General features: G+C 42.6%; 1 protein-coding gene across 1 annotated transcript; it reads left to right on the top strand.

Annotated features, from left to right (window-relative positions):
* The first annotated feature begins 36,090 nt into the window (after positions 1–36,090).
* Positions 36,091–112,670, top strand: LOC146812083 (vomeronasal type-2 receptor 26-like). Its single transcript, XM_085615127.1, has 3 exons — positions 36,091–36,357; positions 38,885–39,008; positions 111,772–112,670. The coding sequence occupies exons 1-3, from the start codon at positions 36,091–36,093 to the stop codon at positions 112,668–112,670; spliced, it is 1,290 nt and encodes a 429-aa protein (XP_085471253.1).
* Positions 112,671–144,179: the final 31,509 nt, after the last annotated feature.

Here is a 144,179-nt window from a genome sequence, read left to right as displayed (position 1 = left end):
TGACCAGATAGGCAATGCCTGTAAGCATGCCACAGCAACCTTGATCATTCAGCATCAAGTAACTCCCATTCGAAAGTAACTCAAACACTTCTCGATCCCCACTCCAGCACTGAAATTTATATGGTAAATCCTAGGATTTCTTAATGTATTCTTTACCCAATTTTTCATATCTGCCTGCCTTCCTTTGCTCAAGATAATAGTGAAACTGTAATGTAGTGACCGGGTAGAGTGATTTGGCCGTGGATTAGCCACTAAGTTGATGGAGATTCAGCTACTGTAAATGGTAGTCCCTCCAGTTTTTCAATTTGCAGCATTGTATATTTAGCTCCCCTTTGTGCCATTTCAATCTGTGTATCAGTTAGATTGTATTCTGAAAACAGGGACATACTGTTTATAAAACGCCAAGGCATACGGCCTGCACGCAAAGATTGTAGCGTCCATCTCAATAACATGATACAACTTAACTGTGATTGGCCTTGTTGTAATATGGCTAAGTCTTGTTCCATTATGTCAATAGCAGAAGATACAATGTTGCCCAATAAATATACTCTGGAGTTCAAAGTTGTTAACCCATTATCTACCACAGCAAAAGCTTTTTCTAAGTTTATACGGTCTATTTCCCGTATTCTTTCTGCGGCTTCTTGTTGGGAAATCTTCCACATTTCATTATGGGCAGCATAAATGCCTGCATATATGAAACGTTTTTGACGTTTCCTAGGACCTAGTACAAATTCCCTAAGATCCATGTCTTGTGAGAGTAAAGATAAGTGTTGTTTCACTTCTGCAAGTGTTGAGGTTTCTAGCCATTGTAGGCACAACTTCCCAACACTATAGGATGTCACTACCCCTGGATGCTCTCTCTGTACATAACGTGGGTCTGGCCTATTCATATCGAGTGATATGCAGGCACCGTTTATGACAAGTGTTGGTGTCTAAGGGTCAAACCGCCCAATCCTTCCAATTGGGATCTGTTCTATTGTACTTTAGTATGTCATCAAGTGTTGCTCCTTCATTTGCAGAAGAATTCTGCCACCCATGGTTTGGTGTTGGAAACTTTGGAGTGTTCAACTCTTTTATCTTGGTTGTTCCAAGACAGGATGTCTGTTGCACAGTATCCTTTGAAACAATCATCTGCTGTGGAATGAGGCATGCTCTAAATAGTGCCTCTATACCCTGGACTTGCCAGTCTCTTAAACCCCATATTGATTTTGTGTCAATTTTGTCTTGTCATAGGTCAAAACCCAGTTCATACAATTGGGCTAAAAAGGAAGCAGAGTAAATCTGTTTAGTGTTTGTCAACATAATTTTCAGTGCTGATGTTGGTGCAGCCTTATAATAGAATGAGGCTGGATCTGTGATGTTAAACCCTGAAAAGTATGCACGTTTTTGTGCAAATGTTTGTGAACTACTTTTTTGTGGTGTTGGGCAATGTTCCCACAGATTCCTGGGTGAAGTGGATTTGTGCAGAAAGTGATGACCAAAATGGTGGTAACTGTACAATTTGTCATTAGTCTGATGACACCACTAACATTTCATTATTAGAAAATGCAGCAGTTTTTTCTAGATCAGACTACATGTTATTAACTGTTTCAGTGACCCAATCATCAGAAAATATACTGGAGCTAATGAAATCACTTAAAGAGATTTTAAATACATGATTAATTTTTAAAAGTTAGGTCAGTCCGAATATGTCAAAATCAACCTTGTCCCATACTATACCATCTGGTATAGGAACAGCTGTAATGTTCACTGATGACAAGTCCCTATGTTCACGATGTGACGATCTGTGTGGCTTCAGGAGGATGTTGACCTTTTGGGCTTTGAAATCTTGTTGAAGATAATGTCCATTAATAAGCATACTAAAAGTCAGTGCTTAACCTAGCCATAAAAGAAAAAACGTTATCCCAGAAATTACCCAGAGTTCAATCCAAGGTGATACCAGGTATGTCTTTTGAACAGAGATAATAAAGTTCTTTGCTTGTTGCTTGAACGGTGTTTTGGCTGGCGTTGTTTCCGGCTCGCTTGGGTCCAGAGAAAACGTATCAAAGTTAATGAAATAGCCAGAAGCGGTTCGATCAATTGTTTGAATTGCATCAGGATTGGTTGAAATGTCCTTTTCCTCTCTACGAGGCATGTTGATGTAGACATCATTGTTTGGTCTAATTGCAATTTGTGAATTAGTTTGATTTTCATTTTGAATTTGAATGTTTTGTTCAAGTGGAACAAGTTCCATAGCATTTTTGCTTAGTCCTTCATCCCTTACAGGTGGCTCTTCAAACGTGATGAGTCTTTCTGTTTGAACTTCTTGAATTGTAGCTAGAGCAGGGCATCTGCTACAGCGGAGTCCAGTAGGCCTACTATTTAGTATCGGCCACATAGTGTGGTTTGATCAGGTCAATTGAGACAAATCTTTTCTCCTTTTTGCAGCAAGAGGTGGGAGTAACACAGTTCGTGTTCCCTGTACTGCAAGGACTGGTACAGGTTTTCTGTAAGAAGGTACAAATTCCTTTTTGTCCGCAATTTTCTCTCTGATCTGATCCCCGACTTTTGGGATCCAGACAGGTCTTGCCGTAACTACCTTGACTTCCTCAGTGGTGGTCTGCTTTATACAGATATTGCTTTGTTCTGTCCTAGATTCATTCAGATCCTGTAAAACAGCCAAACGATCAGGGATATCAAATGTTTTATCTTCTGCCACTGCTCCTTCACAATCAAGATCAGGTACCCACATTTGTGTCCTAAAGAGGAGCTCATATGGAGTGACTCCTCCTAGAGAGCTTCTTGGCTGGTTATTTAATGCCCGTTGAACCCCACACAGGTTTGTGACCCAACTACCGCTCTTGCCTAATACCCTAGCTGATAAAGATTGCTTTAAGTCATGTTTTTTTTCTCTCCACAACAGAATTTCAATCAGGATGATACGGAGATGAGAATCGCAATGCTACGCCCATTCCTTCCATGGACTCTTTGTAAGCCCGAGAGCTAAACGCAGGGCCGCAGTCAGAGTGTAACGTGCTAACTGCGTATATACCGATAAAGACTCGCAAATCTTTTATAACAGTTTGAGCGTCAAAACCCATAGGAATCATGAGCACGAACCCACTGCCACCATTATATACCTGTAAGCCCCGTCCGTTTGTAAGGGGCCGCAGTGGTCCAAGTATACACATTCAAGAGGTTTGTCTGATTTTAGTAATGGTGTCTGTGCCGGGTGTGCGACGGTGGAGCCTTTCATCTGCTGGCATATGTTGCATTTCAAGATGTTTTCTTTAGTTTGCTTGGACAACCCTGGCCACCAATAGCACTGTTTCAGTAAAGAAATAGTTGCAGCAACGCCTCTGTGCACAGAGCCCAAACCCTCGTGTGTGGCTAGTATTAACCCTTGCCTACGATCCATATTTGGTATTACTCTATCCCCCACTCCAGGAATCTTAACATATGGAATGTTTTGTGCATCTAATTTGTAAGAGTATTTGCGTGGAAAATGTTTAGGTACTGCTGTGCTGTCTTTACGGATGAAATGACAGCTACCATTATATCTCCATCTATTCTCGTTTTTGAACGAGTCAGCACAGATACGGAAGCTGTGCGGACAGCCCCTTTTACGGCTTCATCAGCCCACGAATTCCCATCAACGTGCACGCCATCACGTTGATGACTCAGTGTATGGATCACTTGAGTCCTTGGTAGTTCGGATTTGAATTCCCCTACCTGTTCCCATAGCTTTCTGTGCTTTATCGTGCCACCTTTTGCATCTTTAAAGCTGTTCTGCTCCCAATGTTGTAGGTACTCATTGTGCGACTGTACGCAATAAAAAGAATCACACACGATTAATGTGGGGAATTCGTGATTCGTATTTTTTAGTGCAATTATTAGTACTTATAATTCTGCCAACTGAGCCGTGCAGTCTCCTAGAGATTGCGTTTTTGTGCAACTAGGATGGAAATTGCCATCATGCATGCGACCTTTTACGATTGCACACGCCGAAAAATATTGTTGCTTACTCCCTATTGCCGGTTGTGCAGATCCGTCAGTGTATATAATATATTCATATTGCAATATTTCATTTGGTAGAGGATATTCTTGTTCATATTGCAGGAATGCATGAGTTTTTTAATCTGTATTCAACGTCTGTTGCAGCTAGAGAATTTGCCGATTGTATCCAACTGGGATCTAACGCTTTCGCATTTTGGACACAGGACTTTGTAACTGCTTCTAAAGCTGGTACTGGAGTTACGAAAATAATGCGTTTCCCCTGAGCCAGTGCTCTTTCTCTTTTTTCTGTTGAAGTGAAACGCATTTCTGCATTTGTGTACAGGTGTGATTTGTAAGCGATTAGTACAGTTTCTCCCTCATTTAAGGTCAAATATGTGTACCTGCGTTGACCCCCAATTATTCGGATCACTAAATGGCGTACGTTTACGCCTGTTTGTAAGTGTTTTGAAGTAATCATGTCTTCCTGGATTAAACAAAGAATATTAGTAATTTCTTGTGTCCAATCTCTTGCTGAAAAGTCAGGTTTAATTAATTCATAGCAAGGTTTTACCCTTTGAGCGTAATCTAAAATGTATGTTCTGCCGAAATTTAGGAACCCCAGTATTGATTGTAAATTTTTTAATGATTTTGGAGGCTGGAGCAGCACACACTTTTCTGACAAGTTAGCTGCAAGACTTTTACCTTCACTTGACAGCTCATATCCCAAAAAGAGGATATTGAGGTGGGTTATTTTCGACTTTTTATAGTTGAACTTAGAGCCTTCTGCGGCAAATCCCATAATAATGGTGCTTACCCTGGTCAAGTGCCTCATTAAGTCGCCGTCAGGTCAGATAAATATCATCCACATATGACAACGCTTCTTCATCAAATTTGTGAAGTAACTCTGTTACTCTTGTTGAAAATACACCTGGGCTGTTTTTATACCCTTGTGCCAAATGACAAAATTATCGCTGGGACCCTAACGCGCTGAAGGCGGTCAGATACCTGCTTTCAGGCTCTATATTTTGGCAGAAAAATCCATTTGAGATATCAAGTGTGGTTTTGTATTTTTTGCGCACAAGGTTATTCATTAATGCGGCACTGTGTGCATTTTGGACAGCAAATGTCTTTGTGCATGAGTTAGATGTCTGTTATCTAAAACTAGACGATATGTATTGTCGGGTTTAGAGACGGGAAACAAAGGATTGTTCATAGGAGAGGTACATTTTTTCAATGACCCCCTGGTATTCAAGTTGATTTAAGATCTCCCTGACCTGTTTTTTAGCAACTTGCTTTATTGGGTATTGTCTCTGAGCAGTAGGTGAAACTTTTAACAGGATCACGTTCTCAAGCCACCGTGCGTGATTTTTGTATAGTGGTGGAGCTTGGCCTACTACCCACTCCTGTGCATAAGCATGTTTTAAGTGAATGGGAACGTAGTTGGAAAATGCAGGAAAAATTACACTTTCTCCCCTGGGGCACTCCTTAACAAATGCAGGCGGACATTCTTGTTCTGCTAACAGGATGTCATAACCACTTTCCCCAGGCTTGTCCCCCTCCAGCCGAGTGTTACTTCTTATAACCTATGTGGGACGCTCACCCTGGTGTCTGGTGTTTCCACCGTGATGTGATCATTCAACTCTGCTGCTGTCACCAGAAATTTCTTCAGGTTCAGGCGAGCTATTGTTACTTCTGCCACGCTGTCTAGCATCGTCAGAGTCCATTCCTCGTTCAGAAGTTGTGTCCTCAGAATTCTGGGCATGTCTGATTTTCATACCAGCAACTTTCTTTTTCTTGAATTGAGGTTTTGAATCTAGCTTCTCTTCTTTTTTAGAAGTAAAGTCTTCAGCGCGCTGCTTGTCTCTGGACTGTGTGCGCCCCTCTCTGTGTTCTGACCGTCCTTCTCTTTTGGAGCCTTTCTTCGAGCCCTGAAAGGAACGAGAGGATCGTGAATCAGTATCCTGATACCTGTCAGGTTTTCTAATATTATCTCTGTTCCTAAGGTTGTACCTCTTTTCAGAGGGCTCCTGTTGAGGAGACCTACCTCAGGACTGAGAGCTTTTCTCTTTAGAGTTGTCTTTTTTGCTATCCCAATTCTTTTTAGAAGAAGTAGGTGTCTGTTTAAAAGTGTCCTTTTCAGGACTGCCCTGTAGTTGAGGTTTTAAAGCTTTTCCCCCCAAACTATCCTTGCCAATTCTGCATATGCAATTTCAATTATTTTGGTAGTTCATTTTCCTGTTCTAATGGAGAGAACTCCTTTAGGTTTTGGTGGATTGCCACCGATGCTGCTTCCCCTTTAATGTTAACTAGTATTATGGCTGATACCGGGTCATAGTTGTTTAACAACTTCATCCCTAAGTTCAGGGCAGGTTCTGCTCCATAGTCATTTTGTATTTGTCTTAATCATTCTGGCACTACTGATCTTGAAGGAATACCATGAGTTCTGGTATATATGGCAGCAGCAAAGACTGTACCCCAAGAGGTGCAATCCTCTAACTCTGGTGTAATACCCATGGGCAAACAGATTGTTAGCATTCTGTGTTTTTCAAAGGGTGTTGTATTTGGAAAAACTGCTTCTAACTGGGTTAATTTTTGAGCTACCCAGAAAGGAATTTGTTCACGTTTTGTAGGCACTTTGCTCATTACCGCGTGTAATGTTTTTGGAGTAATTTTAGTACCTAAGCTCTGTGTAGGAGCTGCAGTCGGTGTAATTACTGTAGGTTGGACCGCGAGTGTCCTCAAGACGAAATGTGTCATGCTTCTGTAGAGTTTTATCAGCTCTTTGTGTTGAACAAGTAGTTCATCACCTGGCATTGTGTCAATGTCTGGATGTGGTGCATAGGTCGCTAATATCAACCATGTTGCTCCTGGAATCCCTAAAGGACCAAGCCTTGCTCTTGTTCATATGTGGGGTAGGGCGCCATTAAACCAGAAAATATGTTCCTGGTAGGTAAGCGGAATCTCAGTCTCCTCAAAAGGAGTGTAGACTGCTGGAATGTCATCATGTAAGTAATAATGAAGAGTTTTTGTTACAACATCTGCTGCTGGGAATATATCCCATGAGTAGAATACCTCTGTTTTGAAATCTTCGTGTGCCTTTAACACGAATATTACTACACCTCCTCTGGGTGGTAACCCATGTTTGAGTGGTTTAACTGTTAAAGTTTGTCTCACTTCGGCTGCAATTTGGATTGCATTTGTATCTTCCTCACTAGACTGATTAAGTCCCTTATTTAGATTGTCTATTGGGTATAAGTTTCTCTCCTCGTCTGCCATCGTGTTTAAGACACAGAATTATTGTCCAAGGAAATAATGAGAAAGTTTTATGTAAAGTTTTTATGCACAATTTTGGGAAATTTTCCTTTCAAGCTTGATTTAACCTACAGTCAATACATAGGATATCTCGCCTACTCAACTGTGGTGGAGTTTTTCCTACTTACTCCAGATGTCTCTGGGTTTTGTAAGTAGGGTCTCTGAGAATAAGAAGAAGCACAACTCTATTGTTGAGTAAGTGCACCTTCAATATACCACATTGGGCGCCATGTAGTGTAGTCCCAATAGTACCCTGTCATGCAGGACCTACGACGTTTACATGTAAAATATACTGTGGGTCTAGTGGCAGACTCTGTACACCCCAACTGCATACATTAGCCTATGGTTTGCATTAGCTTGCTCGCAGTGCCACTAGAATCTCCTGCTATCGGAGAGATTGGTTTTTGGCAACCTTAGAACGCAATAACCTCAGACTCGTGGAAACTATATATAACTTTTTACCTAGTCACTCGTACTTGCTTGTTTTTGCTCTCAGTGAAATACAAAGAAGAAACAGTTGAACATGTTTCCAATAAGAATTTATTGTACAGAAGTTCTTCTCATGTAGAATATGTGCACTGTTACAACTGTAAAACAGTAGCAGAGATATAGAACCAGCAGTACAGTGAATAAAAAGAAATAGTATTATTCTACCATTTTTCAATAGTCATAAACATATACATGAATAAGAAAATGCATTTATAAAATGAAATGCGTACTCCTAAGATGCCTGACTAGATGTACCTAAGTGTGCCTAGCATGTGAGTATGTGCTATATAGCCTAAGCCTAAGAGCCTAAGAGTCTAGGAGCCAAGAATCCCACTAGGCTTTAGTCAAACCTCCATACCTGAAAATTGAGAGTGTGGGACTTCGTCCTGGACTTGAGCTGGACACCCCGCAAGGGATCATCAGACCACTTTCAGCTGGAGCGATGGCATGCCGGAGCTGCAGCGCCTCTGGTCAGTGTGTCTGCCATGAAGTCTCGGGTCCCTCCTGCTTTCTGATAGCAAGAGGTGCTATATTTAAACAGTCTATGTGCATGTTTTACCCAGTGTTCAGTATGAGGATGACATTGGGGATTAAACCTTGTGCGTCAATGGGAGAGGTGAAGTATACCTCCTGGAGAGTGTACTCATCAATTATTCATATGCGCTAAGGATGATGTCTTAGCAATATCGATTGGGAAAAACCCACCCTCGGCATTGAACTAGGTGAAAGGTTTAGTCCATAAAAGGCTGTAGTCCTTATAAGGCGTGATGTCCCTTTAAGGCATTCTATCCTTATTTTCAGCTTTGTCCTTATAAGGATCGTTCATATGAAATAACGGGAGCTGATGTAGGGAAAGTGTACGATGTTCCCTGGACCTACATTAGGGTATTGATATGAAATATAATACCGCTAACTAGCAATTTCCCTGCTGTTGCACTCACTGGAGTGGGAATAGTAATGTTTACACCTCTGTTATCCAACACTTTCCCTACTGTTGCAGTAATTGTAGAGGAAAAAGTAATTTTTACCCCTCCGCTAGCCAACACTTTCCCTACTGTTGCGCTAAGTGAAGTGGTAATAGTCATTTTTACCCCTCCGCTATCCACACTTTCCCTACTGTTGCAGTATTTGGAGTGGGAATAGCAATTTTTACCCCTCCGCTATCCAACACTTTCCCTACTGTTGCACTCACGGGAGTGGAAAAAGTCATTTTTACCCCTCCGCTATCCAACACTTTCCCTACTGTTTCACTCATTGGAGTGGGAATAGTAATGTTTACCTCTCCGGTCTCCCACAATTTCCCTACTGTTGCATTCACTGGAGCGGGAATAGTAATTTTTTCCCCTTCGCTATCCAACAGGTTCCCTACTGTTGCAGTAATTGGAGTGGGAATAGTCATTTTTACCCCTCCGCTATTCAGCACTTTCCCTACTGTTGCACTCACAGGAGTGGGAACAGTAATTTTTACCCCTCCGCTATCCACACTTTCCCTACTGTTGCAGTAATTGGAGTGGTAATAGTCATTTTTGCCCCTGCGCTATCAAAACCTTCCCTACTTTTGCACTAACTGAAGAGGGAATAGTAATTTTTACCCCTACGCTATCCAACACTTTACCTACTGTTGCACTCAATGGAGTGCAAAATGTAGGGTTTAAAATTATTAAATATTTCAATGTTTTAATTTATAATATAATTTGTTTTATTACATTTTATGTTATAGGTGTATGTATATGTATTACCTACTGGCGGTTGCCAGTAGGTAGTTATAGTTAGGACCCCTTTTCCATAGGAAATCCTCAACATTCTATTTTGAATAACTTTGGCGCCGGTCGACGAATCCTCGCGAATTTCTCAAAATAGGTGGGGCGCAACGCTCCGCTCCTACCCTGAAAGTCTCGGGGGGATTCGTCAAGCGGGGGCTGAGATAAAAGGGGGGTCCCAAAACGCGTTTTTCCCATGCATTTTTCCATAGGACCTTTAGACAGGGCTACAGCCCGAACGGCTGAACAGAATTACTAGAAATTTGGTAGAGAGGTAGTCCCTAGGTCAAGGAAGTGCCTTTTGTAGGTTTGGTGTAAATCTGTTCAGTAGATTCTGAGAAAAAAGCCTTTAAATCAATATATATATCTGAGCCAGCTTACGGTACGCGTACCGTAAGCTTACCGTACGCGTACGGTGGCGTGCGCGAGCGCGATTCTGATTGGCTGTTAGATCTTAGTAAACATTCGAATCGGTCGAAACCAGGAAGCGGCGGCCGCCATTTCGTGTGTTTCACTCAGAAAAAAAAGAGTGATAACAAGAAAAGGGGGCAAGGAGGAGAGTTACAGACCCCCTTACATTTGTGAGGGGGTCAAAGAAGGACTGTAAAGTACAAAGAAAACATTTATTGATTTTTAAAAAAATCACGGGGTACGCGTACGGTAAGCTTACGGTAAGCGTACGGAAGAAAAAATAAATTGAAAAAGAAATGAAATGCAGATTTAAGAGTTTAGATATTAGGGAGCTCTAAAAAGAGCCGTTGTGTTTATGAAGCCATTTTTTAAGTGGTACCTACAAGTAAGTACCGATGCAGAGTCTAAGGTTCAAGAGGAAGACTCTGTTCCCTTCATCATTGAAGTGCACACCATCTCCTCTATAAATGTCTTGCATGTCATAACGCAAGTTGTTGTGGTAAATGGCACCCATACCATAGTCACGGAGGAAAGCAGAAACAGATTTGTTGACGTGCTTTCTTGCTTTGTCAATTTGCGGACAGAAATGATTGGACCAGTTCCATTTTTGCCTTTGGCATATGTTGGAAAACACAAAGGCAGTTTTAGGGAAAAGTGAAAACAGTTGTGCAAAGGTGTCCTTCATAAGCATTTCCAGACCTACCCCAGTCAAAGTGCCTAGGTCATTGCCACCACAGTGCACTATTATGAGGTCAGGGTGTTGGATTTGCATGAAGGATTTCACCAATGGCATCAATTGGTGCCACTTTAACCCTCTCTGACCAATCCATTTAATGTCTACATTTGGCAAAGCAAGGTCTCTCACCATACCTGTTTTCTCTGCAAACTTTTCACTCCAGAAGACATAGCTGTGCCCTACAATCCACACTGTGAACATCTTCAAAGGAGAACTGGATGCACTCAGGAGGTGTCTTTCAGTAGAATGGCAATATGAAAAGAAAGACAGTTTGGAAATGGAGGCATACATATTTTTTTCAAAACAAAAAGAACTGATTGGCTGTTTCATACCATTCTAGAATAAAAACTAGGCTGTATGTGTAAATTAATAGAAGCATGTTTTGTATTGGAACAAAAAAATGTGTTACCAAAGAACAGTACTATGGATTTGCTGTTAGGTTTGAAAAGTCAAGCACTCTTGCTCTGTGGAATTGAAACATTGTTTGGCGAACTTCTGACCTAACTCCACACAGCAGTGTTCCATGAGCTGTTGCTATGGTAGCAGGCAGAAGTCAAGTTGGGGGAAGGGTACTAGGCAGAAGTTAAGTTGGGGGCAGGGTACTTTTGGAAAAGGGTTGGTTTTCAACCAATAGAAATGTGTGATTACATTTGAAAAAAAGGGGGAAGCACTGAGATTTGAAACTTACATGTATATGTGTGGAAAAATAGAGGGAAAGTTTGCCATTATCTGGTTCTGCTGAGAGGAGAGAGGTGTAGAGAACAGAGATCCTGGCTCTGATAATCTGCTGTTTGAGTGCCACATTTCTTTCACAACTAACTAATTTTAAAGGTGAGTTTAGAGTTAGAGAGGGGATGTATATGGTAAATTAAGAAATGAATAATAGAATTGGAATTCCTTTTGTTGAAGTTGTGTTTATCATTTTCTGTTTTGGGAGAAATATAAATGTGAGGAACATGTAAAATAATATGGACTATGTTTTCACGATAAATTAAGGTGTACTGGAAAAAAAAAGAATAGTTTAAGGGTTTGAGGTTGGACTCAGTAATGCAAATACATTCAGCATCACTAAGGCTGGTTGCCCTTGCTGGAATGTAGGCAGCCACCCAGGTTACACATGGTGGTGGTCTGAAAAAGCAGTTTGGACATGTGCATTTAAAAAAATCTAAAAAGTGGATTCATAATGTGTCAGTCTGTAAAAGTGATTTTCACTTGCCAAAAAAAATGAGCAGTAAGTGTGCTTTGAAATTGGCAAAGAAATTTCGTTTTGGGACTAATGTGAAAACATGACTCTGTGTGGAAATAGGAATTACAGGCAGAGATTTATTGCGTATTGCTCTGGTGATTTCACAGTTGCATTAGTAGGAAAAAGGGGGAGCGATTTTTTGGTGCAGAAGCAGACTCTTAGCACACACCCAGCTGCTTGCCATGTATAATCATGCACAGTATTTACAAGCGAGTGGGGTTTTCAGGTTTCAGTCTGTAATGCAAATACATTCAGCATCACTAAGGCTGGTTGCCCTTGCTGGAATGTAGGCAGTCACCGAGGATACACATGGTGGTGGTCTGAAAAAGCAGTCTGGACATGGGCTTTTTTAAAAATCTAAAAAGTGGATTCATAATGTGTCAGTCTGTAAAAGTGATTTTAACTTGCCAAAAAAAAAGAGCAGTAAGTGTGCTTTCAAATTGGCAAAGAAATTTCGTTTTGGGACTAATGTGAAAACATGACTCTGTGTGGAAATAGGAATTACATGCAGAGATTTATTGCGTATTGCTCTGGTGATTTCACAGTTGCATTAGTAGGAAAAAGGGGGAGCGATTTTTTGGTGCAGAAGCAGACTCTTAGCACACACCCAGCTGCTTGCCATGTATAATCATGCACAGTATTTACAAGCGAGTGGGGTTTTCAGGTTTCAGTCTGTAATGCAAATACATTCAGCATCACTAAGGCTGGTTGCCCTTGCTGGAATGTAGGCAGTCACCGAGGATACACATGGTGGTGGTCTGAAAAAGCAGTCTGGACATGGGCTTTTTTAAAAATCTAAAAAGTGGATTCATAATGTGTCAGTCTGTAAAAGTGATTTTAACTTGCCAAAAAAAAAGAGCAGTAAGTGTGCTTTCAAATTGGCAAAGAAATTTCGTTTTGGGACTAATGTGAAAACATGACTCTGTGTGGAAATAGGAATTACATGCAGAGATTTATTGCGTATTGCTCTGGTGATTTCACAGTTGCATTAGTAGGAAAAAGGGGGAGCGATTTTTTGGTGCAGAAGCAGACTCTTAGCACACACCCAGCTGCTTGCCATGTGGAATCATGCACAGTATTTACAAGCGAGTGGGGTTTTCAGGTTTCAGTCTGTAATGCAAATACATTCAGCATCACTAAGGCTGGTTGCCCTTGCTGGAATGTAGGCAGCCACCCAGGTTACACATGGTGGTGGTGTGAAAAAGCAGTTTGGACATGTGCATTTAAAAAAATCTAAAAAGTGGATTCATAATGTGTCAGTCTGTAAAAGTGATTTTAACTTGCCAAAAAAAAAGAGCAGTAAGTGTGCATTCAAATTGGCAAAGAAATTTCATTTTGAGACTAATGTGAAAACATGACTCTGTGTGGAAATAGGAATTACAGGCAGAGATTTATTGCGTATTGCTCTGGTGATTTCACAGTTGCATTAGTAGGAAAAAGGGGGAGCGATTTTTTGGTGCAGAAGCAGACTCTTAGCACACACCCAGCTGCTTGCCATGTATAATCATGCACAGTATTTACAAGCGAGTGGGGTTTTCAGGTTTCAGTCTGTAATGCAAATACATTCAGCATCACTAAGGCTGGTTGCCCTTGCTGGAATGTAGGCAGTCACTGAGGATACACATGGTGGTGGTCTGAAAAAGCAGTTTGGACATGTGCATTTAAAAAAATCTAAAAAGTGGATTCATAATGTGTCAGTCTGTAAAAGTGATTTTAACTTGCCAAAAAAAAAGAGCAGTAAGTGTGCTTTCAAATTGGCAAAGAAATTTCGTTTTGGGACTAATGTGAAAACATGACTCTGTGTGGAAATAGGAATTACAGGCAGAGATTTATTGCGTATTGCTCTGGTGATTTCACAGTTGCATTAGTAGGAAAAAGGGGGAGCGATTTTTTGGTGCAGAAGCAGACTCTTAGCACACACCCAGCTGCTTGCCATGTATAATCATGCACAGTATTTACAAGCGAGTGGGGTTTTCAGGTTTCAGTCTGTAATGCAAATACATTCAGCATCACTAAGGCTGGTTGCCCTTGCTGGAGTGTAGGCAGTCACTGAGGATACACATGGTGGTGGTCTGAAAAAGCAGTCTGGACATGGGCTTTTTAAAAAAACTGAAAAGTGGTTTCATAATGTGTCAGTCTGTAAAAGTGATTTTCACTTGCCAAAAAAAAAGAGCAGTAAGTGTGCATTCAAATTGGCAAAGAAATTTCGTTTTGGGACTAATGTGAAAACATGACTCTGTGTGGAAATAGGAATTACAGGCAGAGATTTATTGCGTTTTGCTCTGGTGATTTCACAGTTGCATTAGTAGGAAAAAGGGGGAGCGATTTTTTGGTGCAGAAGCAGACTCTTAGCACACACCCAGCTTCTTTCCATGTATAATCATGCACAGTATTTAGAAGCGAGTGGGGTTTTCAGGTTTCAGTCTGTAATGCAAATACATTCAGCATCACTAAGGCTGGTTGCCCTTGCTGGAGTGTAGGTAGTCACCGAGGATACACATGGTGGTGGTCTGAAAAAGCAGTCTGGACATGGGCTTTTTAAAAAAACTGAAAAGTGGTTTCATAATGTGTCAGTCTGTAAAAGTGATTTTCACTTGCCAAAAAAAAAGAGCAGTAAGTGTGCAATCAAATTGGCAAAGAAATTTCGTTTTGGGACTAATGTGAAAACATGACTCTGTGTGCAAATAGGAATTACAGGCAGAGATTTATTGCGTTTTGCTCTGGTGATTTCACAGTTGCATTAGTAGGAAAAAGGGGGAGCGATTTTTTGGGGGAAGAAGCAGACTCTTAGCACACACCCAGCTGCTTGCCATGTGGAATCATGCACAGTATTTACAAGCGAGTGGGGTTTTCAGGTTTCAGTCTGTAATGCAAATACATGCAGCATCACTAAGGCTGGTTGCCCTTGCTGGAGGGTAGGCAGTCACCCAGGATACACATGGTGGTGGTCTGAAAAAGCAGTCTGGTCATGAGCTTTTTAAAAAAACTGAAAAGTGGTTTCATAATGTGTCAGTCTGTAAAAGTGATTTTAACTTGCCAAAAAAAAAGAGCAGTAAGTGTGCATTCAAATTGGCAAAGAAATTACGTTTTGTGACTATTGTGAAAAGAAATGTAGTAATATATTTAAATAAAATAAAGGAATTTTTTTTTAGTTTTTTTCAGGTATTGCTGAAGAGCAGTGGACAAAATTTAAGATGCCTACAAAATCCAGAGTTCAAAAAACGCACAAAAAAAACCTTTATTTGAAGACAACTAGAGAACCAAAGTTAGTAGAAGATGCTCATGTTGGGAAAAAGAAAAAATCTTCTGGTAAGCAGAAAAAACAATATATAAAAAATATATTCAAAAGAATGAAAAATGTACAAAATGTCTGTAATAGAAAGGATGTTTTGAACAAAAAAGGAGAGGAAAAAATTGACAATTTAGTTAATGCAAATATACCTTCACCAACTGAAAAGATTTATATACATAGAAAAACTGTGTTTAAAGAGATACGTAGAAAAATGTTTCAGAGAAGAGTTATGTCCAATTTGATGAAGGATGTGAAGAAATATAAGAAAAAGACAAAGTTTTATAAAAGAAAAAAAGAAATAGAAGCCATTGCAGCAAAGGCATTAGAATTAAAAAGGAAACTATTCATTTTAATTTTGAATAGGATGCGTACATTAGACAAAATGGTTAATGTACTGAAATCACATAGCAAAAGGAAAAGAGTAGTGAACAGAACAAACTTTTGTAAAGTGTTTTTAGGAAAGTGGATGCATAGTTCAAGTAGTGAACCTTTTTTTAATGAAGAGAGCTATTTTCAAAGTAATAGTTTGCTGCATGCATTTGACACCAGAGGTCGTTCTTACGAAGTAAAAAATGGTTGCATAATGGAGAAGGAGATAATGGTTCCAAGAGATGAGGTACAAGTGATGGCAGATGAGGCTATGGGGAGACGTCCTAAAGCCCCAGTGTACACTTGGAATTGTAGTAGTATTTGCACTGTGCGTCAGGAATCTATTGACAAATTTCGAGAGTTTCTAAGAGAATATAGTAAAAAAAGTATAAAACAGAAGATTAAGGTGCTTCAAAGTCTGGATCCATGCAGAGTGAGAGAGAATACTGGTTTGCAGGGTCATTCTCTGGCTTGTCTATCTAGAAAAGTGTGCAATAGTGTTTTCCATCATTTTAGGATGCTGGCTGTTCATCATACTGAAATGAGAAAGTTTGTGAGACGGTTGTATTTTGCCAAAAGTCCAGCAATAAAGTTAAATGAATTGAATAGGGCTCTGTTCCGAGGAACGGTATCAGATGTAGAGAAGGTTGTTGATGAAATTCAGTTTTGTTACTTTGGTCCTGAACAAAACAGTGCAGAGAAGGACACAGTAAATGAGGAAGAAGTGGAAGAGAATGTAGAACCCTCTGTAAGTAACACATTTAATGATCACATAACAAAATTTGCAATAGTCTCTAATGAAAGACCAAATTTTACTTGTATTTGTTGCCGCAGAACTCATTATAGAAAACAAACTAGGAATGTTGATCTCTACAGAAAGAGTGAAAATGAAGATAATTATAAGTGGAAGGATTTTGCCACATATATATTTCTAGAAAATTGTTTTGATTTGGGTGAAGATCAGCGTATTTGTAAATACTGTTACAACAAGTTAGAGGAAAATAGAATGCCGACCAGAGCTGTACATAATAATTTAGAATTGGATGCTATTCCTGCTGAACTTTCTGAATTAAATACATATGAGTCTATACTCATTCAATGTGTTCATCCGTTCCAGACCATAGTACGTATGGAGCCCAAAACTGGTAAATTACCTCCTTCAGATTTACTGAGAGGTTTAAAAGGAAGAGTGGTGTATTTGCCCTTGGATTTGAAAAAAAATATGGAAACTATTGATGCGGATACTTTGGAAACTGAACCATTAGTTATTCTGGTTAATGGTGTACCTACAAAGAATAAGAAGATTTGGCAGGAGCTGGTAGATGTGCGGAAAGTACAAAGAGCAAATTTGTATTTGAAAAGGAATAACAAATGGTATGAATCAATTTATATAGAAGAAGAAGAAGAAGAAGATTTACAAGAAGACACAGAAACACCAACTGGACAAATTGAAAAAGTGGACAAGTCAAAGGAAGAAGAAATTTATGAACATTTTAGCATACATCCTCTTCATTCAAAAGAAGTTATGGGAGATAATATTGATCTCTTTCAGATGAAGAAAGCAAAAGGAACTCCCGTGAGTGTATGGGAGGAGAGCTTGGAAGCTCGATGTTTTCCCCAGCTGTTTCCTAAAGGAAAAGGAGGACGATACGATGAACGTCCAGAACAGATTCCAGCTTCTGAGTATCGGACTACAAGACTATATGCTGAAGATCCCAGATTTCGACAAAGTATTCCTTATTTGTTCCATCTTTTATTTGAAAGCGACTTGTCTGCACTGTCTTATGCAGTAAATCACATTTTAAAAAGTGGAGTACATTTACAAAATGTGTCTGCTAAGGATTTTATGGAGAAAGTGCAGCACCGAGATGATCATTTGGAAACACAACTGATCAATCTGATGGCTTGTCAGCGTGGGACAAATGAATATTGGTACCGACGCCATGGTGAACTAAAATGCATGTTACGCAATTTAGGAACACCAACATGGTTCGTTACCCTAAGCTGTGCGGAGTACGCTTGGGATGATTTACTGGATTTTTTACGAGAGGCCAATTCAAACATTAAAAACATCGAATACAAGACAGCAGGAGAACGGTGCTCATTGGATCCGGTTAATGTTTGCAGATATTTCAATCATAGATTTGAGGCTATGATGTCCTTCATCTGCAATAAAAAAAAATCCACCTCTTGGAGAAGTAGTAGATTTCTTTTGGAGAAAAGAGTACCAGGCAAGAGGTGCTCCTCATATTCATATGCTGTTGTGGATCAAGGATGCCCCAAAGTTTGGAACAGATACTGATGAAGCAGTGTTATCTTTCATTGAAGAATATGCAACATGTGCTATACCAAAAAGCACAGAAGAGAAAAAGTTAAAGGAGCAAGTTTTACGTTTCCAAAGTCATCGGTGTGGAAAATACTGTCGACGGAAATACAAGAGCAAAGATAAATACTACACTAAATGTCGATTTGGATTTCCTAGACCTGTTCTTTCAAATGGAAGAGTCAACAGTTTTATGTCAGCTGTGAGACATACTATCACAAGAAAATCACCTAAGAATACCTACAACCTAAAAAGAAAAGAAGAGTCAAAAAATATAAATTACTACAACCCAGTGATTTTATCCATGTGGAACGCTAACATGGATATACAGTATGTAGCTGACCTTCCATTGCTGTTGCTCGATATGTAACGTCTTACATTACGAAATCAGAAAAAACAGAATTGAAGGAAATGTGGGAAGAGATTTCTCACGAGAAGACTGTCAGTAAGAAGCTGTACAGTTTCAGTTTGAAGATGTTATCGCATCGAGAAATTGGATCCTACGAATGTTCAGATAGGTTATCTTCTGCAAGTCTCTACTCGAAGTCAAGAAGAATAATTTGGGCAAGTTTAGGCCTTGCAGCAATGAGAAATCGGGTACTGAAATCTGTAGGAGAAATTGAATATTTGGCCGAGAATGACCCAGAAAGTACAGATATTTTGAAATCAAACATGTTGGACACTTATTATCCCAAGAGAAGTCAACATCTGGAGAACATGTGTCTCTATGAAGTGCTGCAGAACTACATTTATTCACGGAAAGCCGCAGAAGACATCAACAATGGAAAATATAAAGTCGTTGGTGAGGAAGGATGTTTGGTGAAGCAAACAAAAGGAAGTTTGATAAATCACAGGAAGCTGAGTTGCGACACTACTGACAAGAAGGAATTTTACTACTTGGCTCTTTTACAGTTGTTTAAACCATGGCGTACAGAGGATGAACTACTGGGAGAATTTCAAAGCTATGAAGATTCTTTTAATGCTTGCAAAGACAGCATACAATGCAGTACATTCTCAAGTTATCTGCAAATGTTAAATGAAGAAATTGAACAGGAAACTACAATTGCAGCAGAAATAGCTAGAGACAGTTCTCAGGACAGCCAAAGTTCAGGAACACTCAGTCAAGATCCCCTAGGACAACCAATCGTTGAAAATGAAGCATCAATAGCCATGAATGAAGTGGAAACGGCTACGAATCAAGCTCAAGAAGAATTTATAGACTTAGAAAATTTGGAAAGACAACTGAATCAAGAGCAGCAACAAATTTATGAAGAGATCAGAAACAAAATTGATCACGGATTTCTACATGAAAAAAAAGAGTGCTCATGCACATCATTTCATCCAATCAGGATGTATGTAAGCGGACAAGCTGGAACTGGAAAAAGTTTCCTTATAAAAGTCATCAGAAGCTACCTACAGCAAAAAACAGATTCTACTTTATCTTGTGTGGTTACTGCTCCAACTGGGTTAGCAGCATATAACATAAAAGGAATCACTTTACATTGTTTGCTAATGTTACCAGTGGAGCATGAGAACAAAATACAATACAACAAGCTAACTGGAGAAGCATCCTTGGAAGTTTCAAGAGTTTTGAAGAAGATGCAAGTTCTCATTATTGATGAGGTGAGCATGGTATCAAACTTAATGCTTGCCTTTGTGCATTTAAGAATGCAGCAAATTTTGAAGACAGACTATGACATGTTATTTGGTGGAAAACACGTCATAGTTTTTGGAGATCTTTTGCAACTTACTCCAGTTAAAGGACAACCAGTGTTTAATACTGTCACACATGAAGACACGAAGAAGTCATTGGGAAGCATCGGAAATACAAATATTTGGTCCTTCTTTGAGTACAAGGAACTTACTACTAATATGAGGCAAGCAAGCGATGAAGAATATGGAAGTATTCTGAAAGATATCAGAATTGGACTACTCACAGAAGTTGGCAAAAAAGCATTACAGAGTCGGCTGCTACATAATTTATTTCCAAAGGAAGAAATAGTTGCAGAGAAGATATACAAGAACATTGCAGAAAACAAAAGTGTCATCTGCTTAATGCCAACTCTACGTGAATGCTCAATATTCAATGAGGAGCTTTTGAAATTGGAAAAGGAAGAGATCAGGAAATTGGAAGCAGTGGACAAAATTGAGGATGGAAGAATTACTGTCACAGTAACAGGCAAACTGAAAAATAAATTGGACTCACTAGAGAAGAACATCTCCAAAACAGCTGGATTAGAAACAAATCTATATGTTTGCATGAACTGTAGAGTATTTTTAAGGAGAAATTTGGATGTTGAAAAAGGTTTAGTTAATGGAGCTATGGGAAGAGTTGTGGGTTTTATTAATTATCAGAAAAAAGATGGAATTGAATGTTTAAAAATAAAATTTGATCAGATAGAAGAAGTTAAAGATATTTGTCGTTGTACAGTTCGTTTCATGCTTGTGAAAGACTTATATGTACGTAGGAAGCAGTTTCCGTTTTCTCTAGCATATGCTGTAACTATTCACAAGTCTCAAGGATTGACTGTAGATTGTGCATTTGTGAACATTGGTTCAACTGTGTTCAAAGAAGGTATGGCATATGTTGCTTTGTCACGAGTGAAAACATTATCAGGTTTATTCATGATAGACCTTGATGATTCAAAAGTTAGTGCTGATACAAACTGTGTAAAGGAGTATAATAGATTAAGAAGAAGCTATGCTCCTCATTTAGGTCAGTATCCTGTGTTGGAGAAACGTGTAGTTTCTCGTAAAAGAAAAAATGAGAATATCTGTAATGAAGATGTAGAGAAGAGGAAAAAAAAGAGGAGTGATGTAATTGCAAGCAAAAAGAAAAAGGAAAATGAAGAACAGGTTGTAGGATGTCATTTTGAAAATAGCTCTGGTGTCAACTGCTACGCAAATGTAGTGCTGAATGTTGCATTTTATCTGGAAAGTTTGCAAGAGCAGATAATAGTAAATCAGGGAAAAAGATTCTGTTCTGAGCTGAGTCTCCTTTTTCAAAAGCTGAGTAAAGATAAAACTCAAATAGAAAGTGCTACTGAAATTAGAAAACTTTTAGATATATGTTCAGGACGAACACAGTTTTCTCAAAATGAACAGCAAGATGCACACGATTTTTTGATGTATTTTCTTCAAGTACTGGAAGTAGAAGAAGTTGCAATTGATATTTTATTTGGTCTCTCTTATAAATGGGAACATAGTTGTGAAAACTGTTATAATATATGTGGCTCTAATGTTGATAATGAAAGGTTTATTTATTTGACATTGCCAGAGAGTAAAACAGTCACTTTTGCAAAATTAGTTAAAGATGCTAATCATAGCATGAAATGCGGTGAGTGTAAATCTGACATGTTTTCAACATTAATTTTAAAGGAATACGGACAGTATGTAATTTCAATGATGCAACGATGTAGAGCTGATGGTTCAAAATTGGATACTTTAATAAAGAAGTTTACAGGACAGCAATTATCAATTTCAGGAAAAACTTTTGTAACTGTTGCAATAATTTTCCATGATGGACCTACTGTTACTTCTGGACATTACACAGTTCATCTTAAATGTGAAAAAGGCTGGACACTGTGTAATGATTCCCAATTAATTTTCAAACAACGTTTGCCTTTTGATTTAGCAAATTCCTATCTAATCTTCCTGAAACCTAAATTTTAGAGAGACTTGGCAAGATCTGGACAAAATAATTTTACCATTTTACTGGATTACCATTGGAATTTTCTAAAAAAAAGATTTTTTAAATTATCATTTGGCCTAATGGAAAGATAACCAATTGTAATGTGGACTTTTTTAATTTTTAATGAAACTTTCAAAAACCAATAATTTAGAGATAATCGGTAACATCTGCACAATGTAAATTTTGGAATGTTATTGGAGTGCCATTGGAAATTTTTTCAAAAATGATTTTAAAAATTACTATTTGGCCATGCGGAAAAGTAACCAATTCTATTGTGGACTTAATAAATTATTCAAAAATTTTTCGTGAACCAAAATGTTACAGAGAATCGGTGAGATCTGGACAAATTAAACTTTAGAATTTTATTGGATTACCGTTGGAAATTTAATCCCAAAAAAATTTTTAAATTACTATTTGGCCTAAAGGAAATGGAATCAGATGTATTGTGGAGTTATTTGAGATATAATATTGTGATTATACTTCTGAAACAAACATATCAGACGGTATTTTAAAGAAATAAGTATTGGTATTAGATGATATTTTTTTAGAATATTATGCATTTCTATAATGTTAAGTTTAAGTAAAAAGAGATTCTGGGCTTTTTTAATACAATCTTTGAGATTGTTATTTTTTTTTGCCCGCTGTAAAATGATGAATGCAATTGCTTTCACAATTTATAGTGAAATGCAATATATTCTGAAAACAGCAAAAATAAGGCAAAAATATTTTTTGAAAAATATGTAAATATGTGTACTGTATTATAAAATGTTTTAAAAATATTAATACTTTTTTCTTTTTTTTCAGATTGATATAGAAAATTTTCGAAAACTAGAACCATTTTTAAAGCAATTTTTTTTTAAAACAAATGAATAAATATTTTTTGGAGTGGGTATGGTAAGTCAATAATAATAATTGTAGTCTCTCAAGGACCTTGTAATGTGATAATTGATTTTTACTGTTTTTAGAAAAAAAAAAAAAAAAGTTTTTAAAAACATATATAAAAAATAGATGAAAGGTAAGGTTGGCTCTTAAAAGAGCCGTTGTGTTCATGCAGGGACAGAGGAAAGAAAGATTGGGAAAATTAGTCTCTGCGACAAGTGTGCTGATCTATTTTGTTGTTCACTAGGGAAACACTGGTCTCCCTATGACAAATTAGATCATGACAAGAGGCGCATCGAATATCAACCCTCCGAAACCGAGGGTTAATTTCCAGAGGGCCAGCAAAAGGAGATGCTCCCCCCACAGATGAAGGGCTCACCTGACCTGCAGAAGAAGGAGTCAGCCCTGCAGATGATGGTGCAGGCTGAGCTGCTGTGGATGTGCTTGGTTGACTTTCTGAAGAGTTACCTCCAAAAAGTCGAGCATGTGTCCTTCTGTGTACATCCTTGAGGTGTCTCTTCATGGTATGATTCCCAAAGGAATACTTCCTGTCAGGATTACCTCTTGAAAGTACACGCTTACACAGCCTACAAGTTACTAAGGGTGCATTTACCTTTTGCTGGCCTTCAGGAAAAGTAAAATAATCCCATACATAAGAGGTCTTTTGTTTCCTCGCTCTCTGCCTCAAGGTAGTGCTGCTAGTGCTAGCCTCACTCTCAGAAGAGCTCTGCTGTTCTGCCATCGTATCACAAAGACAACCCAGCTCCTTCTCCTAAGGGATCACAAGCAGAAATGAGGGGAATGGGTGTGGTGTAGGAGAGTTCTAGAACTGAAAGTAGTTTCAACCAATCAAAAGTTGTGTTTCATGATCACATGACCTACCGTACGCTTACGGTACGCTTACGGTACGCTTACGGCAAAAGTGCGCATGCGTGTAAAAAAGACACGCGCTTGCGCGCATGCGCATAACAGTCACTACCCGACACTTCCGCGTAACGTGCGCGTGTAGCGTACGCGCGTACGCGTCCCACGCGGAGTACGCGCGGCTACGCAAATTGCGTAACTATACGCAAACAGCGTAGATTAATTACGGGCGTTGCGTAAACCGTACGCTTACCGTAAGCTTACGGTACGCGTACTAAAAAAAAGGAAAAAATGAACTGCAAAAAATTATAACATGTTTATTTTATGAAATATATTTAAAAAAACATATTAAAGAATTTTAATAGTTTAACCATAGTGTTTATAAAAGGCAAGAACATTAAATTAAAAATATGTTTAAAAAAATAGAAGAAAAAAAAAAATTAGCATTTAAAAAACCTTGCTAATTCAATGAAAAAACCATAGGTTTCACACACGTTATAGTTAGGAATTAGCATTTAAAAAACCTTAGAAATTCAATGAAAAAACCAAAGGTTTCACACACGTTATAGTTAGCTGGACATTTTACTCGTAAAAAACCATTGAAATTCCCCCGTTATAGTTAGTTAAGCTAACTATAACTCGCGCGCCCGCAATGCACTGCTGATGACGTCACATATTACATCACTCATGACATGGTCAGTGACATCACTCATGACATCACTGATGACATCTCAAATGACATCACTGATGACATCACTGATGACATCATCCAGTGAATGTGTGTTTTTCTGAAAATTAAATATGTTTTATATACGTATATCTCAAGGTCGATGGAAGAATAAATGGGTATATAAGTGTCTAAATGGATGATATGTTTTTGAAAAATTGATTGTGTAACTGACTGATTAGGTGTATCATAGTGAAAACATGGCTTAGTGAGTAATGTTTAAATATGTATATATCTGTATCAGTCTCTCAGTTTGTGTATAAGTGGCTGCATGGGTTGGTGAGCAGCTACATGGGTGTCTATATAGGTTATTAGTTGTTTTTTTGAGTATGAGTCTGAGTATCTGTATGGTTCGGTGGGGGTATTACGTAGTGCATAGGTGCATGAATGAGTGACTCACTGTTTGTATGTGTTGAAGATAGTATGTATGCAGGACTGCATGGGTGGATGAGGGTGTGTATGGGTGTGTTAGTGAGTGAATGACTGTCTCTACAGTGTCTTTATGAGTAACTACATATGTTTTAAACTAGTATATGTGACTATTGGTGTATATAAGTGAGTATATGTGAGAGTGAGAGATTGAAAGAGTTCCTGTGTGAATAAGTATGTGTTTCTATAAGTGATTGTTTAAAAGACTAAGTATGTGCAAGTTTCCGTAGAAGTAAGTGTGGTGGTGTGTGTATAACTGTATATGCAAGTAAATGGATGTTTGATTCTTTATTAGCATGAGTGACTATGTGTGTGAGTAACTCTACGGATGAGTAGCATTGTGTAACAGGATGAATAGGTGTATGAGTACATATGATGAGTGAGTACATGTATGAGTGACTGTATAGGACTGTTGGTGAATGAGTGGATGTGAATGTGGATCTTAGAATTACTGAAGAGGTTGTTGTAACTGGTATTGGTATGTCCTTTGTTTTGTAAATTGTAGTCTCTATTTATAAATGTGTGTATCAAAGGTTATATTAGGGTGAGAGGAGGTCTGCCACTCTATCACAAGGATGATGTCATCAGTGATGTCATCAGTGATGTCATTTGAGATGTCATCAGTGATGTCATGAGTGATGTCACTGACCATGTCATGAGTGATGTAATATGTGACGTCATCAGCAGTGCATTGCGGGCGCGCGAGTTATAGTTAGCTTAACTAACTATAACGGGGGAATTTCAATGGTTTTTTACGAGTAAAATGTCCAGCTAACTATAACGTGTGTGAAACCTTTGGTTTTTTCATTGAATATATATATATTTATGTGTACATTTTTATATATTTATAACATTTTAAAATAAATTTAAAATATCAGTTTATTAATTGTATCAAAGTAAATATACATATATTACATTTTATATATGTATGTTTCAATCTTTTAAATTACATTTATTTTATTATATTTGTTAAAATGTACATTACATCTAAATAATGTCTTTAAAGTTAATTTTATTATTTAATTTATTTAACATTATTTTTTATATATAAAAAAGCAATAGTTTGTACATCGATATTTTTTACATCAATGGTATTTTTTCCATATTTTTATACTTTACATTATAAAAATATTATGTTGATATCTTTGACATCGATATTTATATGTCGATATTTGTGTATGGGGACACTTTGGTAATCGATATTATGTCAGTGATCCTCGCCTCTCTCCCACCCTGGTCCATTAATCTTGGAGGCCATTCAGAATACATTAAATTTCATCCCCTACACCAGAGTCTGACACATAGGGCCCCATTAGAATGGTGGGCGGACTTCTGTCCGCCCGCCACCCTAGCGGTGCAGGGACCGGCCGCCAGTGGTGCGGCGGTCCCGCACCGTCAATTAGGATGCCACCGCCACCATGGCGGTCGCATCCCGCATTCACAACATTGCGGTGGCCCTCCAAAATGATGTGAATGGACGTTGTGCATTGGCATGCACAACGTGACAGGCACTTCGCGGTGCCCGCCACCTTGTCCATGCTAATGTTGGGAAGTACGTATGGTACCCCCCACCCCCCAGGGGGCCCGCAACAGGCCGCCGTAGCAAATTCCACATGCCTTTCCATGCCGGAGTCACCTCCATGGAAAGGCATGAAATATGCCACTTTCTAATATGGATGGCGGTGCCTGCAAGGCACTGCCACCATATTCAGGCCCTTTTCCGCCCGGTCGGGACTCCGACTGGTGGAAAAACGGCGGAAGATCTTTCCGTCGGCCGCGGTGCCCCTTGCCATAGTAATATGGTGGGGGTGATACGGGGCAATCCGGCAGGTGAATCGACATCCTCGGGCACGGCGGTGGCAATCCACCCGCCATCCTAATGGGGCCCATAGTTGCCAATTTCTTTCCCCATAGGGTATTAAAAAAAGCTGGGTCATCAGTGATTGGGTGATAGCAGTCAGCTTCTGTGAGTAGAGTGCTCCCTAACCTGCGTCCTTGAGTTACGTATCTACCTTGATGATTCAGCTGGGTACTATTAAGTGTAAATGGTATCCCTTTCTTAATAAGAATAACAACCCCCTGTACATATAAAGAGAGAGTTTCAATTTCTTGGTGAGGTGTATCTCTTGTAGATGTGCCAAGCTAGCATGATGTCTATCCAGATAGGATAATTCTTGTCTGATCTTGCGAGGATTATTCAGTCCCCTGACATTTCAGGTAAGTAGGGATATCGAGTGTATATTCATGATAACTATACTCGAGAGGGTTAACCTATGTTATTGTGATCTCTTCAGATCAAGAGATCAGTTGGGTGGTCCTTAGTATGTCCCTAGAGAATTGCACTAATTTGTAGTGTTGCTGAGGGTTGCACCTCGCATAGCTTCTCACTTCCCTTTCTGGTTAAATATGTGTGTATTCATGAGTCATGCCTACTGATGAATTAGGTGATGTGTGAGCCTACCCTCTGCATATGAGACAGAATTTCACATATTAGTAAACTGCTATTGGCAAGAAGAAAATCAAGTGTTACGATGGGGACATCGTGGTTTAGCTGTGCAATATGTGCAAACCAAAGAAAACGAAGAACAAACAATTTCCCTCACTACAACTCACACACACTGGCAGCCCACTAGGACATTTATCCCAGCAAACAGTACCTATAAGTACAGCACAAAGAGAGCGTCTGTAGAACTGTAGCCATTAAACCCATTTAGGAGAGTAACGGAATAAGAAAAACAGGCACCTGTCCTTGATGTGTGATCAATATGCAAGCTAGGTAGAGCATGGCATATTGGATGCCTACTTTGAGAAGCAGTTTTTTCCCAGAGACAAATATCCTACTTGTCTCTTGAATTGATATTGTGAATGAGGAAAGAGGGAATTCTGACAGAGTTCAAATGACAGGGACCACTTCTCACATGCAAGTCTTAAAGCAGTGTTTCTATCATGAAAGTTCATGAGTCTAGCAATGATTGAGCATGCTGGAGCACCCGGAGGCAGCTTCAGCGCAAGAGTCTGATGGGTCTTTTCCACCATAACTTTCTTAAAGAAGGCATCCAAGCCACACATAGACAGGAGCATGGTCTCCACATATTTCTCAACTCTATCGATGTAAGTCACCATGGGTAAGCTCTGAATAAGGATGCGCTGTAGTCTCCAGGTCATTGTTTTTGGCTGCAATTATGTTGAGGCCTTTTTCCATAATGAAGAGGGTGTCTTCCTTGCCAGATATTTGCTGCTACCCTGCTCTCAGTCTACTCTCATACTTTTCTAGCTTATGCGAAATGGTGTCCATTCTGAGGGTACGGGAGACACTATTGACAGGAGACTTCCCTCCATCACTCACAGCAAAGATGTCATGCTCTAGTCTTGTGCCTCTTGATGAGAGGGAAGTCTTAGAGTCAGCATTTGCCCCCACCAATCGTGATCCTTGTTAAAGGCTCAATGTGAAGTTTGGGCTTCTTAGTGTCAGTCTTGCCCATTTTGAATGTGCCTAATTAATTGCACTGGTGTAATTTGACAACCACAAATAGAGACCGCAAAATGAGAAATAGTAGAATTCACCTTTAGGTAGGCCAGGCATCTCTACCATGTCTCAGTTTGGGTCTTGGAAGGCTACATGTGGTGAACTACCTCAAATATGAGCTCAAACTGTCCATGGCTGAGACGTTAGATCTGCATGGCTTGGAATTCTACAGTGGGTATCAAACCAACTTGTCAGTGAAATAAACATCTGATGGCATTTGGGCCAGCAGTGCGGTTCTACTTTCACCTTGTGAAAGTAGGAACAGGTGGCATGAGCAGACTGTTTCTCAATCCAAGGAAAAGTAGTCACTCAGGGCTAAGCAATGGAGAATACCAGGTCAATTTAATACAAACAATGTTTGTTCTTCAAAAGCAAAAAATCAAAGGCCCTGATGTAGAGGAAGTTTCTCTCTGCACAGTGGCCACTAACCGATTTACTAGCTAAGGACCACCATGCCTCACATGGTTATCCTCATAGGGAAATGTAGTTATGGTTGTTCTGTCCAAAATAGGTCAGGATGGTCATACCTGTTACCTGATAGCTCTTTGGTGGATAGGCCATGAAGTGGAAAGTCTCTGTCAGTAGAGTCACTTGAGGCTTCCCCGAGGAAAAGTTAGAGCTTCCCCCGATTTAAAAAGAGCAAGAGGACTGAGATTTTAGCAGAAGATCTGACAATTTTCAGTAGGGTTCATATTCTGACAAACTAAATGAGTGCCATCGTAATCAGGAATCTTCAACCATTCTGCTTTGTATACAAACAATACACCACTCTAAGCATCAACTTGATATGTAATGCTGTCCTATTCTTCACTTTATATGCAAACTACCTTGTGGGTTCATAGCACAATACTTCCATAATTAATGCCAATCCAGTCTCAGTATGAATTTGAATACAAAGGTAAATTAACTGTGTGCTGTCCAGATAGGTGAGTTACATATAGAGCCAAACATCACATAGTACATCTGCATGATACTTTGTAGGATCTTTTTGTATGGGCACACCCCCACTATTTGCTCCAATGCTGATGGTTATTAGGCCTGGGTGGTGAACTTCGCTCCGTTCGCTCAGTTTGCGGAGTTTTCTGCACTCCGCGAAGCACGCAGAGTATAGAAAACTCCGCTTCGCGATGTGCAGCAGAGGTTTTCCCCGCATGCGATCGCGAACAGTAAGTTCACGATCGCAAAACGTAAGTTCGCGAGCGCGAGCTGCCGCTCTGGTAGAATTTCTACCCGAGCAGCAGGAATACTAGCACAAACTGCATTTCGCACTGCACTCCGCCACTCGCGGAACTTCACAGAGTTTTTTTGTAACTTCATAGAGTTCTGTGTGGCAAAACTACGCCCAGGGCTGATGGTTATGACTCTGAAGTGCACTGGAGTCTGCTGCCCAGGCCTCAGGCCACTGCTCTCTGATGTGTGTGAATTGGTATCCCCAATTGGCAAGGACTTTGAGCCCCTTATAACTCCCTAGTAAATGGTGCCAGTGGCTCCCGGGAAATTGGTGTTAAAGTGGTCCTCAGGGCCTGAAGCACTGTTTGTGACACCCTGCATGACTCAATTAAATTACTGACAGCAGACCTGCAATTCCAGACTGCAGTAGTTGTGCAAACAATGGCCTGGACGGGATGGAGGTCACACTTCCCTCCCTGACAGGATGGCTAGTGAAGTGCCACTCTACCAGGACTGAGCTAGGGATTTATTATTGTGAAACCAAGGACCATCTTTGGGGTATTTTGAGGATATTGCAAGGTAAAGCCTAACCAGTATCACCACATACTACTTCACCTTCCCATCTAGTCCAAAACCCTATCAACCCTATGGAAGCCCCATTGGTGACATACACCCTACAAAAAGCTTGGCTAAGACACCCTACCACAGCCTGACAAACAAAACACCGAACAATCAACAACCCACATAATTATGATGTTGTTATCTGTATGTTTTAGAAATTCTAAAATTTTCCTCCTCCTACTAGATACCTTAAGACCATTTATGTTCCATGTCAGAACCTTCAAGCTGTGTTTTTTTATCTAATTATGTCATTATATTCCTGGTACCTTTGTCTTAGTGTTCTCCCTGTTCTTCCTATCATAATTCTGCAAGAAACACACTTCCTTCAAGAGGACTGGGAAAACATTCTAAATGGTAAAAAATGGACTGAACAATTTGCCTGCACAAATCATAGGTATAATGTGAAAGGGGTGGCTATACGTCTGACAAATGTAGCCCAAGTAGGTCTGGAAAAACGACATTGCTAACCTTAGGGGTGGTTGATAGCTAACATTAAAATTTATGGTATAGGATATTCATGAGTGGGCTATTATGGACCAAACATTGATGATCCAACGCCACTCAGGGAGTTCTATAATCAATTACTTGAGACAGGGAACTATATATTGATTGGTGGGTCCCCTATTGGTTGAATTCACACCTAGACCAATGGTTAACTTGCCCAAAATAAGGGAATGTATTAGTCGATTGATGAGGAATTTGGGCTTAGTACATGCAAGGAGGGAGACAGCAGGACAGAACAAGGGTTTTAGTTATCACAACAAAAAATATGGCCATGCCTCCTGATTAGACTTCTTCTTGACAGAGGCTAAGTTGGGGAATAAACTAAAGGGAATAACATACCAACTGGAGCATCTCTAAGATCGCTCCGCGGTGAGGTTAGAACTCTTCCTTGGTAGAAGACCAACCCCTTCCAGATGGATCCTCCATAGATCGTTTTGAGGAGATCAGTGGATTATTCAGCATTTGAAAAGGAACATTGCAGATTTTTTTAAATTAAATAGAGACTCTGCCCCCTTACATGTTATATGGAATACTTAGAAAGCTTTTATTCGGGGGGTGAATGATTAGCTATGTGACATATAAAAGTAAGGAAAATAACCACAAAGGTGAAGGAGTTAGAACTGAAAATCAGAGCAATCTATGCGTTGATTAACTGTAATGACACCTGAATGCAAATAGCCTTCTTAAACAATAAGATTAAAAAATCCAAGGGGGAGTTAGTAGACTACTTGGAAGAAGTGATGCAGAAAAAGTAGAATGCAAGTAAACTGGCACACTATGAATATGGAGAGGTGTGCCTGAAGTTACTGGCCTGGAAAAGGAGGGTGGATAGCTCTAGAAATCTAATCAAAGAAATAGAAATTAATGAGACTAAAGAGTGTTGTCTAGAAGACTCTGACATCAGGTGGGGCTTGTTAATTTCTTCTAAGATCTATATACTAATGCTTCAACAGCCACAGAGGAACATATAGATAACTTCCAAAAGTGGATACTATTTCCCACATAGGATAAGGAATTTCAGCAGTACCAACATCAATAAATTTGTATGGAAGAAGTAGAAAAAACATGTAGATGGTTAAAATAGGAGAAAGCACCAGGCCCTGACGACCTACCAAGTGAGCTATACAGGGCTCTAACACACAAAGTTATTCACGTTTTGACTGAACTATTGAACACAATATATGTGAAAGCCTATCCCCCAACATATTCATGGCATGAGGCAACAATAACCATAAATAAAAAACAGAAAATGAGTGACTCATACAGACGAATATCTTTGCCTAATAACGATTACAAGATCGATGCAAAGATATTGGCAAATAGGCTAGATAAAGTGATGGGAGGGCTTGGCCACAAAAATCAAAATGATTTCATGAAAAACAGTCAGCTGTATTTACCCACAACTTGGTGAGTGAGATAAAAATTTCAAAAGAAACAAACTCTCCTCTGACTAATGACAGTTGACCCTGCTAAGGCCTTTTACAGAGTGAGCACCCAGTTATCAAGCAAAGTGGCTTAAGAGCTAACTTTCCCCTCTCAATACTAAGCAGAACTAATTTAATTAAAACGACGATCCTCCCGAAATGTACTTTTATTTTTAATGTGTTACCTTTACACTTCAGGGCAGAGCGGTTCAAAAAACCACAGGGGGAGCTGGGTAGCTTTATATGGGCCAACAACAGTGAAAGAATCGCCAGAAAGAAACTATGCAAAAAGAAAACAAATGAAGGCATAGTCTTTGCAGACTTTCAGTTATACTGATGGACCTTCCAAATGAAAAATGCCAGGCTACCATTAACAAACGCCTATCAAAGAGTTTCTCCATCACAATATGCCTTAACAAAATATCTCCCTGAAGAAGGAAACTGCTTTCTCTTTTAATATAAAAAAAAAGAACATTCAACAACCCACACATCTAGACACAGTGCATGAAAAACATGGTGATGGATGGAATGCTTGAATTAATCTCAGCCAATGGCAATTGCTGTGGGCCATATCCCAATCAATCTTTTATTACCCACCATGCCACCTCATTATTAACATACTTCATAAACTTTTTTCTGTTGTACACACCTGCCCATGATAAAACACTGACTGTGCAAAACCATAATAGTGCACGTTTCCAATGCAATAGATATTGGTATATATTTGTACAATGAAACAGTATTTTTTATTGTTGATTTTAAGGATTATTTGTGGCACAAACGCTTTCCATAAAACACAGGGCTATGAAAGGAGATTAGAGACTAAAAGGCAATGGATACTCATAAATTGGCTAAATAAATGATCGAATTGTAATTTACACATTTTAAAACAATGATAGAATACAATAAATGTATTATGCTGTTTTGAAGTGACTTGGAAACTGCTGTTAGCACCCAGATACTGAGAATGACCCATAACTGCATGTCGGGACGCTGCTTGTTGCTTCTGGCTGGCGCTGCATCGGTGCGAGGGCTGTTCACACCCACGACTTGCGGAACCCGCTTCGCGGGTCCCGCTGCGGAACCCCCTCACCTCCACTTGCCGCTGCTGGTCTCCTGCCTGTCTGGCTGCTTCGTGGGGGCTTGTGAGGCTACAGGGCTGCGAGCGTGAACCGGGACTCATCTTCCCAGGAGTCCCGGACCCGGAGGCTGAGTCACCTGGCCCCGCTCTCCCTGAACGCCCCGCCCACACCTTGTCACAACACACCTCATTGGTCCTTGGGATATAAATACTGGAGAGTGACGCTGCGCGGGAGCGCGCGGGAGCGTCCGGGGCGAAGACCGGGCAAAGAGCGGGCCGTTTGAGGCCGTTCGAGTACGTGAGAGTCCGGTCCGGGCCCCCCCTCCTTCGCCTGGATCCAAAGGTATTTGAACTGTCAGTAAAATGTGCACACGGGAAACCAGGAGCAAAACTTCCTCACAAACTGCATCTGGGGACGTTAAAGGACCTATTGACACTTACTTTGCCAAAGCTGGCTCCCTTTTGTTTGAGGAAATAGAGGTTCTCGAGCGCAGAATCTCACAAGAAATAGACTGGGTAAGAAGGTCCTCATTGGGCCCCATGGCCCATGTTAGAACCCCAGAAAATAGACCTGGTCTTCCAAATAACCATAGTATAGACCCGGCAACATGTCCTATCCCAGCCATTAATTTCACCAATCCCGAGTTTACTACTGAGGCCCCGAGTTACCTTGAGGACATGAGCCTTATGGCCCTACCCAACACGCAAATCCCCCAGCTTACACCCATAGAGAACACTGAGACAGCTAAAGTTGCAGGAACTAACCTAGACAGCAACAGGGGTACCAGGGAAGGGGCTGTTTCTAAAAAGAAGCAGGGCCTCCAAAATAAAGTAGATCATAGGACTAAAACTTCGAAATCTAAGCAAGCCAGAGGCAAAAGGGAGATAGGTGCTTCCTCCGAGTCCACTGGGAATACATTAGGACCGCCATCTCCCCTTAGAACGAGTAAGTTAACTTCATTACCACAACCTATTAGCAACGCACCATCAGACACTATTTCAGATGACATAACTTTAGAAGATATAGGCACCTTAGTTAGGTCTCTGTTGAGCCCTCTTGAGGCAAGACTGATTAAGATGGAAGCCAGATTAGTTAGTATTGAAAAGGCTACCGTGCAACTCGTAGACTCAAGGAAAACTGTCAACAGTGGGACCAAAATATTTAGAGAGGGATCAGGTTCAAAACTTACCAAAGGCAACTTCCCTCCCACACCAACTACTAATAAATCCCCGCAAATTAATCCCAAACCCCCACAACCTGTACCAATTAACGCTCCGGCACCATTGGTTGTAAATAAGGCCCCCACTCCCATTCAACAATCAGCTATTGCTATCCCAAAATTAACCCTCCCGCCGAAAGACAATAATACCCAGCCTCCGGCCAAAGCTAAGAGTGACCCTCCTACTACTGGAGAGAAACCTGACATTACTTCTAAATCTAAATTCATAAACCTCCCCCCAGAAGTAGCACCTTACACTCTGGTTCTGGTGGGGGTCCCTGAATTAAATTCTACTACATCTGAATCCACCATCTCACTTATGAATAAAGTAATCAATTGGCTCTCCGTAAACAGACCCTTACCGAGAGGTACTACTAGCGATATAACCATGGCTAGGAGGGCAACGTGGGTGGGCTACACTAAGAAATCCATCGGTGGCGACTGCATTCTGGTCACCTTCAGAGATCCGAATGCAGCCGCATATATCTGCACCCGTGCTGCTGATGGGGATTTTGCGAGCGCCATCCAACCATTACCCCTCTCATTCTTTTACCCCTCAAATTTTTACAATCTGGAGGATCACATGTGGAGGCATCACCAGGAGCTGTTGGAGGGTTGGGAAAATAGTCGGAGGAAGAACAACAACTATCCGTCATACAGGGAAAGACCAACAGAGCAGTTCCCTACTTATGGGGGTGAGGCCGGCTGGGAAACTGTTGCAAGAAGGAGGGGGGGAGGCGGTGGACAGAGGAGGGGAATTCCAGGGCCACATAGAATACACTACCCCGCCCATCTATCTACCCATAACCGCTTTAGTAGCCTTGAGATGGTAGACTGACATGCGGTTGATGAGGGGAGCGCAATTCAAACATCTCACATAAATGGGCTCAAATTTGACCTGGGTGCTGATATTCATCCTTCAGCATTTGGCACAGTTGATCCTGCACATGTCCCAAGTGTCGCGCCCTCCTCTCCCCTCCATGATAATAACCCCAAGGGCACGTCCGTCGTCCCCACAAACCTTCGGCGGCCCCACGAGTGCACCACCACCCCTTTGGCTCATATGGGCACGGCCTCCACCCAACCACTAGAATTAATAGTGATTTCATGGAATGTGGCTGGCCTTGCTAGCAAGATAGATTGCACAGAATGGGGTACATATATCAGTTCGAAGGATATAATTCTATTACAAGAAACTTGGGCGCGTGAAGAAATAGCATTTCCGGGTTTTGCCTCCTTCTTCAAAGCAGCTAAATGGGGGGGTAGGGGCAGGCCATCTGGGGGACTAACCACATGGGTAGCCACGGATTTAGGATGCCAAGCTACTTATCTAGAGACCGCTTCTGATGATTTACTGGCTGTCTCACTCGAGTGGCCAGACTCATCGAAGTTGATAGTAATTAATATCTATTCAAGGCCGGTTCCAATGCATAAAGAATCTGGCACAGTGGATGAGCTAGCCAAGCTCCTAGAAGGTATCCCAAGCGAACTGGCTTGCCTGGTAGGAGGCGATTTTAATGCTCAATATGAACCACTGCCGGGGCTACGTGATGGTCCTTCTCTGGAAGAAGACTCATATTGGCTCATACCTGAGACGGTGGCACCTTCCCCACGCGCTTGGACTCCACTTGCCCTACAGATAACCGCCCTCACTCTCAACCTTGGTCTAAGGGCATGCAACGGTCGCACTAAATCAGACACGCCAAGTATCCATACTTTTAATAAACCCGGCAGCGAATCCAGATTGGATTACATAATGGTTAAACTGTTCATGTGGTCAGCAATAGTGGACTTTAAAGTTACCCCAAGACTAGACAGTGACCACAACTTTCTGGAATTGACCTACTGTCTACCTGGGAGAGACCCAAGAATCAATGGGTTGGTTAAAGATAAAACGGGCCTCCTACTTGAAAATAATCGTAGGAAGGTCAAGTGGGAGAAACTGGCCAGCAACCCAGAACGAATATCCCGCCTATATGAAAGGATAATTCCATTACTGGAGGATGCCTTCCAGCTAGGATCTAGGGTTTTAGACGACGTTATGCGAGGAGAGCTTGCACAAATACATGCAGGCATCCTCATTACCCTAGAGCAGGATCTATTTTCATCTTCAAAGCAAAGGAATGGCCTTAAACCAAAGACATCTTGGTACAATGCTGCTTGCAGGGAAGCCAAGGCCAACTTGCTACTTGCCATAAAGGAACATCACAACAAAGATGAAATTCGCGCCAGGAGAAGATCCTATAAAATCCTCCTAGAGAATGCAAGGGCAGAATGGGACCACGATTACTGGGAAAATCTCACTAATGTATTAACAACCAGAGATTCCCGTAAATTTTGGCGTGTAGTGGCGAATGGCACGGAGGATTTATCTTCCGCAATAGAGCCCAATATAGCCCCCACGGTATGGCAGACCCATTTTGAAGCCCTGTACGCAGAGGGTGGGGGTGAACAGAACAGAGATGGTCCCACAATTTCATTCTGCCCGATCGGGGTGGCTTTCACTGAAAAAGAAGTGAGGGAAGCCATTAAAGGGTTAGCTGATGGAAAAGCCCCTGGTCTCGATGGGGTGCCCGGTGACCTGTTTAAGCAGGAACCCGGGATATGGGCACCCTATCTCACACTAATATTTAATGCCATTGCCGGGGGACTGGAGGTGCCTGATACTTGGAGGGGAGCAGAGGTGGTCCCAATTTTCAAAAAGGGATCCCCCTTGCTCCCCTCCAACTATCGTCCTATCAGTTTAATCGATATATCCCAAAAATTGTTCGGTAGACTGATTTTGAATCGATTGCAGGCCTGGATCGAAGAAATGGAAATCTTGTCCCCTTACCAGGCAGGATTCAGGGAGGGCGTGTCAACCATAGACCAAATCTTCAGGTTAAATCTCCTCTACTGGAGAACAGCCATAATCGAGGGCGGCAGTCTATACACCATCTTTGTAGACTTACGTGCCGCCTTTGATTTGGTTCCCAGAGCGAGGCTATGGAGAGTTATGGAAGAGTTGGACGTACCTACTGACATCCTGACAATCCTGATGAGACTTCACCACAATAACTACGCTCGCGTAAGGTGTGGCAAAGGTGGCAAACTAACCGAAAGGTTCCCCGTTCGCAGAGACGTGAGACAGGGTTGTGTGCTCGCACCGACCCTGTTCTGCATCTTTGTGAACGGGGTAGTTGCCCACCTAAACAGGATTCACAACTCGGATGCTCCAAAATTAACCGGCAGCAGGGTGCCTGCAATTATGTTTGCAGATGACACCCTGCTGCTGTCTAAATCCCCTATGGGGATCCAGCGCATCTTGGATGGTTTTCTAGATTTTTGTAACGATCGGGGACTGGAAATCAACCCTCAAAAAACTAAGTTCATGATTCTGAACCCCAAGCCCCAGAATCGTGCCCCACCCAGGCTCGGCACAACACAATTGGAACGTGTGCACAATATTGAATATTTGGGGATCACGTTAAACGAACATCTATCGTGGACGTCTCATCAGGCCAAAGCGACCATCAAACTGGCACAGTTGGCGGGTGGCACTTTGCGCTTGGCGAACAAATCTTTCTACCGTCCACTGACCCCAATTATTCACATATATAAAACCCAAGCAAGGGCGGGTGTTACATATGGGGGTGAAATCTGGGGTCACACTCATGTCCCAAAGTTACAGTCCACCGAAAACAAATTCCTGAGACAGGTAACTGCCCTTCCTCAAAGCACTCCATTACTCCCCCTTAGATTAGACCTGGGAGTAAGACCAATATCAGAGGAGCTAGGTCTTAAACCCCTAACCTTTTGGAGGCGTTTGTGGTGTAGCTCCGATCTCTTAATTTACAGAGAGGAACTTCAGGAATTCTTACAGCTGCGGAACGCCTCGAGGATTCCGTGGCTGACCTATGTCAAGGGTAGGTTTGAGGATCTGGGTTATCCGGAACTATGGACCGATCCTTCCAAATCCTGTGTAAAGATTTCAAAGAAGGCACTCGCAAGAGCATACTACAATTTGATGCTCACAAGAGCCATCAACGAGAGCCGTGAAGGATCCTTGACCCACTTATTCCTGAAAGCAAAAGACTCCTACTGCCTTGAAAGCACTCTTGATGCGATCTCCCCTCTGCTAACGAGGAAATTATTCTTTCAATGGAGATATGGATGCCTTCCTCTAGCTTTTTTCACAGCGTCTTGGTTTCCATGCTCCACCACAGCAACCTGCCCTGTTTGTGCTCATCCGAAAGAAGACGAAGTTCATGCCGTTTTTTTCTGTAAGGGCTACAAGAGGAGCAGGAAACGCTGGTTAGTCCCGTTACTTAGGAACTTGGGCTTCAGATCCTTCCAACCAGCCTATAGGGTTTTAAAGTCAGACCTTTCTCCCATTGTCGTTTTTGCAGTTGCGAAATTCTTAACTTCCATGTGGTTTACCCGTAGCAGCGTCCTGAAAAGACTTGTATGAATTGACTTATGGTTAGATTTTAGCACAGTACACTATACTTCCTTTTTTCCCTTAATGCATTTTAATGTCTTAATTCATTGGATCACATCATGTTTAATACTTTTTTAATTGTCCATATTTTGCTATGTATCTTTTATGATCTGTGATCGAAATAAAGATTTCTGAAACGAAGCATGTCGGGACAAAAAAGTAAACACATAGACACCCACAGTGAAGCAGACTCACACATGTACCCACACTGTCACACATGCATGTCTACACACACAAGCACTGGGGCAAGTGACTGGTTTTAAATTAACCCAATGTTATTTCATTAAACAACTTGGTCTATTAACATGTCATATGACATTTTGGAAACCCTTTCTTTAAAACATTGCACCCTCAGGTTCCTCGGTCTGTGTGCAGTGAGAGCTGCTCGCCTGGATACAGGAAGGTTCCACGACAAGGGCAGCCATATTGCTGCTTTGACTGCATTCCATGCACTGAAGGAGAGATTTCAACTCAGAAAGGTAAGAAGAGAACATCCTGTGATGTTGCAGTAGAGTGCAAAACAGTTTATATATCACTTTTAATTTGAAAATAAAATGTGGAATTTCCTGTCATCATCTACAGCAATAGGCCTCAGAAGAATGTTCTTGAATACATTTAATCTAACCCTTGAGTAGAATCCCATCATGGACAGCACAGTAAAATCATACTTTGAAGCCCTAGACAAAAGAGCTCAGTTTTCCAAAATGGTGCTAAAGCCCAAGACGCCCCACACTGCGGTGGGATTGCATGTACTTGAAAAGAAGTTAACATCAGATCTGCCTAAGTCTGAATACCTGTACACATACTGAGAAGGTGTAGCAGCACTACTTCTATCAATAGCACTTGGTTTGGAGCATTCCTTAAAACTATTGAAAGTAAATAACACTATATTCAGGTGGGACCTTCTTCCACTCCAGAACTGCCACCAAAAGTAACACTAGCAGTACCATGACCACTAACATCTTACTGCCATCTGCTACCATCACCACATATCCAGTGGCACCAGTGCTTAATTTGAGCCAGTGGTTGCAGGTGGGGCCCACCAGCACTCAGTTTTGATGACCTGGACTTATTTTTTGATCATTAGACTTTGACCTAGGACAAGAAAGAGAAAGGCAGAGAAGGGGAAGCAGAAAGAGAAAAATGGGTCAAATGGAGAAAGCAGGGATGAAAAAGAGCCTGCAAGAGTGAGATAAAGGTAAAGGGAGAGTATGGTGTTGGATGGAAGAGACATGAGGTGGAAGCAATGCTAGGCAGCCTTGGTATATTGCAATAACAATATCTGTGAATGCAAGAGGAGGGATTCCCAAAAAAACTTTGGGCCCAATCATTTATTGTTTTACAATTGAGTGGCACTAACACAGTCACCAACAACATCAGAGCCATTAACTGATCAAGTGAAAGTATCCCACAACCAGCAACACACAATTTTTATGATTAGGCCTGTGTGTGAAATTCTGCTCTGCTTGCAGTATTTGCTGAGTTTTGCTCACTCCGCACAGCTTGCGGGGTTCTGAAAAACTTTGCAGAGCAGAGTTTTTTCCTTGCTCACGCTCGCCAACATTAAGTTGTCAAGCACGAGCAAGGAAAATCTTACTCCAGACCACCTCCCAGCCAGATTTCTCAATGCAGGTGAAATGGTCGCTACCACTCCTGTTGAGAAACCTTCAGTTTGCGTTGAGTAAGCTGCCGCTCGAGTAGAACATCTATACAAATTTCAAAAAGAAGCAGCGCCCTCTTGAGCTGCGCTTGGTGCCATTTGCACTAAATGTACTCCATGGGACAAACACCTGGAGCTAAAAATCAGCAAGAATGGTACGACCCAACGCACTCCGCTGCTTGCAGAACTCTGCTTGGCGCAGCACAGTTTTTTGTCACTTCGCAGAGTTCCACGTAGCCTCTTCCCTGATAGTATGCTTGCAAATTTTAATTGCAATCTAATCTACATTGGACAATTGTAGCATGATCTTTAGATTTGCCTTTCAGTGCCTTCTTTATTTTTGGATGTCCCTTCCTACATGTGGCATCAAACCCAAACCCAACCCTTAGTGTAATTTCCCTTTAGGGTTGCAATTTTAGTCAGTTTTACATTAGCAGCAGAACAAATAGCTTTAAATGACTTTACTACATCTGCTAAATAAATATTAACGCTTCCCTTATTCGCTGAGATTAAATCAGAGAGATATTACTTAATATCAATCCCAGCCCATTTAATATGAACCCCGTTTCATCTAGTTGTGCTTAAATTGCTTACTACAGGGAGATGGGTTTTCCAAGGGATCCCCAAATTGAGCTGAACTTCAACTAATTTATGGACGCTCATACATACTGGGGTGACCTAAAAGTCTCTTAAGAGTGTTATTAAATTCCCTGAAATTAATATATCGTTGATAACGCTTGTAGCTCTCTTTCCTGTACAAATAGGTAGGATCATTTTGGAGTTAGGGCCAAAATGACTACGAAACCTCAGAATAATTTTACATAATTGGGCATTTAAAGCATCTCCATAAGGTTAAAGAAAGGAATGAGGGAAACCTCTTTTAAATCGAACTCTGCTGAAATCAGGACGGACGCCCTCATTCCTGCTTTCTCTCAACCCACACCTTCTGCAACTTACCGCAGCAGCTTGCACGACCCGCTGCGCGGGTCCCGCTTCGCGGGTGAAGTCAGCGGGTGTTACCAGCGGGTGTCATCAGCGCCTCGGGACCTGTTGGGGCCAGGACCGTGAGGGGGGGCCTTTGGAGTTGAGCAGGGCTGCGAGCTGTGTCGCAGGGACTCCATCACCCAGGAGTCCCTGCTTGACTGACCCACAACACCTGGGCCGCTCTCCCTGCTTGACACGCCCCCTGGCAGCAAACTTCAAAAAGCACCACTGAAGGCATAGCTTTGGGAAACCTTTTTTAAATCGAACTCTGCTGAAATCAGGACGGACGCCCTCATTCCTGCTTTCTCTCAACCCACACCTTCTGCAACTTACCACAGCAGCTTGCAGGACCCGCTGCGCGGGTCCCGCTTCGCGGGTGAAGTCAGCGGGTGTTACCAGCGGGTGTCATCAGCGCCTCGGGACCTGTTGGGGCCAGGACCATGAGGGGGGGCCTTTGGAGTTGAGCAGGGCTGCGAGCTGTGTCGCAGGGACTCCATCACCCTGGAGTCCCTGCTTGACTGACCCACAACACCTGGGCCGCTCTCCCTGCTTGACACGCCCCCTAACCTTCTTTCCTCAGTATTTAGTTGGCCCGCTGAACCGCTGCGTGGGAGCACGCGGGTGCGCCCGGGGCGAAGCCCGGGCAAAGGTCGGCCCGTCTGAGGCCGTCCTAGGATGAACGAGGACGGGCCGGTCTCACTCTCTTTCTTCTTGAGCCTTGAAGTATTTATTTTTTTGTTTCATCCTTTTATAAAGTAGTCCCATGATGGCCTCATGCTCTGGAAAAGGTAGGCAGGTTACCATGAAAACGAGTAATGTTAAAGTAACCGGAACCCTGGATGATTTTATAATTCGGGCAACTGGGATCTTGGAAAAAGAAATCGCACTTACTGAAAAGCGATTATCATTAGACCTGGTATCTGGGAAACGTTCCTCATTAGGACGTATTGGCTCTATAACCACGCCTGAACAAAGCATTGTAACTGACCTTGTAGTCAGCCTAAATCCCCCCATTAATCCTGTTTCTGTTTCTCAACTAACATGCTCTAACGACCTGGTTGATGATTTAGTACCCATATCAGCACATCCTCAGGTTTTAGAGTCCGATACTGTAGTAACTGAAACTATAAAAACTAGTAAACGGAAAAGAGGAGGGGGTCATAATAGGGGTAGTAGAGCGAAAATAGCTAAAATCAATCCTCTCCAAGTTGTGGCCAAACCTGCGAAACAAAGGGGAACTTCATCCGGGGATGTTATACCCATAAACCATTCTTGTTCAAATGATGATTTGCTTTTTAACATTGAAAAGCTGGTTAAAACTCTTTTGATGCCTTTATTGGCAAAAACCCAAATAATAAATTTGAAATTGGACCAATTAGAACACCTTATATCAGTTAACAAGCACTCCCTTGACACATTGGCTAAGAATAGTAAGGCCATTGAGATTTCGGGGGATAAATTTACTACTACAAAGAAAGTGGGTCCAAAAAAGCCAATAGGGGTGTTACAAATGGCTACAATTGCTGATCCTGCTAAAGCAGTTTCACAAACAGCCTCAAAGAATACCACTTTGATAGATGGTGTAGGTGGTCAGCAAAAGCCTGCAGCGGTTGCTGCACCTGCACCAAGGCCATCCGTACCTAAGCAGGTGGTTACTACCAGGCCTAAGGTAACATTACAACAGGGTCCTACAAATCAGGGGGAAAAAGCTCCATTAAAGCGGACAGTCTGTGTAAACCTACCTCCTGACTCCGCCCCTTTTACATCAATTTTGACGGGAGTCCCAGGGGTCAGACCTAATCAAATGGAATCAACTAGGGATCTTAGAAATAAAGTAATTTTTTGGCTCAATAAAAACAGACCACTTCCCCCTGCCTCTAGGACAGAAATATTAAATGTTAGAAGGGTCCCTTGGGTGGGTCCAAGTGATAAAGACCTGGAGGGGGATTGCATTCTTATAAATTTTAGGGATAATTGGGTTAAGGACTTTATTTGTCGTGAACCTAGGTTTGGTAGATTGGGGGATATACAATGTATAGGTTTAGAATATTTTTACTCCAATCTAAAGCATGTTGCTTTCCATCCACCCCAGAAGTATCCTAGAATGCGACTCCAGGGTGAGGAATATCTTGGGTGGATACCAAATAATATTCCTCTGAGAAACCGTTTTGACCCATTGATGGGGATGGAGGGGATAGACTGACTACCAACTAGCCAAAAGCCTGTTAAGCCATGTGGTGGAATGGGTAGTCCCCTAGTGGAACATAACAGTGAAAGATTGAGGGGTAATGCCAATAAGGTGGCATCAATTTGTATTGCACCGAGTGAAAATTTTGTTGAGCCAGAGGTTTGTGATATTGTAAACAGTGTGTCAGATTTGCCTGCCCCTAGGTTGGATGTGGCCACGTATATAGATCAACCAGGTGATTCACTAGGGAAAACAGGGTTTCGGTTGATTTCGTGGAACATCGCAGGTTTCTCTAGAAGGTTACAGGATGAGGCTTGGCTGGATTATGTTGTAAGCCATGATATCATGTGCCTCCAAGAGACATGGAGTAGAACTGACCAGGATTTTGACGGATTCCAATCATTTAACGTATTAGCTGTGCCATCACAGGCAGGCAGAGCTAAAGGTGGGATAATGACCGCTATTACTCTCAAATGGAATAATTTAATAACATCTAAGATAGTAGATACTCCCTGGTATCAATTACTTTTGATAGAATCTCTGTTTCCCGTGCCCCTGCCGCTGATTAATTGGTATTATAATGTTTTTGATAACCATGACACAGCTGTAATTGTGAGTTTGCAGGAGGCTATATCCAAGGTGCGTAGTGATCTACCCTTGTTATTCACTATATGGGTTGGCGATTTTAATTGTACCCTGTGTAAATTTGGTGGGTCAAATGTGTGTGGTTTGGTGGACCTAAATGAGCACCCTATCCAGCATTTCAAGCATACACCTCAGGGTGATGCGTTAAATAATATTATTGTAATTAATGACTTATGTATAATTGAATCATGTGTTGCCCCAAATTTACTTCCCATACCAACCTTTCAGGGTGCCAGTGGTTCTATGAGTGTTATTGACTTTATTATTGCGTCCAGTAGCTATTTACATTTTATTGATAAATTTGAGACGCATGCAAATCCGGCAAGCGATCATAATCCTTTGATCTTAACTTTGTGCCCCCCCGTTGCAACAAAGTAGGTGCAATTGGGCTGGAGACGGAGATTTTAAGTGACAATAGTTCTGTAATTAAGTCTTGTCTGTCACTAACCACAGATCCTGAAAATGTAATTATGAATTTTGATTTTCTGTGTGGGAATGAGGCAGAGCATCTTAAAAAACCAATGGTCAATAGACAGTCCAATGGCTTTAAATGGTTTGATACTGTGTGTTCGGCAACCCAAAAATCACTAAATAGGGCTTTGCAACAAAAACCAAGGAATAAGGAGCTGGTAAGAACTGCGAGAAGCGCATATAGAGAGGCAATTAGAAAACGGAAGCTGGATTTAAAAACCTTAGCTTGGGATGACCTAGAAAAAGCCTCAGTGTTAAAAGACAGTAGGCTCTTTTGGGAAGTGGTAAATCGTCCCTTATTTTCTAGTGATGGCAAGGAAATATGGTGATGCAGATAACGGGTCAGACATGGGAAGCCCACTTTGGGAACATTTTTAATCCTAAGTCAGTATCCCTCTTAGGCTTGCAGGATGATACAAAGGATGTGGACTTCCCGCTTACAGCTTCCTTGCTTAGCTCGTCGCTTACTCTTCGGGAAGTTGAAGATGCCCTGAGGAAAGGCGTACCACTAAAAGCCCCTGGCCCTGATGCGGTGCCGTTGGATCTTTTCAAACATAATACTGTTGTATGGGCCCCTTTGTTATTAAACGTATTCAAAGCAGTTATTGTCGGTCGCATTCCCTTATCCTGGAAGGAGGCAGTGGTGGTGCCTATTTTCAAAAAGGGTGACAAGTGCGACCCACGATGCTATCGCCCAATATCATTAATTGATGCATCATGCAAACTATTGGGAAGGATAATTTTGGCCAGCTTGGAGACGTGGGCAGACTCCGTGGGCCTAATTGTGAACTCTCAATTTGGGTTCAGGAGAGGAAAGGGAACAACCGAACAGTGTCTAAATTTGGCATTAATTATGGGTAAGTACATGAAGGCCAGGGGTTTTTCTATCCACCTGGCCTTCATGGATTTATCCAGTGCCTTTGACACTGTTTGTAGGAATAAACTATGGCGGATGATGGAGGACATGGGTTTTGAAGAACCTTTGGTTACCCTGCTCCGCAGACTACATGCGGCTACAACTGTGACAATAAGATTTGGGCCAGGGGGGGGAAACAAAATCTATCCCCTCAACTGAGGGTGTACGACAAGGCTGTATATTAGCGCCTTTTCTGTTTTTAGTTTATACTAATGGCCTGGAAAAGTTCTTGTTGGAACATTGTTCGGATTTCCCGAAGGTGAACGGCAAGAAGATACCTATGTTATGTTATGCCGATGATACGGTTTTCAAAATCTTTTGCAATGGCCTGTGGTCCTAAAGGGACAAAAACCCGTAAGTTCATGGTAACTAATTTTACCATTGACAAAGTTGATAATTTCAATTATTTGGGAAATCTATTTAACAACAGACTGAGCTGGGTCCCTTTGATGAAGGCGCGTGTACAATGTACCAGTAGATCTATAGATGGTTTATTTCGTTTTTGTAGTAAATTGGGACAAAAATCAGTCCCACATTTAAAAACCTTGTATAGAGCAAAATGCCTTTCTGTGGCCACCTACCGGGCAGGGGTCTGGGGGATAGAAAGCCCAGCCATGATCCAGGTCATGGAAAATAAATTTTTAAACCGTTTATTGTCAATTCCATCAGGTTCATCTAACAGTTTTTGCCACACTGAGATGGGAATGGAATATGTGACTGACATCATCCGTGTTTCCCCTTTATTATTATGGGCTAAAATATGGTTATCGGAAGACCTTCAGCTCTCCAAAGATATCCTGCAGGACTGCAAAAACCTTGAACATGCAATGCAGATCCCATGGCTTTCATACGTTAGTAATACTTTGCATAGAATTGGTTTGGGTCACTTTTATGATAACCCCGAAGAAATGCAGGGGGACATAAAAACTCTGATTAAAACAAGTTATCGTAAAAGTTTAAGTATGTTACACTCAGACCAGTCAACAAATTGTTTGGGTAAATTGCAGTATCAATTTTATTTAACATTTACTACTAATGTGCAATGGCGCTTTTACCTGACAAGGTTTAGATCAAACACTCTTAATTTTCTTCTTGCCTTTCCAAAACAAGGGGGTTGGTGTGAGAGGCTGCCCCCTTGTTTTTGCGATAACAAAACTAGTCAAAGTACTATTCACGTTGTCCTTTTTTGTTCTCTTTATAAGGAACCATGAATTAGGTTTATTAAGCTTATTCTAAAAGGGCGACAACCATGTAACTATAAAGAGGGTTATGACTATTTGTTATCGCTCTCATCTTCTGGAATATGTTGTGCTATGTTAAGCTTTATACGACTGTCACTCCAGATTAGGAAACGGTATTGTTAGTTTGGTTAAAGACTCTTTTGCTGCCAGTGCAATAAGCACTAATAAATTAATGTCATATGTTGGTCCAATTGGTTATATAGTATGCTAATAGTCTCTGTTATAGGGCGACTAATATGGTTTCGCATTGTAGGTTTCCATTTTTCCTGATAAATGATATGCTAAACTTGTATAAACTATGTTTTAGTAACAATATGTTTCTAAATTAAGGTCTGTATACTTTTAGGATTCTATCTTTTTGAATCGAATAAAGTTTATGAATCGAATCGAGTTTGGCCATCTCCCACATCGTCCAAAGAGCCACACACTGCCTTTGAATCATAAGTGCACAGATGAGCATTAAAATCCCCAGCCCAAACAATGAACATGTTATGCTTAATTGGAGCAATATGGTTCACAAAAGCTGAATCTAAGGCATCCAATACATTCATATTATTTTTATCAAAACAGTTATTATAATAATTAATTAATGCTAAATCCGCTTCTGGGGTGATTCCTAAACAAAGCAAATGAAAATAAATGTCATTAATAAACCGCCTTAGTTTTACTGCTTAGAGACTAAGATAACTAGTCCTCTTTTGGCTGGTCTAGCTCTAGAAGATTCAGCAGGTGTAAAATACACAGTTTACCCAGGTTTCTATGTCTCCTTAAGACAAACAACATTGAGATAGCAGCCAGACAAACAGGATCAGTTTGGTTTGATAGATATTCCTGCCACATTCCAAATAACTAATTAATAATGCCATTCGGATTGCAGAAATAATTCTTTATACATCAGTCAAGATCTGTGCTTTAGCAAGTGGAGGCAAAATGGTTGAACGTAGGAATCCGAGCTATTGGGCCGGCTGTCACTGATAGTCCTCCTAATGTAGGAAAGCATACCAGAGGATGAAAGCTCTTAGGCCTTTGATTCAAATGGCGATAGAAGAACCCCAATGGAAGAAGCTGGATAGAAGACAGAGACAAAGGGCTAGTACTGGCCGAATCTAATAAACAGGTCATCACCTGAGGGCACCTACAGATGACCATCGCACAGTCTCCAGGATATTCCTTATATTATTGGCCAACCCAAACAGATCTCCTGACCATTAGAATATCACTATAGTTATAGATATTAAAATCAACTGAGCATTTTAACCAATGGAAGACTTTGTACTTTTATTACTTAGTCGATTCCAAAGTCGAGGGGTATATAGACGCAGGCTTTTGTGCAGGATTACTCCCCAAATTTCCATTTGGACTATTAGTGCTAATGTTCTGACTCGTTAAAAAAGTTATGTTTAATTGGCTACATCCAATCTGCAAAGGACTGACTTACTTATAAGTCCCTAGTATATAGTAACTCGGGTACCAAGGGCATGTAAGGCAGAGTGCTTGTCCAGGGTTGCAGCAATGTTTGTGCCACCCTGCATGTGACAGAGACAAAAGAGACCCAAGCCGGCTACTGCAGACTAGCCAGGCACTCTGTGACACTGCTACCTCGACTTTGCATTACCCCTAATGGCAAGCCAAGCACTTCCCCATAAGTTATATGTTAGTCTCCTCTAAGGAATGCCAATGAAGCCCTATCGCAGGGAGCTATATAAACTTAAGTAAGACATATAATTTTTAGTATGTCTTAGCAGCAACACTTCTAAAGTGTCATTTTGCTGTGAAAAGATTAGGAGCTCCATTGGATATCACAGAGTTAAACCGTTGGCACCCCAATCCATCTAACTCCTGAATGGAACCACCAAACAGGGTCAAGTAAGGCATCAAATTGATTGGGACTTTAAATCCAAACTGATGCCCAGGCCAGATTTAAAGTCACTATTAAAGTCAAGCAACGTTTAGAAAGTTGTCAATCCTCACTCCAACTAGTACAGGAGGCTCACAAAGACACTAACACACATATGGGTTTCTGACCGCCTGGAGGGACGTCTGAACGAGTCCCAGGGCCACGATAAAAAAGGCAGTTGCCCAGAGCGAGGTGTCAACTCCTCTTTTAAGCCAGGATGGCCACTCAGGGTGTTAGCACAAAAGGCAGATTTTAAAGGTGAAGCCACATTTGTAACAACATCCCTGAGCAGGATGCCTTTTTTCCCTACAGACAATTAGAAGAGAGAGCTAAGGAAGGAAACCCTGTGTCCAAACTGGTCTACCCATGGACGTGAAGCCCACTGGCAGCCACACCTCTCGAGTGGGCTACCCAGCTCCTAACGACCGAGGAAGGGTCGGGCCATCTTGAAGAGGGCAAAAATGCTCTGGTGGCCAGGTAGCTGACCAAAGTATCCAAATTACACTCCCAAGCCTCTTCCCAATCCAAATTGACTGCCCAACTTGGGTCGGAGTCACCAAACTAACTGTTTCAAACTTTTTAAAAGTTTGCAAAGATTTGTTGACCAATGCTTGTTTACGGTTGCATTTAAAAGTATTTATTGCTGTCAAAATCTGTATCTCCAGAACCCTCCAGTGGATTTTAATGATTGAGGTCTCTAAAAATTCGTGAAAATATGCTATATTCTCACACATTGTTGTTGTTTCTTTATATTGGTGTGTGATTTTCCTATTCTGTTGTTTGGTGATGTTAATTTCTTTACACCAAGGTTCTCTACCAAACCTTACTGCTCGCAGCCACAGCTGCCCAGGGTTGAGCTAAGGTTAAGTAAATGATACTGACTAGACCCAAGATGGTATCTGTGAGTGTCTTCCCGGATAAGGCTCCACAGCCATATCATATAGTACACCCAGATCCTCACAAAGGAGATAAGGTGGGAACATCTGTTAAAAATATTACATAGGGGCATACATAGGGGGGAAGATTAACAGTCAGAACGTATGCAGATAATAGGCTTGCCTCCATGTTAGTGCTCCTCAAGTAGCAATAATCTGCATAAGGCATTGAGCCTCTCTGTTTTGGGAATGAGGTATGGCACTCCCTGACAAGACATTATTTTGATCGCTTTCAACATGAAGGGGGCTACCTGGCAGACGGAGCAGTGGGTATAACGTTAGATGTCGACAGATAAACTCCTCGTGGAGTTGTGTTGGGAAGTTCAGTGTAATATTCCAGCATTTTAGTACCTAGGCTTCTGGGCACCACATCAACGGCCCCTATGCGTTCATATAACAGCAGTAGAGTCTCCACCAAAGACATTAAATTCTCCACATAGTAAGTCTGTTAAAGCATTTATATCGAAGGAGGACAACAGTGGCACATCCTCTGGTTGTTGGGATAAAGGTGCTTGGGTCTCTCGAGGCAGTAGATTCCCTGACTTTTTCTTCCCATTTGGAGCACACCCAGAAGTTAAGGTAGAGGACCAAAGTGGAGAATGTGGGATAATGGGTGCAATGGGTAGAATGCCAAAGTTCATGGATCTGTGCTTCAGTAGTTAAGACATGGAGAGCAGCTGAGGTGGTAAACACAGTCAAACTGATTAGAAGGGTCTCTGTTGACAAAGACAGATGACTTTCAGCGATGTGCATTTCTTTTTAAATCACCCCAACAGCACGATATAGAAATCCCTAAATCACTGTAGATCTTACCTCATCTAGACGCACCTCAGAAAGCTTCCTTTTTACAATTGAAACTATGGTTAATTTTGAGACCAGGGATCAAAGAAGAGGGTGGGCAACCCTGCATTATCTGGCCGTGGACTGGCTCAGATGGGGCCACTCTTGGCCGAGTCTTCACCTGGTCTGCATCCAGGTGCATCCCACACCACGGGAGACATCAGAGCTCTCTAAGCACCTGTGCCATGTTGCACTTCTCCCTGTACCCACCACCAACAGCAGTGAGTTATGGGCCTTGTTATCCTTGGCTGTGCACATCTTGTGGGAGAAGTCAGAGGTCTTTAAGTCCTTGGCCCGAGTTGCTCCTCCTCCTGCCCCCACCACCAGCAGCTGTGAGTTGGGGGCCTTGTCATCCTTGGTCGCGTGCATCCGTCATGATGATAAAAGTCAGAGTGCTATAAGCACTGGGACCGTGTTGCTCCTCAAACTGCCCCCTCCATCTGCAGCAATTAGTTGTGGGCCTTGTGGTCCTTTAAAATCTGCTTAAAAAACCATTCTAGCAGATAAGAGATCACTGGGGTCTGGCAACTTATCCAAAGCGATAGTTCTAATCAAGACAGGCAGATGCTGTAATGTACACCACCAAAGTTATTGTTCATGAAAAGGATATTTTACATTTACTCTGTATCCATCTTTGCCCAGCAAGGACATCTTGACAGGCATGTTGATGCTGGTGTGCTCTGGTAACAAAGTCATCACCACTTTTGATGAGTTAATTGTCCAGCAAATGCATTCCACAGAAGCGTCTTTGCACACACACCCATTACACATTCTGAAAGCCCATAGGGGGGCATGTATAACAGACTGGAATAAAAATTAAATAAGGCACAATGGCAAGTACAGGGATAAAATAAATGGACAATAGAAGCAGAAAGGACCATCTTCAGGACCAATGTTTGTCATCACCAGTGATAAAAGTGACAGAGAGTACAAGACCAAAAAAATAACATGATGGCACCAAACATGAAGTTAATGGGACAAAAACAAGGCATCGCCATCATAAATGTATTCAGTACACTTTATCCTAAACGAAACTAAAAATGATCATTTATGAATATGAGTTGAGCAGTGGTCACCCTAAGCCACCCTGTCTCTGCATTACCAGTTAGTGTACTTATACTGCTTTGCATTACATAAAATTCATACTTTAGCTTAGATATATTATTACCTTTTTTGAGTCTCTGAGTGCCACAACAGATCTGGTCTCAAGTGATGATGAGCAAAAGTTAGATAACAGATAAGCTGCTCTTTATTGTCTCTCTTTCCTCATTTGTAATTATAGAATTATGTGGGCCTACCCCAAAATGTTCCCGTAGGATAAATATGGGATGAGAAGGTTTATACAAGACATTGCTTTTATTTATCTGGTTTTCTACCTATGATGAGTTCAAGTACGTACCCCACATAAGTATAAACGTATCGTACTGATCATTTTGAATTCAAGTCATTCTTTAATGAGAGGATATTTTAAATAATTCAGATGTACATTCCACTAAAATTGTTCCTGCCCTCTAATGTCTCAGAATGCATAACTCATTTGCTACCAATGCTGTCACTCTCCACCTAGGTATTTGACTGTTTAAGCCTATTGTCTGTCTAATCTTGCAGTATGGCCACATGTTCCAATGGTGGTATTTCAGAGTCAAATGTTAAAGTCATATTGTTCCCTGTATTTGCCCAGTACTTCTATAAATCTGGACATTCCAATGCATATGGAAGTTGTCACATCCTTCTTGGTTGCTTTACCAACATTTATCATGCCGGAGGACACCTACACTTTTCAGTCTTGTGGAGACCAGTGCCAGTAATGGAGGCAGGGCACCACACCAACTTCTCACAAGAAACTATGGCCAAACAAAAACGATTTTTGCAGGGTTGCCCTCTCCTGAAACACCTAGGCATTAGTCAGTGGCAGCTCCTCGAGGGAGTGCGGCGAGCCTATGGGAAGGGGAGGGCCAGTGTGGGGGGGTAGTAAACTCCGGTATACGACCGAACGGAGTTATGTAAATAAATTAATAAAACAATTTACATTGCGTGCGTTGCATCGCCGAGTTGGCGTTGCAGCGCGCGCAATGTAATTTTTGTATTTCTTTACATAACTCCGTTCGGCTGTATGCCCGAGTTTACTACCCCCCACCCTGTCCCTCTGCTGCCCCGCCCCACTGCCCCGCAGCACTCCCTCGGGGAGCCGCCACTGGCATTAGATATGATTTCCATGACCCAGCTACCATGCTTATTACACTCGACAATAGTACAAAGGATTTACAGATGCAGTCTTCCACTAAGGCAGAGGAGTCTCGCCCCACTGCTTAGAAGCAGTGAAAGAAAGGAAAAATAAAATATTAAAAACTTGATGTAAATATCATTTGATTTTGTCCTGCTACTGCAGCTTGGCTGGGTGGGTAGGGTAGGGCTGGTTTGCTCACAGAGCAGGGCAGGGGGGGGGGGTGGTAAGCACACTGAAGTTCAAATGATGCTTTGTACGGCCCGAAAGGGTCAGCCAAACAGTCATGCGCACTTAGCCTGGGTGGAGAGCATGCTAAGGACCCTAGTCCCCATCTGAGTGTCGATCATGATGCTCAGACCAATCACGATGCTGCATTACAGTTTTGTGATTGGCTCAGGGAAGCCTGGATGTGGTTCTTGTTTGGCGATTTCAGCCCGACGTGGAGGAGAGACGACGTGGGAGAGAGAAGTGTATTTTTCGTGCTGATCTTTTTTAGACCGTCCTACCCACCTCCCCTCCCTCCATCCCGCCACCCCAGATCTGTGCCAGATGCCACTGCAAAGGAATTTGATGACCTGGGACAATTGGAGGAATTATTGGACACATTCAAGGACACAGACATAGATGTCACAATGAGCACTGAAGGTACTGAACAACGGACCCCACAATATAACAATGTCACGCCGTCCACCATAGCAGAGGAACGTGTAGAACTGGAAAAAGTCACTAGACAGTGTTCCAAGGGAGCCGAACACAAAATGCTGTGCAAGCACTGTCAGCTCCGAGACAAATCCAGTTAACTACTGAATTTTCCCAGGTGCCTTAGACCCAGATCCATGAGGCTTGTGACCCCGCCAGTGGCCATAGGTCACATCATGGTATGTCAGACACACCATAAAGTTTAACATCCACTCTGAGTTCATTGTCTCCCTCTTCCTGCACATAACATGACTGGGTGTCCTTTTTCCCCAAAATTTTCCACCAATGGTGCAGTCGTGTCTTGGCAACATATCCTGCTCTTGTGCTGACGGATTCTTACTTTCACTTTTTGGGTGGTCTGACCCACATATATGAGGTTGCAGGGACATTTAATACAATAGATCACGTTAGTGGAATTACAGTTTGAAAAAAACTTCAGTTTGTGTGTACTGGTGCCATATTCAAAGTGTTTGTGTTGCTGGTGAGTGGGCATGCAACACAGTTTCCACACTTAAAATGGCCTGTGACGGGGGTAGACCCAGGCATGATTGAATTGTATTGTCACTCCTAGATGGCACTCAAACTAAGTGGTCCCTAATGTTGCGCCCACGTTTGAAGGAGAACAGTGGAGCTTTGTTGGAGATATTGAGGGACGTAATGAGGGACCAATGTTTTTTGATTATTTTCATTATCTTGTTACTAGCAGGGCAGAATGTGGTGACACAGAGAATGCATGACATGGTCTTTTTGGGTCTAGGTTCCAGCAAAAATCTCTATGTGAATACCCTACGCGCTTCATTGATCTTTGGACCAGACGTCTAGGGTAACCCCTCTTCATGAGTTTGTCGCAAAGGAGACCTGCTTCCCTGAGGTAGTCGTCTTTCGTTTGGCAACTTCTGCATATCCTTAAGAAATGGCCGTATGGTAGGCCATCCCTGAGTGCTCTGGGGTGGGCACTCCTGTAGTGTAGAAGGGTATTGCGTTCTGTGGGTTTTCTGTACAGTGTGGTTCTTCAGTAAGTTTCCTTGTTTCCCCTCCTTAATCACCTGTGCCTTGCACTACGCCTTGTGAGTAACACTGCGATTCTCTACTCTTAGACTCGTCTGCACGACTAGCCCACTTGCCCTTAACAGACGCACCCGCCAACGGGCTCAAGTTACACCCATTGCCTGGGCCTTCCGAGCGTGTCATTGCTCTACCTACCAAATAAGCAGAATTACCTATGCTCCCCCTTTTCCCCAATTTAGCACCCAGCCCTGCTACTACTTCTTGCTCTCTCTTTCCCAGCAACTGGCGCGTTCCTTCCTTCATGAATCTGAGTTAATACCTCTCCTTTATGGGTCAGCTCTACCCTGATTCCTATGTATGCCCATGTTATCTCTCACGTATGCTCTGCAGCATTCTACTCACCTGACAACCCTTCCTCTTACACGCTTCTCCTTTTTCCCTCGATGCTGTTAGCACTTACCGCAGTCTCCACGTACTTCCCACGCGTGTTCTTTCTTGCCAATTAATTTTGTAATTTGATCTACGCCTGGCCCCACCTTAGACACCGGCCACAAAAATAGTCAGTATCGCCTTGCGCACAACTGCTGTACGTACATAGCTCCTAGGACCAAGGTTTCGAATCTCTTTTCTCCCTCCCATAGATTCTATCTGCTCACACTTTCTCATCCTGATGAAGATCTCACACGAAACGCCGTCGACCTCTCCAACCAAAACTCAATTATTGTGTTCAAATTATTTAGGAGATTTGATGACTACTGTTGTTAGTTTTCAATGCGATGTAATTATTAAATGTCACCAGCACTTCCCCACTTCACGCGCTTTGACTTTTTGTGTGAGCACTAGAACTATTACTTAAGTATATGATATTCCATTTATGCAGAGAATAAATGTGTTTTCATTCCAAAAAACCTTGTGTCCCAACATATATTGAGTATCCAAGTCCCACCTGGACTTCTTTGTATTACTTCATCTGACTAAATAATGCTCTTAAATCTTAGTCGCCCAGGCTACCTGAGGACCCTTTGGCCTCCACTAGACCTTTGTTCTATACACCATCCCCATCATTAGTCATCCCGCATTCACAGAGACACACTGAGGTGGTCACACAGTCTTTTCCATCCTCACCAACCATCTTGCGTAGACGGGTGGAAACTGCATTCCCTACCCTCCCACAAAATATTAGCACTGTTGACTCTGATACCATCCTACCGTGATACTCACTAGCATCAAAGACTTTGCTTCTTAGGGTACCACCATTGCACCAGCCCTCTCTATGCTACAATTCCTCATTCAAATTGGGACTTTGTGCATTGCCGTAACATCGCACTTTTCTATAATCTCCCTCAATCAATCAATCAATCAGGGAATTGTAAGAGCGCTACTCACCCGTGAGGTTCTCAAGGCGCTGAGGGGGGTCCTCAGATCTGTTTAGCCAAAGAGCCATATCTTGAGGGTCTTTCTGAAGGTATTCAGGGAGGGGGCGCGTCTGACGTCTGCTGGTAGCTCGTTCCAGGTCTTGGCTGCAATGTGAGAGAAGGATCTTCCACCTGCTCTGGCTCTGTGGATGTGGGGGGGGGTTTCGGACAGTGCGAGGAAGTTTCTTTTGGGTCCCTAAATGTAAATGGCCTCTCTCACTACATGAAAAGGAAGAAAATATAGGACTATACTCACTCCCTCCACCAAGACATTGCATTACTTCAGAAAAATTAACTTTCTTATTTGGAGAGCAAGAATCATAAGAGAGAATGGGCAGGCAGAGAATATCACACCAGTAAAATTATCCCAGTAGAAAACGATCACCCCACATCTAAGCCTCACCATAAAAAGGGAGTGTCCATCCGAATTGCAAAACATCTCCCTCTCAGAATTCACAAAATATAGAAGGACCCACAAGGCTACTAAGTATTTATTAGAGCCTCATTTTACAAGCAGACACTTCTGATAGGCTCCATTTATGCATTGACCCAAATCAAGAGTATGATTGGCATCTCTAAAATGTTATACCAAACACTCCCAGTTCTGAGATGCTTCTAAGGAGTGGCTGGAATTTAGTTAATGACCCCTACATTAGTAAATCTGGTAACCCATTGCTCCACGTTGACGCAGACACAGGGCTTTTAAAAGACTTGATCACTGACTTCTCTCTAGTAGACTGGTGGAGGCTGCAACATCCCACAGAGAGGTACTACACATTGACTTCTTGTGTCCATGGGAAGAGAGCATGCATAGACTACTTCCGAAACCCCAGCCACGAGTGCCGCAGGTGAACTAGGTCAGAGTATCAAACGTGTATTATAGTGTGTAGTGCCACATGGGCGACGAGGGTGGTGACCCCCCTCCCCATGGCACCACCACTCCGCACCATCTGTGCGGGACCAACCAGCACGGGCCTACCTTTGACGCAGGGGCTGCTGCGCGGTGGGTTCGCTGGAGTCCAGTGACTCACGGAGGCAGCATTTTCTGCCCAGCCTCGGCTTCCACTAGCCAGGGATCTGCCTCGCATCTCTGGGTGGATCAGCTCGGTGGAATTGGTTCTAGAGCCCGCTAGGCTGCCACAGCTTCTTCCCCGTTGATGCGCTGATGCGCTAATGCGCTGTCGCGTCACAATGAGCACGGTCAACTGCCTCCTCCCCAGGGGATATCGAACTGCCAGTGCCCGCGACCTGCAAAGAACTAGAAAAGGAGATCAGTGAGTACAGGTAAAGGGGAAACATAAGAATAAATAAATTGGGGGGGACACAAAAATACCAAGGAAGAGAGGAAAAGACAAGAGAGAAAGGAAAAACCAAGGAACAAGCACATAAAAAAGCACTTACCAGCTCCCAGCCACAAAGCTCCTTGGATAACTGCGCCCTCTTCCTACTGCAGACCTCAACAGCAGGTCAGGCCTGGCAGTACAGTACAAAAGAAAGGGATCCCGCACTGTCTGCACTGACAGCCTGCCACAGCCTGCCACAGGTCCTGGGGGACTTTAGCCCCCAGAAATCAATGCACCAGGAGGCGCCAATGAGTCTTTTCATGCGACCGGAGGCGCATATAGCACATCAGCGGCAGGAGGAGGCACCGCTGACCCCCCCCCCTTTGATGCATGTTCTGGCAAAGATTTTAATTCTTCCATCTTCTGTCCTGCGTTGACTCCTGCGGCTATGGTACTGTAATCTTTGCGCACTTCATTTGTTGTTACTTTACCGATTGCAAGTGTAGTTCTGGATTTATTTTGTGGCGTTATTTTTTGGTCATGCGGAAAAAGGACCCAATCGAGTTCTGCCCTAGTAAAATCACCTCCAAAATTGCGGCAGTCCATCATGAACTTTATAACAGGGGCAATGGGGGCTATCGAGAAGCAAATCTTAGGTGTGGAGGAAACCCTAACTACTTGTACTGAGAGTGGCATTGAACCTCCTAACATGCATACATCTTCCTCAAATGCAGACCAGCTGACAGAGTTGCGAGGTGCCCCTTCAACCACTCCAACTCCCTCACCAAGTGTTATCCACAGTGCCCCAGACACAACACGCTACTGTTGCGATGCAGCAATGGCTCACAATAGGGGAATATCCTCAGTCGCCAATTAAAATACTTATGTGGGCAGAAAAGCCTTTACACACCCCATGTCTGATATGGATCGATTAGATTCTCCTCCTGATGTTACCTGTTATGTGGTCATTCTGGCAAATGTTCCGCCGATCGAGTCTCTGCACCATGAATCATGGGACTCACTGAGAAATAAATCTCTCAACTGGATGAATTCTAAAGTGGGGATGGGGAGTGTTTTGGGTGGGTCAGAAGGGGTACTAAAGTTTTCCAGGGTGACTCTGTGGTGCTCTCTTTCAAATCCCCTAAGCTGGTAAATGATATACTGGATCGGGCAAACTTAATTCCCCAACTCAAAACCAAATTATAGTTCTTCCGCTTTGTTTCTTCTATAAGCCCCCTAGTCAACTGTTTAGCCAGCCAAATGTTTTGACACAACAAGTCCCCCACACCCAATGTACACTGCAACAACCACCCATAAACACAAACTATGTAAATCCCCTTCTGTATTCCATCGCAACCTCTAATAGGTTTGACAGCCTCTCCAGCCTTACTGGGGTAGATTGACTAAGGGACAAACCTTTGGTGGGAACCATACTGCAAAATCCCGCTCCTACTGTTCCGACTCCTGTCATTAATATACAGTTAGAGACGGATTCTAAATGACCGTGGAACAATCCCTGATAAGTAAGGAGATAATTGTGGACACTATGACCCCAGATTTAAATGACATCACAGTTATATTCAAGAACATAGCGGGGGTGCGTAGTAAGATTAATTCTCCAGATTGGCTTGGATTTACAGCTAATTTTACTATTGTTTGTGTACAAGAAACTTGGGTTGTTGAACCATGTCACCTTACTGGGTATAAAACTTTTAATTCACCTGCTACTCCAGGAACACACGCAGATCCAAGGGTGGTCTTTGCATCTATGTGTCAAATTACCCTCTTCTTCCTATCATTTTAAGTCATCTAGCACTTTTTACCAAATCATCATTATTGCTTTTTCTGTACCCTCTAAGATGATCTTAGTTAATTTTTACAATTTTGACTGTGACTCAAACATACTGGGCGTATTAGTCTCACATGTTACCGATTTGGAATCTATTTTTTCAAAGGGGAATGGGGATACAATTCTAATTTGGGTGGGGGACTTTAACATCCAACTTTGAAAAACTGCCCTCTAAAAGTATTTGTGGCATGATCTCACCATCAAATGAAGACGCCACTTATTTCTTACACACAGACTGTGGGAAGAAACTCAACGAGCTCATTTTTAAATATGATTTAGGCTTCAGTAATGAATGTGGGGACAGCCCAACTGAGGTATCTTGCACCTTTTATGGCATTATGGATAAAAGCGTTATAGATTTTCTGCTTTTTCCCAATTGGTATTCGGCACTAGTGACCAATTTTACATTACACAACTATGCAATGACTGACCCTTATCTCTAGCCTTGGATAACTTAAAGCTCTCTCGAACTAATGGCTACACGTTACGCTGGTCTATGATTGACCCACCTATCTCCTTAGAGCAACTAATCCAGCAGCAAAAGAGTGCTTTTGATGTTTGCCTGAACACTTCAGAGGAAGCCTCTGCTATCATGCAGTCTTTTAGCCAAATTACCAGAGCTATTAAAATGGGGTTAACATCTAAGCAAAAGACAGGAACGGTAAAGAGGAAGGGTTGGTTTGACCATGCATGCAGAGAGTACCACAAAAAACTTATAAGAGCTTTGAAAAACAATCCTAGGAACAATGAGGAGGTTCAGCATAGGAGACAGGCATATAGGCTTACCTTAAAAAAACATTAAAAAGTCCTAACAGTGGAGACCTGGGAGAAACTGCATGAGGCCAGCCATAGTAATGCATTTTGGAGTGTTATTAGCTCCCCTTTTTTTAGTGAGGGTGATAAGCCAAAAATAGAGGTTGCAGTGACTGAAGAGGACTGGGTAGCACATTTTTCCAGTTTATATTCGGCTACTACAGATTGTGTTATTGATCATCCTGTCTCAGCTCTTACAGTAGATCCTACAACATTCCCTCCCGCCCCTGACTGGTCTGCTCTAAACTTTACCCTGGAAGAGGTTGCCCTCACAATCAGTTCAAGTAAGGGAAATAGAGCTCCAGGACCTGATTGGGTCCTGATTGACCTATTTAGAACCAATATTGATCTTTGGGGCCCCCTTCTGATCTGTGTTTTTAGATCTTACCAGAGTGTGGGGTTCCCTACGTCATGGGTAGAGTCTCAGATTGTACCTATATTTAAGAAAGGTGATCGCAACAGCCCAGAGCAATATAGACCAATCTCCCTACTAGATTCGATGGTTAACCCCTTCCATGCGCACGACGGCCGGGAGCCGTCGTGCGCAACGGAGCTCGTGTGTGAACGACAGCTCCTGGCCCTCATGACACATGGCCCCGGAAATACCTCTGGTGCAGGCACCAGAGGGATTTCTATTTCTCCCCAGTAGCCTCGGGAGCTTGGTAAGAGCTTCCCCAGCTCCCGATGCCCCCACCCCGTTTCACATAGAAAGACGGGAGAGGTATCATTGGAAATGGGAGAATCTCCCCTTTCCGATGGAACCCCTCCTGTATGGATCACTGCTTGGGATTGCCCCAGGAGGGCGTTCCCCAAGCAGGGATCCACCCCTAGACACCAGGGAGGGGGGAGCGGCCCCTTGGGCAAGGGCCTTTGCTCCCCCCAAAAATAATTCGCCATATTCAGTCTTTTTGCTCCCTCTGGGGGACAGACGGCAGTAGCCCCCAATCTGCCCTCCGGGGGGGGGGGGCGAGCAGAAAGCCCACTGGACGCCAGGGATTTCTTTGCCTGCAATTTCCATGAGGGTGGGGGCTGCCCAAACCGGGCACGCCAATGCCCCTACCCCCGCTACAACTACAGCCTTTCTGCTCCCCCCAGGGGGCTAGAAAGCCCACTAGACACCAGGGATTTTTTGGGGGTAATTTTAATTGGGTGGAGGCTGCCCAAAATGGGCAAGCCAATGCCCCCACACCCTCCATAATTACAGCCTTTCTGCCCCTCCTGGGAGGCAGATGGGGCAGAAAGACCACTAGGCGCCAGCGATTACGCTGGCTTTTGTAATGCGTGGGGGTGGGGGCTGCCAAGAATGGGCATACCAATGCCCCCACCCCCCAAAACATAGCCACAGTCTTTCTGCCCCCCTTGGGGACATATCAGGGCAACCCCCCCATGCCCCCCAGGGCAGCAGAAAGCCCACTAGGCACAGACTTTTTTTAGTAATGTGAGAAGTGTGGCTCAATGGTTAGAGCGGTTAGAGCGGCAGACCCTGATGCAGAGGTCTGACCCGGGACCAGGGTTCAATTCCCGCCTCGGCGGGTCTTGGAGGGTCTTGGGCTCATATTTCCTCGGACCTGATTTCTCGCCTCGGTGCCTATTCTAATCATGGGTCCCACGCTGCAACTCTGGGCAATAGCTTGCTTAATCTCCACAACAGCCCCAACAGCTCTGGGATGCCTGGCTTCACCCTGGGGATGCCCAGGAGTGGACATTTCACAGGGAAAAACCAGGAAGGGTTCCCTAGCGGTATGAGTACAGCGCCGGGAAACCCCGAAATGGGGTAGCTGTGCGCTATATAAGTACAAACACATTTACACATTTACATTTACCTGTGGATTCTGGGCCCTAGCGCAGCTGGCACATAGGGTAACCTATCAAACCTACACCAAAGGGAATCCAGGATGGGGTGACTTGTCTGGCTCTCACCAAGTTCTGTTACCCAAAATCCCTTGCAACCCCCAAACTTTGTAAAAAAATGAAATTTTCTCCAGATTTATGTGGTGGAAAGTTCTGGAATCTGCGTGGACCCACAAAATTCCACCCAGCACGCGTTCCCCCAAAGTCTTCTGAGAAAAATGGTACCTCACTTGTGTGGGTAGGCCTAGTGCCTGTGACAGGAAACAGTCTAAAACGCAACATGGACACAACACATTTTCACAGTGAAAACTGACCCTTTCTTTGCTGAGTGCCTAGCTGTAGATTTTGAACCCTAGCTCTGCTGGCACCTAGAGAAACCTAGCAAACCTATACATTTTTGAAAACTAGACACCCAGGGGAATCTAGGATGGGGTGACCTGTGTGGCTCTCACCAGCTTCTGTTACCCAGAATCCCTTACAAACCTCAAAATGTGTCCATAAAACCAACTTTTCCTCACATTTCTGTGGTGGAAAGTTCTGGAATCTGCGTGGATCCACAAAATTCCAACCAGCCCGCATTTCCCAAAGTCTTCCAAGAAAAATGGTGCCTTACTTGTGTGGGTGGGTCATGTACCCGTGACAGGCAAGGGCCCAAAACGTATTGAGGCGTCATGAAAATTGCCTATCACAAAACGACCTGGTTTTGCAAGAGGGTCACCTGGGTTTTTGGCCCCGTGCTCGGCTGCCAAATAGGGAAAGTTTTCAGAAATGTGTGGGTTTGGTAGGTTTCCCTAAGTGGCGGCCGAGTACGGGGCAAAAAACTCAGGTGACCTCCTTTGCAATAACTAGGTCGTTTTGTGATAAGCAATTTTGATGTTGCCGCTTGAGTGGATCACTGCTTGGGATTGCCCCAGGAGGGCGATCCCCAAGCAGGGATCCACCACTAGGCACCAGGGAGGGGGGAGCGGCCCCTTGGGCAAGGGCCTTTGCTCCCCCTCAAAACAATTGGCCATATATAGTCTTTCTGCCCCCTCTCTGGGGCAGATGGGGGCAGTAGCCACCAATCAGCCCTCGGGGGGGCAGAAAGCCCACTGGACACCAGGAATTGTTTTGCCTGTAATTTCCATGAGGTGGGGTCTGCCCAAAACGGGCATGCCAATGCCCCTACCCCTGCCACAACTACAGCCTTTCTGCTCCCTCCCAGGGGGCTAGAAAAAAAACTAGACACCAGTGATTTTTTGGGGTAATTTTAATTGGGTGGGGGCTGCCCAAAATGGGCAGGCCAATGCCCCCACCCCCTCCATAATTACAGCCTTTCTGCCCCTCAGTAAAAACGGACCCTTTTTTTGCAAAGTGCTTAGCTGTAGATTTTGAACCCTAGCTCTGCCGGCACATAGAGAAACCTAGCAAACCTATACATTTTTGAAAACTAGACACCCAGGGGAATCTAGGATGGGGTGAATTGTGTGGCTGTCACCAGCTTCTGTTACCCAGAATCCCATGCAAACCTCAAAATGTGTCCATAAAACCAACTTTTCCTCACATTTCTGTGGTGGAAAGTTCTGGAATCTGCGTGGATCCACAAATTTCCAACCAGCCCGCATTTCCCAAAGTCTTCCGAGAAAAATGGTACCTCACTTGTGTGGGTGGGTCATGTACCCGCGACAGGCAAGGGCCCAAAACGCATTGAGGCTACATGAAAATTGCCTATCACAAAACGACCTGGTTTTGCAAGGGGGTCACCTGGGATTTTGGCCCCGTTCTCGGTGGCCAGGTAGGGAAACCTACCAAACCAACACATTTCTGAAACATTACCTCACTTCTTGGCCACCTATCGGACACATCCATCAAATCCAGTGGGATATGTGACCATAATGCAATACAAATATGATTAGAACTGAGACTGCTAATACCCACCCCCCCACACAAGCCAATAGTGACTGAACATGTATAGATGTAGGCTCCCAGATGACAAAAAAAGACTAGAATCCTTCATTAACGTCTGTAGGCTCTGGGCACACTTTGGGCTCTGGGTAAAGCCACCATACAGGTGGAAATCACGAGGGTTGGTGTACAAAAGATTCTTCTAGAACAACAAATCAAAACTGACCAGTACTCCTCTCTGCATTTCTAAGAGCCATCAAAAGCTCTCCTAGGAGCAAAACACCAGCTAACATGCTATATATCTTGGGAGCGGAAACATCCCAATTTTCGCTTTTAAAAGATGTGTAGACCTTAATACTTTTGTCTTCCTCTCCTGCTCTGCAGTTCCCAAGGTCTCCTCTGAATAGAGACAGTTCCTGGAGGCAGACATAACAGAGAATGGGGTAAAAGGGGTGATTGATAGCCTTCCATGCTGCAAAGTCCCAGATATGGATAGACACTCTGCAGAATATTACATGCTGAATAAGGATTTTATCGCCCCATTGTTGTGCAAGGTATTTGGGAAGCCCGTCCCCACCACTTTAAGAGAAAATAATAGGGCTGAGATTCTGCTCATTCTAAAACACAGGAAGGATTGGTAAATTACATATCACAACAGAAAGGTTAGGCCTACATCTACTCCACATGCCCTCTAACTGGTTGGCTTCTCGGCTCACCCACATCAGCTATACACTACACACCTTGTTAGATACATCCAGCTGGTTTATAATGGAAGCAGCTCTATTGGACAAGGACTGTGGCATCAGGATGCTCTATACGGGTGACCTCAACAGATGCATCTCGTCACCTTCAGTGCTACAACCAACTGTATATATCTGGAAGGGAGAGTATAGGCTTCTAGGTGTAAATTTGAGGATATACGACAATGCCCCAATTATGGAGTTAATATTGAGAACGTCAATGTAAATATGAATAACAATACGCTCATTTACAAGAACGAAATAGCAGCTCTTTTGACAAATTCACCTGTTATGAACTTCATGTCAACCCTGACTCAGAAATACATGGTCAGGCAGGCCTGAGACTCAGGACAGAGGTCACTGATTTATAGATCACAGGTGGGGTAGCATCTAGCCGGCAGACGAACGTGAAAACAGGAAACCCCAGATCTAATCCACAGATAGGCACAGCGACATCACAATGGTCCAGAGAGATTGGCCCCATCAAAGGACTCATGACCAGAGGGGTATGCGTATTCCCAAAACACAATAAAGTCAGATAGCACATGAGGATAGGAACACATAGCCAATCAGGACACAGCAAAGATGGTACATGCAGTGATCAGGTGCTCCCCTTGCCAGACACCCAGCCACATTTCCTACTTGCCGCATTGTGTCCATGCAAGGTCGAGGCTCACCTGGATTCCTCATAAATACAATAATTTAAGGCACCTAAGACAGTGGTTTACATTCTTTACCAAAAACTGTTTCATTGCATTCAACAAACTGTATAAAATCCATAGTGGATCGATTGCACGTTTAGACAGTCCTCATACCCTATCTCCATGATTGTGCTCAACGGCTGCAATGTTCAGGTTCGAACAACATTGTGGCGAGCCAACATCGAAGTTAGTTGGTAACTCAAACCCGACTGCAGCCTAATGAAGGGGACCCCGCCTAGGTGGGTTTACATCTGCACAACAAGGAAGGTGAGCAGACACTGCAATTGATTGGATGCTAAGATGAATCTGAGGGGTGTAGGTCTATCTGGTAGCAGCCATCACAGTGGGTAAGAGACTACATCAGAACCTTAGTAAAGCATTTGGTGTATGGTAAACTATGGAGAAGCGTAAAACGATAACCTGAACTCCCAGCCACTGACAGATATCTGGCAGATTACTTATTTTATATATCCTAACTGAGTAGTCACATGGTGGCCTCGGAGGCGATCCCATGGAAGTCACCTTTTTCGAGTTAGCATGCTAGGAAAGGTGAATGTATATTTATTTATATAGCCCTTTATGGCTTCCAGGATGCTATTTTTGTGTTAGGCTATCCTGATTGGGCAGATTTGGCACCTCAATCTTATTTTGTAGTCGAAAAAGTTTTTCTTTGTGCCACTGGTTCCTTTACGCTGATGGTATCTAAAAAAAGCTGGGGTGGGCAGAGTTGGCAGGGTGCCACTACACAGAATTCCACGGAGTTGCCTCAAAACTCAGTGGAATTCTGCTCCGCCCTAGCGTGCATGCAGCATGATGCAGGCAGCAGACCTGGAGTTTTCCTAATGCAAGGACAGCCACCTGCTTGGCGTCCCTGGTGCGATCTCTGCCGTGCCCGGCTTGTCCTCCTCCCCAACTGTATGTCTTGGGAGGACTGTGTATGCTAGCAACACCCCAGGGGGAGGGCAGTATGATGAGGAGGCAGGGCGGCTCCCAGACAAAGGGCCATATGTATGAAAATACATTTTTGCGATTCTTAAACAGCGATGTTTGAGAATCGCTAAATGCTATGTATGTAGGATGTGCAAATAATTTTGCGAATCCTACATATTCCTTAATTGCAAATTGCAAATTACTATTCATAGTTAAGGAATACCTCCACAGTAATCCCTATGGGCCTAGAGGCCCATAGGAATGAATGGGAAGACAGTCTCAATTTGCGATTCTCACTTAGAGATTCGTAAATTGAGAATGCAATTTCAAGGGTGCCAGGGTGTCAAAAGGACACCCTGTTGCACCCCTGAAATGTGCATGTGTGCACATGTGGCACACATACTTGCCCTAAAGGCATGTATGTGGCACTGTGCTTCTTACATTGCATTTAAGGAACAGCTAATTGCAATTCCTTAAATGCAATCACAAAATAAGGAATCCCTAATTTTTCGATTCCTTATTTTGCAAGGCAGTTTTTCTTTAATACATTCGCAGAATTTCAGCGTTTGCGATCGCAATTTGGAATGATACATATGGCCCAAAGTACTTTAAAAGCAGGCACCCAGGTCTCAGCATCCAAAGTCTATAGTAACGGGTTCCTATCACCAGGTCTAAAGGTCCTCATTCTCAAGCTTCCAATCCGGTACCTGTGTTTCATTCATGGGTGAAGTCACAACAGCACCCCAAAAAAACAGAAGCCTTGGGTAAAATGCAGGCCCCCTCTCAGTTCTAAAACAAAGCTGTCCTCAAGGGATAGCAACCAACATTCCTATAACCTCCACAGCGGCTGCACGCAAACCAATAAATTGTGAAGCATCTGCATGGCATTGAGTTAGTCAGGAGGTTCGCCAGTAGTCCCAGAATTGAGGGGTAGTCTTGGTCCAGTCATCATCCCTAGGCAAAGTTTGGCAAGAGCTCTTGGCCTTGGTTCCGTGCTCCCACGTTCCTATGACCCCAGTAATGCTCTCTTTCCTATTCCCCTTGAGTTTTTCAAATTTCCAAAGTCTAGTTGCCATGCCACACCTTACCAAATTTGCGACCAAAGCATGCCCACTGGTCTAACGTCCCAAGCTACAAGCCAGGAATCGCAGATCCAAATGCACTGAAAATTCTTGGTCCGAGGGAGAGGGGGGTGGCTGGGAGAGGATAATCCACAAGATCCATCACAGATCCAGGCGCCAAATGTGCTCATCCCCGTTGCAGGCCAAGCAATCAACCAACACACCAGGCCATACATACAGCATCCAGAAAAAGTGCAGTAAGTTCGACCTCGGACAAAACAAGACAGCAGATCAGGGATACATGGGGGACACGGAACAGCTTTCTAACCCCCTCCCCCTCATAATAATGAGATAGCAGATTATGCAAGACCTAGGAAAGCACCCAAAACCCAACAAAAAGGAGCCCAAATGTAGCCCAAAAAGAAGTATCAAGGATAAGGGCGGGTTGAGATACCTAGCGCCACAAGGAAGGGTCACGTTGACGGGAACTGAGAAAGACACACACGTGATCTCGGGGAACGTTGTATCCACCAACCATACAATAGCATTATGCCCCCTCCACACAAAGTCCCCCGCACCTGTATGTTGAAATATAGACTGCACCGATGGCACCTCCATACACACATCAGGAAAAATCACATCTTGGGAAAACTGACAGCGCCCATAAAGACCCTAGATAACAAACTGATACGAACCATCCACATGATCAAGACCTTAAACATTTTCACACTAATATAAGCACCCGGTTAGATCAAAAAATAGATTAATTCTCCTGACTACTAATAAGCACCTTTAGGTTTAGTCTTAGCTATCAAAAGATGTCATGATTGGGGCCACCTTCTGGTACCTCACTAAAACAACAGCATAAATGGGGTGTGGAAAACACGCCCCTAAAGCGAAGTACAGAAACCCCCAAAAGGAAACTCATTAATAATGCTATATGTATTGTTTTCTAATTAACTCAATTAACCTAGATCTTGTCCAATAGGTCCACAATCGAATCTCCAAGTGCACCACCTTTCAGCTGCCACATCAACACCTCAATGCGGACTCAAAGTGTGCAAATCAAAATTACGAACTGCACCGTGACCTTTTATTGAGTGAACTGTAAATCACCAGAGGACTACATACCCCTCGTCCAGACCTGCAAGGTTCAAAAATAAGTTATGTACTGTTGCACTTCTATGTACCCTCTGTCTATTTTTGGGTGCTGCCCACCTATTCTCTGTTAAAGAACTGTCTGGTTGAATAGAGTCTATCCAAATACTATCACAGCACTTGCGTAAGTATCTCTCCCATGTCACTTACAATTACACCAACCCAAACACTAGCATTCCACATGCACTACACAGTGCCCTTTTACACAACACATGTTATTAGCACATGACTGGCGAGGGCTGTAGGACATCAGCCAGGTTGTGTTATGTCTGTTCGCTGATGTTTCATACAGAAGGCACCAATAGACTGCTTATCCCAAGAGGTTGCCCACGACAAAGCAAAATGCCTTATCCAGCTGTAGCTATGCAGAATCAGGGCCAAAATCCGTCCCAACAAGGTAGAACCCCAGGGAGTAGCAGTGAATTGTTTCCGATACGAGACCAACCCAACGGCTCTAAACATTTTACCGAGCCTAGCAATGTCCAAACTGAGCAAGACAGAATGCATATAAATGGCACCATAGGGGAGGATACTGCTTGGCCCCGGGACTTCTCAGAGAAGATATTCTTGGAGGTAGTAAAACGCCCAACCTAATGCACAAACACATCGCTCCTACCTCCATTCGCAGTCCAAGGGGGGCCCTTAGGTGTCTGGGGCACTCTTCGTTAACAACAAGTGGACCCCAGACATGGCATTCCTGTGTATAGATATCCAGATCAATGATACAAAGGGAAATGAGTCACATAAAGGAGGGTTGAATGGAAGCATAGACACCCCATGTCAGGGAATCTGGGACACCGAGGTGGGTGGATAAACTTGGCTCGAAGGGCAACTCCTAATTGTACGGAAACTTATGGTGTATTCCTTATGTTTCAGAGGAAAATGAATGCTTACACTGAGCACGAATGAAAACTGTGGCATGATTGTGCACATTCTGGATATCCAATGTGGCATCTCCACGCTGTTGGATAAATATTGGCAGTGCGGCGAGCTTGCATACACTCAGCTCGTCCCTGGATGGTGCAGACTTTGCACCCTTGTGACCATACACCCGACCCTGGTCATTTCCGAAGAAGAACTAATGGACTTGTACCAGCAGCCACTAAGTAGGAAGACAACCTTGCTGCACCAGGGTCTTGAAAAAAGAACTGCAGATTATTTTGGCTGGACTCAGTACAAGAACATTCCAGAACAATTCAGACTGTTCACAGATGCACAAGTATCATCAGGAGGGTCCATAACCTTCTTTACCTTGCAGACAAAAGCTAATTCTCATTCGCTTCTTATCACCAGATGGAAATGCTTAAAATTATCAACAGCAATGAGCTCGACCTTAATTCAATCTGCCTCACAGTGATGCAGCTTCGGTATGTGTTGGACTTAATGACCACGATGGATGGGTGTGTGCCAAAATTGGGGCATCCTGCTGTATGTTTATTGCAGGAAATGGCCTGGATAACAGGTCATTTACTCTTGCCATCCAAGCAGTGCACCGTATACAAAGAGACATGTGTGAGTAGGGAGGTGCCCCTTATCAGGCGTGGTTAACAAACTGGTTTTCCTGGCTTCCTCGCTGGCTTTCCGATCTGTGCTCATCGTTGCTACCTGTTTTCCATGTGCTCTTGTTTGGTTCCGTGCAATTGTGGATTTCCCGCTGTAAAAACACAATCCTCAAATTGGGTACAATGGAAGTATCTAGAAAAGTAGTAATTGTCAAAATTGAAGAACAGGTCCCCTATAAAGTAAGTGTCATGTAGTATGGTTTAGATAGTATCACTGAAAATTCAGCTGGGGGGATGTTAATATAGAGAAAGTCGATGTAAATATAAATAACAATACGTCATTATTCAATAAGGAATTTTTGCATCTCATTTGATGAATTCACCCGTTATGAACTCCACGCCAACTCAGACTCAGAAATACATGGTCAGGCATGCCCTGAGATCCAGGCCCGAGGTCACTGATTGACAGATCACAGATGGGGTGGCACCTAGCCAACAGACAAATCCTTGAATAGGGAATCCCAAACCTATCTCACAGATAAGCACAGTGACACCACCATGGTCCAGGGTGATTGACCCCAATAAAGCATACATGGCAGGAGGGGTAAGCCTGTTCCCAAAATACCATAAAGTCAGATGCCACATGAAGTTAGGAACACATTGCCAATCAGGACACAGCATATGCAGTGATCATATGCTTCCCATGCCAGACATCTGGATACATTACCTACTGGCCTCATTGTGCCCACACAAGGTCAAGGCCCACCTGGATTCCTCATTGAATACATTAATTTATGGCTCCTAAGACAGTGGTTCACATTCCTTTACAAAAAAGGATCACTGGAACTGTTTTATTGCATCCAAAAAAACTGCATAAAATCCATGGACGATCAATTGTACATTGAGAGAGTCCTCAGAGCCTATCTCTGTGACAGTGCTTTAATTAAACAGACTTCCTGTTTTGCCAAAAGCCTCTTGTTTTTTCAAGGTGTTTCATGTTCAAGCAACAGAGTAATTTGTCACTGACAATAGAAGGTCAAGAACCCCTTTGAAAATAGCTAGAGATTACAGGCATTTTCGCTATTTTGGACCTCTTCATTGACGGAGAGTATAAAACCTTTGTGGAAGCTCAGCTACAATCAAAATTGCTACCTCACCACTTCTGGTTCAATCAGTGTTTCTCTAGATGTATGATGAAAGCCCTGGGTCCTCCTCCAATGGATATACAACCATTACCAATCCCCTACTACCTGCTGAAATGGGGAGTATCTAAAGGTGTAGTCTTGGGGCTTTATAGAATCCTGATTAACAATCAATACTCCAATCACATCTCTCTACATAATCCCAATGGCCTGTGCTGGCAATGAAGATTACCGGAAGGAGATATTGTCCACCTTCTGCAGGAGTGTCCTCCACTGACCACATTCTGGGCCTGTATAGAGACCAAAATCTGTGACTTGCGGAAGTTAAGAAGACCACTGAAGGCACCCCAGCCCTTCTTCTTGATATCTATCAATATACAGACAACACCAGTCAGCAAACGTGATGGCTCACCACAACATTGACCACAGACAAGATGTGGATCCTAAGACTCTGAAGATCAAAGGATAAACTCACAACAGACTCAAGGCTACAGGACATGTATAAAATAGTCTCCTATGGGTGTATAATAACCAGCCTGAATGACCAACTAGACACATTTCAAGATACGTAGAGAGACTTTATTAGAGACATGTGAGTCCCCCACAGCAAGCCTGTAACTGTATCAATTCGGAAGGACTGGTCCCAATAAGTAAATGTTCAAGGCCACTTCCAGCTGATATAATTACTATCCCTAGGAAGAGGCTGGAGGACCCCGGTTCACTGCTGTCACGGCAGGGCATCAGAATGGTGGAATGTTATGTTTGTATCCTTTTCTGATTTCATAGCACTAGTAATAATGTGTAATGAAATGGATTCACATGTGGGTCATTATCACATGCATGTATAAAGTTGCGAAAGCTTAATAAAGAATGTTAATGCAAAAAAAGAATACACCGTACACAATTAATGAGTTGTCTGTAGTGCCAATGACATTTGTTATCTAATCTATATAGCCCTCAGATAGTATGAAAGGTCCAATTTGTTCCCAAAAGCTGATCTAAGTACAGTGAGCTCTTATCTACTCAATGTTTCCAATAGATCCCCCTCTCCTTCAAATATGAATGTAATTGTTATTGTATAAATTAGCTTCAGAGTTGACCAACAACTTGTGAGCAGGAGACCAATTAATGAACACAGCAGATATGTCTGGGTCTTTTTCGTCATTGGGTGTCCTTTTATGTTTATACAGTAGATCCAGACTGGTGACGGAGCCTAGTATAGCCCTTTCCCATCACACCCAGGCAGTGCAGTTTCTTGATGCAACAGAGAATTTCTCATTTTGGGACAGCTGATGTGCTGCATAATAGCTTTTCATGTGTCGTAGCCTCAGACTAGCCCCCGCTTCTGTATGTGAGGCAACTTAGTTGATTTTAGCATCAATTTCAAACCCCCTTTTTATGTCTTTGTCTCTGTGGTCCAAAATACTCCTGTGGACCAGGAGAGGTGTCATTCCCAAAACGTTAGTTATAAGACAGCATTATAGTAATTTTAATCATTTGTATTCTCCCCGATAAGGAAGAAAATGTTCAGAATGGGATATGTAAATGTGTGTTTTGAACATAAGGGGTTCTAGATTGGCTGACACCATATATTCCAATCCATAATTTAATTACATTCTCAAATAGTTTAGACCTTTTGGCCTCCATTTCATATTATAAACACACAGGCTTGCTTTGGCAGTCATGCAGGAGATTGGTAAAGCCTTGCACTAGCTCAGTTATATTTTATACCCGGGAATCAGGAAAAACCCACAATTTCACCTTATAAACTTAAAATAAATACACAGGGTATATCTCACCATTACACCCGTTCCCAGCTCAAAATAAGAAAGGGCCATTAAAGAAAGGTTCACGTTTAGAACAACGCACAGACGGCTCAACTCAATCACAGCCTTGCCAGAAACCCTTGCATGAGATAATGAATCTGGAGAAATTAAAACAGTCTGCATTAGAGACAGAAGCGGCTCTTTCACTAAGGCGGATGAGCGTAGCCCCAGTGATGTCAAAGGAAAAATAAAATGATAATAACACAACATTAATAACATCACGTTATTATTATTTTATTTTTGGTATGGAGCCCGAGCCAGGTTAGGGTGGAGCGGGTCTTGGCTGTCCTCACATGAGGAGGAGTGGTTCCTGCACCATAATTGCGCATGACTGTTTGACCGGACAAACTGTCAAGCACACTGAGCATGTGCTCCACCTGGCTGTTTTGCAAAGCCAGATGGATGACATACACAGACTCCCACTCCCTATCTGAGCACTGAAGCAGGGTGCTCAGACCAATCATGACCCTGCTGTCATGCTGGTGACAGCAGCTTCGTGATTGGCTAGGGAAGTCTAGGAGCCTCTGTGGTTCCTGCTTCCTGGAGAGTGTAGAAGGGGACAAATGAGAGGTGGTGACTGGCAGGTATGTGAGCTTTTTTTGTAATTTCCCCAACCCCCGCCCCACAAGTACGGCCGCTTCTGGGTAAATGGCATCATGAGAAGATTAGATAACTTAGAAAATGGGATGCCAAAAGTTTTGAAACTATTGCAAAAACAGCTACATCCTACTTCTTCTCTCTTGTCACCCAATGAAGAAACATCTACAGGCAGTAGCAAGAATGGGAGAACAACACAATTTCTGAAGGGTGACGCTATCCATCTTCCCCCGGAGTCTACACCGTGGGGCATATTTACAAGAAATGATGCATTGCTGCATTGCGGCAGTGATGGATAAAAAAAAATAACAATGCGCAGAAATCTGTTACAAATCTCATTGCATCAGTTGCAAGGGTGTTTTTCCGATGGAATGCTCACTCAGCATGCGTTAATTGACAAAGCTAGATCCTGCGCAGGTTTTTTTGACGCAGGCCCCAATAACTGACGCATTTGGCAAAATGCATTGCATTGTAATTATGGAGCTATCCGAGCACTTTTGCTGCATAAAAGACAATGACACAACAATGGCGCAAGCTCCATGTAAATATCCCCCTTATGTATTGATCTTAGCAGTAGTACCCACTTTGAGCTTGCTACAAAGGGAATCTGGAGAAGAGCTAAAAAACAAAGTGGTACATTGGATTGCACAAAGGACTTGCACAGTAAATCTACTATCCCAAGGACATAATAATGGTTAGAAGAGTCAGCCGGATAAGCCATCGGGGGAAGTCACAGGATGGGGACTGACAAATAGTAAATTTTAGATATCCTCACTTGGTGTAAGGTATATTGTCCATGCTCCAATTTGTGAATCATGGGAGTAACAGTAGAGTAGTCCCTTTGGACAATTTTTACAGACCAACTCATCCTTCCTTCTCACAACGGAAATGCAACCCTCATACTGAAAGTAGCACAAGACAGCCAACAATTCCAGGTAGCGTGGAGAAAACAGACATACTTGCAATCAGGCGTGGCTTGTGCAGGTAAGAGCGATTCAAGGGGCGAGCCGACAGACAACAAACGAGGAAGACTTAAATTTAAAAAAGAAAACCACTTACCTTGCACTCGCCGTATCACCGAGTCAGCGATGTGGTGAGCTCAAGGTAAGTAGTTTTCTTGTTTTTTAATTTAAGTTTCCCTCTTCGCTGTCTGCTGACTCTTCCCCCACCCCATCGGCCCACTGGCCCACCGGCCCACCGGCCCATGACTCTTACCTGCATGGGCCACACCTCTTGCATTTTCCACAAATGTTAATTCCTTACTTGAAGAATGCATAAGCCATTATAATTACTGACATGGAGGCAGAGAGAAACCTTAATTGCAGTAACATAGACATTGGATCAGTCACCACCAGGAGAATGGAGAACTAGTTTCTTGGAATATAGCTGGTTTGGCAAATAAACCAAAAACAGACGACTGGGCAAAAAAGTCAAGGGGGCCCAGATACACTGTTTACAGGAGACATAGTTTACAGAAACTTTTAATATAAAAGCTTCACCTCATTATGTACATCTGTGACAGTATCTAGGACGCGAGGAGCAAAGGGTGGTTTGATAGCTCTGATCTCTGCTGCGGTTCCATTTAAGATTATCAAAATATCCAGTGTATAACATTTCAACCAGCTTATTTCATTAAGCTTGAATGATAACCCTGTTTTTTTTTTATAGAAATGGGGATTCCTTGTGAATGCCGTGAAATTGAAAGATCATCGGCTGTTTTGGCACACTCTGGCTGATAGGACTCCGGTGAAAGGTTGTTGGTGCCTACAAAATGCTGTTTTCATGCAGTCTGACACTGTGAGAATGTGTGCGGCACTGGTATGTGATAGGAGTGTGGGTAGCGGCCTATTTAATCATTCTTTTAAGATATGTGAGGGTGGGAGGAAGGCGAGGTTCATTCAACTCTGCATAGGTGGGAGTAGTGGCAGACTACAAAATGAAGAAAAGCAGATCTCATGCCAGATGAAGAGGAATGTGTGAAACTAATTATAAAGCATTTGGCAGTGAGGTACCCTGTAAAGTGTGGCTTGTGGGTTCCACTGCAGGGCAGTGTCTCATTGTGAAAGTGTGACAACATAGCTGAGTTCTCTGACTGAGTGACATGGGAAGTTGATCATGGTAAACTGGTGGTAGTGATCTAACCAGACCTCAGTAAAGACACAGAAATCCCCATAAATCCAGCACCTTTGCCGCTGTACTGTAAGTTTGGGACTAGGCCAGGGGAGCACTCGATCTCCCAGCAATCCCCGGTCTCACTGCAATGTAGCTCTGCGCCTAGAGGCGCACAAAAACAACACTGCACTCCCGCAGCCATGAGAAGCCCCGTGAATCCAGCACCTTTGCCGCACTGCAAGTTTGGGACCAGGCTAGGGGAGTACTCAATCTCCCAGCAATCCCCCATCTCCCTGTGATGTAGCTCTGCGCCTGGGGGTGGGTAAAAACAGCCCTGCGATCCCCGGCAAAACCCGGGCCAAGGGTGGGCCCATCCTGTACCCATCAGCGAGAGGAGGAGGTAGGGCGGGGCCACCCCCTTTTTATATTGAAAAACCAGGTCTCCAGCATAGTCCTTTCAAACCAGTCCCACCCGAACTAGGGTATGCAAAGAGGGGTGATGTGCTATTCACCCATGTAACTGAAACCACTGGTGTGTTGGGGAGTTTTGTGTCGTGCCGCACAAAGTCTGGATCTAGATCAGACAATTGACTCCAGCAACAGCGATACCGGGACAGCGATACTAAGATACCAAGAACTAAGGTATTTTTATTGGTCTCCATGTCTGGACTTGACCTCAAATTGTTTGTGAACTCTCATGGTCTGGAACCACCTGTGGGGGGCTTGTATTGTTGGTCCATAATTGGCATCCTTATGGTTGCAACTCACAGAAAGATAAGCTACAGACACCTGCGAAGTTAACAAGACCTGTGAACTGCATGCATAATAATTTGATTCATTTAGGGGCGAAAACACAATCCGGTTATTAGGGGCTACCTATTGGTTACTATTGTACATATAATTGCTCAAGGGGGGGAGGAAAATCGGAGATAGCATTTCTTGCAGGTGGGGTGGGGTAACAGTCTTCGTAATTAACCCTGTAGTAGCTGCATAGCACACCACTGCCGTACTATTTTAATCAACTCTGGTACTCCTATTCCGAAAAACCACAAGAACATTTTTTAACCCTTTGCTACATCCTTGCTACATCCTTCCCTGAGTATGGGCAAGAGGAAGCGCCTAGCAATTGTTGGGTAAAACTCATTCCCCGGATGAGTCCCAACTTTAAATACTAAAGTACATTACGGGAGCCATGGGGGCAATCGAAAGGCAAATATCAACTATAGAAGAATCATTATCAACAAATGGGGTCTGTCAAATGGTCTTGGTAACAACAGCCCATGTCTCTGCCAATGGCTCTCAAAACTTAACGAGATCAAGTGTAGATAAGGACCTTAGAAAGGACAATGGAAAGGAAGGGGCTAATGGGGCAAATGGTTGTATCCAAAATTTGTTAACCACAACTAGAGCTGCTCCTAGTGCAGTGACCACTGTGGAATTATGGTTATATTGTGAGTGAGGGCATCTCACAAAATGTGATGGACTGGTCTCACATACCACCTGCTTCATCATCAACCAGTCCTCGCCCTCTAAAACCTTGGTTTGATAAAGGGCAGGCATACACCTGACGACAGGGATGCACTTCTAAACTAAGTGGGGGCCCATGAAAAAGTGAGTGAGAGTAAAAATCATTATAGTTATCAAATTGTGTTTTTAATGTGATGGTAACTGTATGATATTAAAATCAATGGACGGTGCATGGGGAAATGATTGTCCCCTAACCGTAGTGTAAGCGGTCGACATGTTTCTGCAGTGTTGGCCCAGGTTGGTCTAGGGCATTCATCAGGACCTTAGTGTAAAAGATAGTAAGTAAGTAATAGTTTATTAGCATAGTTAATTAAAACCATTACAATTCATCCTTAGAAAGATAAAACACTAATGTGTACACAATACATTATTCATCACTTAAGTAAAATTACATTCACATAAAATCAATATTTATAATTCCTTTCAAAAATTCATAAGATTTAATATGTTGATAAAATTAAAATAATAAACGAATTGTCCTAAATGTCCTCTGTAGCTTATGGCAAGGGTAGTGTAAAAGATAGGGGGTTCCTTTCTTACCAACTGGTGGCAAGAAGATACCACTGTGCGGGTGTGACCTGTGTCACTCTCCACTATTAGAATGGCTTCCAAGTTCAAGCCTGGAATAGAAGTTGAAAGGTAGAACATGTAACAACATAACTGGGTCACGACAGAATACAGAAAACAATACATGCACTGATTCAGTTAAAAGTGAGTGACTACTCCTGTGACATGTGACACTCTATGTGTGTACTCAATTCCAAGAATGATAAAGTGAGATAAGATCTCACTGTTGTTACGCTAATTACCAAAGCTACCTGCCCTGGTCCTGGGACGAGGGGAGGGGAAGCCCCTGTTGTCAAACCCTGTAAAGAAAAACACACAGACCACAATCGGCGTGAATTTTGGTCTCAGGGTAAAGAAAAATAAGATATGGATGGACTTAAAATCAGAAAAACAGTCATAAGGCATTCAAAAACACTCTTACTGCCTCAAGGAAAGTTTTCTGCATTGCTCCTAGGTGACTGCTCCCGATCCTCCCCGATGTTGGAATTAGGAGAAAGTTGCTTAACTATATATAGTGCGACCCAATCAGGTAATTGATGTTAAGTGGATCGGTACTTAAGGAGAGTATCGCCAGGTGCGCGGTTTCCGGTGTCCTCATACGTCTAACGCTCACAAGTGAGGGAATGCCTAATTCAGTAATAGAGGTGGTGCGCGCATACTCAGTATACTGAAGTAAAGCTGAATCCGCCAGTACATGCGTGTGCCCGAGCAGTAGGAGAATGGGGAAGTGATTGCTTTGCCCTGCCCGATGTGGACCTGTAGCTGTGAGAAAGGCTGCGCACGTCTACTGAATCTTGGTGAAGCTGGGAACTGCCCAAGTTTGGGCGCAGCTGTAATCAAATTGTAGTGCGGCTCCCATGTGCACACGTGTTGTGGCAATGTGACGCCTAGAAACGCATCACTTTATGTATGCAGGTGGAATTAATTACAAGCCCATAGCTGGTGAATAAAGGTACATCAAGGCACGCGTATGTGAGTCTATGAGCGCTCGTTGAATCAATGCATTGCGGCTGCGCTGTGCCCGCGTGTTGTAACACAGTGACGCTTTACTTTAAGTATGCGTGTGAAGTTGACTATTACCCAGAAGCCGGTGGATGAAACTATATAGAGGCAGCTTGTGTGAGTCTATGAGAGCTCTATGAATATCAGGGGACAGGAGTGTCCGTGTCCATTCAAAACGTGCTGGAAAAATGTCCCAAAATGCACAGGTGCAGATGTAAAACATTGCATCTAAATTATAGTAAAAGGAAAGGTCCCTTTATACTATGAGCCTGTCTACTATAAAGCTGTGTGCTACTCAAGGCCTGCCATTCGCGAGGATATACTAATGACCTAGTTGTGGTGTCTGGTCGCAGTTAGGTAGTGAAAACACATAGTACTTGTTATATGTACGTACAAATTGGTCGCCTTGGTGTAGGGTGACCGTGATATTCTGTTCTCGATGTATCTCATAGGCCGAATAGTGCGGAGGTCATATTTAGGTCGGAAAAACCCTTTAAGGTTAGTAATCTGATGAGGCAGAGTGTGCTTGGAGTATCAGAGATATATGGAGTTTCTTGAAGAGAATGTTAAACTGTGTATGGTATTACATGTTTGTCCGCATAGGTAATGTCACGGGTTGTTAATTAACGTCTGTAGCTATGGGATCTTCCTTGGAAGTCGTGGAACATATCATCTTGAACATGGACTGGGATTTCGTCACTCCCCAACATTTTGTGATGGAATGTGCCGAACTGGCCCTTACAGAGAATTTCTTCGAATTCGAGGATGTGATCTATCACCAAATCACTGGAACTTCCATGGGCAGCACCTTTGCCCCCAGCATGGCATGTCTTTATGTCCAACAATTTGAGGATGACCACATCCTCAACCCAAACAACCCATTTCTGAAACTTCTGAAAATATGGAAGCGCTACATAGACAACATGCTGATTGTGTGGAACGGAACAGAGGAAGGTGCAACCAAGTTCGTACAGTGGGTTAACACTAAAGATAATCACCTTAGGTTCACACACACGATTAGCAAGGATCATGCAGTATTCCTTGATCTGGATATCACCCTCACTGATGAAGGTATTGCTACGAAGGTACATAACAAAACCACTGATAAAAACAGTTTACTCCTCTTTGAGAGCTATCACTCGAGGGCCCTGACACAAAATCTACCGGTGGGACAATTCCTTAGAGTCCGAAGGAACCGTTTGAATACAGTAAGCTTTGAGGAACAGGCGGAACAACTGGAGAAAAAACTCCTGGAATGTCACTATCCATAAAAGATGGTGATAAGAGCAAAAAAACTGAGCAAGAAACAACCCAAGAGAATCGCTACTAGAGGATGTGATAAAAGAAGACACCAAGAGATTGGTATGTGTTACTACATACACCTCAGCCTCTGACACAGTCCAGAAAATCATTAGAAAAAATTGGCACATCCTAAACAGTGCAGGAAACCAGTGGGAATTACCTCTGTTCGTTTTCATGCGCAACAGGAGCTTACGCGACGAACTGGTACATGCTAAAATGACAGTCCCTGAAGAAGAAGAACAGCAGACACTTTGGAGTCAACCACGACCAGTGGGCCACTTTTCCTGTGGTGGATGCACGTCCTGTGACCTCACAACCAACACAAAGTAGGTGGACATAGGCACCAGAAAACTGTGGCAATTATGAGAATTCAGCAACTGTAATACGGAGAATGTCGTGTACCTCATAACATGCCCATGTGGCCTCAAGTATGTGGGCATGACCTCTAGGAGAATAAAGGTTCGCACCGGAGCACCATCAGGTGCAAAAAGACCAATAGTAAACTGGCACGTCACTTCATTGAGAAGAATCATAAAGAAAAAAAAGTGAATTCGAAGGTACCCTCTATCTCCAAACCGGGGGTACTTCGATGGGAAGCACATTTGCGCCGAGTGTGGCTGGACTCTATGTGTTTAACTTTGAGAAGAAATTTATACTCACTGAACAGAATCCTTTTTTTCAGATATATCACCTTCTGGAAACGCTATATTGATGATGTCCTTGCGATCTGGCAAGGACCAGAAGACATCCTGTCCGAATTTTGTCAGTGGATCAATACCTGTGATCAGAATTTGAGATTTACTCACACCAAAGATCAAAATACCATGATCTTTTTGGATGTTGTGATCACGAAGGAAAACGACCGTCTTGAGACTAGAACTTATTACAAACCCACAGCTAAAAACAACTTATTGAGGTTTGAAAGTTTCCATCCTAGGCCTCTGAGAGAAAATCTTCCATATGGCCAATACTTAAGATTACGGCGTAATTGCAGCAAAACCCAGGATTACAAAAAACAAGCCCTGGATCTCACCATCAAACTTTCATCAAGAGGCTATCCTGAAAGAATTCTCAACAAGTGCCAGAAACGGGCACGAAACCAACCAAGAACGGCACTACCGGAAAATAGACTCACTAAAGAGGTTACATCAACATTGACTTGTGTGACTACATACAATACGGTATCTAACCTGGTTACTAAGTCTATTAATAAACATTGGACAATTCTTAACACCGGTAATCTTAAATGGGAGAAACCACTATTCTCTTACAGGAAATCCAGAAGCTTAAAGGACACTCTAGTGAACACACGCCCCAAAATGGTAGTTCATACACAACAAACTACTGTCCTCAACGCATGGGGTCTACCGGACATCACTGGACACTTTAAATGTGGCAATTGCAGCGTCTGTCACCTTACAGACAACGTGAAAACTTTGGAACTAGAACCTGGTAAGGTGTGGACCTTGAGAACACATACCAACTGCAACAGCACTAATGTAGTTTACAGGATTATCTGCCCCTGCAAACTTCAATATGTGGGCATGACGAGTAGAAAAATTAAACAGCGAATTTGCGAACACCGCAGCACCATCAGGTGCAAAAAATCAATGACGAAACTCACTGAACATTTCCTTGTGAAAGGCCATACAACCAATGATCTGAAATGGACCGTCATAGAGCAAATTAAGACAGGAGAGAGAATGCAAGAACGATTGTTTGAAAAAGAACAACGCTGGGTGTATAGACTCTCCACTCACAAAAGCGGATTGAATGACAATATTCCATGGAACTCTGTCCTTCCAAAATAGACGATCACTCATCTGACTATCTGTTAATAACACCTTTTTTTACCCATTGGAACCCACCATCATGGCATGGGTGTGACTGTCCTGGCTGTATGTTGCTTTTCTTTTCCTTCCCTGTAGGAGTGCTTTTTTGTACTGGACTTGAATTTGGTCACCGGGGTTTATTATCCCCATTCGATTAATGAAACGGTTTCTTTCTTTTTTTGGGACATTTATCCCTTATCTTGGTTACTGGGACCCTTTGCCCTTCATTATGCTAATTTTAGATTCTTTATTTTTCGTCTTGACTAATAGGTTCATTTGCTCGCTGTTTATCAACGCGCGCATGTGCTCCTTTTAATTTTATTCCGTTCACATTACCATGAGATGGATGCTTCCCTTCTTGCCTGTGAATTAACAGCGTCCCTGGATACCAATCACGCTCTACCTTTATTTGTGGGATGTTACTTCTTTTCTTATGAGCGTTTGCCATTGGTTCGTCCTCACGGAGCACGTCAATTCCGATTGGCTCCCTTCTCTCCAATTGCCATCCACCCGGAATTACTTGACTTCCGCACCGGTACTCACGGTATCTCGGCCACTGTCGAGACGCGGTTGCGGGTCACGGTTTTAGGCTGAACAGCGGATCCGTGTCTCCACGAAGTAAGTAACTCCACTTCATGTGGGTGGGCACCACTGAGCCTGTCCTTCCCCTTTATGCTGCCGCTTTATCTAATCACCTACCACGTCTTCCATTTATAGATTGTGGTAGGACCTGGCAACGTGACCTCGGCATCCTCGAGGCACGCTTTTCCCGCAACGCTAGTAAGGCTGGCCCTTACGGCTTTTTTTCATATTCCCTCGTCCACGCATGCATGCTTTTGAGAGCGCTTTTATGTTGTTGATTTCATTTAGTTGTAATTAAGGACGCCCAGGTCGGTATGAATCAGTTACTGGCAGTGTGTGTTCTCATGTGGGACGAATGGCACCCGTGCTTGTCACCTGACCACTCGTCGCTCGAAATATGCACCCCGGTACTTTCCTTGTGAGTGCACAATATCACTTGTCTGTTTCATTTGGATAGATGGAGTGATCACGGGTGAATGTAAGCCCGATTCAGTGTTCATGCTTTGTAAGTCACAACGGAGCACGATTATACCAATTCACTGAAGTTGGCAAAACAGTATGACTGTTGAGTTAGTCACCTACAACCACGTTATAATACTATCGGTTGACAACTGAGAGGAGCCTGAAATGACAGCAGTTTACAGAACATACTATGTTGTGTATATATTGTTTTCCTTCTTTTTTCTACAGGTACATTCCCTTAAGAATTACAAGTAAGGATTACCCCACTATAAATACAGGAGGGGACTTTTCACTCTAACCAAGGGTAGGGTAATTTCATCCACCGGCTGCTGGGTAATAGTCAACTTCACACGCATACTTAAATTAAAGCGTCACTGTGTTACAACACACGGGCACAGCGCAGCCGCAATTCCTTGATTCAACAAGCGCTCATAGACTCACATATGCTGCCTTGAAGTAACTTTATTCACCAGCTATGGGGTATTGATTCCACCTGTATACCTAAAGTGATGCGTTTCTAGGCATCACTTTGCCACAACATGTGTGCACATGGCAGCCGCACTACAATTCGATTACAGCTGCGCCCAAACTTGGGCCGTTCCCGGCTTCACCAAGATTCAGTAGACATGCGCAGCCTTTCTCACAGCTACAGGTCCGCATCGGGCAGGGCAAAGCAATCACTTCCCCATTCTCCTACCGCTCGGGCACACCCATGTACTGGCGGATTCAGATTTACTTCACTATCCTGAGCATTCACAAACCACCTCCATTACTGAATTAGGCATTTGCTCACTTGTGAGCGCTAGGCGTATGAGGACACCGGAAAAGGCGCACCTGGCGATACTCTCCTTAAGTGCCGATCCACTTAACATCAATTACCTCATTGGGTCGCACTATATATAGTTAAGCAACTTTCTCCTCATTCCAACATCGGGGAGGATCGGGAGCAGTCACCTAGGAGCAACGCTGGAAGCTTTCCTTGAGGCAGTAAGAGTGTGTTTGAATGCTGAATGACTGTTTTTCTGATTGTAAGTCCATCCATATCTTATTTTTCTTTGCCCTGAGACCACAATTCACACCGATTGTGGTCTGTGTGTTTCTCTTTACAGGGTTTGACAACAGGAGTTTCCCCTCCCCAGCTTTGGTATTTAGGGTAAGAACAGTGAGATCTTATCTCACTTTATTATTCTTGGAATTGTGTACACCCATAGAGTGTCACATGTCACACGAGTAGTCACTCACTTTTAACTGAATCAGTGCATGCATTGTTTTCAGTAATCTGTCATGACCCAGTTATGTTGTTACATGTTCTACCTTTCAACTTCTTTTTCATGCTTGAGCTTGGAAGCCATTTCAATAGTGGAGAGTGTCACAGGTCACACCCGCACAGTGGTATCTTCTTGCCACCAGCTGGTAAGAACAGAGCCCCCTATTTTTTACACTAAGGTCCTGATGAATGCCCTGGACCCACCTGGGCCAACACGGCAGAAACATGTTGACCGCTTAAACTACGTTTAGGGGACAATCATTTCCCCATACACCGTCCATTGATTTTAATATCATATAGTTACCATCACATTGAAAACACAATTTGATTACTGTAATGATTTTTACTCTCACTCACCTTTTCACGGGCCCCCACTTCCTTTAGAACTGCATCCCTGTCGTCAGGTGTATGCCCGCCCTCTATCAAACCAAGGTTTTAGAGGGCGAGGACTGGTCGATGAGGAAGCATGACACCAGGTGGTGTGTGAGACCAGTCCGTCACATTTTGTGAGATGCCCTCACTCACAATATAACCATAATTCCACAGTGGCCACTACTCTAGGAGCAGCTCTTGTTGTGGTTATTATTTATTGTTGGAGGCTGCTAGCTCCTGGAGCTCATGTGTGATTATGTATCCAACATTTACCTGAAAGTTTTTCACCATCTAAATCTAATACACCACCACCATCTAAAAGGGCCAGAAAACCTAGAATCCATCCAGTAAATATCTGCCCTAGCGGAGAGCTATTGAGGATACATGTTCTGCATCAAATAGAAAATATACCGGTAAAGCTCGATTCAGACTCTTGACTTTGAAGACAATGAAGACATTGAGTCTTCAGACTCAATGATTATTATTACAAAACTAGATGCTCTAGCTGAGGCCTTGAAACTCCTTGACAAGCTCGTGAATAATACTTTAGGGTCAATACAAACCCGAGTAGCGAAAGTAGAAACAAGAACTAACTCTTGTCTAGAAATCTTGAATATTTTTTCATCCGGTCAAAAGGTTATACATAAAACCCAAACCACCTGCCCACAACTGAGGCCCATGCAGAGGCACAAAATAAGAGTGTAGGACCCAATACACATGCCATTAGCCATGAAGGTAACCAAAACGTTAGAAGTGGGGGAGGGGAGGGTTGGAAACCTAGTATGACCTGTGCTGGGGAGAGGGACAGAAGATACTTTGGACCTGTAGTAGCTATCCCAGCTGTTAGCAACTAACCGGGAGAGCTCATAGAGGACATATCTGACAGTTTGGATCTTCCACTGGCTGCTACTCCATATGTGGTAGTCTTGATTAATGTCCCTCCTTTATCTCCCAACAGTATAGAATTGGTTGCATTAAGAAATAAGTCTTTGAACTGGCTGGGTGTTAGATCGGGCCTAACCAACCACTTATTTAATGACTTTAAGGTGGCCAGGAGAGTCAAATGGGTGGAGAAAGGAAAAAAAAAACATTGAGTAGCGTTTGCGTAGTTTAGTCCTTTAAAACACCACGGCTGGTGGAGACGGTTCTGAATAGGCCTGGGACACCGAATATCCTTAAGAGTGATATCTCCTCTCGCCCTCTGGGCTATTTCTACCAACCTGCATCCTTGACCAATAACATCGTAAAACTATTTATTCCTGACCCGATACCAATGAGATATCCAAATTATCTAGTTCCAACTTACATTCTATTCCGCTGTCTGTCATTGTTGGATAATGTTATGAGCAATCCCCATTTAGAACATCTTGATGATGGCAACTCATCTCAGATAATGCGGAGAGAATTTTTGTTGACTCAAGAAAGAACATCTCAATCAGCCAGTAGAAGCATCCCAGCTCCCTTGACAGATGATAAAATACAACATTTAATGAAAGTTAGCTCAGAACTTTTTGGGTGTTTGTTTTGGAATGTGGCAGGTCTGCGGAGCAAAAGACAAATTCCTTAATGGCTAGTCTCTATGGTTTATTTGCAAATTATCTGTCTTCTGGAGAAATGGCTCCCGGAGCCTACTCTTATAAATGGGTAAAGGACATATTTCACTTCAGCCATTCCATCTAGGCACCGTAAGGCAAAGGGGGAGATTATGCAGCTATGTTTCCAATTGTTTACAATTTAGTAACATCGCCATGGCCACTTGTAACCCATAGTACCAATTAATAGTATGCAATTCGAAGGGTTCTGCTAGATTAGTAATACTTAACTACTATAATAATCTTACCACAAGAGAAATAAAAGATATCTTGCAGAAACTGAATGACGATCTGGAGTATACTGCAACAGGCAATGGAAAATATATGACAATTTTATGGGGGGGTGATTTTAATATGCGACAATGTAATGCACAGACGGGTAAAATATGTGGTATAGCAAATAAAGAGGGTGAAGATCAGTCACATTTCAAGCACTGTCCATATGGTGACAAGATCAATAAATTGTTATTTAAATTTAATTTGACATTCGCAAATTAAATATCATCACCTTATGTGATGCATAAGTCATAAGTCATAAGTCATAAAATTTATATAGCGCACTACATACCCAGAGGGTTTCAAGGCGCTTGGGGAGGGGAGGGGGGTTATTTGTCAAATATCCACGTTTTAAGTTGTTTTCTGAACGCTAGGTGATTCTGGGTGAGGCGAAGGTAAGCGGGGAGTGAGTTCCATGTTTTGGCAGCCAGGTATGAGAAGGATCTGCCTCCAATGGTGGTTTTGTTGATGCGAGGGACAGTGGCGAATGCTTGGCTGGAAGATCGAAGTTGGCGGGAGGGGGTGTAGAAGGACAGTCGAGAGTTGAGGCAATCTGGTCCGATGTCGTAGAGTGATTTGTGTGCGTGGGTAAGCAGTCGGAAAGTGATCCTCTTATTGACGGGTAGCCAGTGGAGGTCTTTAAGGTGACCCGAGATGTGTTCGTTGCGTGGGATGTCTAATATGAGCCTGGCTGTGGCGTTTTGGATTCGTTGTAGTTTCTTCTGTAGTTTGGCGGTGGTACCTGCGTAGAGGGTGTTTCCGTAGTCCAGTCGGCTCGTGACCAGAGCATGGGTGACTGTTTTCCTTGTTTCGGTGGGGATCCAGCGAAATGTTTTTCTGAGCATGCGAAGGATGTTGAAGCAGGATGAGGATACGGCGCTGACTTGTCTGTTCATTGAGAGTGAAGAGTCCAGGATGACGCCAAGGTTCCGTGCGTGGTCTGTCGGGATGGGTGCTTTTCCGAGGGCTTCCGGCCACCAGGAGTCGTCCCAAGCAGAGGGGGATTTACCTAAGATGAGGACTTCTGTTTTGTCTGAGTTCAGTTTCAGACGGCTTTGTTTCATCCATTCGGCGACTTCTTTCATTCCTTCGTGTAGGTTAGTTTTGGCGGTGCTGGGGTCCTTGGTGAGAGAAAGGATCAGTTGAGTGTCATCCGCGTAAGAGATGATGTTGAGGTTGTGTTGGCGGGCGATGGTCGCGAGGGGGCTCATGTATACGTTGAAGAGGGTGGGGCTGAGTGAGGATCCTTGTGGTACGCCGCAGATGATTTCAGAGGCCTCGAACTTGAATGGAGGGAGGCGGACTCTCTGGGTTCTTCCGGAGAGGAACGAGGTGATCCATTCCAGTGCCTTTCCTTGGATTCCGATGTTTTTGAGGCGCTGTAAAAGGGTGCTGTGGCAGACTGTGTCAAAGGCAGCAGAGAGGTCGAGGAGGATGAGGGCGACTGTGTCTCCAATGTCCAGTAGAGTTCGAATGTCGTCTGTTGCTGCGATGAGGGCGGTCTCAGTGCTGTGTTTTGCTCGGAAGCCAGATTGTGAGGAGTCGAGGGATTTGTTGGCTTCGAGGAAGGCGGCGAGCTGGTTGTTGACAGCTTTCTCGATGACTTTGGCCGGGAATGGAAGAAGTGAGATGGGGCGGTAGTTTTTGAGTTCGGTGGGGTCTGCTGTTGGTTTTTTCAGAAGTGCGGTGAGTTCAGCGTGTTTCCAGTCTTCTGGGAAGGTAGCGGAGTTGAAGGAGCAGTTGATGACGTCTCGGAGGTGCGGGGCTATGACGGAGTCTGCTTTGTTGAAGATGTGGTGAGGGCATGGGTCTGTGGGGGATCCAGAGTGGATGGAATTCATCAGGCGGATGGTGTCCTCAGTGGTGATTGGGTTCCAGGCGTTGAGGGTGTTAACGGGGGGAAGATAGTCAGCTGATGGTAGGGTGGGTTGGCTTCCGGGTTGGTTGTCAAAGCTGTTGTGGATGTCAGCAATCTTGTTGTGGAAAAAAGAGGCTAGGGAGTCGCAGAGAGTTTGAGAGGGGGTGATGTCGTTGGAGTTGGCCGAGGGGTTGGAAAATTCCTTGACGATGTTGAAAAGTTCCTTGCTGTTGTGGGCGTTGTTGTCGAGTCGATCCTTGAATGCTGTTTTTTTGGCTTTTCGGATCAGTTGGTGGTGAGTACGGATGGCGTTTTTGAAGGCGTCCTTGTTGCTGGTGGATGAGTCTTTTTTCCAGGCCTTTTCAAGGGAGCGGCATAGTTTCTTGGATTTCTTGAGGTCCTCGTTGAACCATGAGGCCTTCTTGATTTTGTGTAGGCGTTTTTTCAGTGGTGCTAAGGTGTCTGCGGTGTTGGATAACCAAAGGGTGAGGTTGGAGGCGGCTTCGTTGGCGTCAGAAGAGAGGGCTGGGGAGGTTTGAAGGATCGATGAGGAGATCTGTTCCGTGGTGATTTTGTTCCAGTTTCTTTGTAGAGTTGTTTGGAGGTGGATGATGGGTTTCGGCTTGTTGTAGGTGAAGTGGACGCAGCTGTGGTCAGTCCAGAGGAGCTCCGTAGTGTGGTTGAAAGAGACATGGTTGCTAGAGGTGAAGATGGGGTCGAGTGTGTGACCTGCGATGTGGGTGGGGGAAGTGACCAGTTGTTTAAGTCCGAGGTTGGCGAGGTTGTCTAAGAGGGTGGCGGTGTTGCGGTCGTTGATCTTCTCAAGGTGGAAGTTGAGGTCTCCCAGGAGGATGTAGTCTTTGGAGGGGAGCGCGTGTGGGGTGATGAAGTCCGTGATGTCTTCACTGAATCTTGCGCGGGGTCCTGGTGGTCTGTAGAGGAGGGTGCCTCTGAGTGTGGTCTTGGGGTCGATGTGGATCTGGAAGTGGAGGTGTTCGGAGTTGGCGAGGTTGGCGTCAGAGCTGGTTGAGATGTGGATTGATTTCTTGTGGACGATAGCGATTCCTCCTCCTGTTTGGTCGGTGCGGTCTTTGCGTGTAATCTTATAGTCGTCAGGGATAGCGATGGCGATGTCAGGGGCGGAGGAGGCGTTCATCCATGTTTCCGTTAGGAAGGCGACGTCTGGAGAGATGGTGTCTAGTAGGTTCCAAAGGTCAATGGCGTGCCTGTGGACCGAGCGGGTGTTGAGAAGGATGCATTCTAGGTGGTTGGGGTCGGGAATCTGTGGTGTGGTCGGAGCGGAGATGTTGACGGTGCCGCTGAATTTGCAGGAGGGGCAGGAGAACGGTCCATGGGTGCGTCCTGGAGCGGCTTGGATGCAGTAGGGGGCGCGACCGGGGTTAAGGGCTAGGAGGGTGGCGGCATCGTAGGTAACGCGGGGGGGCTGGGCAGTGCGAGGGGCAGGGGGTCTGGCGCTGGGCGCGGTCCAGGCGCGGACGGGCGTAGACGGGCTTACCTTTGGCGCACCTTCGGCGCGGGTTGGGCGCGGACGCTGCGCGTGAACGCTGCGCGCAAGAGCAACTGTCATAAGTGGGAGGGGGAAGGGGCGAGGGAGGAGCAGCTGGGAGGCGGGTGCGTGGTGGAGGGGGCGGGCTCTGGCCAACAACAACAACAACAGCAATGGCGGCTGGGGCGGAAGCGCCGACCGGGTCGGGTGAAACCGATCAAAGAACTACGCGGGCGGCCACACAATGCCAAAGCAGGCACAATGCCAAAGCAGGGAGCAGCTAATGCAGGAGCACAAATACAAATAATGCAGCAAAGGGCAGCAAACACGGGCACACGATCTCGGCAGGACAATACAATGTTTAAAATAAACAATAAGTGCAGCAAAGGACGATAACTATGATCAGCAGCAGGGCTGCGCAACGATACCCAGCTTGAGGCAGGAGAGAGCGGGGGCAGGAGGGAGCGACCGTAACTGACCAAGTCAGGACGGACACAGCGCTACGATGTCCGAAGTGGAGGCTATGTAGTTTAGTGGGAGGGAGGAGCAGCTGGGAGGCGGGTGCGTGGTGGAGGGGGCGGGCTCTGGCCAACAACAACAACAACAGCAATGGCGGCTGGGGCGGAAGCGCCGACCGGGTCGGGTGAAACCGATCAAAGAACTACGCGGGCGGCCACACAATGCCAAAGCAGGCACAATGCCAAAGCAGGGAGCAGCTAATGTAGGAGCACAAATACAAATAATGCAGCAAAGGGCAGCAAACACGGGCACACGATCTCGGCAGGACAATACAATGTTTAAAATAAACAATAAGTGCAGCAAAGGACGATAACTATGATCAGCAGCAGGGCTGCGCAACGATACCCAGCTTGAGGCAGGAGAGAGCGGGGGCAGGAGGGAGCGACCGTAACTGACCAAGTCAGGACGGTTAAAAATACCTTTAATGAGAGAAACAACAATAGTATTATTGACCATATCTTATTGCCCAACTGTTGCGCTGGTTTTGTCTTTAGCTTCCTTGCACATTCGATTTCGTTACGTGACCACTTTCCTGTGAGTTTTCAATTATTACCAGTACCTTTTTACAAACAGGGGCGTGCCAAAACTATCCCACAGTTGGAAAGGACTGAACTAGCAAGACATAATGGTTACACCCTGCGCTGGTCGCAGATTACCTCGGAAGGGTTTCTCAAACAACTGATAGGAGAAAACAAAGAAGCCTTTGAGGTATGCCTAAAAGACTCTACGCCTACAATGGAAATTATTTTAACCTTCCTGACTATTACACAGGGAATAAAGAAGAGCCTTTTTGTTGAGAGAGAGAAAGCAAAGCAAGAGGGAAAGGGTTGGTTTGAAATGTTATGTACAATGACCCACAAATGCTTAAAGCAGGCATTACATAAACACCCAAGGAGCACTTTTGATGTTCGCCTCTGTAGAGCAGAATAAAAACAGCCTGTGAAGCTACGGAAAATGCATCTTAGAGAGCCGGCCTGAGAGTCCCTACAGGTGTCAACTAATAGCAATGACAATAGAGCTTTCTGGCCATAATAAATTCCTCACCATTGAGTACAGACGAGGCAACTAGGATTGAGGTTGCAATACTGGAGGAAGAATGGATAAAGCGTTTTGCCAGTATATATTCCTTCCCTGCCACAATACCAGCATCTGAGCAGGGACATAGTAAAAAAGATATAATTCCTTCCCAAACCGGCTCCGTTATTCCTTTCACCCTGGAGGAAGATAACAAAGCAACACAAGCAAGCAAAAGCTTAAAAGCCCTAGGACCAGATGCAATCCAGGTAGACTTATATACAGATAATATTGATTTATGGGGGCCCTTACTGACTGTAGTATTGAGGGCCAGCTGTACAGCAGGTATTTTGACATCATGGAGTGATTCAATCATTGTTCCGATTTATAAAAAGGGAGATCGTTAAATCCAGCATGTTATAGGCTGATCTCCTTGCTTGATTCCTCAGTAAAGATAGCAGGCTGTATAATTTTAAATGGACTGCAAGACTGGGCGGAAGAGCATGGTAAAATGTCAGACCTACAATACGGCTTCCATTCTGGGATTGGGACAATAGAGCAGAGCCTCAACTTGAACACACCAATTGAGAAATATGTAAACATTAAAAGGGGAAGATGTATTTAACGTTCATTGATCTTTCATTGGCCTTTGATTGCGTTATACATGCTAAATTATGGACAAAAATGAAGGAAATGTGGATGGATATACCAATTATTAGCTTTTTGACAGACTTATACTCGGGTTGTACAGCGAGGATCAAATATGGGGCTAGAGGAGAATGCACTGAAGCATTCGGTGTGGAGAGAGGGGTGAGACAGGGGTGTGTCTTGGCACCTTTTCTGGTTTCATTATATATTAACAGTGTGGGTGAGGAACTTGTGGCAACCTCAAAAGACCTCCCACAAGTAGGAACGCGCCCTGTCCCAGCCCTCCTCAATGCCGACAATACCGTTCTCATGGCTCATACCCCTCTGGCCCTACACTCCCTGCTTACTAACTTTGTTGATTATATGAAGGAACTTGGCCTCCAAGCCAACAAAACAAAAACTTTTATTATGAAGTACGGGAAGAACAGAAGGTCATGTAGAGACATAAAAATAAATGACACAAACGTTGGTTTTACTGACACCTTCTCTTACTTGGGGATTTTATATGATAAGGATGGTTCATGGAATAAGGCTATTGCTAATAGGAATCTACAGTTAAGCTAGGCTTGTAAGGCCCGCAAAAGCTTCGCGAGACAATTGGGCTCCAACCCACCTGTGATAATGATGACAATCTATAAAGCTAAATGCCTTAGTATAGTACTTTACGGGGCAGGCGTATGAGGATATAAGAAATGCGCAGATATGCAACTGATAGTAAATGATTTTTTTTAGATATCTTTTAGCATCCACCAAAAGTTCTTCAATGTATGTATGCTATGCCAAATTGGGTTCTCCGTTCCTCACTGATTTAATCAAGTTACAACCAATTTTACTGTGGCAAAAAATTTGGAATTCGGAACATACAGGCTTTGATTAAGTGATAATAGGGGACTGTCTCAAAAAAAGATTATATTTAACTATCCTGTGGTTGGCCTACATACAGCATTTTTTTTGTGACATGGGCCACCCTGAATACTTTGAGATCCCTGAAACACTTGAGTCTATTAGTAGAAACACTTTAAAAAAGTAAGGAATGACACATTTGGAAAATATTAGATTGATGATTGAAGCCCCCAAATCCAGTGTTTTAATGAATCAACTGATCTTAACTACTTTTAATATGCATCCTTATTATAGAACTGTTTTAAATTCATGGCACAGGTTTGTTTTGACCCGTTTAAGATTGGATATATTTAATCGATTTACAAGTTTCCTAAATATGAATGGTTGGCCAATTAAGTTGGCAAACTGCCCATGCGATGCAACAATGCCCCAGAATACCATGCATGTGGTTTTATTCTGTAAACTTTATAGTCAACTTAGGAAAGGATATGTATTAGCAATGATTAGACCATTAGAATTTACACAGTGCCTCCCTGCATATCTATTTCTGCAATCAATTACCTATGCTGGGGATATGCTGTGGAATGTCATCCTTTTTATGGGCCATGCTTTATGCGAGGAAGAAAATGTCATCAGATAGAGTCTTAAACGGGGCATAAGGCATTTAAACCTAATGTGTCATAGTAGAATGATCTATGTGACTAAGAGAATGTGTTACACAATGCGTAACATATAGTATCATAGCACTAGTGCACTTTAATAACTGTAACACTTTTTTACACATTTTTAACTTTGACTGAAAATTGTAAAATATTTGTTTAATCATTTTAGCATGTGCGTATAATGTACTTCTGTTTATGCTCATACCTTTTTTTAACGGTATGCACTGAATATTTATGTATGTGTTGTGCTAATGCTTTTATGGATGTCTCTTATGCTGCCGAATAAAGTTATTAAAAGAAAAAAGACTCCGGGTTCAGCCACTCTGCTGAACTCTAACATCTCAGCAGCAGCATGGGTCAACTATTTTGCAGAGCAGGAAGATGGGGGGTCATCGATGAGGCAAGAACCATTCTGGTTGTACTGAGGATCGCACTGTTATGACAGTTGAGTCCCGCAGTATGGAGAATGAGCTACATAGGGAGGCTCCATCTGAACCAACCATGTACAAACTTCCGCTAATTTCTGTAAGGGAAATTACTAAAGCCATAGACTGGATCACTCCAGGAAAAGCGTCAGTATTCGACCTGGTGCCTGGGCACTTGTTTAAGGCTGATAAGGCAATTTGGGGCCCATACTTTGCTAAGTATTTTAATTGTATTCTGGAAGGCTTATCCACTCCCCCACCTGGGCAGGGACCAAAATCATACCAATTTACAAGAAAGGCTCATGGTCCTTGCCATTTAATTACCAGCCAATCAGCCTTATTGACAGTTCCCAAAAGATTTTCTGTCGCGTACCGTTTGATAGACTGTGTGAGTGGGTTGAGGGCGCAGGTCTTATAAGCCCCCTACAAGCAGGGTTTAGACCAGGGACCAGTGCCATCGTTCAAGTATTTCGACTACAACTTATATACTCGAAGTATGTTGTTCTGGTAGTTGCTTAGCTTTATGAAGTCTTAGTTGACCTCTGCACTGCCTTCGACCTTGTGCCAAGAGAGGCCCTGTGGAAAGTCTTAATTGAACAGGACACCACAATTTATCTAGTTGATGTCATCAGGAGGCTGCACCAAAAGAATTATGCGCAGGTCAGATATAGCAAACATGGGGAGCTGAGAACATAGATACCAGTCATGAGGGGGGTAGACAAGGCTGTGTTCTTGCCCCAACCCTGTTCCTATTATATATGAATGATCTGGTAGCCCAATTAGACAAGTGCAATCATGACACCCCGAGCCTAGCAGGTGTGAAGGATCCCAGCCCTCCTGTTCACTGATGACACCCTACTGGTATCCAAATCCGCTATGGGGATTCAAAATCTCATGGACAATTTTGTGTCTTCTGTGAGCAGAGACGGTTGAGATCAACCTACAAAATAACAAGTGCATATTTTTTAATCCCAGTCAGGGTGGTTTCATAGTCATTGTACAAAGGCATGCATGGAATTAATCAAGCACCTGCATGCTTTACTGAGGGATCGGATAGCCATCCGTAGGCAGCCAGTCAGCCAGCCAGCCAGCAGAATATAATGAAAACAGGCCAATAACCTAAGAAAGAAGAATTCCCGCCAATGGGAATTAATCACACCAGCCAGAAAGGCTGCTGCGTTGGATGTGAAAGCACCAAATCTCAGATAGACCCTCAATAAGGGGATGAATGGATAACGCCTTAACAGATATTACAGAGTCTTCAAAGAGTATGGAAATTGGAGCCCTGATGATGTCCAATGTGGACGAAACGCGTTGGCTAAATTGTTCATTGTAATGGTTTCTAGATGCAATAAATGGAATATTTTGAAATAAAACACAGATTGGTTGTCCATTAAAGCCTGCCTATGGACTTTTCTTGAAGCAATTAGCTTTTGAACCTTATGAATAAGCGTTCCTTTCTGTATAGGTGGTTTTAGATTACAGATGGCCCAGTGGCGGTGGGACCATTGAGAGTAGAGCGCTTTGGAACCAATTTGACAGTTAGCCAGTATCGTACACCAGTGCGCACGCTTCAAAGCCCTCACCACTGGTCGAGTGGAAGAAAATGCTGTAAAATGTACCATATTTGCAATTTAAAAAAAACTAAATTCTTTGGGAGAAAGATCCCACTAGTCCCCCCTTTCAGTGTTCAGATCACTTACTGCTCTTGCTTATTACATGGAGTATGGGTGGGCTAGTTAGAACAAACTAGGATTTCTTTTGGTTCTCAGTCCGGCCCCTGATGCGGTACCATTTTTGGACTCAAACTACCTGATTATCTCTGCATGTAAATCCTTCTGGAAAGTGTCATTAGGCTATGGATTGGAGGCAGCTTCCAAGCTGGAGCCCAGCCCTGAATGATTCCTTGTGTAACATGTTGACTGGGACAATTGTTCTGAAAGCAACCTATTCAAGTATTCAGATAATTTAAACCTATGTCTACCCATACAGAAAACAAATGCGTTTTCAGTTCTGAAACACACCCAAAGTGAATAAAATGAGAACACCTTTTCATTACCATGATGCTCCAACTAACAATCATCTGTCTATATCTTAAGTGGATACACATGTAGTGAGCACTACGATTTCATCATAGAGCAGAAAGTACCAATGTCAGCTCTGTCTAACTTCCCAATCAATAGCACATGTCTACCGCATGGGTACATCTTTGTGTGTTTCACCAACAGTGGGTTCACAAGTGTTATCTCTATAACTGCACCCCTGGTATAAATCGAGTAGGATAAAGTGATTGCATCAATCTCTCAATTCCTTTATTAGCTTTACATTTTTTCCAAGGTGAAACATGCGTTTTCTGTAGAAATATTATATGAATTCTCTGCCATTTTAGGTGCAGTTCCACCCTCTTTCTTTTTATATGACTTTTTAAACCCAATGTATGTCATATCATAAACTAAGGAGTCATTTAGAGTTTGACTGGTCAGGCATCCACCAAAAATTTACAGATGTCCCACTCGTGCCACTTAGAGTTTGTACTATATATACATTAAGTGGGGCAGACACAATATCTGCCAATGATGACAATTATCGGTTGTTCTACATTTACCAAAATCGAAACAACCCCCAAAACATTCAGGCATAGCCATTTCTGAGCTGTTAATTGTATGCCTCAAGTAGGGCTCTTGTCACTCAGTTGCACATGTCAAGGCAGTGTTAGCCAAAGTCCACAGTTCAGACTCCTCCTACACTGCCTGTCATCATTAACAGCCTTGCTAAATACAACCTTCAGGCACTAAATGTGACATGTATTTGTGACAATGGAAAGCATGTTACACTGGGAAATTCTGCTGCTGCTTTTCAGGAAACCCTGATTTTAATTGTGTATATATTACCCCTAAGAACATCTTGCTGCCCATAAGGTAGGGGCCTGATATTAAAAAGTATAACATGTGTGCAGTAGAATTTGGATGTTTCTCCAGTGACTAGACCTCAAAAGGTATTTTCACCTGCAGGGCTGGAGCAGGATTATAGAAAACGTCGAAGTACAGACAGTAAACTTTCATCTAAATCTTGCAATAGGAAGTGGCTAAAATTCTAATTCAGGGCCTAATTTTCAAATTTACTAAAAGTCAAATTCATTGGTGAAGTTGGTGTTTTAATTAATATTTAGGAAAATCAACTTTTATATATTTTACATTTTCCTTACCTTGAGCTCTTTGGGGCAATTTGCATTAGCTTGGGAAAGCTGTCTACCAAGTGCTTGACCTTAATGAGGCGAGAAAACAGCTTCAGAGCACAAACTCTGGTCTGGGTTGTTGGGAGGTGTTTTTCTTCACCTTGCAGGAAGACCAGTTAGGGTGGACCCAGAATCTTTATTGACTTGTAAAAGGGCATGCCCTTTCATGAGTAAATATAACCTGGAGAGGGAAACAATTTTGGTTCCCTCAGCAAACCTTTGTAACCCCAATTAGCTGGAACCAACTCTATTGGGAGTGAAGCTACCCTGAACCTGTTCTTTTGTGGCCAGAGAGGAGAGTAGTACTCATTTCCCTGATCACACTTCTGGGTGGGCACATAGGCTCTGTACAATTAAGGGAGGGTTTTTCCATTTTGAATTTTAGGATTTAGGTGCATTGAAGGATTACTTGCTGTAGGTCAATCCGGAGGTCGTGCAAGGTGGGTAGGGTTGCCCCGGGAACCTTTACCTTATTGATTAGGGAGGAACGAGGAGTCACCCCCACCAACTAACCAGTGCCAGCCACAAATGAACACCAAAGCCACCCTTCTCAGAACACCTACTAGACCTGCTGAAGAACAGAAGAGGACTGAAACCTGCTTGCTGTGACCTTAAGGACTGGACCTGCTCCCTCTTGTACCCAAAGCAAAGAGCTAAACTCCAAGGTCAGTGGCTAACCTCCTCTGTGGCAATTGGGAGTCAACCAGGAGGAAGGGGGCATTACTCCTGCTGTGACCATTGGAGACTGGTCACTTGTAATACTGGGCGTGTGATGTCCTATGGTGGTTGTGTATGCTCCACAACTTGAGACTCCAACCAGAAACAAAGGTTCACACAGGAACTGCGTATAACGCTTCGGAAGCCCAAGAGACAATTGGATGCAAGAAATGTCTTTGACTTTGACACTGCAGGAGGAATTTTATGGAAAGCTGAGTCCAGGCGGAGGAACACCGGTGAAGAGCACATCCCATGGCAAGGGTTCCTCTCATCATCAGGTAAAAAAGTTAAGCACTTGGCCACACCGCGCCTCTTATCCTATGAACCTGTACTAGATCCTCAAATCATGGGATCCTCAATTCAGCGGTAGGTGGAGTGTGAGCTACTGTGGGAAGCTGTGATCCTCATGAGGCTTGAATTGGTCTTACCACCTACATGGAGCTCACAAAAGGGGTAGATGACTCGGGGAAGGGTAGATGACTTAAGGGAAAGGCTGTGAGTGGATTTGAGGAGAAAAATATACACCCGATGCTTAAAGGAATAAATGTCACAGAATCATGGGCCAATTGAAGATGGAATTGGTGATTTCTCCTTCCACTCCCACTTTCCTTTCTTGTGGCCACCTAGGATGAGGTGAGTGAACTTGATGACTGTATTCTATTGAGTGTAAAGAGATAAAAGGTGGAGATAGCACTGATAGTATGGCCATGCTCCTTCTTTTTGCTTCCTGCAAGACTTCAGATCCTCACTTTCAAAACTGAGCCAAAAAAGTTATCCTTGCTCTGCTTCTGTAGGTATCTGGACTGCTGCATAAATCTGTCTTCTGCATCTTCTGACACTTGTGCATCAGTCTGCTCTGCTTGCACCAGTAATAGACATTCACATATCCCATTATTGTCCAGGTAACCATGTAGCAAGCCACTGCATTGTTTAGTGGACACTAATAAAGAAATTGTAGGGTGGAGCCCTTATGATCATGCGAATGAACCAACATTGTTTATTGTTGTAGGGTTAGATATGGCTATCTCCTCTTGCTCCACTTAGCTAATATCAATTTTGTGCCATCACAACCTGGTTAGAAGGAGAAAAGGTTTGATTTTCATGATTATGGAGTTTAACCCAACCTTTTATCTGATTTGTGGAGAGCTACCAAGAAGATAACATGAAGATAAATGTATTGTTTAAGTTGTTTGCTGACATAAAGGAAATGATAAGTAACAATTAACTAGGCTTCAACAGTAGCACAAACTGAGCAGATGATTGTTTATTAAACAAAGATTACCTTCTTATTTGTCGTTGGTGTACAACTGCTCAAATAAACTCCTAAGCAGATTTAAAAAACTATTCAAAATGTGGCAACCAGCATTAGAGTTAATGTTCTGAAAAGATGTAATTTAGGGCCAGCAGTATCAAAGTTCCATTTTGCCTTCCCTAAATAGCAAATTGTAGGTAATTGATATTTAGGGAATGCAAAATGGCATGTAAGAAAATAGCGATATCTCTAATAGAGATTCCTACAGAGTCGCAATCACAATTAGGGATTCGATAATAGAAAATGCTACTCCATTCATTCCTTTGGGCCTGAAGGTCTATATGTGCTAATGGTTTTGCATTACCTAATTTGCAAATACCTAATTGGCAATCACAGATTGGGAAATGCAAAACCAATGTTTTCCAGGTGCCTCAGGCCCCCCTGAAACACCCCATAAAACACAATGTGCACATGTAAAGAGGACATATGCCCTAAGGCCATGTGTGCGCTGTTTCGCACTTTGAAAAATGCATTTTTCTGAGTATTTTCAAAAACTTGTACATGGTTACCATTGACTTGGAGTTGATGGTAATAGCATTTCCTAAATGCCCAGTTTACATTTAGGAAATCCCTGGTACATCTGCTTCGGGAATCGCAAATTGTGATTCCCTATCTGGAATCACACTTTTAGCTAATTGCAAAAAATTGTGAGTATTAAATGCACTGCCAAAGCCTTTCATACATCTTGAAAGTCTATTTTGCATTTGAAAATAGTCAAATTTAGTGTTTTGCATCGTTTGCGAATGCAAAATAGGTTGATACTTGTGGCCGATAATCCCCATTTTGCAGGGGTTTGGTTTTGGCTGCGTAGAGAATGAATAATTAAATTGACTTTGGTCCCTTAAGTCATAAGGCTTTCTGGAGCCAAGCATCACTATTGCTGTAGACCATTATTGAATAGTATGTTCCGGGAAGACCTTTTTAGAGTGACATATAAGGGAAAGGTGATTATTCCCATACTAAGAAAATGTCCTTGATGTTTTTAACTCAATGTTTTTAACAAAAAAATTAAAAAAGGGTTGAGACACATGATTGGGCCAAGTGAGTCTCAATAGTTGTCAGCCTTATGTCAATAAAAAAAAACCTTCACATAACAAAACTCAAACTCAAAACCGCAAAGGTTTATTTACATTAGGAGTCATTGCAGAAGGAAAAAGGTAGCTAGTTAGGCAAATTCAAATCAGCATCAATATTTCATCAAATAATGCAAATTGTGACAGGTAACAACATAAGGCTAACCTCCAAAAGAAGTAAATAGCCAGAACCAAAATATACTTCATAAATGTGCTCAGTCCAGGAGTCAAGAAGAGTCCAAGTATAAATCAACACGCAGACCAATGTGGAGTCTGCCTTCAAGAAAGTAAAAAAAGTCTGAGTATAAATCATTAGACCGACTGGCACAGAGTCTGCACAGTTCAAAAGGTGAGAAAATCTAAATATTATTCAGTGAGCAAAATGACATAGAGACTGCTCAGTTCGTAAGGCAAGAAAAGTCAGGATCACATTCCAAAAGGATTTAATGTGATACATGTGATAAATCAGTTATTAATCATTTAGGAGCACCTACTTTCAGGCATTAATATAATAAGGCATACATAGAAAACGAGAAAAATGACATGACTCTTATGCAACAAAGTGAAAGCAATACACAGTGCAACTGTTTAGAGCAGATCCTGGCAAAGAGCCCTAACTATGTTGCAACTGCAGGAACATTCACCTCATTATTTTCTTCTAGAGGAACACAAATTAATGTATTTCAACTCAGCAAAATAAACACTACAATACGAATCATTGTATTTTGGGTATTTTCTGAAAAGGAAAAACTCTGCAAAGAAACATGCATGTAAGAAACTCATTCATGTAATTTTGAAACTCACATGTTTTTCTGGCACTGAAAAACAAATGTCACTGCAGACTGACATCAGCCTAGTCATGTCATTTGAAGGCTTGTGTCGAGTAAACAAATTTAAGTTAAGCATTACTTTTTGTTTATTAAAAATTGCTTTGACAGTAGCACCACTGAAGCCCAAACCAAAATATTCTCCATTTTGTAAGTATTTAATGAGAGCCCTTTTAAAGTTACCTTTGACTAAGTGTTGTGAGGTGGAAGCAAGTCGTTGGGCACCAGTGAATACCTACTGGAATGCATTTGTGCAGAGAGGGCAGACTCTAGAACCTTGGAACTTAACAAGGACTATGTCAAGTAGGCAGGCTTAGACAGCTCATGTTTTTGTAAAATTCCAGTTTGGATTGGGTTTCAATGTAGTCTGCTCCCACTGATTGGAGTCTCTCACATGGATGATGGAGTGCTAGAGTCAGCAAACCACAAAGTCTGTGAATGTCTTTCAATAAAGTAAACATTTTTTTAAGCAGCCTGTGTTCCTTAAAGTAAATGGTTCTGCGTTAAAGAAAAAGTTTACTTTTTAAAGTTTGTTTATATTCACAATGGGAAGGGGTCCGAGTAAGACACCTTTTCTTTTGAAAATGGCTCACCACCCCAACTCGAGATTCAAACTTTGATAAATGTTATATTGGGGGGCATCTGTTACTCGCTGCAATTTTGGTGTGGAAGCACGCACTCACCTGGGCTCCGAGAGACTTTGGCTGGGACGGCAACGCTGTGGGTCTCCCCTGCCGCCGTTTGAGATCGTTGGCCGCAGTTGGGGGAGACTACAGCTCCCAGGTCTCCTAGCGGCATTACACCGCTTTCGCCCACCATCGCGCCCGGAGGTGCTCAAATAGCAGAGGCTCCCTCGGTGGAGCGGGGGCATCTGTTACTTGCTGCAATTTTGGTGTGGAAGCACGCACTCACCTGGGCTCCGAGAGACTTTGGCTGGGACGGCAACGCTGTGGGTCTCCCCTGCTGCCATTTGAGATCGTTGGCCGCAGTTGGGGAAGACTACAGCTCCCAGGTCTCCTAGCGGCATTACACCGCTTCCGCCCACCATCGCGCCCGGAGGTGCTCAAATAGCAGAGGCTCCCTCGGTGGAGCAGGGGCATCTGTTACTCGCTGCAATTTTGGTGTGGAAGCACGCACTCACCTGGGCTCCGAGAGACTTTGGCTGGGACGGCAACGCTGTGGGTCTCCCCAGCCGCCGTTTGAGATCGTTGGCCGCAGTTGGGGGAGACTACAGGTCCCAGGTCTCCTAGCGGCATTACACCGCTTCCGCCCACCATCGCGCCCGGAGGCGCTCAAATAGCAGAGGCTCCCTCGGTGGAGCGGGGGCATCTGTTACTCGCTGCAATTTTGGTGTGGAAGCACGCACTCACCTGGGCTCCGAGAGACTTTGGCTGGGACGGCAACGCTGTGGGTCTCCCCTGCTGCCGTTTGAGATCGTTGGCCGCAGTTGGGGGAGACTACAGCTCCCAGGTCTCCTAGCGGCATTACACCGCTTCCGCCCACCATCGCGCCCGGAGGCGCTCAAATAGCAGAGGCTCCCTCGGTGGAGCGGGGGCATCTGTTACTCGCTGCAATTTTGGTGTGGAAGCACGCACTCACCTGGGCTCCGAGAGACTTTGGCTGGGACGGCAACGCTGTGGGTCTCCCCTGCCGCCGTTTGAGATCATTGGCCGCAGTTGGGGGAGACTACAGCTCCCAGGTCTCCTAGCGGCATTACACCGCTTCTGCCCACCATCGCGCCCGGAGGCGCTCAAATAGCAGAGGCTCCCTCCGCGTCGCGGGATGCTCGCGGGCGGCGCCGGGGAAGCCCGGGCAAAGGGCGGGCCCTCTGTGGCCCTCAGAGGTCAACAGTGGTCGGGCGGGCTATCCTTCTAAGCTGCTATCAAGGTGAGCCCTGATATATATCCATAATGGGGAAACGGAATCCTAACACTACCACAAAGCCATCTGTGGGACCTCCTGTCCTCCCGCCGTCATTTGAAAGTATGCTGGACAATGCTTTCAACATGGTCACTAATGAAATTGCCAATACTGAGAGGAGAATGTCTATGGATCTTATACGTTTACACCCAGAGCCCCAGCAAACAAGTCCAAAGAACATTTTGCCGCTTTCCCCTGTGGTTACAGTTTCAAAACCTAATTTGGTGAATCCGCTGTCTATGTTATCAGGGGGCAACAGTCGTACAATTATTATTGACTTACAGCCAGATTCTGTTGCACATGCTCCTATCCCTCCTCTGTCCCCGAGCAATAAAATCGCTGGAGAAAAAAGGAAAAGAGGCCCTTCGAAACTATTAGTTAATAAAAGGAAACAACTTCCCCTCAACAAGAGCCAACCAACACCTCAGAGTATGTGGACTAGAGGGAAGCAACAACTGCCAGGGGGCAGCAGCGTTATCAATGAGTCTTTGCAACTCGCTGAGGGGCTTCTAGACATAATTCCCCCTAAAGAAGGACACAGACTGAGCCTGTAATTGAAAGTGTTACTCAAAAAAAGCCAAATGAACTTTATTGAGACTATAGTCGATACAATTTTTAAACAAATGGAAAGTCAAATGATCAAACAGTTTAATAATATTTTTAAAAGATTAGATAGATTGGAAAACCTGGTAAAAAATGAAGATGCAAAAAGGAAAGGGGTGATTAGCCTTGATCTAATGAGGGGAGATCGCCTTCTGAAAGATTTGGAAGTTGCCAGTAAGGGTTTTTTGGTGGCAGGCCTAATACCATTAGTAGTACAGCTACATCTAACATTGCACCGAGGGGTGACAATGTAGGGAAAACCCAACCTGCCATGACTCCACAGCATACCCCGGTTGCAGCAACTGGACAGCTTCGCCCCACTAGCGTGGCCTTCGATACATCAAAGGACATATCCACCTTGCCCTCTATGAGGCCGGAGGCACCCACTAATATTGGGTTAGACAAGGGCCAAGCCGTTGTTACTAGGCCTACAAAACATCTGGGGCCGGCCCTTCATTTGCCCCCTGATGCCTGTCCATATGTCTTAATTTTGGCAGGCGTACCACCGCTTAGGGAGGGACAGGGTGAGTCCTGGGTCCAGCTGAACAACAAGTGTATTGACTGGTTGTCTAAACACAAAGGGGTAGGTCCCAACATTTCGAGTGAAATTTTGTCTGTCCGCCGGGTGAGCTGGGTTGGTCCATCATTTAAGAACATGACAGGAGATTGCATTGTAATTAACTTCAGACACCCCACTACAGTTAAATTTATTCTTGGCAGTAACAATATCTATTTTAGCCCCCAAACTGTTATAACCCTATTGCCATTGGGTTACTTCTATAGGCCCCACCAGAGACCATCTAGCCCTGCTCTACCACCCTATCCACTGCATAATAGATTTAGTGTACTATCTGAGCTGGGCACTCTGGACTGACCATCAGCTATCCTCCCAGACCTAGTAGCCAGAGACTATATCAATACACTTGGCCCCGTGGGTGAACTGTCAACTTACCCCACTATAAAGGTGTCTAATGGCACTAAAGCGCTTGCGTTGCCATTCCACCCTAAAATAACTGCCCATGCCACTGCCACGCCCATACTGCATCATAACTTGACAATCCTGAGTTGGAACATTGCAGGTCTCAATGCGAAATTGAAAATCAGGGACTGGGCAGACTGGGTCATTAACTTTGACATTTTAATGTTCCAAGAAACTTGGTGCACTAGCTCCTTACTTTTTGAGGGCTATAGCTGTTACAACCAAATTGTACCGATCCCCGTCATGGGTAGACCTAGCGGGGGACTATCTATTTGGGTCAAGATCAGGGCAGGAGTTAAAATCGGACTTTTGGAAACTAATGACATGAATTTTCAGGCCCTGCTTTATATTAGTAGGACAAAATTATGTTTAATTAATTTTTATAACAACGATTTCACAACACATCCCAACACGAATTTTATAAGATTGTTTGATTTTATCGATGAAATTGTAGACGGTCAAAAGTATGGTAAACTTGATGGCATTTGCTTAGGAGGAGATTTTAACGCACATATCTATTCTAGAACCCCTCCTTGTAAAAGAGGTGAAGAATTGTCTAACCATCTAGCCACACGGGACCTAGTCAATGTTATGGAGAAGGCAAATACTGCTGCGAATAAAGGACCTGTGGCCACCTATGTCGGGCGTGGGAGTTCAACCACAATAGATTATGTATTTATAACCTCCCTGCTCGTGGACCTCTTATTAGAGGCCACAGTCGTTAGTACCATATATAGTGACCATCACCCTATCTTATCTTGTTTTAAATCCATAAAAAAACTGGTGAACCGTAGATAAATTGGGGCTAAAAACTTAGTAGCGTCAACAGACAAACTTAGGGTGGTCTGGAAGGGGATAGACAATAAGGGGGTTCTAGCTCGCACCATTAAGATGCATCCTTTATTAGTGTCTATCTGTCTATCTACTGATAGTTCTGGACATGACATCGTTGAGGCCTTTACAGGGCTGTGTAAGGCTGTAAAAAAGGAGATTTCCAAACCAGCCCCAGCCAATAATATCAAAAACCCAAGGTGGTTCGACAACTCATGTTCCAAAGCAACTAAGTGTTGCCCTTACAGCTGAACCACCGGACCAGTTACTGGTGAGGACTCTGAGGTCAAGATATAAGCGTACCTTAAAAATAAGATCTGAAGAGCTTTTAAAAGTTCATTGGGAATCTCTTGCGCGCACAGCGGCAAGGAAGGATGCTGCCGGGTCCTGGAGTGAGGTCAAGAATCAGAGACCAATTGGATCTAATATCACCCCCATAAATTATAATATATCAGGGGATGTGTGGGTGGAGCATTTTTCAAATATATATGCCGCACCGCACCCCTCCACGGAAATCTCTCAGCCCCTCATGACACTGAATATTTCTATAATGGAGGTGGAAGACGCCATTTCACAAAGTGCGGGGAACAAAGCTCCTGGTCCCGATGGACTATCTATCGAATTAATAAAATTAGAGCCTGACTTTTGGTCACCTTTATTGTGTAATATCTTTATTAATCTATCCCATACTCCACTGCCAAGTTCTTGGTCTAATAGTATTATTGTGCCAATTTTTAAAAAAGGCAACAGACTTGACCCTGGCAGTTATCGCCCAATATCTTTAATAGACAATACTTTGAAGAGCCTAGGCAGGGTTATTTTTAATAAGATCAGAACCTGGGCTGAAGAAAATATGATCCTACATCCATGCCAGCTAGGCTTTAGAAGCAATGTAGGGACTGTGGGGCAATGTTTAAATTTAAATTTATTATTGGCCAAATACACTATCGCTAAAAAATCCCCACTGTATTTAGGGTTTATGGATTTAAGTTCTGCTTTTGATTTTGTTAATTGCTCCCGTTTATGGTCAGTTCTGTTGAGCTATGGTTTAGACGAATCCCTGGTTTACTTTTTGGCCCATTTACATAGTGACTTGAAAACCTGTGTTCGAATAAATAATGATGGTGAAGTTTCGGGTGATATTTTAATTGGCAGGGGGGTCAGACAAGGCTGCGTCTTGGCCCCCTTGCTTTTTATTTTGTATATAAATGAATTAAGTAAATCCTTGTGTAAACTAGCCAGTGATGTCCTGCACATTAACGGCAAACTACTCCCCGCACACCTTTATGCGGATGATGCGGTCCTCATGGGCCGCACACCCAATGCACTGCGCACTTTAACATCAGGTTTTGTTTCATACATGGCCGATCTCGGCTTATGTACCAATTTAAAAAAATCTTATATAATGTCCTGTGGCCCAAAGAAACATAAAATTCGTCACATCATGTCAGGGAACAATGTTTTAAATAGCACTTGCACTTTTCCTTACTTAGGCCTGTTGTTCTCCGATTTTGGATCCTGGCAGCCTCATGTTGCCAGAGGGAGGAATAAATTGGGTAAAGCTATTAATTCTATAATCACCCTCCGTCAACCCAAACATGCTGAGGTTATTATGCCACTGTTACAAATTTATAGAACCCAGTGCTTACCAACAGGAACCTATGGCGCAGAGGTGTGGGGATATTCGAACTGTACCAATATACAGATTTAAGAGAATAAATTCTGTAGGAAGGTTTTGGGGGGGGGGGGTCATTTCGGCCCCATCTTATGTGTGTCACAGACAATTGAATCTCCCCTACATAGAGGACTTCATAAGATCTAGACCCGCCCTGTTTTGGCTGAAAATATGGCGGAACCCTGCTGCCTCTTTGACCCGTGATATTATCTCGGACTGCCTAAAATGCGAGCGGGCTAATCATATACCCTGGCTCAGTGCAGTTGAGAAAAGTTTAGTAAGCGTGGAGATGGGGCACCTATTTTTAGCACCCCAAACTATTGATTGCATGCATAAGAATTCAGTAAAAAGGGCGTTGTATGACCTGTACCGAAAAAATAGAGAAAAGACCGAGTTTGTAAAGCCGGCCATTTTAAGGTACATGCCCATTCTGGAACTATGTGGTAGGCCCCACAACATGCCCCAGGGTTACCTGCGAAAGAAACTGGGTAAATGGAATAGGTGTTTGCTGTTTCGGTTCAGGGACGGGAGCATCATAAATTTACTTTGCTTCCCCTTAGGCTATACTAAAAATCTGGAAAATTTAAGCTGTCCCTGTAACCTAGGTGGCAAACAAAGCCTGTTACATTTTACATTTTTTTGTGGTTTTTATGTAAAATACACCAAACATTACCGTATTTTAGAAAGAATGCCTTGATGTATTTTAACCTAGCATTTAGAGACCTATTGTCTGATGATGATGTAATCTTTAGAGTCAGTCGTTTCTTTCAATCCGCTGTCCGATCTCGAGCAACAATGAAAACGGCCTGATAAGTTTGTACTATCTTTGCATTGTTTGCACATTGCATATTTGCACCAGTGGCTGTTCCCTTGCACATGTTATAGCTAACAATGCTTATTTTTATTGTTTTTATCGGGATGATCGTTGTGATTTATATGTACTTTTATGGATGTTTTTTTATATATCCGAATAAAGATCCTTTGACTTGACTTTGACTTGATAAATGTTATACTGATTTGTGATACATCACTTGAAAATACCAAATTGGTATGGGGTTGTACTCTCATTTAAGGAGTCAGCAACACTTCCCTGACTCCTAAAATGGGATTAGTACATTAAAAAAGCATTTTGTGATCATAAATTCAGAATTTGGGTGTGCAAACATAAAAATGCTTTGTATAACTGGCTCCTAAATCATAAAACCAAAGAGAAACATGTGCTTCCTCTGTTGGGCTATAGTATTGTGTGAGACTTTCTAAGCAGTGACACCAGGAGTACCCATTGTGGGAAAACCAGCACTAATGTGAAAAACTGGGTTTTGTGACCAGGTGCCCTGGTCACAAAAAGTTATCTTCTGAGATTAGCCAGACATTTTTATTTATCTTTTAATTCCTATTTTCTTTAAACACTTTTTTAATACTGACTTGCAGTTACAACTCCTCTCTTATATTGACTAGCGCCGGCACAAGGGAAAGGGCAGGAGAGAGCCATATGTTTGAAGATGTGGCGCACTCCTGCTCCCGTCCTGTCGCACAACACAGCGCAGCCTCATTGAGGGCTGGGCTGCGTTGAATGGAGTTTTTGTAAATTTCCCCCAGAGGGTATGTTAAAATGTGTAAAAGGAATGTTAGAGATGGAGGGGCATATTTACAAGCCCCTATCGCTACCACAATGTAACTTTTAGTGACATTATAGTGGCAATAGGTTCTTCGCCTTATTTACAAGACAGTGTTAAGCCACTTCACATGGCTTAACACTGCCTTGTAAATAAGGCACCCTTTCACGCTGTAATTAGCGTGAAAGGAGAGGGCAATGGGTGTTGCAGTGGACGTTCCACCACAACACCATTGCTTTTGATGCTGCCCCCTATTTACAAGGGTGGCATTAATAGGAGGAAGTATCAAAATTAAAACCTGGAAAACCTGGTCTTAGACAGGCAAAACAAGGAGAAATGCTTCATTTCTCCTCGTCTTTGCTGATCCATGTGTTCTGCATGGAGCAGCACACATAGAAACTGAAAAAGCCATTGATTGTTTATGTGCAGTTAGGTCTCCCTTCCTGCACATGAGCAATCTAAAATAAAATTACATTTTGCAACTTCCATATGTGCTGCATTAAGCAGCACACATAAAAGTTAAAAAACGCCATTTAAAGATTGTTTATGTGCAGGAAGGGAGACCTTCCTGAACATAAACAATCTTCCCCTCAAAGCAGACACCTATGGTGCAAGGGTGCCTGCCTTGGCACTAGGCTACTAAGTCTAGCCCCAGTGCAGGGGTAAACGCAGGGTGTAGGAAGGTAGGATCTGACTGCATAGTTACCCCCACTTTCTTCCTGGTGTTTTGCTATTTCTTTACTAGTCTGACTGGGATCCTGCTAACCAAGACCCCAGTCTATATGCTTTCTCCCTTAAATTGTTATGTATGTACTTTAAGTACACTCCAGATTGGATACTGGGGTAGCCTCATCAGTCCCTAGTATATGGTACACCATGTACCCAGGGCCTAGGTACCCCAGAGTCCTCCAATGGGCTGAAGCATGTATTATGTCACCCATGAGATGCCATTCAAAATGACACAACAGGTCTGCTACAGTAGCCTGTGTAAGCTGGTGCTTGCACCACTTACTTAGATATAGGTTCACCATATCTATCTAAATCACTACACTTAAAAACCTATCAGTCACCTCTATGGCAGGCCTTATCAATCCTGAAGGCAGGGGGCTGGGTTTTACGTGAGAGGGTGCCCCTGCATGAGCAGAGCCCCTCTGCAGCCTTCGGAGACTATTCTTCAGGGTTGTCTGTGATGCAGCCAGACATATAGGTTAAGTTGCATTATAACCTTGCGGTAAATGCTAATTTTAAAACGGCTGCTTAGAAACATGTCGTGTTTGGTGTCAAACACCTTGGTATCATACCTCCACACCAGTAACAGGTGTGGGATGTATGATTCCACGCATCTAAAGTGGACATGTGTGGAGCACAAAATGGATGCTGCCAGCCACAGACACGATTCTGCTGTCCTGCTGCAGAGCCATGCTCGAGCAGAGGAAGGCATGACAATAGGCATCCTGTCACAGGGAGGTGAGACCACCTCCCAGACAGTTTCAAGCTTCAAGTTTATTTTATTTTTGCATAGTTAATTAAAACCGTTGCAGTAATACCATTACAAAATTCCTCAAACATCTGTGTTTAAACACGGATGTTTTAGGAATTTTGTAATGGTATTACTGCAACGGTTTTAATTAACTATGCAAAAATAAAATAAACTTGAAACCTCCCAGACAGGGTTTAGTGTATTGGGGCTGGGTGGGTGCACTCTGAGAGTGCCAGAAAGTCTGCACTGGGTGCACATTTGGTGTCCCTGTGCATAGTCCAGCTCAAACAAGTTCTAGGAGCAAGTGGCTTCTGCTCTGGTGCGAAACTGGACAAAGGACATGGGTGTAGCCACCCCTCTGTCCTGCTCCTCCCCTAGGAGGGTCCCCTGAATCTGTCCAACCCTTTCCCATTGGTATAAAGTGAGTTACCTGGCTACAGGACTTAGGCAACACAGGAGGTGGGTTCCCGAAGGTCTCTGAGGTAGATCTGACCTCTTAGCGATTCTGAGACCAGTATCCCTCGTGGGGACCGTGCAACCCGAACCCCTGTGCACCACGTACATTTGCAAGTGCATATGCTTGTTGACAATTCCTGAGCCTGTGCATTAGACTCCATGTAGTCCTGACCCGAGCAGCATTTGCACCGAAGATATCCGGCCTCTACTCACAAGTGCTCTGCGGGCTGGTTCCTTGTAATTTCGCACGAGGTCTCGTCGCGATCCCTGGTCCATTGATCTGTGGGTCCTGGCAAGTGTCACCTTGTTTGTTCTTGGGCTTCCCTGGTTGCTCCAGATGTGCCCTGACTCCCCTTTGCTTAGAGAGTTTCCTGGACCTTGCTGTTCACACCATAACCTGGTTGCTCTTCCCGCATGGGTTGCATTTGCCAAGGCTTGTTGACACTCCAGCCGGACATCGATCCCTAAGCACTCAACATCCTTTATTGGGACAGCTCACCTCTGGATTCTGGTCATCCTTGATGTCTCCTGGTCCCCGTGGCTGCAGAGTCAAGTAACCCTTCTTCGCACCTGAAGCACCTGACATCAGTTGGCATTCGACTACCGAGCCCCTGGTAACCTGAAGTGACCCAGACTCTGTCCCCTCTGCTTTCAGGTTCCTCTCACCTAGAATCCAGGCTTGGATTCCCCCAGACACTCTTTGCCTTCTCAGCAGCAGTACTTCTTTACAGCTCTCCATTGAAAACGACAAAGGTTTCTGACACCACTTGAACCCTATCCACCCAGCTTCCCTGGGATAGGTAACACGGGTACCTCGGTACTCACTGGTGGGTTGGCCTTAGAACCTCCTATTTTCCAAAGGGTTTGCTCAAAGTCCTCTTATAAGTGTCCTTAAACTGTAACTTTACAACCGCAACTTTCCCATAGAGTTGTATGGAGCACGCAGTCGTGTTTCCTCACTGCACCCGTCCTCCGTGGGCGCCCTGTGTCACTGCCTTGGGTGGTTCCTTGGGGTCCCAGTGATTCTATGTGCTCTAGACACTGTGTCTAGTTCAGTCGTGATTGTTATACCATTTTTTTAGTATATGGTTCGGTCTCCCTCTGGAGCCTGCTGTGTATTTTGCTACTTAAGAATGTTCTATTGATTCAGTATTGTGTGCCTTGTGCCCTAATTTCGTGTAGAGACTAGTAGAGAGTATTATATTAATAAATACATATTTTTATATAACTACTGGGTGGTTCTCCTTTCATTTAGTCATTCAGGAGTTCATACTCTGGTAAAATAAGCTTCTTTACATTCCTGCAAGATTAGGCCTGAAGGCTGCTCTCCAAAGCTACCACTAGGATAGCTTTCTAAAGGTTATCTTTGACCTCATACATCATAAGGGTTGTGTGGACTGGTACAGGGTGCCCACTTTAACTAGTGGATAGCATATACCAGGCCACCTTCTCACAGAGGGCTGCACCATATTGCTGTAAATATGATGCCGCCCTGCGTTTCTGAAGTGGCGGAGCATGGGGTCAAGCCAAGGAGGCTAATGCCGCACTCCACCAGGCTTATGCCGCACTCCACCACTTCATGGTAAATATGCCCCTGAGTGTGCAATATTTTCATGATGGAAATATATCTTATGAGAAGTTTTTGAAAGGTCTTTAATTGGTTTTCTCAATTAATCTCTTTTACAGATGCCATAAACTGTGATAAGTGCCCAGAAGACCACTGGTCAAACTCAGTGAGAAGTGAATGCATCAAAAAGGTTCTGGAATTTCTCTCCTTTGAGGAGCCCCTTGGAGCAGGCCTAGCAGCCATTGCGATTCTGTTGTCTCTTCTCACTACTGTGGTACTGACAATATTCATTAAACACAGAGACACCCCAATAGTCCGAGCTAATAACCGGTCTCTCAGCTACATGCTCCTCTCCTCGCTCATGCTCTGCTTCCTGTGCTCCTTGACATTTATTGGACGACCAGTCAAGATGAGCTGTCTTTTTCGGCAAATGTTCTTTGGAGTGACATTTTCCTTTTGTGTAGGATGCATCCTTGCTAAAACATTGCTAGTTGTGATTGCCTTTAAAGCCACCAAGCCAGACAGTAAATTCAGGGGTTGGCTTGGGTTCCAAGTTCCTACTTTAATTGTCCTTGTCAGCTCTGTGCTTCAGGTTGTTATTTGTGTTACATGGTTGGGCTTGTACCCTCCTTTCCTTGAAATGAACATGAAAACCACAATCGGAAAGATTATCGTCGAATGTAATGAGAACTCACAGGCTGCCTTCTACAGCATGTTGGGCTTCCTGGGTTTATTAGCCTGTCTGAGCTTCCTAGTTGCCTTTCAGGCCAGAAAGTTGCCTGACACCTTTAATGAGACAAAATTGATCACCTTCAGCATGATGGTCTTCCTCAGTGTCTGGACATCCTTTATCCCAGCGTATCTCAGCACTAAGGGAAAGTTTATGGTCTCAGTAGAGATATTTGCCATTCTGGCCTCAAGTTCTGGATTACTATTCTGCATATTTTTTCCAAAGTGCTACATTATTATCCTGAAGCCTGAAATAAACACTAGAAAGCATCTACAAGGCAAAACATGAACCCTCTGAACCTACAAAAATGAAGGAAAATGCACACATCCACATATGCCAGTAACAATAATTTACATGTCCCCAATTATTCAGGTTTACACAGAATGGTAGCCTGTCTATGAGTCCTTGTGAGAAAGGCCAAAGAGGAGCCTTCTGTTTTCTGATGTAACTATGCCACAGATTCTTCATATTCTAACTCTAGGTTACCATATGAAAAGAGCAATAAGATATTATGAAGGGAATTATTTAGGGGCAATAGAATGATGTGGGGTTTAGGATGTGCAATGTTGTGATTCTATCAGGGGTGGTATGCTTAATTGTTAAGTTCTGACATGAGAAGTTGTGAACTGTTTTTACCCTTTTAGACTGTGTCCAAGTGTTTGCCTCCTAGTCTGAGCCATCAGGACTGAATACACAATGCCAGTAAGATACACAGGAAGCAGGTTGAGGTCAATACTGACTTGTGCACATTGTTTAAAACAATTTATGTTTATACAAATTCTTATTTCTCAAACCTTTTGATTCTCACTGTGTTCAGCCTCTCAATACAATGCTCTCATACTGTACCTGTTGTCTGCCTACATTATTATCTACTCTTCTACCCTTCCTATTCTCTCTTTAATTCTAACTATAATTTCCATCTGTCATTACTCTTCCTCTCTGTTTTTTCAGTTCATTTTCATTTCCTTCTCTCATCTCTCAGCCTCTCAGTGGCCTATTCGCAAACTGAAATTGACATGGTAGATGCACTCAAATGTAAATTTATGCTTGAACCTAGTAGTAACTTTACACTTTTTTGCCAATTAATATTTCTGATTGTTAATTTACTACTGGATGCAAACTAACTTGTCTCCCCCCTTCAATTTACTTTAATGAGTTACTGTGCATAACATTTTATCGTTTTAGTTCACGTTTCATAATAATTATTTTACTTTAATTTACTATTGTGTTTTGTTTAATGTAATACATTTCAATTAACACACTTTCTCTCTCCCTAAATATATATTTTCACCCAAAAAAACAAACGTTATGGAGACGTGGAAATTAGGAAATAGAATTTAAAAAACTTAGAAATTCATTAAAAATACAAAGGTTATAGGGACGTTATAGTTCGGTTCCAGTTTTACATACAAAAACCATTAGAAATACAGCACTTATAGTTATACTTATCTCAAAGAAACGTTAACTTGTTCCCTAAGTAACTATAACTCGGGCCCTCACCATGCACAGTTTGTTCATCAATAATTTTATTGCAATTTTGCATTGATATTATCAATTATGTCATAGAGGATGTCATGCCTGAAATGTAGGGTAATTAGCAGTGCATGGTGAGGTTACCCCTCCCCTTTCCAATTATCGTCCGGGCCCCGGAGGATAGGGTCCCCTGTTTGGGCAATGGGCAGTGGGCCCTATATGCCCCTCTACCCCCAAATTTAAGTATTGCCTCCCTCCCGGGAACTCGCCCACCTTGGGGACATAAAAAACAATCACAGAAATCAGTGCTTTTTAACATTTTACAGCGGATTTGTAGATCTTCTGGGTATTTACCATGAAAAAACTATGTTTTTGGTCCACCACCAGGCTTAGGGGTTCAGGGTGTTCCTACCCTGACCCATTATGAATTTGTTTCAGTTTTTTTGGGTCTTGGCAGAGTCCCAAGATGGCTGCCAGCGCTTCTTTGTTTAATTGTTGGCAGCCAATCAGATCTCATAATGAGATCTGCCCGATCCGTGGAGAATTTGGGTCCCTAGAAATACAAACATCTTTTTTCTTTAATAATTCAATAACTACTGAATGGATTTACAACAAATTACAAAAAGGGCTCTTTCTGGACCAAGAGCTACCTTACTGCCGTATACAATATCGCATTTGTCAATTGCCAGTGCTGCTTACTGTTGGTGACAATCAATTATGCTTTTAACATATGTGCAGGTTTATTATTACTCAGTAAACACTGTATGAAATTTAATAGGAACATACTCACCGCGCATTAGCAACAAAGTGCATAAAAAAGCAACATGGGTGCAGAAAGAGGCATAGAGCAGTGCAGAAAGAGGCAATAGGGGTGCAGAAATTTGCAAGAGATGTGCAAAAAGAAGCAAAAGAGGTGCAGGAAGACGCAAGAGAACTGCATAAACAGGCAAGGGAGGTGCAAAAAGAGGCAAGAAAGGTGTAGGAAGAAGGAAGAGAGGTATAAAAAAAGCAAGAGAAGCGCAGAGAGAAGCAACAGAGATTCAGAAAGTAGCAAGAGGGGTGTAGAAAGAGGAAAGAGCAGTACAGAAATAAGCGACAGAGGTGCAGAAAGAGGCAAGAGAATGCAGAACAAGGCAACAGAGGTGCAGAAACGGGAAAGAAAGGTGCAGAAAGAGGGAACAGGGGTGCAGAAATAGGCAAGAGAGATGCAGAAATAGGGAACAGGGGTGCAGGAAGAGCAAGAGAAATGCAGACAGAGGCAAGAGAGGTGCAGAAAGAGACAAGAGAGGCACAGAAAGAAGCAAGAGAACTACAGAATGAAGCAACAGGGGTGCAGAAAGTGGCAAGAGGGGTTCAGAAAGAAGCAAGAGAAGTGCAGAAAGAAGCAACAGAGGTGAAGAGGGAGGCAAGAGTACTTCAGAAAGAGGCAAGAGAGTTACAGAAACTGGCAAAATAGGTGCAGAAAGGGGGAACAGGGGTACAAACAGAGGCAAGAGTGGTACAGAAAGAGGGGAGAGGGGTGCAGAAAGAGGCAAAAGGGGTGCAGAAATGTGCAAGAGAGGTGCAGAAAGAAGCAAGATCAGTGCAGAAAGAAGCAAGAGAGGTGTGAAAGAGACAAGAGAGGTACACAAAGAGGCAAGAGATGTGCACAAATAGGGAAGACGGGTGCAGAAAGAGGCAAGAGGGCTACAGAAAGAATAAGAGATGTGCAGAAAGAAGCAAAAGAAGTGCAGAAAGAGGCAAAAGAAGTGCAGAAAGAAGCAAGTGAGGTACAGAAAGAGGTAAGAGAGGTACAGAAAGAGGCAAAAAGAGATACAGAAACAGGCAAGTGAAGTACAGAAAGAGGAAAGAGAATTCCTGAAAAAAGCAACAGAGGTGGAGAAAGAAGCACGAGAAGTGTAGAAAGAGGCAAGTGAGGTGCAGAAAGAGGGAAGATGAGTGCAGAAAGGGGCAACAGGGGTGCAGAAAAAAGCAAGAGAAATGCAGAAAGAAGCAACAGAGGTGCAGAAAGAGGCAAGAGGGTTGCAGAAAGAGGCAAGAGAAGTACAGAAAGAAGGAACAGAAATGTAGAAAGAGGCAAGAGGAGTGCAGAAAGAAGCAACATAAATGCAGAAAGAGGCAAGAGAAGTGCAGAAAGAAGCAACAAAGGTGCAGAAGCAGGCAAAAGATGTGCAGACAGATACAAGAGAGGTGCAGAAACAGGCAAGAGAGGTACACAAAGAGACAAGAGAGGTGCAGAAAGAGGGCAGATGAGTGTAGAAAGAGGCAACAGGGGTGCAGAAAGAAGCAACAGAAGTACAGAAAGAAGCAACAGAGGTACACAAGGAGGTAAGAGGGGTGCAGAAAGAAGAAATAGAGGTGCAGGAAGAGGCAAGAGAGTTGCACGAAGAAGGAAAATGGGTGCAGAAAGAAGTAAGAGAGATACAGAAAGAGGCAAGAGAAGTACAGAAAGAAGCAACACAGGTATAGAATGAGGAAAGAGAAGTGCAGAAAGAGGCAAGAGAGTTGCAGGAAGAAGCAAAAGAGGTACAGAAAGAGGCAAGAGAAGTGCAGAAAGAGGCATGAGAGGTGCAGAAACAGTCAGGAGAGGTGCAGCAAGATGGAACAGGGGTGCAGAAAGAGGCAAGAGAGGTGCAGGAAGAAGAATGAAGTGTGTAGAAAAAGGCAAGAGAGGTGCAGAAAGAAGCACGTGAGGTGCAGAAAGAGCCAACAGATGTGCAGAAAAAGGCAAGCGAGGTGCAGAAAAAGAAAGAAAGGTGCAGGAAGAAGCAACATGAATGCAGTAAAAAGCAAGAGAGGCGCAGAAAGAAGCAAGAGTGGTTTGCACACCATTAGTACCAATTTAACGCCAACATTTAGCAATAAGTAACAGGCGACCATTCTAGGTTTGCAAAAGGCCTTCCACCACGCTGTAACACTTGTCACTGCAATTTTGGTAATGGTTGAGCCGTTTGAAGTAGAAACAAGTTTATTTTTGTTCACATGTGTAGATCATGCTATAGATGAATGATTATGTGGCAAGTGCGAAAGTTGGTGCAGTCAAACAGTCACTAAATTCCAGTGGCTCATACCTCTGACTAGGTCCAGAAGTGCTCCTCAGTCTTTCTTTCTTTTGTTTGTCTCATTGAGTTTATAGTTTAGCTTCTATGGAAACAAGGAAGACTAAACCTGAGGTTACCACTCCACAACACAGACTACCATACCACATAATTACTCTCTAGAACACATAATCCCACTCTATATAATTCCTATACACTAAATAGCATTTACTTCTTCTAGCCACATATTTTCACTACACAACATACCACATAATTCCACTACACACAACCTACATCCACTCCACTGCAAAAAACATTAGTAAAAAACTTTTACATTTACAACGCCAATAGCTCTAACTCTTGCAAATGCTAGATCTATACATTACAAATGTTTTTTTAACTGGTAGTCTCATTGGCAGAGTGGTGGAGAAAGGGGGCTGGGCCTCCAACCAGCACTCAGGAATTCTACTGCTTAGCACTTACAGGAGGTACCAGGAGGGCTTCTTGGCATCCAAAGTCCCTCAGGAGTAAAGTGGACTTCATCCCCCAACCCATAGTGTGCCAGGAGGTCCGTTTGCAGAGTGGTGGAGATAGAGGGGGCATGGCCTCCGAAGTCCTCTTGGCAATCCCACTGTGTTGGACTTACTGGAGGTGACAGGAGGGGTAGTTGGCCCCCAAGGACAACCTTGGGGGCCAATTACCCCTCCTCATACCTCCAGTAAGTCCCACACAGCAGCATTGATAAGTTCTCATAGCAGGCCACCACCCCTTTGACCACCAGTCTGCAAACACACTCCCTGGCATGCTCTTTCATGGGGATCAAAGTCCCCTTCACTGCTGTGGGTCCTTAGGGGCCAACTAGCCCACCTGATACCTCCAGTAAGGCCCAGATAGTGGGTATGCGGAGAGGTGGACACAAGCCACATCCCCTTTCTCCAACACTCAGCAAATGCGCCTTCTGGCATGCTCTTGGTTGGGTGATGAAGTCCCCTTGCCTTCTGAGGGTCCCTGGGGGACAACTAGCCCTCCTGATATCTCTAGTAAGCCCCATTCAGCTGGATTGCTGACAGTGTTCTGAGGCCACATACCCTTTTTACACCACTCTGCAAAGGCACCTCCTGGCGCATTGCTGGTCGGGGATGAAGTCCACTTTAATCCTGAGGACCTCAGGACACCAGAAGACCTCATCGGCCCACCAGCAGTGCACCAAGAGACGCGTTTGCAAAGTGGTGTAAAAAGGGGCATGGCCTCAGACCACCTCTCAGCAATCCCACTGTGTGGGGCTTACTGGAGGTACCTGGTGGGCTAGTTGGTCCCTAAGGACCCTAAAGTATCTGGGAGACTTAATCCCCCAACCCAAAATGCATCAGGCAGCGCATTTACAGAGTGGTGAAGCGAGGGGGCGGGCCTCCGGCGAGATGCTGGCTTATCTTTTATCTATTTTGTCTAGAATGGGGGGCTGTGTGAACCCCCTTCTTTTAGAAAATGTTGGGCCCTTGGGCCCCGATTCCCCAGGGCCTGAGCATTTCTTTTTATTTAAAAAAAAACGGGAAAGGGGCCTGGGGTTTTGCCTTTTTTATTATTATTTTTTAATGGGAGAGGCTGCGTCGCCCCTTTTCCTGGGTGTCTTTTGGCCCTGGGGACCCCATCCCCCGGGGCCAGGCCTGCCTTTATTTATTTATTTTATTTGGGGTGTGCGTGGCTCCTCTCCAGAGGCCAATTATGGCCCCGGGGTCCCTACCACCTGGGCCCAGCATCATGTTAGGGACCGTGGGGGGAGCCCCCATGTGCTCGCGGTCCCAGCCGGTTCCCTGCCTCCTGCAGGAGCTGGCATTGCTTTTGGACAAGGGGAGCTGCTAACATGCAGCTCCCCTTGTCCAAAAGCAATTCTGCTTTGCTTCGTGGAAGCGAGAGCAGGTTCCCGTCCTGCCATAGCAAACTGCAATGAGCCCCACAGGACATTGCTGGAGCCGGACCTGGGGGTGGCAGTCTCCAGGGGCAAGTAGGGCTCCAGGAGGGGGGCACTCCTCCCAACATGAAAATAGCCCGAGGGAGGTGGTGGTGCCTGGGGCTGGGGGTCCGCAACGGACCCCCCTAATTTAAAATTTCCATAGTGAGGTGGTGGTCTCTGGCGCAGTGTGGGGAGGGGCAGGAGCCCCCACATACTTTCTAATTCGGTATAGACCTGGGGAGGTGGCAGGCACTGGGGCTTGGGCTGGCCACTAGGCTCCCCGCCCATAATTTAAGTGAGCCCAGGGGAGGTGGTGGTCCCAGGGATTTGGAAAGGGCCCGTCAGGCTCCCTCCCCATATTAAGGAATGAGCCAGAGAGATTGCGGTCCTCAGGGCAGCATGTGAGCGCAAGAGCCCCCCCACTCAGTTTCTGAAAGAAGCCCTGGGGAGGTGGCGGTCCCTGGGGCTGCAGTGGGGCTGCGAACCCCCGCATAATATTTAAAGAGCCCAGGGGACGTGGCAGTCCCTGGGGTTGCCGGGGGCTCGCGGCCTCCGCATATATGAACAAGATTGCCCCAGGACCTTGCCCACCTGGGGGCTCATTAGACGGAAGTGTGGGACACCTCGCTTCGCTTTATTTTTATTTTTTCAGCAGGATTCAAGAGGCACGTTTGTTGAGTGGTGCAAGGAGGGGCGGGGCCTCTGGAAAGATGCCGGCTTCTCTATTAGTTAATTTTAGAAGGAGGGCTGTGTGGACCCCTTCTCTAAGTAATTTTTGGGCCCTGGGGACCCCATCCTCCTGGGCCTGATCCTTTTAATTATTATTATTTTTTAAACCATAAAACTGGAATGGGCTGCGCGGCCCCCCTCTAGAGGCCTTTTTCTGCCCCAGGGACCCCATACCCCGGGGCTTTGCCTCTTTCATTTATTTTGTATTATTTTATTTAACGGGAGGGGGGCCGCATGACCCCCCTTACCTGAGCCACTTTTGGACCTGGGGACCCCATCCCCCAGGGCTTGGCCAGCCTTTATTTTATTTATTATATTTTGGAGGAGGCTGCATGTCCCCCTTTCTGAGGCCAATTATTGCCCCGGGGATCCCATCCTCCAGGCCTATCCTCAGTTTGGGGACTGCAGGTAGAGCCCCAATGCCCCACGGTCCCAGCCGGATACCCCCCTCTTACGGGAGCTGGCATTTCTTTTGGACAAGGGGAGCTGCAACATGAAAATAGCCCTGGGGAGGTGGTGGTCCCTGGGGCTGGGGGTCTGCAACGGACCCCCACCCTTAATTCAAAATTGCCCCGGGGAGGTGGTGGTCCCCAGGGCAGTGTGAGGAGGGGCAGGATCCCCCCACACTTTCTAATTCAGTAATGCCCCGGGGAGGTGGCTGTCCCTGGGGCTTGGAAAGGGCCCGTGAGGACCCCCACCCATAATTTCAGTGTGCCCTGCAGAGGTAGTGGTACCTCGGGCCCACGAGGCCCCCTCCCCCATAATAAGGAATGTCCTGGGAGGTGGCAGTCCCTGTGGCAGCCGGGGGGGGCAGGAGCCACCCAAAGCAGTTTCCTGAAAGAAGCCCCAGGGAGGTGGCAGTCCTAGGGGCTGTAGGGGGGCCACGAGCCCCCTGGCATATTATTTAAAAAGCCCCAGGGAGGTGGCTGTCCCCGGGAATGCTGGGGTCGCGCGCCCCACATATATTAACAAGATTGCCCCCAGCACCTGGCCCACCCAGGGGGTCATTAAAAGGAAGCACAGGACACTGCGCTTCATTTTCTAAAGTATTTTTTGGGGGTGATTTGCACACTCAGCTTGAATCCTGCCCCAATATTTTTTTTAATGCTTTTTTGGGCCCTGGGCATCCCTGTGGGACCCCCTAAGCAGGCCTAGGGGGTCAGGGTGTTTCTACCCTGCCCCTTTTCTTAATTTGTAACCTTTTTTTACCTTTTTCTTGTGACTTGGTTCAACTAAGTCATAAGATGGCTGCCAACACTTTTTGGTTTGGAGTGTAGGCAGCCAATCAGAATGAAGCTCGTGCTCAGGAGGGTTCGCGGATCCTCTGCGGAGACCAGATATTGATATTTAAAAAACAAATTCTCAGGAATTACTGAACTGATTTACACCATTTAAAAAAAGGTCGCTTTCTGAACCAAGAGCTACCTTTAGCCAAATTTGATATAATTCTGTTCAGCAGTTTGGGCTGTAGCTTTGTATAAGGTTTCCTATGGAAATTAACATGGAGAAAACACGTTTTGGGACCCCCCCTTTTTCTCGGCCCCCACTCGACGAACCACCCCGAAACTTTCAAGACAGGAGCTGACCTGAGCGAAACATTCTGGAAGTAATTGTAAAGATGGAAATATACCTCAATGGCATATGCCCATTCTGGAAGTAAATATAGAGCTATATACCTCAATAACGTACTCCCATTGTGGAGGCAATTAACTAGATATATACCTCCATGGCGTACGCCCATTCTGGAGGTAAATAAATAGATATATACCTTAATGACATATGCCCATTCTGGAGGCAAATAAATAGATATATACCTCAATGGCATACGCCTATCCTGGAAGTAAATATAGAGATATATACCTCAATGGCGTATGCCCATTCTGGAGGTAAATAAATAGATAGATATATACCTTAATGGCGTACGCCCATTCTGGATGTTAAAAAATAGATATATACCTTAATGGCATACACCCATTCTGCAGGCAAATAAATAGATTGATATATGCCTCAATGGCGTATGCCCATTCTGGAGGTATTTAAATAGATGGATATATATACCTCAATGGCATATGCCCATTCTGGAGGTAAATAGATAGATAGATATATACCTCAATGGTTGTACGCCCATTCTGCAGGCAAATAAATAGATATATGCCTCAATGGCGTACTCCCATTCTGCAGGCAAATAAATAGATGGATATATGCCTCAATGGCGTACGCCCATTCTGGTGGTAAATAAATAGATAGATATATGCCTTAATGGCGCACACCCATTCTGGACATAAATAAATAGATATATACCTTAATGACATATGCCCATTCTGCAAGCAAATAAATAGATGGATATATACCTCAATGGCATATTCCCATTCTGGAGGTAAATAGATAGATATATACCTCAATGGTGTACACCCATTCTGCAGGCAAATAAATAGAAGGATATATGCCTCAATGGCGTACGCCCATTCTGCATGCACATAAATAGATAAATATATGCCTCAATGGCATATGCCCATTCTGGAGGTAAATAAATGTTGTGGTTCCAACCCTGGCCAGCCGTGATCTTGATTACACAGGAGCGAGGAAGGATCCCCACGTTCCCAAAAGACAGTACCAATCCGAGGATGAATTCACCTCAAGGCTAGTAACTCTCTAATGGGAGAGAAGCAACAAAAAGAAGAAAAGGAGCACTCTGGTCTGGGAGTATCAACAGCACAGGATACCCAGTCTGACTTCTGAGAGGCACTTAAAGTCTGAGCCTGTAGACACACAAAACTAAATAGCTGTTACTTACATAACTACCCCCAAAACTCTAAAGACAATCTTTGCTTTAATGTCACTTAAGCGTTCTTTGTGTATTCCCAAATGCTCACCTTGAATCCGTCTTTAAATGGGCACCAAACAAAACAAATCCAATGAATTAGCATATAGTCAACTACGAAGTAGCCATGTGGGCAAATGTCTCTTCAAGAAGGTAAAAAAAAAAAAAAAAATGAGTGGAACAAGACGTCTTTGTCAGTGCCCTGACCTTGGGAACTGCAGGTCACAAGCATTTTGCCAAAAGAAGGTAAAATAAAAACAAGCCTCCGTTCTTTTTCACCAAAAAGAACGGGCTGTAAAGTCCTCACGGACTCTTCACAAAACGGGAAACGAGGAAGGAAAACGCTTGCGAGGCACGAAGAGAAACAGGCAATAGCGGGTCAAAAAAAGAAACATTTTTAACAAACCTGCCTCCAAAATCCTACCTGTCTCTCTGCTACAACGAACCTTGCTTCCAAGGGAGATTGTCAGCGAAGGAAGATCGACAAGACTGAAAAAGGTTCTACTACCAAGAGCATTACCGCGGCAAAGCATCGGATACTCAAATCATCCAGGAAATTGACAATACAGGAAAGGCGATGAAGGAGGCGTGGTCCGACTCCAGTACCGAAGAAAGCTAAGCAGCGCTCCACTCCTCTTGCCTTTTTTTTTTCTTCATGAGCATCAGATGTTCTCCCCGAGCCAATGATCACACACAAAGAAAGTTCCTCATTCTCCTGACTAACCTATTGCGTTGGAGTGCATTCTGGTTAATGTAGTATGTACCCCAGGGCACATGAAGTGCGGGGTGTAACAATAAATAGATAGATATATACCTTAATGGCGTATGCCCATTCTGCAGGCAAATAAATAGAGGGATATATATCTCAATGGCGTACGCCCATTCTGGAGGTAAATAAATAGATAGAAATCAATGCTGTACACCCATTCTGGAGGTAAATTTATAGATATATACCTCAATAACGTAACCCTTTCTGGAAGTAAATATATAGATAGCGATATACCTCAATGTTGTATGCCCATTCTGGAGGTAAATAAATAGACAGATCTATACCTTAATGGAGTACACACTTACTTGAGGTAACTATATAGATAACTATAGATACATAATTTCATGTCTTTTGTCAAAGAAGTCGTAATAACTTCATACGCTCTATGATCTTCAAGCTCTTTATCCACAATAGCAGTTTGACAGACATGAAATAGAATACTTTTGGCAGGAGGTTTGTGGTTTCCATACCATGGCATGTCATCATATAGTTTGGCACTAGGTCCAACAGGAGCACTCACTTAGGGCAACAAAACGGAGACTAGGGTGCAATATGTGCTTGAAAGGGATGATGTCACAGTCACAGAATAACAAGAAATAAGGTATGGGATTCAAACTATTGTTGCTTTCTACGGAATAAAAGCAGCAATATATTTGTCTCAGTCTGACTCGCATCCCTCCACCAAGTGCTCGAAGTGCATTACAAAAAGTATTGAAAGTGTAATCCTAAATGCCAAGTGTTGGTGTCAGTGAGCGTGTGGACACAGTGAAAGGACTGGCTAAAAAGAACAAATACTCTATACCTGTTTTGTTGGTCTTCAGCCTTTATGTAACTGCTCATCTACTAACATGCACCTTAAATGAAAATTAAATTAAAGTTAATCATTGGGAAGTGCGCTATTTTACTTGATTAGACCTCTGTTGGTTAATGCGATTACTGCAGATATCTGTACATGTAACCAGAAAGCCACGGAATTAAATCCTGTTTGGAGCAGTGGAAAATGATGAATTGAGTATTTTTAGTGCTACGAGATCCCAGACTTAGACTGAAAGCACTAAGAATATATGTTATTATTTTAAATTTGCATTACACACAGTTTAATAAAGTCGGCCACAAAATCTGCAAAAACCTTTAGGTTTAAAATGAAAAAAAGTGCTTCCAAAATATAGATTTTGGTAATAGACAAAATGTATCTAGTGGAATTTGTTTTTATACTTGTCCATTAAAAGCATGCACTCCACATCTCAGATGTTGACATCCTTACAATATATGGCAAAACAAATCTTTGTTCTCAAGTAGCATCAAGGGACTTCAATTAAAGCCAATACCGAATTCCAAGCAGATTAACCACTTGCACATATTTACATTTATTCCAGACAGCAGGCACCTCAGCAAGAAGGCTTGTTTCTTATTTAGTAGTCTGCCACATACTCAGCTTCACAGCACTAGAGACTCTCTCCCTTCTAGTTCAACTGTCCTAGTTAACCATATATGTATACATATGTGAAAAAGGGCTTTCGAGCCCGAAACGCGTCATTTGCTGTGAAGACATGGTCGAATAAACATCTTGCCTGAAGAATTGTGTGGTCCGTCTCTCCTTCTTCGCCACCTGGAGGTTGCGGGAGTTTACGCGTACTGAATATATATATATATAATCACTGAAAAAAACATAGGTTTCAGGGACGTTATAGTTAGAAATGTTCTTTTAAAAACCTTTGAAATTCACTGAAAAAACCATAGGTTGTCAGGGACGTTATAGTTAGTAATTAGCATTTAAAATACATTAGACTTTCACTGAAAAAATCATAGGTTTCATGGATGTTATAGTTAGAATTTAGCATTTTAAAAAAATTTAGAAATTCACTAAAAACACCGGTTTCAGGGACGTTATAGTTAGTTGGACATTTCATATGCATACAAAACCACAAAAACTTGGCTGTTATAGTTGGTTGAGCTAACTATAACTCACGCCCCCGCAATACACTGCTGATGAGGTCACATATTACATCACTCATGACATGGTCAGTGACATCACTGATTACATCACTGATGACATCTCAAATGACATCCCTGATGACATCATCTTATGAATGTGAGTGTTTCTAAAAAGTTTCAGAATGTTATATTTATAAGCCAAGGTGTTTCGAAGAATGAGTGGGTGTATGAGTGTCAAAATAGATGATTTGTTGGGTGCGTGACTGACTGTATGGGAGTGATAAATGTGTCTTAGTGAATGTATGGGTGAGTGAATAATCTGTGTAAAGGTGATTGAGTAAGTCTGCTGCGTCAGCCGAAACGCGTCTCTCTTGTCTGCCGGGTCAGAGGAAGCCCCATGTGGAGCAGAGGTTTTGTGTGATATATATATATTTATATATATAATTATATCTATATATGTGCATATATATACATATATATAGATATGTATGTATTTATATATCAAAACAATACCCTTTCAGGCATAGAGTGACGCATTTTATGCAAAAACAAAGCAGAGAACTCTGCGTAGTTCTCAAGTTTAAGTGGAAAGCAGCTCCTGTATGGTGCACCTTCAACGCTAGCAACACTCTAAATCTGCTCACCTCAAATGTATGCTTTTCTATCAAAGTCATTAAGCATAGGATTAGCACCGATATAGAAAGGGACAAAGTCTTTTGCCATTCCTACAGCAAAGTCTTTAAGCATAGGACCAGCACAGTGCTTTCCATGCTGAGCTGTAAAATTACAAAAGACAATTACCATTCCAGGCATAGTATTACAGCTTTGAATCAGTAAAATGCCAACCAAGCCAACCTGAAAGGAGTAAAAGCAACACCTGACACAGTGTTTTGCTCTACTTAGAGCTCTTCAGGGAGGAATAGATTTACCCAGACACAAGAGAACAACCAGTATAAGTCAAAACAATGCCCTTTCAGGCATTGAGTGACACATGAAAAAATGAAGCAGAGAATTCTGGGAAGTTTTCAAGTTTAGGTGGAAAGCAGCTCCTATATAGAGCACCCTCAACATCAGCGACACTCTAAATCTGCTCACTTCAAAAGTCTGCTTTTCTATCAAAGTCTTTAAGCAAAGGATTAGCACAGTGCCATCCACGCCGAGATAGAAAGGGTCAATGTTTTTTGCCATTTCTACAGCAAAGTCTTTAAGCATAGGACTAGCGCAGTGCTGTCAAAATACAAAAGCCAATTACCACTCCAGGCACAGTATTACAGCTTTGAATTAGTAAAATACCAACCAAGCCAACCTGAAATGAGTAAAAGCAGTAAAAGCAGCCCCTGACACAGTGTTTTGCTCTACTAAGAGCTCTTCATATATAGGTCACATGCTGGAATATATATATATATATATTCACTGAAAAAGCCATAGGTTTCACACATGTTATAGTTAGCTGGACATTTCACTCCTCCAAAACCATTGAAATTCCCCCGTTATAGTTAGTTCAGCTAACTATAACTCGCGCGCCCGCAATCCACTGCTGATGACGTCACATATTACATCACTCATGACATGGTCAGTGACATCACTGATGACATCACTGATGACATCTCAAATGACATCACTGATGACATCATCCATTTACTATGTGTTTCTGAACAGTTTTAATATGTTTAAAATATATAGGGAAAGGCATGTTGAAGCATGAGTGGATGTACAAGTTTGTGAATCGATGATTTTCTAGTTGCGTAACTGATTCTATATGTGAGTCATTAAATGTATATTACTGCATACTAGAGACTAAACTGTGTGAATCTCTGTATGTGTCTGTGTGATTGGGTACAAGTGGCTGCATGGTTTTGTGAATAGCTGTATGAGTATCTATATGGGTTATTTATTGGTTGTCTAAGTATCTGTATGGGTGCCTGAGTGTATTAGTGGGTGAGGTGTGTGTGACTCTGTGCATAGATGTATGAGTGGGTGATTCTATGGGTGCATGGTCTTTAGAGTGCATCTGTGATAAACTGTATGGTTGAGTGGGTGTATGTATGGGTGTGTTAGGGATCGAATGTATATCTCAGTTGTAGATGTGACAGTAACTACATATAAGAAACACATTGAATATGTGTGTAAGAGTATATAACTATCTATATCTGAGAGTGTGTGATTGCGGGACTGGCTGTATGGATGAGTGTGTGCTTGTACTAGAAATTGAATAAGAGTGTCAAAATGTTTTAGTATTTTTATGAGTAAGTGAACTTAAGTGTGTTTAACTGTATAGGTGAGTCAATTGGTCTGTGTTTAATTATTTGCACAACTGACTAGGTGTGTCAGTACCTCAATGGATGATTGGAAGTGTGTGAGTGTCTATATATGTGTATAAATGCATATGATAGTCTTGTACGGAGTGACCGTAAGAATGAGTGACTGTACAGGTGAGTGAGTGGAGGTGCATGTAGATGTAAGAGTCAATGAGTGGGTATGTAGTTATTAGTATTAGAGTTTCTATGGTTTTCAAATTGGTCATCTGAAAGTTTGAGTTGGTGTTTCTAAATTTATATTAGGATGGGAGAAGATGTACTATTTTTTCACATATATGACGTCATCATTGATGTCATCAGTGATGTCATTTGAGATGTCATCAGTGATGTCATCAGTGATGTCACTGACCATGTCATGAGTGATGTAATATGTGACGTCATCAGCAGTGGATTGCGGGCGAGCGAGTTATAGTTAGCTGAACTAACTATAACGGGGGAATTTCAATGATTTTGTACGAGTGAAAGGTCCAACTAACTATACCATGTGTGAAACCTATGTTTTTTTCGGTGAATTTGCAAGGTTTTTTAAATGCTACTTTCTAACTATAACGTGCGTAAAACCTATGTTTTTTTCAGTGAATTTCAAAGGTTTATTAAATGCTAATTTTTGAATTTTTTATTATATTTTTTATATATTTCTTTTACAACAAGTTACCTATGTATATATTTATAGATTATCTGTATCCTTTAATTTGGAATGGCTCAGCTTTTTTTTTTTGAATTTGGATAAAGTTGACTAGCATAGTTAATATCTTCTATTAACTTATATACATTTTAATTCATTCATTTTTTTTTTTAAAGGTTTTTTTTACCGTGCACGCTCGGTGCGCGCACCCAGTACGCATGCGTACGTTTTTCGTGTACGCATGCGTACGTTATCTATGTACGCATGCGTACGTCATATTGCGCGCTTGGTGCGTGCACTAAGTACGCAAGCATACGTTTTTCGTGTACGCATGCGTACTTTATCTACGTACGCATGCGTACATCATAGTGCGCGCTCGGGGCGTGCACTAAGTACGCATGCGTACATAGATAACGTACGCATGCGTACGTTCTCCACGTATGCATGCGTACGTCGTGCGTGCTCTGCGCGGTACGATCGCGCATGCGCGCGTTCTATGCGCGCTGAGTTCGCGCATGCGCGCGTAGTACATTCGCGCATGCGCGCGTGCTTCTTACGCGCACAACGTACGCGCGTAATTTGTACGCGCATGCGCGCGTAGTACGTTCGCGCATGCGCGCTTGCTTTGTATGCGCGCTACGTACGCGCGTAATACTACGTTCGCACATGCGTACTTGCTCCGCCCTGCGCGCCCCGGCTCGCACCTCAAGTCATGTCATTAAAAAACAACACTTTTCATTGGTTCATACTAGTTTCAGTTTTATATTCTTCCAACACCACACCCACTCCCCCCATGGCAAGTCATGTGATCAAGAAACAACACTTTTCATTGGTTCAAAGTAGTTTCAGTTCCAGATTCTTCCAACACCACACCCAATCCCCTCATTATTACTTCTGATTCACTAGGAGAAGGAACTAATCTGTTTTTGAGATACAATGGCAGAGCAGCAGCCATCTTCTGAGAGTGAACAGGATACTCTTGTGAGACAGAGTCAGAGGAAGCAGAAAGACTCCTTCATATGGCAGTTTTTCACATTTCCAGAAGGCCAAAAGAAGGTGAATGCACCAAAAGTCACCTGCATTCTTTGTCACCGGACCTTATCACGTGGAAATGCTAATAAGAAATACTCTTTTAGTATTCACACAATGTTAAGGCACGTTGAAAAAGTGCATCCTGCGACTTTTGCTCGAGCTGTTAGTGAAAACCCACCAGCAGCTCATCCGAGCACATCCGCAACAGCTCAGCCGAGCACACCATTGGCAGCTCAGCCGAGCACTTCTTTTGCGGTGGTGCCTTCTCCTACTTCTAAACCTCTGGATATACGCCCTTCTTTTAGGAGGCTGTATACACGGTGCATGGACTGTCATACTCTCATTTCTCTGGGTGAGACCAGTATTGATCTCATTGAGAGGAAATTAGAGCAGCACTTATGCACCAGGCCATAGTTTTTTTCATTTTTTTCGTTCTTCTCTTCCTCTGTCCCTACATTAACACAAGGGCTCTTTTTAGAGCCACCTAAAATCTAAACACAAAAACTTGTTTTTTAAATCTATTTGTCGATTTTTTTTTAGGGTGCGCGCACCCTATGATTTTTTAAAAAACAATAATCATTTTTTTCACCCTTTGTGATCCTTCAGGGACTCCCTGACAAAGACTAGGGGGTCAGGAAGTCTCTACCATGCCCCCTTTCCATGTTCTCCACCTTTGTTTTAAATTTAAACACATTTTTAAATGTTTTTTTTTAATTGCAAGTAAAATGGATTACATTTCCTAAATTTTCTTTCAAGATCTGAAAAAAGAAAAAAAGTATTAATATTCAACAATACATTTTCTTAAGCAGTACATATTTTTCATATTTATCAAAGCAATTTTTTGCCCTTTTTTTGCTGTTTTCAGAATGTATTGAATTTCACTGAAAATAGTGATATCAATTGTTTTCATCATTTAACAGCGGGCAAAAAAAAAACAATCTGAAAGATTGTTTAAAAAAAGCCCTGAATCTCTTCTCACTAAACAGACCTTGATAGAAATGTCACAAATATATTAAAAATACCTTCTAAGAACAATAACTATTTGCAATAAATAACGTCTGTAAATCTTGCTGCTTAAGCACGTACACCAAAATATTATCTGTCAAACAAGTCCACAATTGTTACCTTTACCTTTCCTTGAGGCCAAATGGTAATTTTAAAATCCTTTGTAAGTGAAATATCCAATGTTAATCCTATAAAATTGAAATAATGGTTTCTTCAGATGCTGGAATTTGTATCTAAAATTTTGGTTTTAGAAAATTAAGTAACAATTTGGTAAATCATAAGGCAAACGTTGCTTGAAAATCAATTGAGAATCATTACACAGTGTCCATCCTTTTTCACATTTAAGATAAACTGTGTAATGACCAGAAGTTATAGAAGGTCCATCATGAAAAATAATTGCAACTGCAACAAAAGTTTTACCTGATATTGATAATTGATTTCCTACAAACTTCTTTAGTAAAGTTTCCATTTTAGTTCCATCTGCTCTACAACGTTGCATCATTAAAATTACATACTGTCCATATTTATGTAAAAATAACGTTGATAACATGTCTGATTTACATTGAGAACATTCCATGTTGTGATTTGCATCTTTAACTAATTTACTAAAAGTCACTGTTTTACTCTATGGTAATGTTAAATATATGAACCTTTCAGAATCAACATTACTGCTGCATGTGTTCATACAGTTTTCACAACAATGTTCCCATTTATATGAGACACCTAATATATTTTCTATTTCTACCCCTTCATCTTCCAGTACCATAAGCATATACATCAAGAATTCCTGTGCATCTTGCTGGACATCTTGTGTAACTGTGTACATCCAGAACATTCATCTAAAAGATTTCTAAGATCAGAAGCACTTTCTATTTTAGTTTTATCATTACTCAGCTTCTCATAAAGGAGACTCAGCAGAGAACAGAATATTTTTTCATGATTTAGAATTATCTGCTCTTGCAAAATTTGAAGATAAAATACAACATTGAGCACTACATTTGCGTAGCAGTTGACACCAGAGCTATTTTCAAAATGACAACCAACAACCTCTTCAACACTGTCCTTTTTCTTTTTGCTTGCAGTCACATCACTCTCTTTTTGTTTTCTCTTCTGTCTATCCTCATTACAGATATTCTCAAATCTCCTTTTCCGACAAACAACACGTTTTTCAAACACAGGATACTGACCTAAATGAGGAGCATAGCTTCTTCTTAATCTATTATACTCCTTTACATAGTTTTCATCAGCACTTACTTTTGAGTCATCAAAGTCTATCATGAATAAACCAGATATTTTTTTCACACGTGACAAAGCAACATATGCCATACCTTCTTTAAACACAGTAGATCCAATGTTTACAAATGCACTATCTACAGTTAATCCTTGTGATTTGTGAATAGTTACTGCATATGCTAGAGAAAATGGAAACTGCTTCCTACGTACATATAAGTCTTTCACAAGCAAGAAACAAACTGAACAACGACAAATGTCTTTAACCTCTTCAATCTGATCAAATTTTATTTTTAAAAATTCAATTCCAACTTTTTTTCTGGTAATTAACAAAACCCACAACTTTACCCATAGCTCCGTTCACTAAACCTTTTTCTACATCTAAATTACGTCTTATTACTCGACAGTTCATACATACATAAAGATTCTTTTCTAAACCAGCTGTTTTCGAGATGTTTTTCTCTAGAGAATCCAATTTACTTGTCAATTTGTTTGTCAATATAATAGTTATTCCTTCATGTTGTATTTTATCCACAGCTTCCAGTTTGACAATCTCTTCATTTTCCAATTTCAAAAGTTCTTGATTGAATATAGAGCATTCATGTAGTGTTGGCATTTAGCAGATTACAGTATTTTTTCCAGCAATGTTCTTGTATATTTTCTCTGGAACTATTTGTTCTGTTGGAAACACATTACATAGCAATCGACTCTGTAAAGCTTTTCTGCCATGTTCTGTGAGTAGTCCAATTCTGATATCTTTGAGAATACTTGCATAATCCTCATCATTGGCTTGCCGCATATTGGTAATGAGTTCTTTATACTCAAAGTATGTCCAAATATTCACATTACCTATACTTCCTAATGACTTTTTCGTGTCTTCATGTGTAAGGGTTTGAAATACTGGTTGTCCTTTAACTGGAGTAAGCTGCAGAAGATCCCCAAAAACTATAACATGTTTTCCTCCAAATAGCACGTCATAGTTTGTCTTTAGAATTTGCTGCATTCTTAAATGCACAAAGGCAAGCATTAAGTTTGATACCATGCTTACCTCATCAATGATGAGAACTTTCATTTTTTTCAATACTCTTGCAACTTCAAAACATGCTTCTCCTGTTAGCTTGTGGTATTGTATTTTGTTCTCATGCTCTACTGGTAACATTAGCAAACAATGGAGGGTAATTCCTTTTATGTTATATGCTGCTAACCCAGTAGGAGCAGTAACAACACAAGACAAAGTTGAATCTGTTTTTTGCTGTAGGTAGCTTCTAATTAGTTTAATCAAGAAACATTTTCCAGTTCCGGCTTGTCCACTCACATACATTCTGATTGGTTGAAACGATGTGCATGAGCACTCTTTATTTTCATGTAGTAATCCGTGATCAATTTTTTTTCTGACTTCTTCATAAATTTGTTGTTGTTCATCATTCAGTTGTTGTTCCGTATTTGGTAAGTTTATTACATCTTCCTGAGCTTGATTCATAGCTGTTTCGACTTCAGTCATGGCTATTGCAGCTTCATTTTCTACAATTGGTTGTCCTAGAGGATCTTGACTGAACGTCCCAGAACTTTGACTGTCTTGAGAACTGTTTCTAGCTACTTCAGCTGCAATTGTTGCTTCTTGTTCAATTTCTTCATTTAACATTTGAACATAAGTTGAGAAAGTACTGCATTCTGTGCTATCTTTGCAAGCATTAAAGGAATCTTCATAGCTCTGACAATCTCCAAGTAGTTCGTCCTCTGAACGCCATGGTTTAAACAGCTGTAAAAGTGCCAAGTAGTAAAATTCCTTTTTGTCAGTAGTGTCACAACTCAGCTTCCGATGATTAATCAAACTTCCTTTTGTTTGTTTTTACCAAACTTCCTTCCTCACCAGTGACTTTATATTCTCCATTGTTGATGTCTTCTGTGGTATTCCGTTTATAAATGTAGTTCTGCAGCACTTCATATAGACACATGTTCTCAAGATGATGACTTCTTTGTGGGTAATATGTGTCCAACATGTTTGTTCTTAAAATGTCTGTACTTTCAGGTTCGTACTCTGCTAAATATTCAATTTCTCGAACAGATTTCAGTACCCGATTTCTCATTCCTGCAAGGCTAAACTTGCCCAAATTATTTTTTCTGGATTTGGAGTACAGACTTGCAGATGATAACCTATCTGAGCATTCATAGGATCCAATTTCTCGATGCGATAACATCTTTAAACTGAAACTGTATAGCTTTTTACTGACAGTCTTCTCGTGAGAAATCTCTTCCCACATTTCTTTCAATTCTGTTTTCTCAGATTTAGTGATGTAAGATGTGACATACCGAGCAACAGCAATAGAATTGTCAGCTACATACTGTATATCCATGTTAGCATTCCACATGGATAAAATGACTGGGTTGTAGTCATTTATATATTTTGACTCTTCTTTTCTTTTTAGGTTGTAGGTATTCTTAGGCGATTTTCTTGTAATAGTATGTCGCACAGCTGCCATAAAACTGTTTACTCTTCCTTTTGAAAGAACAGGTCGTGGAAATCCAAATCGAAATTTTGTGTAGAATTTATCTTTACTCTTGTACTTTCGTCGACAATATTTTCCACACCGATGTCTTTGGAAACGTAAAACTTGCTCTTTTAAGTTTTTTTCTTCTGTGCTTTTAGGTATAGCACATGTTGCATATTCTTCAATGAATGATAAAACTGCATCATCAGAATCTGTTCCAAATTTTGGGGCATCCTTGATCCACAACAGCATATGAATATGAGGAGCACCTCTTGCTTGGTACTCTTTTCTCCAAAAGAAATCCACAACTTCTCCAAGAGGTGGATTTTTTTATCGCAGATGAAGGACATCATAGCCTCAAATCTATGATTGAAATATCTGCAAACATTAACCGGATCCAATGAGCACAATTCTCCTGCTGTCTTGTATTGGATGTTTTCAATATTTGAATTTGCCTCTCGAAGAAAATCCAGTAAATCATCCCAAGCGTTCTCAGCACAGCTTAGGGTAAGGAACCATGTAGGAGTTCCTAAATGCCGCAACATACATTTCAATTCTCCATGGCGTTGGTACCAATATTCATTAGTTCCACGCTGACAAGCCATTAAATTAATCAATTGAGATTCCAAATGATCATCTCGCTGTTGCACTTTGTTCATAAAATCCTTTGCAGACACATTATGTAGATGTACTCCAGTTTTCAAAATGTGATTTACTGCATAAGATAGTGCAGACAAGTCACTTTCAAATAAAAGATGGAACAAATAAGGAATACTTTGACGAAATCTTGGATCTTCTGCATATAATCTTGTAGTCCGATACTCAGAAGCAGGAATCTGTACTGGACGTTCATCATATCGTCCACCTTTTCCTGTAGGAAACAGCTGGGGAAAACAACGAGCTTCCAAGCTCTCCTCCCATACACTCACGGGAGTTCCTTGTGCTTTTTTCATCTGAAACAGATCAATAGTGTTTCCCATAACTTCTTTAGAATGAAGAGGATGTATGCTGAAATGTTCATAAATTTCTTCTTCTTTTGACTTATCCACTTTTTCAATTTGCCCAGTTGGTTTTCCTGTGTCTGCTAGTAATTCTTCTTCATCTTCATCCATATAAATTGTTTCATACCATTTAATATTTCTTTTCAAATATACATTTGCTCTTTGTACTTTTTGTGCATCTACCAGCTCCTGCCAAATTTTCTTATTCTTTGTAGGTACACCATTAACCAGAATAACTAATGGTTCAGTTTCCAAACTATCTGCATCAATTGTTTCCATATTTTTTTCAAATCCAATGGCAAATAGACAACTCTTCCTTTTAAACCTCTTTGTAAATCCGAAGGAGGTAATTTACCTGTTTTGTGCCCCATACGCACTATGGTCTGAAACGGATGGACACATTGAATGAGTATAGACTCATACGTATTTAAATCAGAAAGTTCTGCTGGAATATCAACCAATTCTAAATTATTATGTACAGCTCTAGCTGGCATTCTATTTTCTTCTAACTTGTTATAACAGTATTTACAAATACGCTGATCTTCACTCAAATCAAAACAATTTTCCAGAAATATATATTTGGCAAAATCCTTCCACTTATAATTATCTTCATTTTCACTTTTTTATAGATATCAACATTCCTTGTTTGAATCTTATAATGGCTTCTCCGGCAACAAATATAAGTAATATTTGGTCTTTCATTAGAGATGATAGTAAATTTTGTCATTTCATCTTCAAAATTTTTACTAACAGTGAGTTCTACATTCTCTTCCACATTTTCCTCAATAACTGTCTCATTTCATGCACTTTCTTGCTCTGGACCAAAGTAACAAAACTGAATATCATCAGTAACCTTCACTACATCTGATACAGATCCACGGAACAGAGCATTATTCAACTCATTTAACTTTAGTGCTGGACTTTTAGCAAAATACAATGTTCTCACAAACTTTCTCATTTCAGTATGATGTACTGCCAGCATCCTAAAATGGTGAAAAAAACTTTGACAAACTTTCCTATATAGACAAGCCAGAGAATGTCCTTGCAAACCAGTATTCTCTCTCACTCTGCATGGATCTAGTCTTTGAAGCACCTTAATCTTCTGTTTAACACTCTTTTTACTATATTCTCTTAGAAAGTCACGTAATTTATCAATAGATTCCTGTCGCACAGTGCAAATACTACTACAATTCCAAGTGTACACTGGGGCTTTAGGACGTCTCCCCATAACCTCATCAGCTAACACTTCTTCCTCATTTCTTGGAACCATTTTCTCCTTTTCCATTACACAACCATCTTTAACTTCATAAGCTCGACCATTGGTGTCAACTGCATGCAACAAACTATTACTTTGAAGATAACTCACTTCATTAAAAAATGGTTCAGTACTTGAACTATGCTTCCATTCTCCTAAGAACACTTTACAAAAGTTATTTTTTTCACTACTCTTTTCCTTTTGCTTTGTGACTTCATTGCTTTGACTAATTTTTCTAATCTACGCATCCTGTTCAAAATTAAAATGAATAGTTTTCTTTTTATTTCCAAAGCCTTTGCAACAATTGTTTCAATATATTTCTTTTTTTTATAAAATTTGGTTTTCTTCTTATTTTTTTTTCACATCCTTTAACAAATTTAACATCACTCTTCTCTGAAACATTTTTCGACGAATGTTTTTAAAATCTATTTTTCGTGTTAAGTCACTCTTTCTTACTTCTAATTCAACATTAGCTTTTACTATTTTTTGTCGACTCTGTTGTTGTTTTGTACTTGAAACACTATTTGCAGTGGATATTTTTTTTTTCTTTGTTTGAAGATATTTAAAAAAAAATCCTTAGTCTGCTTACCAGAAGACTTTTTCTTTTTTCCAACATGAGGTTCTTCAACTCATTTTTTTTGTCCAGTTTTCTTCAAATATACATGTTGTTGCTGTTCTTTTCACTTTCTTGACTTTATAGGCATCTTTAATTAATTTCACTGTTGTTCAGCAATACCTGAAAGAAACTAAAAAAAAATACCTTTATGTAATTTTAATACATTACGATTTTTTATTTGGGCTTTTAAAATCCTATCATATGAGCTGTCCCTTTCCTACAACTGCAAGTCTGACAGAACAATACCAACACGTATTAAATCTCTAACATCAATTCCTGTGTGCACACAGACTCATGGTGTGATTCTAGGAACACAGCGATTTTTGTTTGGCAATTTCAAAGCACATTTACTAGTGAGGTAGAGTAAGTGATAATTACTATGTCAGCCTGACACATTTTCCTTATATTTTAGAGAGGCAGAAAAGAGCACATGTCCTAACAGCTACTTGAGACCATCAGCATGTGTTACAGGGTGAGTGATTAGAGTAGAGCAAAGGAAATGAGCCTTGGTGACGTTGAATATGTTACCATTACACACTGCTATCTGAAATACCACACAGAGCTGAGTAGTAAGCATGGGAGTACAGGAGAAGCACCTGCCTGTGTGCTAAGAGCGTGCTTCTGGAGACCGTGTATTGTCAGGTGCAAGACAGATCTGCATGGACGCTTGCACAACTGCATGAAGACTGCAGAGATGTATGTAAGAGTACATGTGTGGTAAAGGTTAATTGGAGTTTTGAACATGTAAAAACTACCTCACCCATTGCGGGAGAGGAAGGAAAATCTACCATGTTGATTTCAAATGTGTTAGCATTTGCCTCTCATTTGTGAGATAGTGATTTCTGCTGAATGCTATCCATCACAGTTGAAGAAAACAAGCTGCCCCTTTCCTGCGAGTGCAAATCTTACAGAACAACAGCAACACAAAGTAAATCTCTGAGAACAATTCCTGTGTGCAGACAGACTCATGGTGTGATTCTAGGCACACAACGATTTTTGTTTGGCAATTTCAAAGCACATTTACTAGTGAGGTAGAGTAAATGATAATTACTATGGCAGCCTGACACATTTTCCTTATATTTTAGAGAGGCAGAAAAGAGCAGATGTCCTAACAGCTACTTGAGACCATCAGCATGTGTTACAGGGTGACTGATTAGAGTACAGCAAAGGAAATGAGCCTTGGTGACGTTGAATGTGTTACCATTACACACTGCTATCTGAAATACCACACAGAGCTGAGTACTAAGCATGGGAGTACAGGAGAAGCACCTGCCTGTGTGCTAAGAGCGTGCATCTGGAGACCGTGTGTTGTCAGGTGCAAGACAGATCTGCATGGACGCTTGCACAACTGCATGGAAACTGCATAGATGTATGTAAGAGTACATGTGTGGTAAAGGTTAATTGGAGTTTTGAACATGTAAAAACTACCTCACCCATTGCGGGAGTGGAAGGAAAATCTACCATGTTGATTTCAAATGTGTTAGCATTTGCCTCTCATTTGTGAGATAGTGATTTCTGCTGAATGCTATCCATCACAGTTGAAGAAAACAAGCTGCCCCTTTCCTGCGAGTGCAAATCTTACAGAACAACAGCAACACAAATTAAATCTCTGAGAAAAATTCCTGTGTGCAGACAGACTCATGGTGTGATTTTAGGCACACAACGATTTTTGTTTGGCAATTTCAAAGCACATTTACTACTGTGGTAGACTAAGTGATAATTACTATGGCAGCCTGACACATTTTCCTTATATTTTAGAGAGGCAGAAAAGAGCACATGTCCTAACAGCTACTTCAGACCATCAGCATGTGTTACAGGGTGAGTGATTAGAGTAGAACAAAGGAAATGAGCCTTGGTGACGTTGAATGTGTTAGCGTTACACACTGCTATCTGAAATACCACACAGTGCTGAATAGTAAGCATGGGAGTGCAGGAGAAGCACCTGTCTGTGTGCTAAGAGCGTGCTTCTGGAGACTGTGTATTGTCAGGTGCAAGAGAGATCTGCATGGACGCTTGCACAACTGCATGAAGACTACAGAGATGTATGTAAGAGTACATGTGTGGTAAAGGTTAATTGGAGTTTTGTACATGTAAAATCTACCTCACCCATTGCGGGAGTGGAAGGAAAATCTACCATGTTGATTTCAAATGTGTTAGCATTTGCCTCTCATTTGTGAGATAGTGATTTCTGCTGAATGCTATCCATCACAGTAGAAGAAAACAAGCTGCCCCTTTCCTGTGAGTGCAAATCTTACAGAACAACAGCAACACAAAGTAAATCTCTGAGAACAATTCCTGTGTGCAGACAGACTCATGGTGTGATTCTAGGCACAAAACAGTATTGCTGGGTGATACCAGAACACCTTAAATTATGGTGAAGACATACTCCATAATATCTTACAAGTTCAAGGCAGTTAAATATCTTCCTTAACATAAAATGTAAAACACAACTTTAAAAGTGGAAGGAAAATGTACCATGCTAATTTCAAATGTGTTAGCATTTGCCTCTCATTTGTGAGATAGAGATTTCTGCTGAATGCTAACCATCACAGTTCAAGAAAACAAGCTGCCCCTTTCCTGCGAGTGCAAGTCTAACAGAGCAAGAGCAACACAAATTAAATCTCTGAGAACAATTCCTGTGTGCAGACAGACTCATGGTGTGATTCTAGGCACAAAACAGTATTGCTGGGTGATACCAGAACACCTTAAATTATGGTGAAGACATACTCCATAATATCTTACAAGTTCAAGGCAGTTAAATATCTTCCTTAACATAAAATGTAAAACACAACTTTAAAAGTGAAAGGAAAAAGTACCATGCTAATTTCAAATGTGTTAACATTTGCCTCTCATTTGTGAGATAGTGATTTCTGCTGAATGCTAACCATCACAGTTCAAGAAAACAAGCTGCCCCTTTCCTGCGAGTGCAAGTCTAACAGAACAAGAGCAACACAAAGTAAATCTCTGAGAACAATTCCTGTGTGCAGACAGACTCATGGTGTGATTCTAGGCACAAAACAGTATTCCTGGGTGATACCAGTACACCTTAACTTATGGTGAAGACATACTCCATAATATCTGACATGTTCAAGGCAGTTAAATATCTTCCAAAACATAAAATGTAAAACACAACTTTAAAAGAAGAATCACATTTCTATTATTTATATCAAAATACACCACATACATCCCCTCTCAAATTCATAACTCACCTTTAAAAGTAGTTAGTTGAGAAAGAAATGTGACACTCACACAGCAGATTATTAGAGCCAGAATCTCTGAACTGTACACCTCTCAGCAGAACCAGTAAATGGCAATATTTTCCTCTCTTTTTTCACACATATACATGTTAACTTCAAATTACAGTGTTTCCCACATTTTTTCAAATGGAAACACACATTTCTATTGGTTGCAAATTTCAACCCTTTCCAAATTACCCCTACCCCCAACATTACTTCTGCCTGCTACCATAGCAACAGGTCATGGAACACTGGTGTGAGCAGAGAGGTCAGAAGTTCAGCACACAAGGTTTCAAATCCAAAGAGCAAGAGTGCTTGACTTTTCAAACCTAACAGCAAATCCAAACTAATGTTCTGTTAGAACACATTTTTCACAACCAACACAAAACATGCTTTTATAAATGTAAACATACAGCTTGTTTTTAGTGTAGAATGGTTTGAAACAGCCAATGAGTTATTTTTATTTGAAAAAAAGTATCTATGCCTCCATTTTACAACTATCTTTCATTTCATATTGCCATTCTACTGAAAGACACCTTCTGAGTGCATCCAGATCTCCTTGGAAGATGTTCACAGTGTGGATTATAGGTCACAGCTATGTCTTCTGGAGTGAAAAGTTTGCAAAAAAAAGAGGTATTGTGAAAGACCTTGCTTTACCAAATGTAGACATTAAATGGATTGGTCAGAGAGGGTTAAAGTGGCACCAATTAATGCCTTTGGTGAAAACCTTTCTACATCTCCCACAGCCTAACCTTATTATTGTGCACTGTGGTGAAAATGACCTAGGCACTTTAACTGGGGTAGGTCTGGAAATGCTTATTAAGGACACCTTTGTGCAATTGATGTCAATTTTTCCACAAACTGCCTTTGTATATTCTAATATATGCCAAAGGCAAAAGTGGAACTGGTCCAACCAACATTGTCCGCAGATTGACAAAGCAAGAAAGCACGTCAATAAGTCTGTTTCTGCTTTCCTCAGAGACTATGGTATGGGTTCTATATACCACAACAACTTGCGTTACAACATGCAAGGCATTTATAGAGGAGACGGTGTACATTTCAATGATGAAGGCAACAGAGTCTTCCTCTTGAACTTTAGACTCTGCATCGGTACTTACTTGTAGGTACCAAAAAACACTCAATAAACACAACGGCTCATTTTAGAGCCACCTAATATCTAAACACTTAATCTTCTTTTTTAAATCTTTTTTTTTTAACTTCCGTGCGCGCACCCCGCGAATTTAAAAAAAAAATGTAAATCTTTTTTTTGGCCCTTCGGGGTCCCACTGTGATCCCCTGACAAAGGCTAGGGGGTCAGAAACTCCCTACCCTGCCCCCTGTTCACGTTCTCCACCTTTCCTTTTCAGTGTGACAGACAAAATGGCGGCTGACACTTCCTGATTTCGACTGATTCGAATGTTTACAGACATCTAACAACCAGTCAGAATTTCACTCGTGCGCGGCATCGTTTGCGCACGGTGCGCGCACGGTACGCGCTTATAGATATTTATATGCTTTTAAATGCTATTTTCTCAGGAACTACTGAACAGATTGACACCAGACCTGCAAAAGGCACTTCCCTGACCTGAGGACTACCTCTCTGCCAAATTTCAAGTAATTCTGTTAAGCCGTTTGGGCTGTACCTTTGAGTAAAGGTCCAATGGAAAAATGCATGGGGAAAACGTGTTTTGGGACTCCCCTTTTTTCTCGGCCCCCACTTGACGATTCACCCCGAGACTTTCAGGGTAGGAGCTGAGCGGAGCGCCCCATTAGTTTTGAAAATTTCGCAAGGATACGTCAACCGGCGCAAAAGTTATTCAAAATAGAATTTTCAGATTTCCTATGGAAACACGGTCCTAACTATAACTATCTACTGGCGGCCGCATGTGACCTACACTTCCTCCAAGTCACGAAACAAGGCGCACACTGGCAATGTGAGTTTGCAAATTTATTTGTCACATGAATGCAAATGGACAGACCCATTTTGGCTGCACGCTTTCCTCAATGTCACATTTTCATTTCCAACAGTATCGTAATTTATAAAAAAATACATCTTAACTAAACCATAAAGCACGAGAGAGGACTTGCAGTTCATCAGTCATCAACATAAAGAAGGACACTCATAATAAATCATCTGTTCGTTTGGCAGCCATGATGGAATGTCTAAATTCATTCACATTCATGGCTATGGCATTATATGCAAGAGAGAGAATATTATTAATCACTCATTCCTTATCACTTTGTGCAAAGTATGCAGTTGAACGTGCATTTATATGTATATCTATACAATTCATTATCAGGCATATTAATCAGTGTCAATTCATTAATAAGACACATGACGGGTCATCAATCTTGCCCTGAAGGGGCTTTTTTGTCCTGTCAGATACCAGCCTTAATTGTTCCTCTCACTTATATGCCAATGAACATTATCTGCAAATAATTATGCCCTGAATGGGCTTTAATGCATCATAATTGTCATTATTTCAAAAGGAGTTAATAAATTGCTACTGTTTACTTGTTTTTATTTATTCTATGTTCTTCCTCATTATTCAGTCCCCGTGGGGCCTTGGTTTGCAACTCGATGATATAGCGGGATTCAAGTTTTCTTAATTCTTTGATTCTATCCCCCCTCTTTCTTATTTGGAGATTTGGTCTAAACAGAAGAATTTCAACAGGTTGGAATTTGAATTATGTTTCTCTTCAAAATGTTGTGCAACAGGATATGTTACATCATGATTCTTGATTGCACGCATGTGCTCGAGAACTCTTTTTTTGTGGGATGAATCGTACTTCCCACATATCTCCTGTTGCATGGACATACTAGACTGTAAACTGTATAGTCAGAATTACAGTTCATCAGTCTGTGTATCTTGCGCATCTTCTTCCTCCCTGGTATTGCGAATTCCTTGACCTTGCTACTATTCCTGCATGCTTTGCAACTCATGCAGGAATAGAAACCTGTGATCAGATCTTTTTTCTTTGTAATTTTTGAGAAGTGGCTCCTTACTAACTGGTCTTTAAGTGCTGGACCTCTCCTATAGGTAATCAAAGGAGAGTGTGAGATGAGGGATCCCACAATATGATCTGATTTTAAAATCTTCCAATTACGCCGGAAGATTTGAAACATTTCAGTGGATCCTGTGGTATATTCTGTTATCATTCTCACTGGGCCTGGGGGCTCAAGCATAGAGACTTCTTTGCCTTGAGTATCTGATACGAGATTTTTCCTCTCTACCTGTTTTATCTTTTGGCTGGCGTTGATCAAAGTTCCCTTTCTGTATCCTCTTTTAGAAAATCTATTTAGTGCTTTTCTGCTTTCTTCCTGAAAATCGTCATCCAAGGAGCAGTTACGTCTCAGCCTTATTAATTCCCCATAGGGGACGCCATTGATGACACTTTTAGGATGGAAACAATTTGCGTGCAATACGCTGTTTCCCGCTGTCAGCTTCCTATAACGTGTTGTTTCAATTTTATTGTTTTTTACAAATACCTTCAGATCTAAGTAGGGCACGTTGGTCTTGCTCATACATTCTGTAAATCTAAGATTGACCTCATTGTTATTGAGCTCAGCTACATATTATTTGGCCTCCTTCATTGACCCTCTCCATACAATGAAGAGGTCATCAATGTACCGAGACCAGTGGACCACCTTTTCTAACCAGATTTCATTATTTCCTGCCCAGGCCACGTGCTTCTCCCACCAGCCAACGAACAAGTTTGTGTAGGGGGCGAAGCACGTGCCCATCGCAGTCCCCTGCTGTTGATGGAATAGTTCTCCTGCAAATAGAAAAATGTTATTTTCAAGACGGTAGGTGATTAATTCCATTAGCATAACATTATGCTCAAAATATTTCAACTGCCTCTTTTTCAAGAAGAATTCTACAGTTTCCAGTCCTCTTTGGTGTTCTATACTCGTATAGAGACTGGTTATGTCCAGAGTCAGCAGGAGCATATCCGGTTCCCATTCAATATTGGCAATGATTCTCAAAAAGTCCTTTGCGTCCTTTACATAGGGGCTGAGATCTACTACTAATGGTTTTAAAAAACAATCAATATAAACTGAGGTATTCTCTAATAGGCTATTCTTCGAGGCCTCAATGGGCCTGCCTGGGGGATTAGTCTCACTTTTGTGAACTTTGGGGAGATGATAAAATGTGGGTAACTCAGGTGTCTCACAGTAGATTAATTTAAAGTCTTCTTCTTCTCTCAGTATTCCTTTGTCCCTCCATTTTATGGCAAGCTCCTGAAAGTCTTGTATGCTCTTTTCATAATTA

This window comes from Triturus cristatus, chromosome 7 (assembly GCF_964204655.1).
Source record: "Triturus cristatus chromosome 7, aTriCri1.1, whole genome shotgun sequence".
Classification (NCBI taxonomy): Eukaryota; Metazoa; Chordata; class Amphibia; order Caudata; family Salamandridae; genus Triturus; species Triturus cristatus.
This window is presented reverse-complemented; position numbering and strand designations above follow the sequence as displayed.

Excerpts from the sequence above, each read along its gene's own strand:
- LOC146812083 (XM_085615127.1), top strand. The coding sequence starts at position 36,091 with ATGCGAGGAGAGCTTGCACAAATACATGCAGGCATCCTCATTACCCTA. Across the intron at positions 36,358-38,884 it reads ACTGGGAAAATCTCACTAAT|GTTCCTCGGTCTGTGTGCAG; the intron begins GTATTAACAACC and ends TTGCACCCTCAG. Across the intron at positions 39,009-111,771 it reads AGAGATTTCAACTCAGAAAG|ATGCCATAAACTGTGATAAG; the intron begins GTAAGAAGAGAA and ends TCTCTTTTACAG.